At 41.6% G+C, this 144,179-nt stretch overlaps 8 protein-coding genes across 10 annotated transcripts in view; 6 read left to right on the top strand and 2 right to left on the bottom strand.

The window, feature by feature from the left end:
* Window positions 1–6,872, top strand: part of hycc1 (hyccin PI4KA lipid kinase complex subunit 1) — a 22,274-nt gene extending 15,402 nt beyond the window's left edge. For 2 of the 3 annotated variants that reach the window (XM_050034469.1, XM_050034471.1), the window contains exons 10-11: window positions 1,541–1,703; window positions 4,647–6,872. In XM_050034469.1, coding sequence (XP_049890426.1) covers window positions 1,541–1,703; window positions 4,647–5,164 — 681 coding nt within the window. In that variant the 3' untranslated portion in view covers window positions 5,165–6,872. Of the gene's footprint in view, window positions 1–1,540; window positions 1,704–2,804; window positions 3,148–4,646 lie in introns of all 3 variants that reach the window. The other variant, XM_050034472.1, reaches the window with a different exon arrangement.
* A 1,667-nt stretch (window positions 6,873–8,539) lies between these two features.
* Window positions 8,540–13,703, top strand: tomm7 (translocase of outer mitochondrial membrane 7 homolog (yeast)). Its single transcript, XM_050035246.1, has 3 exons — window positions 8,540–8,704; window positions 10,605–10,653; window positions 13,309–13,703. Exons 1-3 carry the CDS (start codon window positions 8,602–8,604, stop codon window positions 13,322–13,324), a joined length of 168 nt encoding a protein of 55 aa, XP_049891203.1. The 5' UTR covers window positions 8,540–8,601; the 3' UTR covers window positions 13,325–13,703.
* Window positions 13,704–13,859: 156 nt separating this feature from the next.
* On the bottom strand, window positions 13,860–17,438 carry LOC126384281 (interleukin-6-like). Its single transcript, XM_050035245.1, has 5 exons — window positions 16,961–17,438; window positions 16,672–16,865; window positions 15,698–15,796; window positions 15,454–15,597; window positions 13,860–14,876 (listed from the first exon to the last, which is right to left on the bottom strand). The coding sequence occupies exons 1-5, from the start codon at window positions 16,974–16,976 to the stop codon at window positions 14,658–14,660; spliced, it is 672 nt and encodes a 223-aa protein (XP_049891202.1). The 5' UTR covers window positions 16,977–17,438; the 3' UTR covers window positions 13,860–14,657.
* Window positions 17,439–33,207: 15,769 nt separating this feature from the next.
* rapgef5a (Rap guanine nucleotide exchange factor (GEF) 5a) lies at window positions 33,208–98,900 on the top strand. The gene is made up of 26 exons (XM_050034269.1): window positions 33,208–33,576; window positions 44,326–44,376; window positions 47,265–47,371; window positions 47,913–48,034; window positions 49,363–49,540; window positions 59,859–59,940; window positions 60,049–60,097; window positions 60,246–60,319; window positions 64,318–64,503; window positions 76,371–76,516; window positions 77,470–77,570; window positions 85,033–85,111; window positions 85,210–85,354; window positions 88,214–88,305; window positions 88,435–88,465; window positions 88,870–88,948; window positions 89,264–89,413; window positions 90,413–90,510; window positions 91,457–91,579; window positions 92,005–92,183; window positions 92,299–92,389; window positions 92,468–92,518; window positions 92,672–92,759; window positions 92,862–92,926; window positions 94,943–94,997; window positions 97,260–98,900. The coding sequence occupies exons 1-26, from the start codon at window positions 33,433–33,435 to the stop codon at window positions 97,376–97,378; spliced, it is 2,685 nt and encodes an 894-aa protein (XP_049890226.1). The 5' UTR covers window positions 33,208–33,432; the 3' UTR covers window positions 97,379–98,900.
* Window positions 98,901–101,697: 2,797 nt separating this feature from the next.
* On the top strand, window positions 101,698–102,398 carry LOC126383675 (lactose-binding lectin l-2-like). The gene has a single exon (XM_050034270.1). The coding sequence runs from the start codon at window positions 101,771–101,773 to the stop codon at window positions 102,257–102,259; it is 489 nt and encodes a 162-aa protein (XP_049890227.1). The 5' UTR covers window positions 101,698–101,770; the 3' UTR covers window positions 102,260–102,398.
* A 4,298-nt stretch (window positions 102,399–106,696) lies between these two features.
* On the top strand, window positions 106,697–107,450 carry LOC126383680 (lactose-binding lectin l-2-like). The gene has a single exon (XM_050034279.1). It carries the CDS (start codon window positions 106,826–106,828, stop codon window positions 107,309–107,311), a length of 486 nt encoding a protein of 161 aa, XP_049890236.1. The 5' UTR covers window positions 106,697–106,825; the 3' UTR covers window positions 107,312–107,450.
* A 2,156-nt stretch (window positions 107,451–109,606) lies between these two features.
* Window positions 109,607–114,439, top strand: LOC126384233 (C-type mannose receptor 2-like). Its single transcript, XM_050035195.1, has 2 exons — window positions 109,607–110,250; window positions 113,948–114,439. The coding sequence occupies exons 1-2, from the start codon at window positions 109,774–109,776 to the stop codon at window positions 114,437–114,439; spliced, it is 969 nt and encodes a 322-aa protein (XP_049891152.1). The 5' UTR covers window positions 109,607–109,773.
* Window positions 114,440–114,553: 114 nt separating this feature from the next.
* Window positions 114,554–142,191, bottom strand: LOC126383679 (oxysterol-binding protein-related protein 3-like). The gene is made up of 22 exons (XM_050034278.1): window positions 142,090–142,191; window positions 131,889–132,080; window positions 130,862–130,978; window positions 129,841–129,894; window positions 129,639–129,752; window positions 129,290–129,442; window positions 129,090–129,180; window positions 128,792–128,895; window positions 127,928–128,017; window positions 127,670–127,829; window positions 127,388–127,512; window positions 127,153–127,284; window positions 126,579–126,672; window positions 124,417–124,652; window positions 123,598–123,735; window positions 122,384–122,447; window positions 121,956–122,034; window positions 121,636–121,780; window positions 120,845–120,989; window positions 120,596–120,722; window positions 117,690–117,812; window positions 114,554–115,768 (listed from the first exon to the last, which is right to left on the bottom strand). Exons 2-22 carry the CDS (start codon window positions 131,949–131,951, stop codon window positions 115,672–115,674), a joined length of 2,451 nt encoding a protein of 816 aa, XP_049890235.1. The 5' UTR covers window positions 131,952–132,080; window positions 142,090–142,191; the 3' UTR covers window positions 114,554–115,671.
* Between the last annotated feature and the right edge of the window lie 1,988 nt (window positions 142,192–144,179).

Raw genomic sequence — 144,179 nt, 5'->3', positions numbered from 1 at the left:
ATTATCTGCCTGTGTATGTCTTTCGTTGGGTGGTGGGACAGAGAAGTTTTTCCATAGTCGTACATTTAAGTTGTAAAAAGCTGTTTTCACTGACACGTGTGCTCAACAGGTAAATATTTTTTAAAAATTGTTTTTTGTAAAACCTTTAATATTGCAGTTAACCATAAATCAGTGATACTCAACTTCCTACTTGATAGGGTGCCTAATGGCCCCACAGCTATTTCCTAATTCACAGTGAAAATAAATTAGAGCATATATAGGAAATAAAATGAATTAAATAAAAACGCATCAGAATAGAGCTTGTTTATCAAAAAAAGTTACACAGGAAGGATGCCTCAGTCCCTGACAGAAGTCTGGGCTAAGCCTCAAATGTCCCCAAATCCTAGAAATGCCCCTCCGTACACTTGACCTGTGCGGCATTGCTGTGACTGGCCCCTGGCCTCCTGTCATTTTGCAAAAGTGGCCCAGAGGCAGAACAAATTTAGTATCCCTGCCATTCATCCATCCATTTTCGTAACCGCTTATCCTCTTCAGGGTCGCGGGGGGGCTGGAGCCTATCCCAGCTGACACTGGGCGAGAGGCGGGGTCCACCCTGGACAAGTTGCCAGACTATCACAGGGCTGACACATAGAGACAGACAACCATTCACACTCACATTCACACCTACGGGCAATTTAGAGTCACCAGTTAACCTGCATGTCTTTGGACTGTGGGAGGAAGCTGGAGTACCTGTAGAGAACCCACGCTGACATGGGGAGAACATGCAATCTCCACACAGAGGGGCTCCCCCACCCTAGGTTCAAACCAGGAACCCTCTTGCTATGAGGCGATCACTACACCAGCATGCCGCCAGTATCCCTGCCATAGATATTTAAAATTTACATATAATATTTTGTCTTTTTGCAGTAATTCATGCATCGTTTTTAAAATCTTACCAATGAGATCTTTTAAAAAATCTGTAATCACTAGTAAATCATTTATTATTGCAACATAAGAAAAAATAACAACTGCATCTTAGTATGGACATGGTGAAGATATATAGTGATTTCAGGTGTAAATTTTATTGTATTGCATTCATACACAATCAGGCCTTGACTCATCAGTGCCACTTATGAAGGGGAATCTAAACACCTGCTTTAAATTTGTTTGCAGGGATTGTCTGTAACTGTAGCAACATCAATTCATTGTTCTTTCTAGTTGAGGTTTCCTCCACATTGATAGAAAACCCCTTTCGATTTTTGTATTGTAAATTTGATATACCAGTTATTGTATTGGCTTCACAAAACTCAGAGTCAACAGTAATTGTTGTGGTGTCAGATGTAGCACAACAGACAAGTGGACCCAGTACAATGAAGGGGGAAAAAAAGGATAACAACCAAGTAACATTAAATAAAACATGTTGGGCCAGTTGCCAACCTGCCAGTGAGCCAGTCCAGTCCAGTTCCTCACTGGCCAGGGGCCACTTGGCAATCCCTCTGTGAAACTCTGGCATCCTCTGAAGCAGTAATGTTTGTGTATATGTGCCTCACCTCGCCCTCAGGTGGGCAATGCCATCAAGTCGTCACTGCACGGCGCCGCACTGAAAAGCAACAACAAGGAGGGTGCACGGAGTATCCAGGTGGAGATCACGCCCACCACCTCCAGGATCTCCCGAAATGCTGTCACCTCCCTCTCTATCAGGGGACACCGCTGGAAGAGACACGGTAAGATTCACACATGGGGGGGAATAAAGCAAGTGGAGATGTAGGGACACAGCCGCGGGAGTTCAAGTCACTGAAACACAAGAAGAGCGCTCACGCACATCTTTCTGTCATTTTGTAATCACATTTTTACCAGGTAATAAAAAAATAGAATTGTTTGATTGAAGAACGGATCACACCAAAGGAGAGAGTGAGAGGTTTAAATCTCTTCATCGTTCACTCACCCCTCCATTTCATATCCTACAGTCACTGTGTACATAAGTGTCGTTGTCATCATCAATCCCTAAGCTCGTAGAGCACCTTTTCTCAGCTTGCTATCTGGTGCTGCTGTCAACATCCTTTTCAGAATCTCCTCATTAAAAACCATGTGTTCAGGGCGTTAAGGTGTCCCATGAACAGATAGGAGAAAGCAAGAAACCAGGGGGCAGGTAGTGTATTTATAGTATAAGACAAGTTGTAGTGTGAACACTTAGTATAAAATATGTTGTGTTTTATGTAGTTTCAGCTCTGCGCCAAAGGAAATTGATAGTGCTTAGATGGCCACAGAACAAATGAAACTTTCTGGTTTAGAATTAATAGAGGGATGCTCTCTTTTCCCAGAGTACAGATAAGGCAGGTAAATTACAGCCTTCAGCTAGTTTAATGAGTAGTTTTCATCTGGAGCCTCACACCCCTTTATCATGTCATGGATCCTGCTCATTGGTGCCCTTATCGGAGTTACTTGTTTATAGAGAAAGCTTTTGTTATGAGCAGATGATGGAGGAAAATACTATTAAATATTAATTAATGTGTAGGGGTGAGTGGTGACTTAGTATGATGTGATTCCATTCAAATACTGAGCTCACATTCATCTCCATATTGCATGCACTTTGGCCATGTGTTATGTTCTGATCACTATAATTTTTGTCTTTTTATTTTTCTGCCATTACATTAATTACCTCTGTGTGTCTTGTGTCACTGTGGTCGTGTGTGCCTGTGCACATGGCCGTCTATCTGTTTTTCATGTACGTGTGCATGATACGTGTCTTTTTGTCCATCTGTGTGTGTATGTGTGTTTATGTCTATGTATTATCCTGCTACCCCCTCATGCTCCCCCACCACCAGAGTCCCAGGAGGTGAGTGTAGACAGTGATGCGGCACTGGGGGGCATGGCCATCCCCGAAATCAGTGTGACAGGTGTGAGCGGCGAGCGAATGCCCAACGGAGACTCCATGCGGCTGCGCCCTGACGGCCGCGCCCAGCCAGACGGCGACCCGCTGGGCGCCGCCTCCGAGGTCAGCCTGGATGCCCGAGGTCATGACTCCGGCACGCGGGGTCAGGAGGTCAGGAGGCAGAAGTCTGTGAGGCGAATGGTGGAGAATGAGGGTTCTGGGTCGGCCTCCACAGGGAGGAGCCAGTACTAAGGCCCTGCCCTCCTTCCCCCTGCCCCAATCCCGGGGTAACCTAGGTAACCGTGTGTGGGGGCGTGGTCTGAAAAGCTGCATGATGACTTCCCACTTTTACCTTTTGCGCTGGGCTCCACCTTCCTCTCTCCACCTAATTGCACTATTCCTCTCATCTGTCAATCCAACGTCACTCATTTACTCTCTCCTTTGTGGCTAAAGCTTCCTCACGAAGATCTCCCGCAGAGATTCCTCATATCAAATTAATTATTTAAGATCTAATGAATAACAGATCAATAACCTAATAATAAATGCATGATAATGAAATATGCTTGGCTGAATCATAAAATCAAGATGATGTGATGTTTTTATGTTGCGCAAAAATAGAGTTGAACCTAATAAAGGCAGAAGATAATTTAAACAAGGAACAAATAACAGCTATAAAAGTAGCTCAATGAACATTTCTCAGTAGATATGAAACACATACTGTAGATACAGGACTGCAAACTTTGGCTAGTTGTATCTCATTTAGTAAAAGTCACTCTGAGGTCAGGTCACTGATAACAGTAAGGCCTGATACCCTCTAACCGTAACGCCCAGATGTGATCTCTGCTAGCTGTGCCTGTATTACAAGATTGTGCTCTTGAAGTGTTGTGTAGGGGTCTGAATCCTGTTTTTGCCGGAGAGATCATTAAGTTCTTGGGCCTCTTACAGCACCCGTTGGTACGCCTCGACACATTACTCCTGGGTTGCACCTGGAGACAGATTACTCCCTTCTGATGAATAGTTAGGAGCTGAGGAAAGATATGCAGGTCTTGACTGATGTGAAGCAAAAGCTGCTCACAGCGTTAAATCCAGACTTGAATCTGACAACTTTAGACCTGTTCTGACAGGCTAAATCTGACCATAAGAGATTTGAACCGGACCTGCCTATCTGTCTAATTACCAGCTGTTTACAGGTGTTCTGTTACAGTGATAGCATCAGATTAAAAGTGTGTTGTTCTGCATATGCGGGTGGTTGGCCACACACAGGGGTGTGGATGCATGCCTTGAAGAAAGCAGGACAGATGTTAATGTGTGTGTTCGTCTTCAGTTAGCGAAGACATGTGAATTTAGGGTTTTGTGTTGTTGTTTGCCTTCCTCTACTCTCCCTTTGTGGTCTTTCCTAGGCTTATGCTCTTAGATTCTGTCCTCTCCTGCCTTTGGGACAAAACATGCACTCCTCTGCCAATAAACCACTCACTGTTGTCTCACAGCTCTGCTGGTTAAACTAACCTGTGTGCTGGGCTGGAATACTGAACCTGCATTGTCGCATGTCAGGTGGCGAGATGTCCCTGTTAGCTGAGATTGCAGTGTGAAGGCGCCACCTGCTGGACAGTGATAGAGCCCCTCTGACATGCAGCCTTACATTTAAAACATTGAATATTGTGTTTACACCATGTTAATATTAATCATTTGATTGGATCAGAAGGGCTGCATGACAGATGAGGTGGTTATTTTTTCTTTTCATGCTCCCGTTTTTTCATTTCAGTGCTTGTTTTGTCCCCCTCTGTCCATTTTGCAGACGCAGTGGATTTGGGTTCCCCGGATGAGCTGATGGATATTTCGGAGGTGGATGAAGGGGTGTGGCCAGGTGGGGTCGGGGCTGACATGACCCCACCCACCATCACTATTAGCAACAGCGTCACCACGTTGAACCTGGGGGCCAAGGCCATGAAGAAGTGTCGGCTCGGGGGGCGATCCAGCAAGGATAAGGACAAGGAGGCAGGCCCCTTAATAACAGGCCGAGCCGCCAGCGAGAACGCAGAGCTGTCTGTCAAGCGACTGACACTCACTTCCAGCCAATCGGTGCCTAAGGCGGGAGCTCTCACCAGCCTGACGCGCACAGCCAGTGCCGTCTTCTCTCGCTCCTTTGAGCAAGTGGCCAGTGGCAATGCCCCTCCCTCCAGCAACCACACAGTCTCTGAAGTTGGCCGCTATTCTTGCAGCCTGCAGGAGGACGGGATGGGGTACTTGAGTCCGGCGCCAAACCACACACAGCGTTCTCCCAGCATCAGCGTGCACCTTGGCTCTGACCTTTGAACCATTTGTGACTCCTTACTACCTGAACTGTCGCCTCTGATCTTGTGACCCTGTACCTGTGACCTGGAACTCCAAGCCATGCCAACGAACAAACACTCCCACTGGTTCTCTCGTCGCTCCATTTTAACGTCTTTGATTGTCTGTGCTGTGATGCAGCCTGCTGCCCTGCTCCATGAAGACACCCAGAGTTCCATCAGCTCCCTCTGCTGCTTTCCCCCCAGCGGTCTCCTCTGGGCCTGATGGAGCCGGGATGTCAGGGATGTTACTTCCAGCTTCACTGATTTTTAGTAGTGTACTGTTGCCGTGAAGTCGTGCCGGGACAAAACAGCACTCTGACGCAGAGCAGCCTGTCTGTAAATGGGTGCACTTAAAACTTACTACTAAAAAACTGTGTGGAGAAATATTTGGAAAGTATTTTAATCGGCATCTGTTGCCCTGCATGGCTTTTCCATACATCCATCCTGACCTTGCCCAGGTTCTCAAAGGGCAGAGTATGTGTGAGCATGCTTGAGTGTGTGTACTGTGTGTGTTTGTATGTACAACTGTTTTTAGAGTAAAGGCTGCTGATTGATACATTGAACAAGGTATGATTCTTAAAGTGAAAACAATTGTTTCTACTACTTTTTTTAAAAGAAAAATATAGATCCCTTACCATAGCAATACAAGTCTCTCGTAATGAGTGTTTTCCATCTTTTGGGACGATTACACAAACTCCCTGTGGTCACACTTCTTTTGTCAGCAGTTACAGCTGTGCTCCTTTAAAGAAAATATGCATTCTTCCCTAAATAATTAAAAAAATGACCACTAAATAATCAGCCAGTACGATGAAATTATGTTCTTTATGTTTACAATCGCACAGTATTGTCCTCATGATGGAGAAGCAATATTTGTGTCCTTCCCTTTGCTCCTCTAGCACCTTCCTGAATTGCTGTTTTTATTTGATAGCAAGAATAAAATGTCAACTTCTGACAAATGACAAAGATGATTTTGGGAACGATGGACGTGTATGATTTGTCAAGTATTGAATTTTGCACTTGAAAGAGCAAACAAGTTGTGTTTTCAACTTTGGTATTTTCTTATGATGAACAAGAGAGGTTTGACTCTCAACTGTGGTATTTTCCTGTGGGAGAGATGTGCTTTGTCGCTTTGTACGGATTTCTACAAAACAGGTGTGAAGTCCACCTCCTTGCACAGAGGTACCGCTGAGTAAAGATGTTAAAACTCCAAAATGGCAACTACATCTATTCCTGTGTGTTCTGCAGTGAGAGGGTGTGTGTGGGCAACAAGGCATCTTCCCTCTGTTCTGATCCACCCACAGCTCCAGCTGTTTGTAGTACTTTGGTGATATGTTTCCTGTGTCCCTCCTTGTTGTTCACATCATCATTATGTCACAAGACATGGTGATATTCTCTTGTACCAAAAAAGGAATTCAACTCTGCCAATCTGCTACATTTGATGTCCGAAATCAAGCTGCCCTACCCACAAGCAAACTTGTGTTCTGTCGTCTGTGTACTAGACCTGTTGAGTGTCCGTAGCTTGGTGGGACAATAACAATCAAAGTGTTTCTGTACGTGGGTTTACAGAATGTCACTGGGTAAGCTCTTGTTATACATCATACTGTTGTACTAAATTTGGTTATTTTGGCCTTTCTATGTCTGAAAATAACTCACTGCTACAACTTCTGGGAATAAAGTGTTTCTATATTTAAGATGTGTGCTCAGTTAATATTTGTCTGTCTCTCTGCTGGAAAGCATCACCAAACATTACAGTGATAAATTTGGATACTTAAAGGTCCTGTGTGTTGGGATTAAGGGTGATATTGGCAGGTATAGATTTATAAATATAAATAAGTAGTGAAAATTGGTGAAGTGAAATGAAAAACTTGTTTTAAAAAAGAGAAAATAATGAACTGAAAAATGGTGGGTGCGTACTGTATGTATTCACCCCCATTGCCATGACACCCCCTTTAATAAGACCAGGTGCTACCAGTTACCTTGAGAAGTCATGTAATTAGACTCTTATGTGCAATTTGTGTCACATGGTCTTAGTATATACGCACCTGTTCTGAGAGGCCCCGGAGTCTGCAGCACCACTTAGCAAGTGGCACCATAAAGACGAAAAAGCTCTCCAAGCAGGTCATGGACAATGTTATGGAGAAGTACAGATCAGGTTTGGGTTAAAAAAAAAACATCTGAAATCTTGAACATCCCAATTAAACCCATCATTACAAAAAAGGAAAAGATATGGGACCACAACAGACCTGTTATGAGAGGGCAGCCCACCAAAACTCAAGGACCAGGCAAGACATTGACCAGAGAGACAACAAAGAGACCAAATACAACCCCGAAGGAGCTGGAAACCTCCACAGTGAAGACCGCAGTCTCTGTCTTTAGGACGACTTTGAGCTGTACACTCCACAGAGCTGGGCTTTATGGCTGAGCAGCCAGAAAGAAAGCCATTGCTTAAAGAAAACATGTTTGGAGTTTGCCAAAAGATATGTGAGACTCCCCAGATGTCTGGAAGAAGGTACTCTGGTCATATGAGACTAATATTGAACTTTCTGGCCATTCATCCAACTTTATCCTTTTAGAACGTTGTCCCTGACCTGTTTGGAGAGCTCCATGGTCCTCATGGTGCTGCAGACTGAGGCCTTTCAGAACAGGTGTTTAAAGTCATGTGACACTTAGATTTTCAACTAACTTCTCAAGATAACTGGTAGCACCAGGTCTTATTTAGGGGCTTCATAGCAAAGGGGATGAATACACACACACCACTTTTTAGTTGTTGTTTTTTTTGTTTGTTTTATTTTATTTTTTGTGGGTCTATTACAAAAACATTCCAAATAAAAAATACATTTAAATTACAGGTTTTTATGCAACAAAATAGAAAAAAATACCCCACCAAGCGGGGTGACTACTTTTGCAAGGCATCGTATACTTGAGGTTTCCTTTGGATGATTTCTTTTTTTTAATAGAGTTTTATGTGCTTTTCTGCTTTCTTAAAATTATGTATATATATATATATATATATATATATATATATATATTAAGTGGCCCAATAGTAATGACAACATTTGTAAATACATTTTTTTAGCCTATTTCCCATTATTATTATTGTAATAATTTAAAATAGATAAGTGAGAATCTCTGTAAAAAAAAAAACATTAAAAATTGTGCAAATTTAATTGGTATTACCTGGATAAATATTTAAAATTCCAAAATTAGTGTCTTTAGTTTTGATTTCTGAACATTATCTTTAATTTAATGGCATTTATTAAAGTGAGTATTTGACCTGCAGCAGACTCGGCAGTTAGACGACTGTCCACAAGATGGCGACCTATGACAGATGGATGATGTCGGTTAACAGCGAGTCCTCTACGTCACTTCCTCTTCTTCGTCCTTGGTGGAATCGGCATCCTCGCTGTTCGGGAAACACACATGGCTAAAATGAGCAAAGAAACCAAACAGCGGCTGCAGCAGCTGTTCCAGTGCAGCCAGTTTGTCATCCGATGGGGTTTTATCCCGACCGTGCTGTACCTCGGTCAGTATCTCAACAGGAGCGGAGGGGGATACGGTGGGAATAACGTTAGCTAGTTAGCTTAGCATACTAGCTAATGGTGTGCTGATACTGCTAGTAGTATCGTTAGCCTACACTTGTAATTGCCCCCTCCCCACTCAGGAGAAGTAATATAATGTATGGTATTTAATGAACGATGGTGTATAATGTGCATAGACGTGACAGTCATGTGATAAACTGGATGAACTGCTGAATTAATGCAGTAATTGCTAACAGCTGAAGATGAAACTGCTTATAATCTCTCCATGACACCAAGCTGTGACACCCTGATAGTAACTTTTAGACTAGTAGCATGGGAAAGAAGGAGAGCTATTTTTGGCTGATCTCTCAGATGGATTGGGGACTTGGTATAATCTCCCTTTTGTGTGGATATAAAAATATTAAAGTGTTAATCTTGTACTTGTGCATTAAGTCCAGGGCAGTTGGACTTGTAACAAGAACAGTTTTAAACCAAGACATCCATGTGCACATGTATTTTAGCCTCAGATGTCTGGGGCACTGAAATACTAGTTTTGGAAGAAAAAATTGGGAAGTTAAGATTTTTGCATGTGTGACGTCACAGCCGGTGGAGTTGCCGTCTGTGAGTGAATCTTCTCTGACTTCAGCATATTGGAAACACCAACGCTGATGTCATACTTTCTCCCCTCTCTCTCTATTTCTTGCTCTTGTGTTACATGTTGAATAACGCTACACATTTCAGGCAACCATGATCCGACTGCGTAAAAACACCCGGGTCAATTAAATAGTTAGTCGTGAATGAAAAATGAACTAAAACCCTTTGGCGTGAGTACGAAACAAGACATTAGATGACATAATTTTGGGGTTTCGGAGAGACAGGTCGATATTTTTCAATAAAATGATTAGTCGACTAATCGAAGAAATAATCGACAGATTAGTCGACAATGAAAATAATCGTTAGTTGCAGCCCCAATGAATATTAGAAGTCAACTAATGCCAAGCTTTTTTTAGGCTTCAGCCTTTCTGAAGTGAGGATTTTAAGATTTTTACTATATATGAACCTCTTTGAGATATTTGACTCGCCTGATATCAGATAAAAGTGTCAACTTGTTTCACCCTAAAACATCTGGACATTTTTAACAGTTGGTCGGACACTTCAGCTTTGCTACTAAGTGATGGGGCATTTTCCATGTTTCTTACATTCTACTGACTAAACAAGTACTTGATAAATTAAAAGAAAACAAAGAATGAAAAGCAGCTGTAGCCCTAGATTTAGGGAGTAGCAAGTCCAAGCTATCTTTAGTCTTCTAGGAACCTCTCTTGCCTTTTTCTCAAGAATCGGTTGCATCACAGTTGATTTCGTCTATGACTTGTGCAAGGAGCTAGAAAAACTATCAGGGAAATGAGCATGTTTTCCTTTCTATGTGTGTGTGAGGAGGAGGCAGTGAGTCACATGTGTACCTTACTACGTTGCAGTGATGTTATCTCAAGGGCCTTCCAACCTTTCCACAGAAACGAGATCTGTAAGACCTCATGGATGTCAGAGCTCTCTCATGCAATGATGCACTTTAATCAAACCAGGGTGCTTTGCAGGGGTAAACCGCTGACAAACTGTAATGACTCAGTGAAACATTTGCTAGGTCATCCAGTGGTGAAAGGATGCATCTAACTGCCAGCTGAGATACAACTTTCAAGTGTGGGCACAACTGCAGTTGTTAAAATGTATTTTATTCTAAGCAGTGGGCTGTAGTATATAGTAAATATGCAAGTTGATTTTCTATACTAGATGCTTGCAGCTAGCTGTTCCAAGTTCCTTTGAATGAACTTGAGTCTGTTTTTGCTGTGTCACATCATATTTCTTTTCTGATATATGCTCCAATATTTCCTTGTGTTTTCTGATTTCCAGGTTTCAAACGAGGAGCAGATCCAGGGATGCCTGAGCCCACAGTCTTGAGGTAAGGATGGATTGGTCTCGTATTTGTGCTTCTTGTCCAGTCATAGATGTGGTTTCAGAAACAGCAAATAGAATGGTGTGAAATGTAACGCCTAAAGGGAGTTTTCACAGCTTTGCACCACAGAAACGTATTTCTTGTAGTCGTGGAATAGTCGAGCTTCCTGTCAAGTAGTTGTTCGAGCTGTTTTAATAACCGTCAGCAAAATGAACTCTGAAGTTCCATGTGTCATAATGCACGTAGTGATTTTGAGAAAAGATTGTAAAATTAAAAGTCTAGTGAGTTTATTTGACACTATGGTTGTCCATAATTTTGGAGGCGGGATAATTCTGCTGCATCTTTTCAGTATGTTTGCAATTTTCTGTCTGTTATTTTAAGTTTACATAGAAAACAAGACACTTACAGACATCTACAAATGTCCTCTTTTACTTAAAGTCCCCAGTCACAAACTGTGTCATGAGATGTGAAAAAGGAAGCGATCTTTTACAAGAGTCTTGGGTCTCTCCTCCCACAGTGTATGTCAGGTTTTGCAGCACATATCTTAAAGGGATAGTTCGACATTTTGGCAAATTCGCCTATTGCCGTAATCCATATAGTCATATGAGTAGGTACATTACCTTTGATTATCAGTGCCTGTTGTTCTGAGATCGGTGGGGCAGAACTGCCTGCTGCTCATTGTTCTGAGATCGGTGGGGCAGAACTGCCTGCTGCTCAGTGCACAAAATGGAGGTGAACGGTACAGGTCCCTCTCTCCCTCAAAACTAATCAAATGACTCCAAAACGCTCTTGTGGACAACTTGTAGCTTACACATTCACCACGCTATGAAATAATCATGTAATATTACGAAACAGAGTTGTTTTGAAGCCAAATGCAGAGCCGGAACTACATTCCAGACATACAGTACAGGGCTTGACTTTTTTCCCAAGGAGCACATGTGCTCCTAAGTTGAAAAAGTAAGGAGCGCACAAAGAACTTTAGGGGCACAATGTAAATTGATTAAATAATGTGTTTTCCGTAATAAACGTGATGCAAATAGACATTTACAAGCAAAATTATTTCATGAATTTGTATAAAAAATGTACAGAAAGGTAAAATCATCAAGTTTTGAAAAAGTATTGCAATTTAATTTTGTCTTTAATGTTATTATCTTATATATATTATCTTTGCAATATGATTATTTTATATAATGTTATTACTATCCTAAAACATTCTCCAGGTACAGGCTCGTTCAGGAGCTACAGCTTCATGGTGACCGCTTTCGGGTCTACTTCAGGCTCTTCTCTGCGATTGGACGCGTGGTGCCGAGGTGTCGTCACAGCGCGTTGCGGTGAAATTTAAAAAATTTCAATTCGAGCGCAGGCTGGCAGCGCGCACCGCTCAGCTCGGCGGCAGAGCGGTGCGCTCTTGCGCCGCGGTAGCACATACACAATGAATGGGTTCGTCGGCGGAGGTCTGCGCTTTGCACGCTCTGTGTGAAAAGGGCTTTATTTCCACCCTGCCCAGCAGCGGTACCGTGGCGAACGGTCCCTAAAGGCCTCTACACATGATCAGCTGTAAAACCGCTTTGCGCTGGCTGTCCCATTGTTTGTCTATGGAGAGGGCAGCAACGCCTGACAAAGCGGCACCACTACCCTTGGCGTCGCGCACGATATTCATTGTGCCGACAGTGGCTTGGAAAACCGCCCATAACCGTGTCACACGGGGAAGAGGGAAGGCGGCTGGAGTTCCTCTAACATTTGCAGTTAGATTATCATATTTTTTTATTGACAAAAATATAGGCTGCTTCGGCTGATTTTTTTTATGTGCACATGTGCCCCTAAATATTTTTTACAGTTCGCACACACCTATTTACCGTTTAGTGATGTCGACAGATGGTATGGCAGTATCTTTCAAGAAAAGCATTTGAACCATTCCTGAGCTTTTGCGCTCCATCCTTTCACTGTAGTCCTCTTGGAGCAAACAAACATTTTCCGGACCGTTTCCACAGGCGTGTTGGGGTCGATGTCCAGCACAAATAGCCATTGTTTCATCCTGTCCATATTTTTGGTTGGTACTACGTCAAACTTGACTCTGCTCCATGTCTTCGGCTTGTTACCGCAACCTTTTACAATACATGTGTAAACCATGATTTACAACAACACTCCGTAAACTTTCCTCAAACTTTCTGCTGCGTCCAGCTGACGATACCGCAAATGGCTACAAGCAATAACTACAGCACTGTCTCAGCTGCGCACTGTGTCACTGCGCCCAGTGGTTTACTCAAGAAAGTAGTTCCGAGTATTTGCTTCATGTGTCGTAATGTTACTTAATTATACATTATTATTTCATAGTGTGGGGAATGCGCAAGCCATGTGTTGTCCACTAGAGCGTTCATTTGATGGTGTATTTGATTAGTTTTGAGGGAGAGAGGGGGCTGTACCGTTCAACTCCATTTTGTGTGCTGAGCAGTGGGCAGCTCTGCCCCACCGATCTCAGAACAACAGGCACTGACAATTAAAGGTAATGTGCCTACTCATATGACTATAGGGATTACGGCAATAGGTGAATTTGCCAAAATGTCGAACTATCCCTTTAAATTTATTGAGGTTTGTGTCTTTTGATATCCCTCCATACTGGCGAATTAAATATTTTTGAACCTCTATTTTTCTTTTCTGTAGTTTGCTATGGGGCTAAAGAACATCTCCACACCGCCAGTCCCCTCCCTTTGTCAACACCATGTGACCCACCTTTCATTGAAGATCCAGGAAATGGACATTATTTTCACTTCCCTGTCTATAAATACTCATGCTGTCTCATGTCTGAGAAGTAGTGAATGAATGCTATGTGTGGCCATAATGTTTACGGCCACATGTACAGTAGATGCATGGAGATCTTCGGCTACATGGATAGAAGATACTTGGATTAACAAGCTGGATTCAAGATGTCGTCCTGACAAAATATGTAGTGTTTGACTGGACTTTCTGTCAGGATTTTGTTGGTAGTGTGTCTCATTCCAGGTTTTTCCTCTTTTTATTTGTAATTTAAGATTTCTGAGAATAAATCCACAAAGAAATGTCACTCTTGTCTTTATTACATAGGAGTCACATTGATGCTTCATCTCAAAACAATCAAAACTGGGTCTTTATTGTAAAAAAAAAAAAAATTGTTGAAGAATTCACAAAAAAAAATTGTGTGGAAAATCCAGAACATGATTGATTCTTGTGTGTTTCATGAATAGTTATGGTTGACTTTTTAAATTTTGGAAATTCCACAAATTATGATTAACAGATCACCGCTAACATGTTTTAGTTTTAACTGTTTTTAAAGTTTAACAGTTATATTTTCCAGCCTCCATTGAAAACGCGTACATAAGGAGACTGATCAAAATCTGCATTTGACATCAATGGTTTATTGAAAATAGTTTAAAAGGTGTGACATGTTGGAATGAACAAACAAACTTCTCATTTAAATTAATACATTTTTATTTCTGCATGTGCACAAAATATTCCTTCCAGTCACTAACTCGTCATGTGTGTTCAAAACACAGTAACAAATCCAGTCCAATAACAATAGTTGTAAATAAATAAGAGCACTATTGGTATAAAATCATCCTTCACAAAATAGGAGATAAAATTCTCAAATATTTTCTTACAAATATCAAAATCCAGAAATGAATCAACACTAAAATCATAAATAAAACATGCTTTTTTTTGGTGCAAGAAACCCACGATCATGGGTTTTCCTATGACCAATAAATAACACTTTTCACCAAGTATAAATAGGTTAAATAAGTTGTGCAATAGTGGGCTATTTAAGCCCTGAGGCCTTCAAGATTTACAAAATCATAGACTGTGACTATACCGCACATACAGTTGGTGCACTCAGACCATGCATTTTCATCATCTGCCCATTTAAAACAAAACAGAAACATCTGAGTGTGAGAACAGTAACAGTGTTAACGCCACCCAGTTTCCCTGAGGTATTTCTCCATAACTGATTCTTAATATTCTCATCTTTTCAGCGTGTGTTAGATACCGATGGGTGCCATAGTCCTGACAGCCAGACTTCCTCTGAGCCTCTCCCTTTTATTAATTTGCCTCTTGCTGTCGAGGAGGAAGACGTGGAGCTCGCGCAGGATGCTGTGCGCGGTCATCTTTCTGTGGAAGGTGTTGGGGTTGTCGAGGTCCTTCAGGAGCTGCATCTCCTGGCTGCTGGTCAGCGCCGTGACCTGATCAGGGTTCCTCATCTGTGGGGCAGAAGTGGCGGTGGAATAATATGATTAAGCAGTCCGGTATCATAATTATTAATGAAGAATTGAATCTAATTCATTACAAAGTCATCCACGATAAGACATGATGAAAAAGTTTTGAGCTGTAGGAAACACTGATTGACATTTTTCACCATTTTCTGACATTTTATGACTCAAGAAAATAATCAACAGATTAATCAACAATGAAATTAATTGTTAGTTGCGGCCCTTATACAAAGTAGGTGAGATATAGTTTGACTGAAGCGCCTTGGAAGTCAAATGGTTACTGCACATGCCATGTCAGTGTAACATCACTCGTTTTCATCTTTCCAGTAAAGGCAAAAATGCCACCAAAAAACAACAACCTTACATTAATGCTTTGGTAACAATAATCTTAAAATGTAATGCATAATAATGTAACACTGACAGGAGGTATTTTGCTCAGTAATAAGTATGTTTTGTGATTTATCTAAATCATTCTTCCACTACTGGCTTTAACAAAGATGGTAAAAAAAAAAGGTGACAAAGTACGAATTAAAATGTGAAAGGCGACTATGCAGCGTCTCAGACCCACCTTTCCTTTGGTTAGGCTGACCAGGAGGCCGCCGTAGTATCTGACCTCTGAGCAGATCAAGCTGCCGGGGTACTCCTTCTCCACGTGCTTGAGGAGAACTGTGTATTTAAGCACACCTTGGACCAACCGGTGGAGACAAGACTCCTGGAGAGAGGAAAGAAAATCACTGTTTAGCGCCCAGCTTCACCCAAACACAAGTTCCTTTAATTAGTGCAACAGCATGACGAGGGAGAAGACACTCTACCTTGCTGAAGTTGGAGGAAGGGCAGCTTGCTGGAAGTGAGGAGATTTTGTAGTGCTCCAGAAAATGATATTTCACCTCATTTTGGAATTCATCTTCAAACTAACAGAGGGGAAATGGCAAAGGAAAAACAGGTCAAGAGTGTGCACCTGCTCCAGTGCCATCTTTAAGATGCTGTGGCGCTCATGTTGTTAAGGTAGTACAAAGATAGTGGTATCTTGTAAAACTAGACAACCTAAGGCATCCATTAACACCAGGGGGGGCCAGATTAGATCATGTAAAAATACTTGGGGGGCAGCTGCTTTTCACATCAAATACAAATGCAAATTGATCTTGCTTGATTAACCTTGTATAAAGGGCAAAATACATTTTGAAAGTCAAGCCAAGAGCTGTTGAAAATTGTTCCCCGGGCCATGATTGGCTCCTGGGCTGGACTTTGGACATACCTGATTAACACCATGCCATACTAGCTTGTTGGGAAAGGGGCTAAATACTGCTCCAAAGTTAGGTTAGATTTTGGCGAAGGGAAAAACTTGCATGGTCGAAAGGGTCCCTTGAACTCTGACCTATAGATTTCTGAAAATGGGTTCTTTGGGTACCCACGAGTCTCCCCTTAAGATGAGAAAGCTTCCTAGCAAAGGTTTTGTTCCATACAGGCAATCTACTACTTTAAGATAAAGCTGTATATTTCTCTTTCAAGGAAAAGGACAACCAGCCTATAGATTACTACCCAACCCACCAGTATTCAACTCCGAAATTTTCATATTAATATATTTTTCACCCATACTACTACAGCGAAATGGCATCCCTGAAATTTATAAATTTTGGTTTTGTTGTGCCACCCCAACCTCTTCAATGGCCCCATCTGGCCACCTCTACAAAAAAAATTCTGGGCTGCTCAGAAATTGAGACCCTTGTCATTCAGCTCTAACTTTAAAAAAAAAAATTGTGATATTATTGGAGGATAAAGCGCTTACCTGCTTTTCGTGGCGTTTAGTTGCGCCAAGGATGGAGTCCCAGACTGGGGAGGCGCTCAGGAGGTCAGGAGCCGCCACCTCCTCTTCACCTGACAGATCACCTATCGGGCTGTCGGTGGGCGCGTCCTCCACTGGAGCTCCGGGGGCGCACAGGAGCAGAGCCGCCAGGGTCACTGCAGAGAGCATGTACGCGTCTGTGCGGAGAGGAAAAACGTGAATGAATGAATGAATGAATGAAAAAAGGAAGAGGCACAGGAAACGTGCGCACCACAGGATGCAAATCACTTACTGAGTGTAGAGGGCATGTTGCGCTGCGGGTGAGTTTCCACTGATGCTGAGGGCTGCCAGGGCCAGAAGAAGTTGCCTTGTCGTTGCAAAGGGCTGTCATTTTATATTCTTCAGACAGGAGGGATTTCCCGATACCTCCCTGCAACAGGCACGGAATTAAGAGTTTACGTCAAACATCCGGTCCGGGATCCCTCCTGTGGTTGATGTTGATTTTAATAAAGATAGCGGAGTGTCGGGAATCTAATGTCGCTACTCTGGCTGAAATTAAAGAGTAAGTCATGGATTATTGGAACAATAAAGCACGTTTCAAACACACACACACACACACACACACACACACACTATCGGTACTGACAGTTCTGGAGAAAAAAAAATCCCTATGATATTTTCAGCCATGTATTTTAAAGGGAAAATCCACCCCAAACCATAAAGTTACCAAGCAGTATTCCAGTGACCTGTGGGGGGGAAATCAGCATAGGTTAAATAAATAAACAGACAGGAAGCCACATTTTCAGTGGATTTTTAATTTCGAGCACACACTGAAGCGCTAATAAGGATTGGCTGCATATCCCATGTGAATGGGGGCCAGCTTAGACAATGTGAAAAAAAAACAAGGGAGCAGCTGCTTCTCACATTATATGGGTTGTTAATCTAAACAATCACATACAGATTTGACAAACTGTTTCATCATCCACTGAGGAAGTATTCAACTTTCCATCGCTCCTGAAAGCGGTGGCCCTCGCTGTCAACTTTAGCTTCTTCCTTAGATTGTTTATTGTCTCTTAATGAAAACACACTGTGTAGTTCCTACTTGGTGCAGGTCTACATACAAAAAGGATAGTCCTGCCATCTTGAGGTGAACAGAAAAAATGCCAAGTGATCTTGCTTGACTGATCAATAATGTGTGATGGGCCAAATATAGTAGGTTTATACTTTGAAAGGCAAGCTGCGGGCCTCTGTTGGCCCCTGGGTCAAACTTTAGACATGCCTGCTAATCAGTTTCATCAGTCCTTTCCCAACTTTCTGTACTTATATTTAAGGAATAGTATCCTCTTTGTATTTTTTTCTGTTTGAAAAAACCTGACATTTTTAGAGCTGCACCTGCACTGTAATTTGAGCATCTGTCGGTTTAAGAAGTAAGCAAATGTAATAAGTTACATTACTTTGATTAAGTAATTGAAATAGTTACATGATAGGGTAATTAGTTATCTGTAATATTTCACAAGAAAGCATCCCAACACTGCCTATATAGGCCTCAGACTTCCCCAATGTCAGCAACACTTGTGTAATGTAAGATGTTTTTTGTCACATGACCACCTGAAATGATCAATATCTGTCACACTGCGCCATCAAATAGGTATTTAATATCAAAGAAGTACATTTCTGCAGTAATACATTGATACAAGTTTAATTATTACTTGCCTTTTGTTTCATGAAATCAATGGTTTTCTTGTTGTTTCTTCACAGTGATGTTCTGTGTCATGTTCTGCTTCCAACATTAGTCACGATACTAGAATGACAGGATAAGGAAATGTTTCTTTTCGCTCACATCTACTTAAAGTCGCTCATATCTTCTCCTTTTTATCAGTGAAAGCCAAAAAAAGTGCTAATCAAAATATTATTTGTTGAGCCCTGGTATGTGGGTCACCAGAAAAATAGAGACTACTGAGACATCATCATTTACTGTACATGAAGGGGTAACGAGTGATAAGCTAAGAAGCAAAACATGGAAACGTTTGCTGGCCTGCTGAATCACAAAAGGTGTCGAATGAAGTTTTCTAAACCTTATGTTTTCTGTTAGGTTCTCGTTTGTGGTTCCATAGAAGCCACACAGATCTATTCAAACTATAGAGAAGCAAACTGTATTATTATATGAGATGTATTAGTTGTGTTACATTTATTGTATGACACTCACAGCCATGCTGAACTCCAAAAATACATATTACATTGGAAAAACTTTCTCACACTGAATCACCACAAGATTGCAAGTTGCAGGATGTACGTACTTGTGAAGCAAGAGGGCAGCTTGGTTTATTAGCACACTTACAACTTAAATAAAATGACAGTAAGTTCCCGTTGTAATCCTTATTGATATCAATTAATATACATTGTGCTTAGTATTTTTCAAACATAACAAAATAACCAAACTAATTTCATTCCAAAACCCTTCAGTAGAGTGACGGTCATCTGTTCCAGTGATTCAGTTTCAACCTCTGTGTTCCAACACCATCTGAGCTGATTGTAATTTGAGCTTGTTTTCAGAATTGGTATTCTATTGTAGATTGAAGAAAATGTTAACATTGTAGATGGCAATGTAAATGGCAACCTCCAGGCCTGAAAAATGAAGCCAACACAAAAGTGCCAAAAGCTGCAGTTCCACTAATGGCCACTTGAAGGAGGCTCCAGAAGCCAGTCAATCCCCATAGACCCCCATGTGAAAATGCCCAACTTTACAGCAGAAATAAACATGGCTACAGCCTGGTACAAAAACGTTTTTGGTCTCTACAGCTAATAGATTTAAAGACTTAAAGTTATGCATTTTTAAGAGCAGGCCCCTTTGAGTGACAGGCTGTCTGCTGATAGTTTGGTCATCTTCTGAGTCAGGGCCACCCCTTGCGCTGTCACAGGGGTGGCGCCACGATAGCTCACCCATTATTTTAGCAGTCTGTTGTGTCTGCAAACTGCAGATACCTTACATTTGTACTTTTCATATTAACGTTTCTAAAGAGATGTAGTTGTGATATGTATATGAGCCGACTTTCATCAGGAGGTGGAGGGAATGATGGATGGTGTGACACATAGCCAATATTGCTACCAAGCTGCAGACTGCTGTTCAAGACTGACAAACAACAAAACTGGTGTTCTTTAATGAGACGTTGGCATCATATGCAACCATGACTGTGGCACCAAAAACATGTAAGCCAAAACATTATCTTTTCCGAACCATAACCAAGTGCACTTTGTGCTTGGGATAAATTGACATACTAATTTTGGTGATCCCTGAGCAACATCTCTAATTCTTTAATTTGCCCAACACTTTGGTTTAAGACTAAATACCTGCAAAACTACAATAACATTACCCTCAACCTCAGCTGTAGGCTACTCTGTTAAGTGCTGATTAGCAATTACTAGCTTGCTAACACAGTAAACCGTGATGGTGAACATGGTAAACACATCTACTAAACATTGTCATGTCAGCACTGTCATTGTGAGTAGCCGACTTTAGTATGGCATGCTGACATTAGCACCCATACAGCCTCACAGAGCCAATAACTTGGCTATAGACTCCTGTTTTAGACTAATCCAATGCAGGATGGAAGTGCTAAGATCTGAATACTGCAGAAACTGTTTCTCGGTAGCCGCCCGAATCTTGACTATCGTAAGAGAGATCTGTATGACTACAGTTCTCTTCACACACACCCGTGTGACCCTGCAAGCAGCAGGAGGGTTTCTCATCTCCTTCCCTTTCCTGGAAAGCTCTTCAGGAGAATAACCGACGCAAATCCTCATTGTGTTTTCATTGCACTTTAAAATCCTGTTTAGTTTCACTATCGTGGTCAGTTTCTGCCATACATTTCAGAAGTGACGGTGTCTTCCTCCAACAAGTTTTAGTTATGTTATTACAACTTTCTTTCTTCACATTCTTCTTTCCAAAACAAAAGACTTGCAAACTTCCTTGCTTCCCTTAAACTTAGCATCAGAACATGCATGATCATTTACTCTACAGGCTCTGCGAGATACTTTGCAATCAAAATATTCACTCTGTTAAAAATTCCATCTGCTACTATTTGGCATTGTCCTTTAGCTTTAAGACTGCCGTGGTTAAACCTTGACTTTAAAAGCACAACTCAATCCAAGGTCTTTTAATCATTATCAACATGTCTCTAATGTTTTTTTCCTTTTTTAAAACACAACTTTCAGACCATATATGAAATGGTAAACTGTTTAACTCTTTCAGTTTGCCTTCAGGGCCTGTTACTCCACTGAAACTGTGCTTACTTAAGTTGTAAATCATCTCCTTAACAGGGATTCAGGTTTCACCTTGGTGCTTTTACTACTGGATCTTTGCTTTTGACAAGTGATGATAGTATACTCCTTAATTGATTGGAAACTTATAGGCATCTCTGGCTTGGCTTTTGTATGATTATAATCTTACCCATCTGAAAGAAGACAGTGTGTTTCTTTTAATTATTTGACACTGACATTTTCTGTTGTAAAATATGGAGTACCTCAGGGTTCTGTTATCGGCCCTCTGTTTTTCTTGCTATAGATCTCACCTCTAGGCCAAATCATATGCAGTAATGATGGCATTTCTTGCTCCTAAACTCAGATAAAACTGAGGAAAAACCAGTTTGATCAACTAACAGTACATTCCACTAAATCCTGTCTTTTTAACAGCATATTGAAGATATCACCAAGACTGCCTTCTTTCACCTGCCCAACATACATGTAGCTAAATTCTGACCTTTTTTTAGCCATGGCAGATACAGAGATCCTAATTCACACCACTGAATCATCCAGACTGGATTATTGTAGCGTTTTGTTGTGTGCTAGCACTGGAAGTCCTCAAATGGTTCAGAATGTGCAAAGATTTGACCATATTAGACCAATTTTAGACTCCAAATCCGTGTCAGAGTAGACTTTAAGGTGCTTATGATGACTTACAAAATTGTAAATGGACCTGTCCCTTCCTTCCCGTCTGATCTCCTTAAACTTCCTATTCCATCCAGGGGCTTCCTGCTGTCAGAGTATAGGGCTACTCTCTGTCCTCAGAGTTAAAAAGAAGTCAGAAGGCCACAGAGTCTTTTCCTAACGTGCCCCCTTCCTCTGGAATAAGCTTCCTATGAACATCAGACAGCCTGACTCTGTTGAGGCCTTTAAATCTCAACTCAAAACTTATCTTTTTGCTTTAACTTTCAATTAGCTGCTTATTCTTTCATTATCGAGCTGGCAGGTCGATCTCAGTCTCAGTGTATAATGTAAGCCTAGTGGTGCCAACATGAATAATATTAACTGTAAGCCCGCTGCTTCTTAATAACCCTCTGTTGTTTGGGTCCCACAAGCACTGCTGTGCCTCTCTCTACCCCCCACTCTCTTTCCTTTTAACTCAAGCTTGTCTTGGACCGATCATCGGCCTTCCTAGGAACTTTCCGTCTCTCTTCTGGCTGCCGGTGCCTCATTCCACATGTTGGATCTGATCTCCGTCCTCTGGGAGATTCACCCTCTCTCACTTTTCTCTCCATGTTTGTTTCATTCTCCTATCTGTGTGAATGATGTGCTTTAGTTTTGCTTCTTGTGTGTTTGTATAGCCTCTCTTCTTTCCAGATGGCAGAGAGAAGGTCATGTGGCTCAGGCTCTAACTGTTTGCTTACAGTTTGTTTTAAGTCATATGGATTGTCAATATTGTAATTTTATTATGTTGGTTTGTTCTGCAGGCACCTGAGGAAGATCTTGTAGATCGAAACGTTGCCTTAAAAGAAAAAAGAATATGTATTTGGAGCCTACAGTGTGCTGACCTCCTTGGTGACCTGCAGTGAAGTATTATTTGTCTGGCCTCTGAGTATTTTTGTCTGGATGGGTTCACTCTTGGTCCCTCTTCTCTATTCTGTACACACGACATATTGCACGTCAGTCCATCCGGGGAGCCCCCAGAGGCAAACTGTAATTTGTGATACTGGGCTGTATAAGTAAATTTGACTTGACTATTTTTGATACCTAACTTTCCCTCTGTCTATTATGATTACTCATGGGGAATCAAACGGGAGAACTCCTAAATTGGGTCCAAAAAAAGCAGTCCAGTGTATACTAGTTGCTGCTGTATCTGTTCTGTGGAGGATGATGTAAGAGTGGGTTAGTGTCCACTTTTAACCGGGGGGTGTTTATGTACTTTCAGTGTACAATTCGAGACTTTAGAATAGTTCAGTGGTTGCAGTGGCTGAGGTTATGGGGAAGTGCCGCTCGTGGACATTCTCCTCCCCATTAAAGAGCTGAAGACACACTTTCAGTTTTCTTTGGGCATTTTTTTTATTTTCTTTTTTAATTCTTTTCTAAACAGCGGTTCAGAAGTGCTTCACAGTTAATAGTAAAAACACATAATATTAGACAGCATTAAAACAGCAAGTAAAGATAGAATTTATAACACAGAAACAGATCCTCAACAATAAAAGCAAACAAAACAGTTTGCTATTAGTTTGTTTAATTTAGTGTTTGTCAGCAGCCTTTGTACCACGTTCTGTTTCAGCTGAAGTTGAGCAATGAGGAGTTACAGTAATCCAGGCGGGAAGAGATAAAAGCATGGATATACTGTATGATGTATGATACCCTTGGGCAAAGCTACACTGATTTTGGTGATATCTCTTGAGTTGCAAAAAACAAAACAGTGCCAATTTCTTAACATGTCAAAATTCAGATTTTATTAAAACACAGCATCAAGGTTTTTAGTAAATGGTTGGTGGACATACAGTGTCCCGAGTGCTTGATAGTATCACATACTCTTCATCAGAGGATGTTTTACCCAAGGACATGAATAAACTTTTGAAACTCAACTTTTAAACTGATGTTGATGACAAGGCCTTAAAGTACTCTGGGAATGTGAGTCTCCTGCTTATGAAGATGATGTGAAATAACCAAAAGCCCGGAAGCACTGTCAGTTCACAACAAGAAGGTCCTGCTGACTTGGATCATTGACATATAAGTTCAAATGTTGTACTAGTACCGACCTCCCATATCTGTGTGTTTTGTTATAGTCTGTTACCAACTAATACAAGATGTCATCTAAAGTAATCTGGTCCTAAAGCTCAGTATTGAAATTATTGAATAATATCATCCAACAAACAACACATAAAGACCTTCAGTGAAGCAGTTTGGGGCCACATTGTTCTCCAGAGTGTTGGAACTATCCCAGTGCTGTGTTACTGTGTAATACATTGTCATTATTTTAACAAACCAAAACCAGACCATTCTCAGAACCCATTGGCTGTATTCGGCGTCTGACTTCCGGCAGACGGCGATACAGCCTCTGGGGGCAGACCCCCGATTTTTTGGCATTCCGGTTTGATTTGGGCGGAGAAGGCGAATTTCCGTTTACGACTTCCGTTTAGGCTAAGTAAATATGCTGAACCATTGCGATGGATTCAGAGTTTGCAGTGGCGCCAATTATGTTCCGCCTCGTTAGTTCACCGCACGGACCGTTTAACCTGGCAACAACTGCAGCAGGCTCAAAGGTGATTGGTCAATATCACGCGTACTACAAACAGCCTACAACCGGAAACCAGGGCTCTTCCGCTCTTCTTCTGGAGGCAAGATCTCCGGGGTTTGCCTACAGACTCTACATTCACTGAATGCAGAGTCTGTATATAGAGACTAAGACCAGATAGACCCGAAATAGTCACATCATCTGAAGGCCTGTGAACGCTATAAAGCTAACATCTTCATAATATTAAAAAATGTGTCTGCCTCTAAGAAAACTAAACAAAGAGCGCCCTACATACAGTATTTTTAATTTCGTAGACACTACAATATGACACACTGTACGAGTGTCACTCTTACTGCCATAGCAATAAGGATATCCTCAGCAATTTGCTTGGTTGAACCTGCATTGTCAGAGAGTCTTACTCAGTCTTCCTCGTCTCTCATTTTCTACATGTCATTGTCAGAAAAAGTTGTTCTCAGGGTCAAAGGGCACAAGTCTAGTCTCCCCTGCTGAGGGAGGCGTCTGCATGCAGGAAGACTCCTTTCACTGTTACGACTGACTTATGAGTCAAAGCATTAAAACAACAGAGCTCATACGTCAATGGATTGCTTTAGCCATGTTCAGGTTCAGTGCAGCCGAGAGGATTAATGCTGATTACATCCTTTGAAACATTACTCAGCACATTTACACAAGTCTATCCTCAGCTGGCATCCCTCCCAGCTTCCTGTACAGTTTTTGTTCCTCTCGTGCTTCCACTGAAATTCTTATGACTAACAAAGGGAGGGATCAAAATGGTTACAGAAGAATTTTAAAAATGATTTTAACTCTCCAACCCCCGACCAGGGTTTGCGTGTCAGCATATGCATATATCAAAACTGATCCCATGTCTTCACTTATTTCATTCGCTTGCCTCAGTTATACTAGAGATAATGTTGACAAATATCCTATATGACTAATAATGGGGTAGGATACATCAAACTTCCCATTTGGTCTTTCCCTTTAGTGTCCGGTCTCTTCAAAGGCAACCCCATCTTAATTAGCCTGCACCCTGAGACTGGAAAAAAAAGTCTAGTGTCTAAATTAGTCAGATCCTCTTTTTGTGCTTTCATTAGCAGTGAAACTCAAATTTAGGGGAATTCTGCTCAATTTTTTTTGTTGGGTTGGCTGTAATAGGAGCAAAAAGGATTTCAGCAGTATCATCAAGGTGAATGAGTATGTAACAGCGGCTGTTATGTATAAGTTCATCTTGAATTAGTTTATCCAGTGTTTGCATTCTTATCAGTCAAAATAAAGCTGCAGAGAATCTTGTGCATCATTTCTTTATTATGTATATAAATATATATTAGGTCCTATATGTCTGTATACTGTATATGCATATATCCAGCTTAGTGCCACCATATTCTCTATATGTTCTACTATACGCAGTGTCACATATATGCCATACAGTTTGATAATGTGTGTCATAGTATGTAGAAAAATCATAGCCAATATACCCTGATATCATACAGTATCTTTTCCAAGAATTCACTCAAGAGACCATTTACAGTAATAACCACATGGGAATCTCTGTTTTTGGCCAATGCAGTGACAAAACCTGACAAACCAAGGTACTTCACCAAACTGATGCAAAAATCCTGAAATTCCATTATTACCATAAAGCAGTTCTGCTCATTGATTTACAACATTGCCCCCAATGGACAAATGAAAACACTGTCTTCAAGTTCCTGTTAAATCCAGTGCAGACAGATCTCTGCTGTGGAAATTACACTTAATTTGTGTTCATTTGATTACTTTCATAAGGAATATACATTGTGTTAACACAATATAAACTGAAATTAATTAATCAAAAATAGCTCTCAAAACTGGATTTTGGCAAAGGGCGCCAAGACAAGACACTAAAGTTTGAAGTGAACTTTATTTATAGTTACACTGGGCCCCAGTGCACGCTATTATGACAGGCCCTGGTGCATGCAACTACCGTACATCATATAAAGACTTGACGTTGGACAATACTATTGCCCGCAACATCATCAAGCTAGCCATTATTTGTAGTTTTGTTTCGTCTCCTTCCTTTTGTGCAATATCCGAGTATCTCTTTAGTCATGCTTCTGAAGTTTTGTTTTTTTGCGATGTTCAGTGTAATTCAGCTTCTTCTTTGAATGCAGGTGTATTTCCGTGGTGGCAATCTGCATCACTGGCAACAGCTTGTTCTTCGCCTCACACATCCTTGGAGGGCTGTTATCTCTAATGGTCCTCCCCCAACCACACACACACCACAAACCCTCTGCACTGTCCATATTTAGACCCCCATACATGATTTTGTTTTTCTGCGGTGCAAATTCCCCAACCAATTTTCAAATATAAAATTCCCACAACTAATTGACTTCTGGGCCCCAGTTGCTCACTTAACGTGGTTGGCAATCTGACTTTGGTCATTAGACCTGGCCAGATACAGAAATAATAATCAGGTGTAATGATTACAAAATATTGCAGTGTAGTACACGGTTGCACATTCCTCTCTGGGGTTAAAAGTGGAGCTAGACGATTAAATCCCAAAGTCTTTCCCACAGGACTCAAACAGTGTGTCTTGAGTGCCACATCGTCTGATCTTAAAAACCTTTATTTACTCAATGCCTGAGCCCCTAGCCCTCTGAATTCAGGTTTGCCCTAAACAATGTCATGGCTGAAAAGATTGGAACAAAGTCTGACACTGAACTTCTATTCAGTCTGCAGTTCACCATTGTCACTACTAGATGGCAGTCACGCAGCATATACAATGAGGGCACTGAAGCAATAACATATGACCCTCACTGTGAACAGAAATTGCTTGAGGGCCTCCATCGACACAGGAGTGAGTGTTTGGACTTGATTTTGATTTTATGTAGACATGAATATGCATGAGTATACATGTGACTTACTGTGGAGTATGTGAAGTGTTTATCATAATGGCTTTTTGATTGTCTCAGCAGGAATGAATCCAGATCGCCCTGAAATCCATTAAAAGTTTCTACTATATGTATTTGGAAGCAAAAGTTTTGGAGTCTCATCTCATATGTTGCCCCGCAGTGCAGGTTCATATTTCCTATTTTTGGCTTCATACCTATACTACTGAGGCCAATGTGATGACATTAGATAACTGTCATCTTTGTACAGAGCAAAGAGGGTGTGCATTGTGGTCTGTACAATGCAAAAGCTCTAGTTTTTCATCCTTTCTGGTTAATTTCACAACCTTGGGTTACATTTTGATTGTAGAATATTGAGGCGAACATGGCGTTTGATTATTCTGCAGCCCCTTTTGGAGATTCAAGGGAAGATATGGAAGATACGTCACCCTGATCAGCCTTGAATCATCCCTTAGGTTTTCTTACACTGCCTCCACACTGGCTTAAAAAATGAGCCATACTTATATAACATTATATAAGTATGAGATTAGTTTATTATTATCACCTGTTATGAAATACGTAGAGCAGACATACGTATGATTTGAGTTCAGGGACCAGGCTGAATCCAGGCTGAGTTAAACAAGACAAAGAGTCTGCAACCATGCTAGCAGCTCTGTGAGACTGTGTGTAGGCTAAATACTAATGTGTGCTAACATACACGCAATAACAATGCTAACATGCTAGTGTTTAGTGGGTAAAGGGTGCTTAAAATCCTATCAACTTAGTTTAGTGTGTTAGCATAGCAACATTTGGCAGTTAGCACTTAGCTGAGGCTGATTTGAATGTCATTAGTTTTGCAGATATCTGATTTCAATCTGATGATGATGCTGCCAAATAAAAAGTCTGTAGAATTCATCCTCTGGGACCATTAATGTTGGCACAAAATTTAAATGTAATTCGTCCGATAGTTGTTGGCATACCTGTATTTTAGTGTGGACCAAAGTGGTGGACTGACCAGCTGGCTAGCAGGGCTAAAAAAAAGTATTTCTGAAACGTCTGTCATGCACAAAAGGGCAGTGCAGTTACTGAAAAGTGCAAAGATCACTACCAGCTCTTTTCATGGTGTGAGCCTCGCCTCTGTTCTTCTATACATGACCTTTTCTGTCATTTTGTGTTATAGTTTCTGGTTCATTTTAGTATGGCAGTCCTCTCCTCACTTTTCTTTCCCTTTGGATTCTCCTCCGTCTTCTTGTCTGCTCTCAGTTTCCCCTTTCCTGTCTTTTCATCGCAGCCCAGCTGGTTTCTCACCCCTTTCCCATCCCTCACTCGCTCCACTCCTCTTCATCCACCCCTTCCCTTTGTGTTTTTTTTCTCAGGCCACCATGTGCTTGCATCTTCTTCTCTCTCCCTTCCTCGGGCATTTCTCCTTCTTCTTCTTCTTCTTCTCCTTCTTCCAGTGGACGGAGAGCTCCATAAGAGAGGGGAGGAATTGTATCTCTGCTCAGTTCGCCCCAGGCACTCTTCAATATTTAATCAAGAGTGCATTTGTTTGAAGAGAGCTCAGAATATGTGTATGAGTGAGTGATAAAGAGAGATGTCTGACTATGAGTCTGTGTGTGTGTGTGTGTGTGGATACTGTATTTGTATGCAGGAGAGAGGCAGAAGAAAGTGTGTATATTTGCGTGTGTGGTGACAGTTTGGGGATGAAAGGCTTTCTCCAGTCCTATGGTAATTGGTTTACTATCTCTCCCTCCCTGCTTCGGCCCTCTTGTTCCTTTTCGCGCTTTCTTTCCCCCATCTCCTCCTTTACTCCACCTCCCCTCCCCCTATAATCCATTCTTCTCCCTGTGCATCATCACGTAACCCTGGTGTACTGTATGTGTGTGCACCACTATGTAGGGCTCATTCATTCAAATGCTGTACTATCAGGTTTATTTGATTTTGCTGTGTGTGCATATGTGACTGTGTGTGTGTGTGTGTGTGTGTGTGTGTGTGTGTGTGTGTGTGTGTGTGTGTGTGCGTGTGTGTTTCAGCGGCTGGTCCCAGTGGTCCCCGGGGACCGCAGAGCAGCATATTTCATCATCCTCCAGACTCGGCACAAGAAAGCCCAAAGTCCCCTCCTCTTCTTTTGCTTCTTCAGCAATTCAGCAAACACTGAGTGTTTCCCTTATTTCCTTCTTTCACTTTCAGGCGTCTGCTAGTGCTTTAAGTCTAAATACAAATTCTGCTGCTTTCTTCGGATTTACTGTTAGAGCTATTGAAGTCATGTGCTGCACACTAACTCCAACATGAAGTCCTTTGAAAACTAGCCTCTGGACTATCATACGTCTTTGTCAGTCTTGACCAATGTGACACATTTGCATTATGCGATGCCAATTCCAGGAATTATATTAAAATTGGCCAGTGGCTTTGTTTATTTTAGTGCATGCAAAACCTTCAGTGGCATCTTTGGCAGCATTTCTCCTCAACGGTTATATCATCTCCTCACGACTTCTCCTTCAGTGGTGTCCACAAAACCTCAACAGGCAGCTATTTGAACAATGATCTGAGAGAGGACTGACTGGTTTGGGCTCTCAGTAATTGTGCTCAGCTCTCTTTTAGCACTGTGGATGATCATGACACACATGAGGTCAGACACAAGCCTTTTTTCTGCACAATGCTTTCTTCCTCTTTTTACCCACTACACTTTCCTGACATTTTAACACGATGGATTTCATTGCAAAGTCGGCCAAAACTTAACATGCTTGTGCAGTGGTGTAGTGGTAGCTGATGAGGTGAGTGTATTACCAGGTAGATGGGTAGGTTACTGAAGAGGAAGTGGGTATACTCTCATACATATTCCAGTGGCCTCTTGGCTGATATGCTTTAAACAGCCAGACAAAGAGGAGGGTATTCCCCATACACCTGCGCATGCCCTCCACTCCATCACTATGCTTGTGCCTACATTGTTCCAGCAGGGTGCTGTTCTGTTCTCACCATTCTCACTAGTGCCATTTTAAAAAGCCAACCCTACTTTTGATCATTGTGTTTAGCCAATCACAAATACAGCAGTTGGCGCTGACATATCTTTCTACTGAGCAACAACTACACGACTACAAAAGCCCAATAAACAGCTGTTACGCGAAGTGATGCAACCCAGTCGCCAGAATATAAGTCAGCATTGTTTCTGCGAATCATGGATATGTTATATTTTTACTTTATTATGTAGTGGATACAGTAAAACTTTATGTTTTTTATGTTTTAACAATGCTGGGTTTAATGTTTGTTTATGTTTGGGCACGAAAACCATGTTGTTATGGTTGGGAAAAGATCCTGTTTTGGCTTAAATGACCTGCTTTTGGCTGCAAAATTACAACTGGAAGCGCAGCAATGTCTCGCTAAAAACAAATGAAGCTCAGACAGGATGACAAGACTTCTGCACCTTCTCTGTCAGCCTACCATCTTACTGCTCCTCATTTTAAATATGGTTCTTCCTCTGCCGTAGTTCTTTCTTGCTGCCGTCGTGTGTGCCCTCCACCTCCCCATCTCCACCTAGTCTTAACCAATTCATCAGCCTCATCCGCCTCAGCAGTCAGCAGCCTCGGAGTCATCAGCCACCACCTGCACCACCAGTGTCTCCATGGGGGGATTTATCTTGCTGCTGCTCAGACGTCCCTCGATCACAAAATATCTCCCTCTGGTGTCCAAGCGCCAAAGACTTCTGTTAAATCTTAATCAGCACAAATCATCTGTTAATCCGTGCACTCATATTCTGTGTTAAATATTAACTTTACTTCATTCTTCTGTCTCTCCTGACTGAACTAGAGCTGTTGTGTGTTGGTTTCGAACAGGGGTGTGCAGCGTGGCAACTGTCTCACTCAGGTGTCATGCCACCATCCCCTCCACCTCCTGATGACAAAGTCAGCTTATATATTTAATAAGAAGTATGTCAGTTTATAAACACTGATATGATACATATAAAACGTACGTATCTGTGGTTTGCAGAAATGAACGATACCAACATTTTCTTCTGGCGGCTGGGCTGAGTGATCGCAGAGTTTAGGGGTCATACCGTGTGGACTTGATTTTTGTTAGTGTGTAATATCAGTATTCGAATAGGAAATGTGACAATGACAACCAAGGTATGGAGAGCGTTGGAGACAGTGGAAAAATAAGTCATAATTGTGTGTCTGTGTTGAGTATAATGGGGCACATCGCTTGCATTCAACATGTTATTTGATGAAATATTACAGCTAACTTTTGATCTAAACAAAAATAATTATTTCCTTGTGTGTGTTATTCTGCTGCTAAACAGTCTGTATGCTGGCCCATTACATCTGTCAGCGATGGTGTTGGTATAATCTGAGTCCCTGAAAGGGGCCAATTATCCCAGATTACAAGTCCTATCAGGAAAGCAGACTCGACATCTGAGTTACACAACTGAACCCACTGCACTCAAACTGAACTCTGCTCAGATTTATGTCATTTGGAGTATCAGGCTCCGACCCTCTTGGAGCTACTGAATTCAAATGAATTCATTCTCAGATCATTTTCACTTGTAATCTTTAATCAGATTTGATGCATTTAACTTTCAAAGAGGGTTGCGTTCATTCTCAAACCATACAGTGGATCTTGTTCAATTCCCTGCATAAAGCCACAAGTTGGTAACGGACAATTTTTTTGGACAGGTTCTAGTTCATAAAGGTGAAGTGTGTAAGATTTAGGAAGATTAAGTGGTGTATAACGGTGAGGATTGTAGATTGCAACCAGGTGAAACGTCCCCTGGTTAGAATTCTTTAAGTGTTCATTGTTCAGGAGGTTTTTACCAGGAGCCAAATCATCCGCAGAGGTCCCCTCCTCTTTAAAGCAAATGGACCAGGTGATTTAAACCGGTAAGAACACTAATTAAAGCAGTTTCACATTTCAAATCAGTGTTTTTCTGATGCTGTTCGCTGCAGATGTGGTGGACGTGAAAACGTGAGTGGCTCTATCTGAAGCCGGTGTTTAGGTTGTCCGTTATGGGCTACTGTAGAAACATGGCCGTGAACATCTCCATAAATGAGGATGTACCTCCATCCATCCATCCGTCCATCCATCCATCCATCCATCCATTTTCATCCGCTTGTCCGGGGCAAAGCACCCCAGACGTCCCTCTCCCCAGCAACGCTCTCCACCTCAAGGCGTTCCCAGGCCAGATGAGATATGTAATCCCTCCAGCGTGTTCATGGGTCTGCCCCGGGGCCTCCTACCAGTGGGACGTGCCTGGAAGACCTCTAACAGGAGGCGTCCAGGAGGCATCCTGATCAGATGCCCGAACAACCTCAACTGAGTCCTTTTGCCGCGAAGGAGCAGCGGCTCTACTCCGAGCTCCCTATGTAGGTATAAACAACTCATTTTAAGGTAACTAAAACACAGCTATTCTTATTTTCAGGTGATTATACACTAAAGAAATTCCATTCCATAGCACACAGGAGGCACATGGGACTGGTTTAAACTCCCACTATAACCAGCATGTTATGCAAACATACACTGCCTCCAACAAAGGAAGAGGAAAGAGTTTCAAAGGACCTGCCTGATGATGTCTATTAGCATTATTACACTAGAGACAGGGTGTCTCCTCTACAACGCCCCACACCATGAAGCGCTGAGACCCTCTCATGTTTCAGCCCACCTGCCTTCTGCCTTAGGTTAAACTGGACTGAGAAATGGCTCCAGGCTTCACAGAGTTTACACACAGCCAGGACAGAATACAGCTCCAAGGCTGAAATATAGGCTTTGCAATGTAGCACACACACACACACACACTCCCACAACACATTGATATACACTCTGAGGCTGCTCTTTGTTTACTTTTGGAAATTTGAGCCAGGTAATGTGGTGACGTAGCCCTACCGAGCGCCCTCTGTTTCTTTCCTCCCTCCCCCCAAAGACTATTATCTCTGTGAGTGTGTTACATTTACAACATGGGACACAGATAAACATTAAAATGACACTGACATGTCAGCTGCACCTGTACAACAGTTAAAATGTGGTGTTTTTGAATGGAATTTGCTCTTTTCTTTTGTCAGGCTGGTCACAGAATGAAAGGTGGAAGTGATGCAATGTTTTTATGCACCTGTGACCCCCCACCCCCCTCCCACTCCCACGCACACACACATCCACACATCAACCTGGTAGTACCGAGGAGTAGGACGCGCGAGCCATTGGGTGGAGCAGCAGCGTCGCGTGCTGCGGAATACATTCAGTAGGTCGTTAACGCAGCGCGCGGCTCAGTTGCAGATGCAGGTCGTTGAGTGTGAGCGCGAGGAGGGGGGAAATGGCGAACGGGCGCGGGCGGCGGTGCGCCTTGTGAGGATACAGTAGACACCCGGAGCGGTGGCAGGCGGCAGCTCGAGGACAGACGGGAGGAGGAGAGGAACCATGGAGGACTCGGAGCCCGCAGAGGACGGCTTGCTCGCGGGCTTGCGGTGGAACCGGAGCGCACGGGACCAGGCTCAGCTCAAACACAAAATCCGGGATCTGCCGGGGCTACTCAAGCACGGGCTGCACCTGCGGAAGAAGAGCGTGAGTATTTCAAACCGACCGCTGCCTGACTCTTCGTCCTTCCGTGTTTTATGTTTGATAAGCGACGGCTCACGGTTTTATCTCTCCAACCGTGACTTTTCCCGACACCGCTCCGTGCCGTGGGGCTGTTTCGTAACCCCGTCACGACTCAGGTGTTTTCATTTTGTTACATGCATTACTGTCGCAGAGGCAGTGTGTGCGTGCGTGTGTGTGCGCGTGCTACATCCATAATAACTAGAATTGCTGTTGGACACCATACCTTCACACTCCGGTAGTCAAGGCAACACTACCTCCCCCTAACAGATTCACGACATGCCTACATATGTATTAAAATACACACACTTATGTGCAGCTGCGCAGCTAAGAATGATATTCATTGATGATATTTATAAAAAAAAAACAGATTAATTTGTTGTCTTTATGCCCTTGGCAAGTTTTGAAAGCTCAAGGTGATGCTTGCACGTTTTCTTTTTTTCCATCCCACGCTCCACAACTCAAACATATGTTTGAAATGAAACAGAGAGGCTGCAAAGTCATTTTCTGTCTACTGTTCAGTTATTTGACTAATTGTCTCAGTTACATTTGTACATCAACCATCAAACAACCTCCAGGGTCCTCTGGTTGTGTTTTGTGACGATTGGTCTCGTAATGTGTGTGACTCTGTGTGCCCAAATGTTACAAGAACACACACACACACACACACACACACACACACACACACACACACAGAAACACATGACAAGCCAAATATCTGCTCACAGTGTCAGCTCCGCTCATCTTCATCATCATCGGTGGCAGCCAGGAGAAAACGTGTCCCTGATTGCCTCTGTGGGAATCAGGGACAGAGTGCCAAGACTTCCAGTCCCACTGGTGCCAAATGGGCTAAAAATATGCAACATTTGTGGTGTACAGCCCGGGAGATGATCAGTTTATGTCATGTTATGTAGTGTTATCTTGAGTGATGTTTAAAGGACTTACATTTCGCTCGGTGTTTCTGTTACCTGTCTGATTTATACGATTAAATTAGTGTGGCGGCAAATGAACCAGAGGCGATCCTATAATGAACTGCAGAAAGTTGATGTAAGAGTCCAGACAAAAAAAGGATGGATCACGATTGTGTATTACAGATGTGTCAAAATTATGAAGCTCACATCAGGAGCTACAAATACCAGGTAGTGTTTCACTCATTTAACTGTAACGTACCGTATCATCTTTGTGTTTTTGTTCATTGCCTGAGCTGAAGGCGAGGAAAGAAGGCAATACTGAGTAGATGAAGAAAAAATGTTGCTCTCCTCCTGTCTTCATCTAACTTAGTGTGTGTGTGCATGTGTGGGTGAGTGTGATGAGGCGTGGGTAAGTAGTGTAAAGGTATGGCTGCTCTGTGCAGACTGGTTCTCTCCAGACACTGGCAGTTGGCTATGCTTCACCTGGCACACATACACACACTCTCACTCTTGCTTTTATATCCATATATAAATTTTCCAAAAAGGGAAACTACCATGGATTGTTTTTGCACGGCGCTACAGTGGCACATAAATTTGGAAACGCTAAAAAAGAAAATAGTGACACAATCTCAAAATCACAGCATCTCTTGCAGAAGAGGACGCCTGCACACATTGTACCGTTTTTTTGTTGATCCATGCAGAATCTTGAGCAATTGTTTGTTGTTGTTCTGTTATGTGAGGCCATTGAAACATGCTGAAATATCTGACATAAGCAAGTTTTCACATTACCTCATGTGTTTCTTTGATGTTCACCAGCAGCTCATGAAGTGTATTGAACCTGTTGTGTTGGTACGGAGCCATCTGTCGCCTTTGGTTCCAGCCTGCAGCAGCCTCACCTTTGAGAATCCTGTCTTGCATTATTCTCTGTTGTGACTTGCTCTGGTATTCAATTATTAGTCCTTTATTGGCTATAATATGACGGGAGAAATTTTTGGTACACTTGCTAGGGTGCTCTGTACAGTAGCCACACTTTAGAAGTTTACATCAGGGAAAACCTGCTTAGTTTTCTTTCCTCCTCCTCCAAAGAGTTGACCACAGCTCAGGACGCGCATGCATTGATATGAGTAAAGTAGATTTTGGGCAGGGCCCCTCCAAAGGCCAAGCCATTTCTGTGGCAGGCCTGGTCAGGTGTCAGATTCGAGAGCCACTTGTTGGGCACTTGCTGATACATGTGTACAGTGGATTTCACATTTTATGTTGTCAGAGTGAAACATTCTCTTCTGAGCTTGTTTTTTACTAAATGTAGCAGAACAAGTCACAGACTCAGGCTGTCTTTGCTTTAGCTGGCCAGCAGCTAGCTGGGCTGGACAGACAGATGCTGACAGGTCACGCTGATTGGTATGGTTTTTTGCTACTCAACAACCCCCCCAGTCAGTTTTCTGCAACAGGTTTTGTTAGTCTGTGATCATGTGGGTGCCATGGTGGTCCAGAGGGTAGCACTTTGATCTCACAGCAAGAGGGCTCTGGGTTCAAACTCACTGGCAGGCTGAGATCCTTCTGGTTGGAGTTTGCATGATCTCCCTGTGTCAGCGTGGGCTTGCTTTGGGTTTTTTAGCTTCCTCCCAAAGTCCAGACATGCAGGTTAGGTTGTTGACTTTAAACTGCCTGTAGGTGTGACCACGAGCATGAATAGTTGTACGTCTCTATGACCCTGTTTACACTCGGCTTTGTGTTTCAGGCAATCGGATCACAAGTGGACGGCGCTAAATAAAAGTGTAAATGAACACCGAGACGCATAATGATCCGATCACTTAAACCACCAGCCGAGGGAACCATTTCACTACATATCTTTTGTAGTGTAAACAGTCCTGATCATGGATGTGTGGGGTTAGCACTCCAACGCTCTATAACTTGCCCATTTTACAGGTGAATTGGACCAAGTGTTGCGTGACCGTCCATCGTTTTGCTCTATGGAACGAGCTGTGTTGGATTCTGCTGACAGCCGTATTTTCAGCTATACCGACACAACCACTAATGTGAGTGGTGAGTGTGGAGGCTTTGACCTTCTAGAGGAAGTGATATAAGCAGTGACAAATCTGACACACAAGTGATCAGCTTGAGACACATGCTAGACACAGGTGTGAACGGCGATGTGTCTCAGCTGTCATCAGAACACCAAAATTTTAAAACCAAATGTAATCAGGCTTTATGTGTCAGTCCTGTGATAGCCAGGTGACATGTCCAGGATGTAGCCTAATCTGCCTTTGCCCAATGTCAGCTGGGATTGGCTCTACCCCTTCGGCGACCCTTGGGTTGGATGAGTGGTCACAGATGATGGATGGATGTTAGTCTTGGTTGGATTTTGTCGCTGACACCAAAACAGAGGAAGAAGCAGTGTGTACAGCAGAGTGGGACATAAAAAAACGTTCTTCACAGATAGCGCTGCCAACAATAATCAAAAAACAGCGGACTAGTAAGGCTTTCTGGACCCTGTGTGTTTTTCGCATTCTTAATGCAAGCAAACGAAATAAGGTAGAGGTGGAAAAATACAGTAGCACATCTTTCACAAATGATCTTAAACACAGACGAATCATGGTGCACCTTCAGTTTAATGATGCCATTTTGTTTGGGGTTGCAGCTTCTTTGTCTTTTTTGTTTTCTTTAATGAATTTACGGCAGACTACACACTGGAAATGATATTGCTGCCCTCAGATGATATCAGATCTTTCATTTTAAAATTGGATATTTGGATATGTATCATCACTTAATGTGAACACTAGTTGTGAAGTCAAAGCTTCTCATGGATTAAAATGTGAACACAAACAGGCGAACAACTTTGACACACAAACACTATGTAAATGTACTGTATGCTGCTCAAAATGTAGAATTTAGGCAGTTAAATAGGATTATTATGGTCATAATGTAAGCGCAGATTTTATGAACACAGTCTTGCAGGATAGTCGATGATATTTCCCCAGAAGATCATCTCATTTCTGCATTATACATGAAGCAAAACAGTGGTTTGTGATGTGTTTTATGTCTGCCAGCAATGTATCACATCCATAACTGCATTATACATTGAGATAAGAAAGATGAAAGGGCAAGCGAGGAGTGGGGAGAGAAGCGCAACACAAATTCACATCCCCTTACTGTATAAACTGACACACACCATCACTAGAACCACTGTATGTGACTGAAAGGATTAGCATAATGAGCAGTATGCTAATACTACTTCCAGACTTTATGCTAATGCTACTTTGAAACTTTATCAACAACTTAAAAAAAAAAGTTAGGAATACATTTTACTTAAAAGAAAATATGTACAATAATTCAAGCGTATTTGTAGAATACGCAAATGCTGACAACCCTAATTCCACAAAAGTTGGGCTGCTGCTAAATAAAAACAGGATGTGTAAATCTTTTTTGACCTATATTCAGTTGAATACAGTACAAAGACAAACTCGTAAACTTTATTGTTTTTTAAATAGATATTCACTTATTCTGAATTTGTTGCGTGCAACACATTTTGAAAACGTTGGGCCAAGAGCATGTTTACCACTGTGTTACATCACCTTTTCCTCTCAGTAAGAGTTTGGCAACTGAGGACATGAATTGATGATGTTTTGAAAGTGAAATTATTTCCCATTTGTGTTTGCCCAACAGTCTGTTGTCTCCATTGTCATATTTTCTTCTTCATAATGTGTTACACATTTTCAATGGGAGACAGGTTTGGACTGCAGGCTCGCCAGTTTAGTACCTGTACTCTACTATGAAGCCACACGTGCAGAATGTGACTTGGCATTGTGTCGCTGGAATAAGAAGGGACGTCCCTGAAAAAGACGTTGTCTGGATGGCAGCATGTTGCTCCTAAACCTGTATGCACCTTTCAGCATTCATGGTGCCTTATGTGTAAGTTACCCATGATGCCATGGGGACTGACACCCCCCCGTTTGATATCTAGTGCACATTTCCGATCCGTTGTTAGCATAGTTAGCGTGCATTAGCTCAGAGGGCTATGCTTGGCTTGTTTACCATATTACGTGAACGTTGCTGTCGCCCTGAACATCCCATCGAACTCTATTGAAAAATCTGGCAGTTCAATAAAATGTTGCTTGATAGTCTATGAAAAGATTTGTATCCAACAACATTTTGAGGAGGGTACAGCCAAAATAAAATGACAGAATACAGTAAGAAATGCTCGTAAAAATTCTAAAGCCCAAGTAGACATTAAAATTTCTTGCTCCAACCCCTTTTGACCTGAAGAATATTCACATTTGTGGAGCTGAAACCAGTAAATTCTTGTCATTTTCCCTTAAAAGAAAAAAGAAATGATATGATTAACTGATCAAAAGTGATGCTGACTTATTTTCTGTTGATTGATAACTCCTGAAATTAACGAATATGCTATAGATCACTGAAGTGTTGGTAAGCCAAAGGTCATGCGTGCTGGCAGATGGGTGTGGGCAGTCAGGTGGGTTTGTTAACAGCTTTAATGTGTGTGTGTGTTTGTCTATTTGTCCACTGAGCTGTTGCTGCTTTGATGTCTCCATTTTGACTTCCTTGTATGACGAATCTGTCGAGGAGTCGACAGGAGCTTAGTGTGAATGTGAAGTGTGTGTGTGTGAGGGGACTTGCCAAGCATACCGTGCTACAGCTCTTCACTGTGCTCAGCAATCTAATCTGAGAGTAATCCATTTCTTGCAGATAATGACCTCGCTCTCTGCTGCTCCCTCCCTCTCTCTCTCTCTCTCTCTCTCTCTCTCTCTGTATACACACTTTGAAGTCATCACACAGATACGCGTGTCAGCATGTGCTCTCTCTTTAGAGCTCTCATTCCTCCTCATTCATCTACTCTTCTCCTCCGTCACTCTCTTTCGGCCTCCGGTACTGACAGCAGTATACTGTGATGGAGGAGTGCATCTTTGTGAGAAAACGAAGACACAGACAAAGAGACTCACAGGAACATGGCCAGCAGACATTTCTCTCGCCGCTGAATGAAACTCCTCCAGTGCTTGGTGTGTCTTGAGCGTGTTTGTGAGAAGAGATGATGGCGGAGAAACAAAGACCTCTCGAGAGATCTGTGTTCACCAGACCGGGAGACAAAGAGATGGAGAGATAAGATAGAGCGGCCAAGACAAAAGAGAGAAAGAAGGAGCAAGACAGAGATAGCCAGAGTCAGAAACAATTTATTTAGTCTGCGTGCTTGGCTGGCTGGTGTGCTCTACTTAACCCCCAGTCCAAACACTGCATGTCATCACACACACAGAAACAGAAAGAAGCTCTCATCTTTAGTGATATCTCGGAGGACGTCCGCCCCGAGCAGCCAAAAAAGTGGGCTCTTTTGAAAATGTTTTCCAGCGTGGATAAATCTGAAACTCCAGCCTTGTGTTTTATTGTGAATGGGGAGAAACTGTGCTTTTGGACTTTTTGTGACCTCCAGCTTTCTCTGTGATCGCTCATTTTAAATGTCAGTATCAGGGCTGCAACTGATGATTAATGCTGTTTCTAATGAGTACAATGGATGGGCAGATTTTGAAGTTTCATCATGTGGAGGGTGGGGGTGTCAGCAGTTAACCCTTAATTGTTTAACCTCTGAGAATGTTTCTGATGCTTTCTAATTTTGCTGCTCTTCAGTTTACTGCTCTGCACACCACTCAGATCTAGTTGGAGACAGACACCCTGCTAGCCGCGTTAATATGCGCACATAGTGCCCACTGCCCACCCTCTGGTCTCCACTGGTTAGTATGCCATGGCCGCTCTGTGCTGTGGACCAGCTGGGTCAGGTGAGAGATAGCTAGCTGCGCCACACATTCGTCGATTACAGCTGGTAACACTGCCCTGACCCAACAGCGTCGACTGAGTCAATGGATTTGCTGGACTATAAGAAAAAGCATCTTGTATTTAACGCTTTTTTGCATTTTTCTCTTAAAAATGAACCAGTTAGTCACATATTAATGGGTGTCGAGCTATCAAAAGCAAAATTACCTGAAACTGACATCCCTAGTGGGGGGTAAGATCAGGGGTTCGGAAACTCGAGAAGGACAGGGAGAGGGGCAGCAAAGATCAAAAGGATTGGCTTTGGATACATATTTGATCTTTTATCATAATCAGATCATTTATATCGTATTTGAAATATCCTTTATAATTGATTAGCATTATGTTTTCATGTCAAAGTCCCTCGCTCGTGGAAAACAATAGACCAGATGGCGCTAGTATCACAGCTAGCTGATGTTGTGTCGAAGACCCTTTTCCCATCAATATGTGTCTCCCTCTACATAAATCTGAACCATCAATGGGGTCGCTATGCAAAGCATCATTTTATCGGGGGAAACACGACTGGTCGGGGAAGCAGACTTCAAGACAACACTGGAACTTCGAGGCGCTTCCACCTCGGCTGCAGTAGCAGAATGGGAGGTGGTACAGTGAGAGAAGGTTGTTAACTAGTTACTAGATTACTGATGGTAAATGGACTGCACACAATGGACACACTGGTGGCTGAGGCTACCAGACATGGTGCCACCTGCTACTCCGTAACCACTCACATGCACTCACTCACTGATGGAACAGCCATCGGGAGCAATTTGGGGTTCAGTATCTTGCTCAAGGATACTTTGACAGGTCTTCCAATTAGTGGACGACCTGCTCTATCCCTGAGACACTGCAACCTCTGATGGGCTTGTTCTCTCAGATAGATAAAAAAAAATAAAACTGAAGAATGCTAAAATGCTGCCCAGATAAATTCTATGTGGGGAAACACTTCATTGTTTGTTTTGGGTGACCAACAATCCAAAAAGTTTCTGGCAGGTGGATTTTGTTACCTTGCTACCTGCACAGAGCCAAGCTAGCTGTTTCTCCCTATTTCCAGTCGTTATGCTAAGCTAAGCTGATCAGCTGCTGCCTGTAGCATCCTGTCTAATGCACATAGACATCACCAAAATGTGAAACTATTCCTTTAATGAAGAGTAGGTAAGCTGCGATACAGTAACTTGCTTTGAATAAGGTGTGTGTGCAAGTGCGTATCATCATCTGTGTGTGTGTGACATCTGAGACAGTATCATCGCTCTAATGAGGATCACACACACTGCTCTACATCTTTCTAATCATCTATTACGTTTTCTTGCAACTCAAAGCCACAGACGTGCATTCCTCTCTCTCTCTGTCTTTGTCCCGCTCACTTTTTCTCCCTCTCACGATTACAATTAAAACGATCTCTCCGTCGCTCACCGCCTCATCTCTCTCTCCCCCTCCATCTGTCATGCTCACATCCCCTGTCATATATTCATAGACTGTTGTGATTTGTTCAGCCTCCCTCTCTTCTTTCTCCTCTTGCACGCTAACTCATTTATATTTCTTCATCTGAATCCATCTTCCAGAGTCGCTTAGGTTCTTTTCATTTGTTCCATCATTTCATCTCTCTGTATCTCCCTAATCGTCATCAGGCGGAGGGCAGCAGCAGCTTCTAGCACAGGCTCAGTTTCCTGGGAAGGTTTCCAGAGAGAATCAAACCCACAACTCTCTCAGTGATCCCGCTTCACTGACTGAGCCATCAGACCAGTTGCACTCCTATTGCAGGAGGCTCTCGTCTGTGTGTCTGTAATGAACACTGGCAACGTGATCGTCATCCTAATACAGTCTGTGTTTTTATCAGCGATGCGCTACCATGGTGTTTTCAAAGCAGATGCCAGTATTGGATATTTTCTCACACCATATCCACTGATAATGATGCAGAATTGTTCTAAGGCTGAGTACAAATGCAAATGCGAAATAAATCCTGAATAAAAATGTGCAAAAATGTCTTTACTTTTATTGTTATTTTGAAACCCTTGCCTTGTTATCCTGCTGAAAAAGAAGCGTTCTCCCAGTTTGGTATTCAGGATTATTCTGTGTTTCATTTTGCTGCATCAGTGTCACCCTCTGGCGTGACTGCTATGACCACGCATTTAGTGAGATGGTCAAAAAGATCAATTTTGGTCTCATCAGAGCACTTTGTTTTGTGGTTGTTTGTGTGTGTCCCATCTCAGCCACTCTCTCACTGCCCTTTTTGCATGGACACTCATTTACTGAGGATGGCTGCACAGCATATTTTCCAAACTTCGAAAATGCAGATACAGGTGTGTTTAACCTAAAATCACTTGTCACACCTTGATTACACATTCCATTCAACCAGTGATAATTTAGGTGTGTCAGTGTAAAGGTGGTAAACAGCCTACTTCTGTGTTTTATGTTTACTTACTTTAGATAAATTTGTAGAGATTGTTCACGTTGTCTTTGTGTCTTGATCAGTGTCATAAAGCCTCTTTAAACCACAGTGATTCAGTGTCGTAAAACAATAGAACATGAAACCGTTTCAGGGAGGTGAATATTTTATAGACACTGTAAAGGTTTCCCTCTGTGGGTTGTAAGATAACAGATGAAGCTTTTTAGATATGCCAGTCTTTAAAGGGTAGCCTCAGTATATTTCAACCTGGATCCTATTTTCCCACGTCTTGTGTCGAAGTGACCAATGGAAACAACAGGTTTTGAAAGTGGTCCAGTATTGAGCAACAGGGCTGCAGCCGGCAGCAGTAAAACAGGCCACAGTGGGCAGTTATTCACCGTCAATTTAGGTCCACTAAATGTGATGTTTTTGATAACATCAGGGGAAGGATCCCTTCAGAGGTCGACCTTTTTGCGAGAGTAAGATCCCCTTTTTAACCCGAAACAGCCCCAAAATCACCATTGCCAAACCCGCCAGACTCTATTTAAATAAACAGTAATTTTAATCTGTCTGGAGCATATTTTCACATCTAACTGGGTGAATTAAGGGTTTATTTTTGTTGTAGTCATCTTCAATTGAAGTTTGCTTTACAGTGGTACTGTAAACAGATGTTTTTACAACATAGATATTAAATTTAGTTAGTAAAGAACAATACAATACAGATGTTTTTTAGCTTGTACAAGTAATTACTTTATGATAATGCAATGTATGATCCAGGAAACTTTATTAAGAAATGCCTAAACACTGTTAATTGCAAATAGTGAAAACCTTCTTAATCAGAGCTGTCATTTCCCATTATGTTTACATGTGACTTGAATGATATTTGATTGACTAAACGGACACTTTAGGAACCGTTATCTTCAAGTATTATTATCCAAGTCTGTAAAACATTTGAAGCAAGCTTTTATTTCAGCAGCAGCGCAGAACCAAGACAAGTTGTTACCAAGTTGCATCACAATGTGTAACACTGCAGCGAAATACAAAAGCAGATGTAGTGTTGTTTCCGCTCCATTTGATCTAACACCTACTATCATTTTTAATCTCTTTTATGAGCAGTTTGTCACCACCGTGTCAACACTGTGTCAACACCGTCATCTAGCTCCTCTGGCACCATAGTAATCCATAAAGATTAAGAGTTTATTTCCTGATAGGGGAAGGAGAGGTGGAGTGGATACACCCAGGGCAAAGGCAACAACATGTTGGCATGGTGGTAGAAGAGATTTATCATGTTGGACCAACAGTTGCATTTTACTGTTGAGTATTTGAACTGGTATTTTTATTGAGTGCTTGAGTGTGTGTCTTTGTTAAAACACTTAGGTGATACTATCATCACACACATTCTTTAAGCGTGGCAGTGTGTGTTGCAGTGAAATATAAATGTTTGAGCCCTGGTTGTTTCTGCTGTTGGTTTAAACAAAACCTGACTAATGATTTTGGAATGGTAAAACTGGTCTTTCTCATCCCAGAGTCTTGTTTGCTCGGTGTATTTACTGTGTGTGTGTCATTGTGTGTCGGCTCTGACGGCTTTTGTGTGTTGTGTTTCAACAGCAATCACCTGACACAATCCCCGGACCGAGCACTGGGCCTACAGTACACAAGGTAAGGAAACACACACACATACCCACAGGTGATATCATCCCTTTAGTTTGGCTGTGAAGCAAAAGTGTGTTTGTTTAGCCCTAATACAAGTGACATCAGTGGTGATATTACCTTGGGCTTTTTCCAAACTAGTTTCACCTACTGCACACACGTACACACACTCGGAGGGAGAGGCTTAATTTGTCATGCATCAGTATAATGCGGTTTAGCAAATATTCCAGTACGGCACTCTGAAAAGGCCTCAGGGCTGAAATATCTCACTTGAGTATATTTTTCTTTGAACATCGAAAACATTAGCTGAAGAAATAAAAAAGTTTAAGAAATGAAAGGAATCGACATCTGAAGCTTATATGCTGCTTATTTATGTGCACTCGTGTTACCCCTGTGCCAAGAAAAATCTATGTGTTTTCTTGGTTGTTTATCTTTCAGCACTGTAGTATTTTTATTGGTTGTATTTCAGTAGATGTTCTTTTATATCTTGCCTCAAATGGAAGTGGCTGCTAACACTGATGTGCAGTGTGACTCCTTGCTCAGCACCTGAACAGCAAAATGCTTGCAAAAAGAAGCCTTAAAGTTGATCTTTGCTAAGCCAGTTTAAATCTCCTGCCCTGTTTTTTAAGAAGATATTAGTCTGAAAAATATTTACGAAGAATTGATTGAACCTGGTCACCAAAAGCTGGAAGAATCAGTAAATTACAGAGATTAGTTTGGATGATCTCGGCAATGGTTTTTGCTTCATTTCCACCTCTTGACTTTGACCTTTGTGATCAGCTACTTCAAAATTAAAAAATGATTATGCAACTGCGTGGCCTATTTGTCAATGCAGATCAATGCTCAAAAACCCATTTTGGCAGATAATAATTCATGTTACATATGAGAAAGTTTGTAGCACACTTTGAGCAAAACATGCTTTACAAAGGTAGAGTTCATTTGTCATTGTTTATCAAAACCTGATCCAACTGCCTGCCAAAGCAATTTTGTGGTATTGGCAACACCCATAACTGAAGAGAATGCCGATCAGGGCTCAGCAGACCACAGTGTGTGTCAAGTGAAATTTGAGTTCTGGCTGTGTGAGCCTGATTGAGCCAGGATTCTTTATTTGAAGGGCACCTTGCTGCTACAAAGATGATCAGTAATTCTGCTCTCTGCAGTGTGCGTTGACTGCAGTACTCTAACAGGACGATAACTAATAAGTACCTCAAAGGAATACTTCATGCCCCAAACAACCATTTGTATGTCAATTACTCTGTGTTACATTGATTTCTTGAAGAAGACTTTTTTCTTGCATGCCTCCACGGGGAACAAAGAATCCAAAAATGGAGAAAATTCTTAGGGGATCGCATTTAACAACAGCAAAACTACATCAAAACGTCCATTTACAAACTCTCACACAACTTGTGCAGTATAATCCACATCTCTGTATCCAGGCAGTCGGATGCTCAGTACTTCCCAAACAGGCAACCCTTTCAAAAACGTATTGATGCTTTCTTCAAAGCCAAACTCCATAGACAAAAACAGTAATTTTACCTCACTGAAGACTACGGCTGTACCCAAATATTCGGATATTCGAATATTCGTTTCTATGGGTAGGTTTTCGTTATGAAAATTTGGTATTCGATATTCATTTTTTTATTTTACTTTTTTTTTTTTTACAGATTTTTTTGGTGCTAAATGTAGTCTTTTTGTTGTTGGTAAATGTAGGTTATCAATAAAAATCAAAACTTTTAAATTGCATTGTTAAAAATGTGAAAATATAGTATAGCCTACCAACTGAGCTTGTGTGCACGGCAACGCTTGAGCGCATCCGTCTGAGGCTGTGGATCAATGCAAGTTTTACCACTTTATCACTATTCCCTCTAACTTGTAGCTGTTTTTTCATTATCTTTTGAATTTAATATGAATTATGGAACCGTTTTTGTCAACGTTTGTTTCCCCCGTTTTGTACAATAAATTATTGTTTAAAGTTTCAACAAGTTTCTTTTGGAGTGTGTAGACATTATATTCTATTCAGGCCGGCAGAACCAGCAGCGCATCGGCTCTACAGTGCACGGCACTGCTGATTAACCATTTTATTGCAGCACAGAGTGTCTGCCAGCAACCAATTACTTGCAGAGGCTTCCTACAACTTGTTTCAACGGTTCCGATTTAATCAGAAGACAAATTAAACAGAATGACTAGCCAATGTGAAAATCAAAAGAAAGCATAGAATAATGTACTGAAGGAGACTGTTGTGCCATCACATGTTTTTGTGGTTTGAGAGCAAAGATCCGGTCGCCGCTGTGCAAAACTCCGCAATACAATTAGGTCCGAAAAAACCCTGTGCATGAGATGCAACCAAAACAGGGGCCCATTCTTAGAAAACATGACTCTTTAGCACTACTAGTGGCCAAATTTTCACAGGGTACCTTTAATGTTGCATTACATGGGACCAGTTTTATGTCACACGTGCTCTACCATCCTGCTATAAAAGCTGAAGTGACTTGAAGTGCAGTCACTTGCAAAACCTGCCTCCATGACAGAGCTTCTCATGTTGTAACAAAATGTGAATGGAGCCTCATCAAGCGGGCTCTGCTCTGTCACAGGTAAACATGAATATGAATGAAACAGAACAAACAGCCCATGTAAACAGCTTAATTGAAACACTATCTTTTTATAGCAGGATTATGGCGGAGCGTGTAGACACAGTCAATGTTTCATTCCTCAGGGGGAAAGAAATCGAGCTGTCCTTGTAAGTCCAACAATGACAGCCGCATCAGCTCTCCGCAGTCTTATGTACATGTCCGAAACAATGTTGAGAAAAGGTTTTTGTCATCTTAGCCACATTTATTAGTTTTTCAGTGGTCAGATTTTAAAACATTTATTTTGATGTGGTCCTCTGTGTGTGTCAGTCTTGTTCCCAGAGTTTCCCATGTGCTGGTCGGGCTGTGAGGAATGCCTTCCTCTCTCATGGACCATATCCAGCTAAAGACAAGATACACCTGGCCAGAATCATACGGTACACTTGTCACTGTGTTTGTGTGTCTGTCTGCGTGCAGGGATGAATCGATGTGTCCGGTGAAGCATGTACACTGATTCACCAGTCACCGTTGAGCCCCGTCCTGATTGGCCAGTCAAGTTGTTTATGCAGTAAGACGAGCAAAGTGTGACGTAGATGTTATTAAGCAGAGCACAGGATGCTCTGGGAATACATGCACTCTCATAGAATATACTGCACATTCAGTGACTACAGATGCATGCAAAGACCATGTGAACATCTGGACACAAATATAAATAGGTGCTCTTAACCGTCATCGCGCAAACACCCACACATACACACATCCACACACATACACAATGAGTTTATCCTGAGGGGAGGAAGATGGAAGTGTATTCAGAGGAAAAGGCTTACAGAGAACTAATGAATAATCAATGGATATTGATCAAATAAAAAAGACAAGCTTTGCACCGAGGGAAGAAGTGCATGTGTACGTGCATGCGTATCATATCACTGTGTGGCTGTACTCGTGTGCTGAAAATGTGTGTGTGTATTTTAACAGGCGTAGCTACGTGGGCGTGGAGCTGGTGCAGTGGCTGTGTGAGCAGTGTGTGTACGTGCGCTGTCGGACTACTGCTGTGCGTGTCTGGCAGGTGCTGCTGGAGCTGGGAGTCCTGCTGTCTGGTAAAAACACAACCACACACACACCTTCATGCACACACTAACATGCCTGGAGGTTGGAGTGTGCTTCAGAATTTATAGTCACCTTCCAGTGACATCAGTAAAAATCTTCACATGGTGAACCAGTTCACCAGGTAATTTGAAACAGAATAGAATGATAAATTCACTGCTTCATTCCCCTACTTTAAGGGGACCTAACCTCAGGCTTCAGATGGTTCAAATACTCGTTTTTTTCTACCTTCCAGACAAGCTGACATCGGCTTGTGATGGATTTCTTTATATGGTCATGTGCTCCAGCCATACAACTGCAAGTCTTTACATTAGGGATGCGTGTATTAGTCGTCTAAACAATTAAACGCCCACCTCCTCGCTAGTCGGCACCAGAAATATTAGTTGGGTAAACCAATTACTATTCTATTCATGTACAAGGCCGCTTAACTGTCATGCAGCCGCCCGCCACTAGGACGGTTTGGCAGTGCTTTGATCTAGAAAATGAAAATAAGGTAGCATGTAGGCTGTGTCAGAAAAACTAGCATATAATCACTCGACTGGAGCAATGCGTTACCACATTCAACTCAAGCATTTGGATGTTAACCTGCACAGAATGACGGCTGCTGCTGCTAGCGGTGCTAGCAACTCTCAGACCAATTTGACATTGTTCACCTGGAGACGCTGTGATCCCGCCCGGTCTGAGAAGATAACGCAGCTCATCACAACAGTGACCTCGCAAGATATGCTTCCACTTAACACCAGACTAGTCAACTAGTCTTAATTAAAATTTTCATTTAGTCGACAGGGAAATTAGTCGCCAGGAACATCCCTAGTTTACATTATGTAGCCTACACTGCTACATGTAGCCACAAGCTACCCTCAGGGAAACATATAATCAATGATGATGTAGTGATTCAAATATATGAAACAATCGGAGCAAACTGGGCTTTTTTAGAAGGGGGCACTTAAAGAGACAGGTGCTAAAGCAGAGTATCTCAGACAGAGGGTGAATACAGTTGTTTTTTTGACTGTTAAGGCAAGTAAACAAGATAGACCAAGATATTGAGGAAACCTTACATACTTAGGTGAACATTCTAAGAAACCCATTAGAAGAAAAAGGGTGTTTTGTGCAACCGATTTTATTTTAAGGAAACCTTAAATGGGACTTTAAGGAAAACCTTTACCTTAGTGTAATTTGTGCACCTAACCATAGGATGGCACTTTATTTCCTTAAAAATTTAAGGAAATACAGGAAAACTAAATGAAATTCTGACCCAGAACAGGCGAGGAAGCTGCTTTACATATTTGTTTTTCTCTCTTTGTCTCTGTTTTTTCTCCAGTGGACCAGCGGGTGGTGTTTTCGGACTCGAACTCTTACTACCAGTTCAGCTTTGAGGAGTGTGACTCCACCTCCTGTGACTTTCGCTCCAATGAGGGGGAGTGGCCAGAGGCTGTTAGGCTCCTCCTCCAACTCGCCCCGTATGTCCAGTTTCGCTCTGGAGGCGGGGCCAACAGCCCGTAAGTGTCCATTAAATTCTGACTGCAAGTTACGCTGTGACAGATGAATGGTAGGGCTTTCACTTTTTAAAAAAAATCAAGTTTGGACAAACGAGAATAAACACCTACAGTAATTAGGCAATGTCACACTTTTAAAAGAAAGGAAAGATTCCAAAATGGTTCACACATTATATCTCAGGTGATAAGGTATCACGATTAGGACTGAAACATACCTCTCCACGCTTAACTTTGCCATCTTAGATGTTTTTTTATACTTGTATGTAGCTACGGTATAACTCATACAACTTGTATGTAGTTTCCTCCATTTTGTGTTAACAACAGTGCAGTTTGTGAACGCCCTTGCTGCACTGCAAAGCACAGCCTGTTGTGCTAATGCTATACACTGAATTTGGATTTCAAATGATCATTACATAATTAATTTTTTACATGTTCACAAGTTTGAATGGTTGTTTGAATTTCAAATAAAAAGTGGCAGCTCTAGTGGATGTACGTACAATATCATCACTCATATTTATCTGTTGTAATGACCAACAAAGTGGTGTGTCACTGGGTCTCTGTCCTGAGAGCCATCATGTTAAATTGTTGCAGAGTGTTGAGAAAAGTTCATGGTGACTCTGTTTTACTGCACTGGATGATCTCCACTGACCTGAAGTGGAGGCTCGTAGCTCTGGTAAAATATCAAAGTGGAAGTGACAGTGTTCCCGCTTAGATTTATGATTGAGGTCATTTGTCTGTCTGATGATTTACCATGAAAAGAGACAGGTCACTGTGTTTGATTTGGTGCAGGCTTGCAAGTACAATACTGTTTTGCAACATAATATACGCTCACACATGCACACACTCTCTGAAGATCCCCCTTAAATCCGAGCTAGAAACCTAATCTCTATTCAGTGTTTGAAATCCTCAATCTGCTTATGTGGGAGACACATTGATGTGCAGGCGCACACACCTCCACATCCATATAAGAAACACACTCATACATGAGATGGGCTCTCTGACGCACACACACACACATGCAGAGGGGTGTCAGCCAGAGTTCCCTGCTTTGCTGCTCCTGTGTGTGGGATTCCTGCTGAGGCTGCTACTGAACTCAATCTGTCACTCAGAGAAAGAGAGGGAGAGACGGCTAACGAAAAACTGGAGTATATATGGGGAGCGAGCGAACAAGAGCACACGTCAACAGATTCATCCGTGTGTCAACTTCAAAGGGTGTATTTGCAGACACCAGGGAGCGAGCGCGACAGCGAGGGGAATTGAATGTCATACTTACTAATATAAATCTCATGTAACATACTGTACGTACCTCTATGCTGCTCTCGATACATTATAGTGGATGACATGCACACTTAGAAGCACTCCACCACAGTGTTTCCACAGGTTAGTAGGGCGGAGGTGAATGGGTAGAAGAGATGGTGGTTATTGGTAATTAAGGTCGCGTCTTATTTAGCATGTTTCCAACAGATTTAATTTGAAGGCTTTTCTCCCCTGTACCTGTTGTTCTCTGGTGTGACAGCAGAAAGCTGAAAAACTGAGCAGAATTTTACATGACAAAGGGGTTTGCATATATTTATCATAGTGTTTTTCATGTGTCCTCACTCATACGAAGGGATGTAGAAACATTTTGTAGGTTTTTGCTTACAACTACATCAAAAAAATGCATCTGATTTTTGTAGATTAGACATAGATGGGATTATGGATTCAGCATGCTCACTCTGTGTGTCACTTTGACCCTGCTGCTGTCTGTGTCTGGCTTTGACTGGTGCACCATTTCTCTGCAGGCATCCTCTCTCTCTCTGTCTCACACCCTGCCTCCCCCCCTCTTCTCTTCGTCTCTCACTCTCTTGTTGGTGTAAAGGAGAATAGTTGTAGCTGTGAGGGAAAAACACCTGATGTAACTCCACCGGCTGCTGCCAAGAGACTTGACGATGCATGGGTTCATGCGCTAATCCGGTGGTTAATGCTGATTCTTGATCCTTGTTGAAATTGTAAAAAGGAGATAGAATTACCGGAGGGCTAATAAAATGCAGTAATTTAAATAAAATCCTGGCAATGTGCTCTGTCTGAACCTGCCCAAGCGCACAAGTGTGTGTTAAGCCACCTGTTAAAGCCCTGTTCAGCATTAGCTTATGGCTTCTCAGTTTCCTTGGGCTGCTGAACCAATAATGAAATGAAATAATTTTAATCAGTACTTCTCAAAATATGCCAGATATCTGATGTATCTTGTTTAGTCAGGTTGCTTCTTATCTTCAAGAAATCTTAATCCAAAAATCACATAGATCCAATTGGAGCATGTTTGTTATCGTAAGCTTATCAACCTGTGTTGTCACCAAATTTCAAATAAGAGAAATACACTTCTCACACAACAGTGTGTACAGGAACAGTGTGTAAGGTTCAGAGGGATTTAGTGGCATATAGCGGTGAAGATTGCAGATTGCAACCGGCTGAAGCTTCTAACGGTTAGAATTTCTTCAGTGTTCATTGTTCAGGAGCTTTTTACCAGGAGCTAAATTATCCTCAGTTCTCTTCATCTCAAAAATAAACAGACCAGGTGATTAAAATCACTAACAACACTGATTAAACTAATTTCATGTCACAAATCAGTGACTCTGGCCCAGCACCTGCTAATATGAGCTCACCTTTTTTCTCTAAAAACTCTCCGATCCAGAACGTTCAGGAGGTTTTTACTCTAAGTGAAAAAATAAGTGTTCATTGTTCAGGAGCTTTTTACCAGGAGCCAAATGATCTGCAGAGTTCTCTTCCACTCCAAAACAAATGGTCCAAGTGATTTTAACTGGTAAAAATACTGAATAAGGCCCCGATCACACAGAAAGTATTTTGCAGGTTTTCAAATGAAATGCCACTAGTAAAAAAAAGGCTTGCTGCGCATTTTTATTGTTGCCAGGCAACCACCCCATCATCACCTACTTACACTAACCTTCCCATGTAATCAACCTACTGTTTTTTTTTTATCACAGTAATAAGTAACTAGTTCCTAAAATGTTGAGGCAGGGATCTGTGTGGGTACATGTGACCCCAAAAAACAGGGTGGATCACGGAGAGAACCACCAGTTGGTCCAGGAGCTTCGCCTTGATGATGGTCGTTTCCAGGCGTATTTTAGGATGACTCGGGGGCAGTTTGACAACCTGCTGTCTATCGTCGGGCCGTATAGCTCTGGGTATCCAGCAACCGCTACCACCGGTTTCTCCTCCACTGTTTACCAACTGTAAACTTGTTATCGTGACAACCACAGGAAGCCCACCTCTGAAATCATCCAAATGGACAATGGGAAAATAAATTATGAAAAAAGAGAATATGCGGGGCGCTTTTCTGCTCTGAGTTGAAGTTTTTTCAACTAGAGGAGGTCAAAGCGCTCTGGCAAAAATGCCAGGTGCCTGGAGTGCAGAAACAAAAAAGGCGCTGCTAAAACGCTTTCTGTGTGATCGGGCCTTAAAACAGTTCCAGTAACAAAACAGTGTTTCTCTGATTATGTTTGGCACGTTACAGACGGGCTGCTAGCCAGCGCCTGCTAATGTGTGCTGTGCTCACCTTTTTTCTCTGAAAGGTTATTCAGTTAATTTGGAAAAAGAAGCAATAAATAAAGCAGTTTCAGTGTTTTCCGACACTGCTAAGTATATTGCCCAATACTAAAACACGAAAACTTGAATGGCCTTGTCCAGTGTCAGAGTTTGGTTTGTTCATTCTGGGCTACTGTAGAAACATGGTGGTGCAACATGTTAATCTCTGTAGACGAGGACCTGTTCTCTATGTAGATACGGTTTATTCTCAGGTAACAAAAACACTATGATTCTTATTTTCAGGTGATTATACACTAAAAAAAATACTTATTATATTGTATTCCATTTCTGCTAATATATCCCCCTAAATCCTGCACACTGGACCTTTAAATGAAGCGGTGTAGAGCCGCTGCTCATGCTCCTCATGAATTATGGCTCCCTATCTCTTGCTGTAGATTAATCTAATGAGGCAAGCATTAAATTGATACTGATAACTTGATACTTGATAAGGCAACATTAGCTGACTGTTGGGCCTCCTGCTAGTGATTCCTCCTTTAGTGAAGCCTAAGAACAACATGCTACTAATTAAAAGGGTTATCTCCTCTGCATCATGTATAGAAGATGTTTCTGTGTGTGTCATTATTCAGTTTGTGTCAACACTGCCAGCGTGTCTCAACGGATTGCTGTGTCTCAACAATCGTACTTGCTACCAGGCACAGTGCGGTCATTAAAGTTGATTAGTTTATCACTCATTCTCTGCAGTGCCTGCTAGAAATGCGTTCTTTCATGGCATACTTTTAATAAGAATCTCGTGGTTTCAAGTCTACTAAATCTTAAAAGTGTACTGTTAGAGTCTAATATTTACGCTCTACAAAAAACATGTTCCTCCTTCTCTCTCTCTCTCCGTCTCCATTTGAATTCAATTCTGTTTCAATTTAATGAGCTTTATTGGCAAGAAAGTCTCTCCGTCTCATTCTCCCTCTGCCTCTGTGGCTCACATTACAGTAAGGGCAAAACTTGCATATATAGTGCTTTTTAAAAGAGCTGTGTAAGGAGAGGGCATTAAAGTTTAACTATTAAAAGATGTCCTGCACACCGCCCCCGCAGCAAAAGTCACCCCATTTGTTAATTTAAAGTTTAGTCCATGTCAGGTTTAGATTGTCAGAGCGTGAACCGATCGTGGAGAAGTTAATGTTTAGATACGGACACCACTAGCACACTGAAATGTATGCACTGGTTTCAGTTCTTTACTGTTCAGTATATCAAGTTCTGTGATGACACAAATCACAAGGACACAGGACACAGTAATGTGAACATCTGCACCGTGTAACAACAACCCTGCAACAAATACATTTTAAGGCTATATTTATCATGAGACTGTTTAATATTATCTCACCTTGTATACAAACAATGCCTTAAACTTAATATTAGACACTTCTACTTTATAATATCTTACTACAGCAGCGACTTGAACTACAGTGTCAGCTTCACAAATACAAATTTTCTGGCAGGGCTATTACTGAATATTTGATGCACAAATCTTGGTACTCTCTCTGTGTCCACATTAAACTGTATATATTACACAGTACATAATCTATACACATACTTTATTGTGTGGTGTAGTGGAGATGGTGTCAGTAAATAACAATTAGGTTGTCAGTGTTGGTGCCTTATGGTGCAGAACTGCCAGCAGCTAAAATATGACACCTTAGCTTGGGAGGAGGAGGAAACACACTTGTTTGCTTTGCATGGTGCTGTGGTCTAAAAGGGCATGAAGCAAAACAGACTGCAGAATGCTGAAGGAACATTTTGGCTGGAGAGGAAAGCAACCAAACAGTCACTGGTTTTTACCATGGATGTATTAAGAGATCTGGATACAGCATCCCTGTGAAAGTTGTGCACCTCTGTCTAGACCTTGATCTTGATCCTGAACTAGACAGGGGTGAAGTTAGGTTAATAGCCTATTTGATATTTACTGTTTTTGTGGCTATTATCTGTAATAGCTTCGTGTCAAAGCCTTGATTTCTCCCAGTTTTTGGATATATTGGAAAGCAATTTTAGGCAGATATTTCACAGTTTTAGTCAGCTTGAAATAATCAGAAATGACAATTCAGTTGAGAGCGCAAGAAACTAAATGTCTGCAAACGTGCCTTTGAATACAGGCATAGTTAGGGACCGTCCTAAAAGTGCAGTATGACCCATTTCAATATTCATTCAACAATTCTGTGAATTTGTATAATAAATAGATAAATAATTTAAAAATGTAGAAAGTGCACATTTCAAGGTTGTGATGTCAGTAGCTCACTCATTCATGTATATATTGACGTGAAGCCACCTCTGATGTGTCTTCAACCTTCCCTCACAACTCAAGAGACTGTGAGACTGCGCTTAACAAAATCCCTTAGCATCATTATCAATGACCTGTTGCCTAAATAAGCACATTTTAAGGTTGTTATTTCAATGCTTGCTTGGTGATGAATATATTGACAAACAAACAAACAAACAAACAAATCACTCGTCACGTAATCACATTATTAATGTCATGTCTAATACAGCCTTTATGTTGTGCAAAATAGACAATAAGCATGTTTTCCTGACAGATTTGCTTGTGGTTCGCTTACAAAAATAGACCAGATGCCGAAACTATCCCTGCAGATTGGAGGGGCAGCCGCGGAGCTCGGGGCCAGGGATCAGGATCTCCTAATTACAAGCTCAGGATGTCATAATTACAAGCTCTTATCTCGTAATTGTGAGATAAGGTGTCTTTGTTTTTTTTTTATTCAGTGAATGCAATACACTTCCATAGCACGAGGCAAAAGAAGCTCAATATTTGTGGTATGAAATTACCCGGATGATTGATGCATCATTGGGCCCGTAGAGCAGGAGCACTACAGACTGGATCCGCTGAGCTGGCTATGTCCGGTTTAAATAAATTATCCACTGATTATCCACTGATTTACAGATGTCTCTTTCCCAATGTAAGTCTATGGGCAAAAGCTATTTGGGTCCAATGGCATCACAGGACAGACCCATGAGTTGTAATTCCACTGTTTGGCCACTATGAAAATTGGCGTCGCAGTCCAGCGCACTTCCTGGTGGCCTGGTTTTGACAGAGATTATATCCTCTTCCTCCACAAAAGGAACCATCTGCATTGTAGTGCAAGCATGTAATTCTGCGCTTGATTGGTTTGAAGTATGTTCTTGTATTTTTCTTGGTTAAAGAAGTATTTCACAGCTGAAAAGATTTTTTTCTTTGTGAAACTGGGCTGTGTATGCAGTAGAAAGACGCAAATACTTTGAAATTGGTGCTACATGACCAGAGAAAGCTAATCTAAAAATAACAGTGGCGCTTACTTCTGTTCAAGCGGTAGAAAAACTACACCTACCAGAATGCACCATGCTGCAGCAGGCTAATAAACGCTCCCGCTGGTGGCTGTTTCGACTCAGGAAACAATATGTTGTCTGTCTGTTAGCAAACCATCTCAAATTGTAGTGAAACCGTAAGCTTGTTTTTGGTGAGAAATGGGCAACACAGCAACAGACTCGGCACTGCTCAGTTTGTACAACCTTCATTTTAACAATACAGGAAACAGTATGGCCCCCACTTCCTGTTCATAGATGTTCTTATTACAGCCAAACAGTGCACTAAAATATGTTTCCGGAAACATTTTAATCAAAAAAATAAATAAAAAATTGGCAATACATTAACAGAATCTAATTTTACTGTCTGATCCGAGTTTGAGAGTGAGAGGGGTGTCTCTCTCTCTTTTCTCTTTTCTTCTATACTTGTTGTGTCCGTGGTGGCAGGCATACAAAAATGTGGAAGTACAATCTGTAGTTTGAGCGACAGCCCCAGAACCAGTGAAGATTTGAGCAGAGAGATCTGGTCGCTGGCACGATGGAGGGAAGTTCCCTGTGGTTCACTGGTTGAAAATCAGCAAAGTATCCCTTTAAGAAATCCAGATCAAAAACAGGTTGACACATTGTTCACAATAACAATTGGAAAGCTTTTAATTGGGGTCTGTTCTGGTAAGTCTCAGAACATGACTACAACTTGGGGCATGCGTCTTTGAGGTGGAATGAAAAGGGAGCCTTTGAAAGCACCAATCATGTTAATCCTCTATCAATACTGTTCTGTGCTGCTTAATGATTGGTGACACACCTCCCACTGTGCCTTTCTTCCAGCTCTGGTACATTCTGGCTCATGGTGAGTCACCAAATTGCTAAATAAGCGCAGGCTAAAAAATCTTAATGACCCTGATGAGAATAAATTTAGCATGATGACTTAGAATAGACTTAGTACATCTCACGATCTGCTAATGAACCACAAAAGATGTTCAATTGTGCTGATAAATTGCCCTTGTTCATCCAGTTCTGCGAGATGTTTGAGCGTCACTGATCTTATTTTAGAGGAGAGTGGATGCACGTTATTTTGCTGGATACTGAAAGGAAAGCACAAGCAGCAAACCGCTTTTATTGCGACAGTAAAAATATGGTATTTTCACACTCCTTCAAGGCATCTATTGGTCTACCTGCCTCCGTCTCTCTCTGTCTGTGTCAGAGCCGATAGCTGAAGTGTCAGGCTGTGGGCTACATGTTATCACCATCTCCCCCGCTTCTGCATTTATCATTCCCTTATCAGATTACAGTGTACACACACACACACAGTCACACAGTGCTTCTTTCCTTCACAACTATTACTAGTGCCACTGGGATCTGTTGATAAAATCCAAATTGTATGCAAATTGGTCTGTGTGACTGTGTGTGCTCGCTTGAGAAAGTGTGTGTCTCTTGAACGGGGGTGAGGCAGTGTGTGGGAGACCAATCCAAACAGTGGTTTTGTAAGAGAACATATTAGATGAGGGGCCCTCGGGTGCAGTCTGCCGCTGTTGAAGACAAACTCTACAACCTCGTATTATTGCTGTGGGAATAACGCAGAGTTTACCCCAAAACAACCACCTGTTTATACAGCACACACACACAAATGAAGGGATACACACAAATGTATTCACAGATGCACTCGGGCTTGGAAAAAAAAAAAAATCCTCGGCACAAGTTACACATCTATATACATTCTGAACACATGTACACACAGCCGCCGCAGTGCCACACACTCACACACACACACATGTAGTCTCGCTAACATCAATAGAAGGGTGTGTCTGGGAGCTATTTTAAATGAAAACCACATGAAAGAGAGAAGAGGAGTGCAGAGAGAGATGCTCCTTACAAAGACATCCAAACAGTGAAGAACTAGAGAGACAGATGGGAGGGAAAATAAAACGGGCAGATCCCACTCTGCCGAAAAGAAAATGCTGCTGCGTGTTTATCATGTTTAGGGCTGCAGCAATACATGTATTTATTTAGGGCTGGGAGATACAGAGAAAATCAAATGTCACGATATTTTTGAACAAATACCTCGATTTCAGCTTTGCAGCGATGTTGCAGTGTTGACTATTGGTGCTTACACAAAATATTTACACTGAGATTTTCGATCAATAATCAACAGTAATGTGGATATAATGACTAAGTGGGTAAAGGCAAGTAATTGAACAGTATGGTAAATTCAGAAAATTACACTACTTCACTGTAATGCAGCCATTAAAACCAGGACACCAGGATCTGAATGCACCAAGATGTTGGTGACCCTGATTGGCAGTTCAGCTCTGTGCATGAGAGTGCATGAGGCCAAGTCAAGTCAAGAGGCCGTGAGATCAAAACAAACTTCTTATATTGGGCAAGACTATTTTTTAAGCCACTGAGCACTTTAGCAGAGATGATTCGTAGTTGTTTGTGTCATTCTTCGCTGGTGCACAGTTAATTCTTTGTTCTTTCAACAACGGGTCGTGTTGTTAATATGATATCTGGCTCCTGCTTCCAGTTTCCTTCTTTGAATGATGAATACAGACTACCGTCACCTGCTGGTATGGAGAGTTATTTCCTCTCACACAGGCGCAGAACGTTCGTGCTAGCTGGCCGTTGGCTGTAGTCTTTGCAGGTGTGGTCAAGAACAACAATTTGGCTAAGACACAGGCCACATTAGGCGACGCAACAGTCTGGGCCTTAGGACAATATTTAGTCTCATATCATGATATAGATGTAATACTGATATATTGCCTAGCCCAAGGTTGATTATGTTTTAAATTGATCTTTTAGTCTATAAAATGTAAGAAAATGATGGAAAATACTTGTTAAAATTTCCTGTATCCCTAAGTGACATCTTTAAATGGCTCGTTTTGTCTGATTAACGGTCAGAAACACAAAAATACTTCATCTTACAACGATGTAAATTGAAGAAAACAGGAAGTTGGAACCATATAGACTTGTAAATTGTGTTTGAAACAGTTAATTTAAGTGCAGATATTTGCCTAATTGTTTCTGGTCTAATCATCTTTCATTACAATGTTTAGTATAGGATTGAGCAACAATTGTCAGGTCTTATAGATGTCTGCCTTTTAGTCCATTTTTGGGATCAGAGTCATTACTCGTTTGGTCTCTAAGAAACCAGTGAGCAACCACAGGGAAGCCACTGTTAATGTCTTTCATTTATATAATGTGAAGAGGCTTCTGTCCACTTAAATCAATTTGAATATATTGAAAAAATGTGGAGGTCCACAGGTATGAACATCTAGCTGAGAAGTAGATGTGTTTGTAGACTGTAGTTCTTCTCTAGGTTTACCAGGGGGCAGCGTAGAGAGGACCAAAGCCTTGCAGGAACTTATTTCTCTGGAGAGGCAGAATAATGCACATGTCAGTCATAAGTAAAGCTCTGTGTGTGTGTATCTGTGTGTGTCTATCCAAGGTCAGAGGAGGACTCTGAAGGCAACAGGGACATCTGCAGTGAGATTCTCCAGATGAAAGCTCTTGAGAGGCTCACTTCTACGGTCAGTGTGTGCATGTGTGTGTCTGACGACTGGTAAATGCAGTATCATATTGCTGCGTCATTACTGTGTGTTTTGATTAATCATTTATCTTTGGTTTTTCACCAACAGGTACAAAGCGAGTTAGCGGCTGCTCTCGCCCGGAAGACTCGCAAAGCTTGTAAGTATACATTTAGAGTGTGAGTGAGTGGGTGTGCTTCCCCAAAAAGTTCTCTTGGTATGTTTTGTTTGAACATAAAGTGACAAAGACAATGTTGAGTGTGAATATCTGTCCGAAATAACTCGATTCTGCTTGTGGTTGGTTGCAGTATCAGAGCAGGACTCTGAAACGACAGAGACGAGCCAACAGGAGCCTCGCACGCCTAGCGAGGAGAGCAGCCCGGTAATACACACACACAGACAAACACACTCCTACTTATCCTAATGTCCCTGTCATGTTTCATTTTATTTTGCCCCTGCTCTTGATCCTTTAGTTAATTTTCAATCCAATCCAACATTTATATTTTACTGGGTAATCTGGACGGCGCACAATCGGCTTAAAGTTGGCCTACAGAAGAGTTAGTAAAGCCAATCCAATTTAGCATAGAAATGTTCCTGATACCTCTGCACTGGGAAAATAAAGTATTAAATAAAGCTTGCAGTTTGGTGTAATAGCAGTGGAGATTGGGAATCGTCAAGACAGGAAGATCTGGACAACCTCTCCTCACATGCAGCATAGCCAAAAAACAAAAAGGTGTGGTACCATACTTGCTCCTGATTTTCCTGGGAGAGTTGCGTTTTTCATTGCCCTCCCCCGATTTTCCTCCAAGGTCACAATTCTGCAGTATCTCTCCCAAATTTTTACACCTTCCTGGACAATGCTACTGTACAGTTTCCACCCGCACAACCACACGGCTACACCAAATGTCGCAATGTGAACGAGAGTTGCTCATCCTCATCCTCCTCAGTGTGTGAGAGGTGGAGAGAGAAAAGGAGAGTACATAGAGAAAGAAGTACTAATCAAGTTTCAGATGTCCTGGAAAGAAGAATTCCTGATTTTTATGGAAAGCTTTAAAGGAAAGGGTCATGCATTTTGTAAAATCTGCTGCTTCGATTTTTTTTCCATTAAGCATGAGGGGAAACTGATGAATATTACAGTAATTTATGCCATAGATTCACGGAAGTGTGTAACGCCTATACAGTATCACTGAAATACATGCAAAGCTGCTGTTTCCTCAGCCTGTGCCTATGAACACATGCTGTCGTTGTGAAAATCATTATTTGACAAAGCAGTTACCATTTATTTGTTCGTGCTGCTCCACAGTTTGCTTGCTTGTTGGACAACGCTCAGTATGACCACTACTGGCCAATTAAAATTGAACTCAGTCATCTCCAACACAGATCAGCTGACGACATTTATAATAACAGATCATAATTGGCTTGTTCTGACTACCTTGCTCTCTTTTAAAGGTCACTGAGTGCAAGTTGTGTGTGCATGTGTGTGTGCATGTGTGTGTACAGCCATGAGTTCGCTGAATGTAGAAAACGGGGTCAGAGCAGAGTGCAGGGGAAGGTTTGCTTTCTGGTCCCATCTCTTTACAGTGGAAAGCGCTCGTTCACCATCAATTATTTATCCTCTGATTATACCAGAGATGAGAGAAAACAAGAAACAGAAAAAAGAGAATATTTTAAACACAATAACATATATAGTACTAGATTAGTGGTTCACATGCTTTTGGCTCTTAATACAAAGATGTGGCTCTGTGCGACCCCCTTGTCCTTGTCTCCAGTTGCATGTGTCTATGACTTCTAGTGTACAAGTAAATTGTGAGGTAAAGGCAAAGCTCACAATTTGTGTGCTCACACAGTATGTACCAGGCTGCTAAAGATCTGCCAATATTTCCAATGAGGAAACATCAAACGGGCACAGATGTTTTTGCCACAGCACAACCAACCTGGCCTCCATTTTTTTTTTGTCCACAAGGTGTGGACCTTTCAGATGCTGAATTTTGCCACTTTGTGCAGGTGTAGTGAGAATAAAGGCACTGACGTTGGAGAATCGACCAGGCGACTCATAACTCTGCTTCAACTGTGCCTGACGATGGTCGACCAAAATTTCTGACATTTTAGAGTGGTTGGTCTTCGCTCCCCTCTGTACACTGCACGGAAAATGATGCCCGACGAAGCCGAAATACAGTCCAACTCTAAAATGAGTTGTGCGGCTCAAGAATTGGGTCAGAAATTGGCCAGTGTATGTCCAGCTTTAGAGACAAGCTGCTCTACCAAATAATGACCTGGCATATAAAGATGGCAGAGGAGAGAAAAGAGACACACATGAATAAAGTTGGGTACTGAACTTTTACTGATATCGACCAAATTACATTGGTACTACCGAGTACAGATTCATTTGAAATCCATCTGTGCCAAATGTTGCAACCCCAGAGCACATCTGGGTGAGAACACTGGGTTTACGCAGAAGTAGCATGAAGCACCACAAAGAGCACTGAAGCCTCGAAGCCAGCAATGGAGCTCCATGGAGCCACCAGGTTTGACTTCAGACAGGAGGTGGATACGCCCCAAAGTCGGGAAGCCGGCCGTGTAGCTGTGCAGCTGCTTTGATGTGCCGTTCCGATCTGCTGGGATAGTTTCAGTGTCTGGTCTATTTTTTTTTATTTTAGTAATGACCTAGTGTCACTGCTACATGAGCAGATAAAGACACACAAACAGACAGACAGACAGACAGACAGAAGATTAGCTTTGTGTGATTAGACAAAGCAGAGGAGCAGAATTGCATTTTAGTCTACAATGTCCGCCTTGCCGCTTGTTAAAAAGAATACATTTCTGTTACAAAAGAGAAAGTAAAGTACTGAAAAAAGGTACCAAAAAGGTTCCTGTACCAAATTCCATGAACCAGAACCAGTACTGGTTTCGGTTCAGATGTGAGCGGTACCCAACCACGATGAGTGAGATGCTCTGGTTTCGTAAGATGAGGAAATTGCTGCACCAGCTACGCAACACTCTCTGTTTCGGTGGGCTGTGGGATTCATCCTGCAATCCTTTTGAGGGGTTTGAGAACCACTGCAGATTATAGTGGCAGCATGAGTATTAGTTTAGTTTATGTGACATAATGAGAAGGAGGACAATAAACCACACGCGGCTGCTTTAGTTTCAGTTATCCGTCAGCCTGCTGAAAGTTTTAGTGAGCCATAGATCTCAAACACAAGAGACCAATGAAAACTTATAGGTACATTGGGAGAGAGAAGGAGGTAGACAGAGACAGCCGTACAATACAGACACACACAGACAGGTTTATCTATGTGTTCTGTGTCTTGGACGGGAAGCTGAAAACAGGTTAACAGGAAGCAGCAAGGGACAGGGGGCTGTGGCTCTGATATATTGTCTCTGTGTGTGTGTGTGTGTGTGTGTGTGTGTGGCTACTCTACTAGATAAGAGTTGTCACTGGGGGGAGTTTTCCTAGTAAACAAAATGAAGCGTGGGAGTATGCTATCATGTTCTGTGTGTGTGTGTTTGTGATACCCTCTGCTGGAGCATGGCACCGTGGGATAGTCGAGCTCACAGGAAGGGTTAACCAACTCAGAGCCAAATGAAATATCCCCTCTCTCTCCCTTTTCCAGGGAAAATAAACAAACCAGGCTGCCTGCCACCGGTGATAACCATCATACTAGCAGCACCTTAGGGAGCACACACACAAACACAGTCATTTTTTCTGTCGCCAGGTCTATCCCAGGACAAAGCCATTAGTTTATCCGGTGTCCTGCAGCTCTTCTAATGAAATCTATTCTCAGTCTCTCTCTATTTCTTTCCCTTCCGCTTCACATCTTTGGGTTTTCTGCTTTGTGTTTCTCTTTCCCTTTTCCAAGAGATCAGTGTTACATATTCACATATACACACTTTCTGTCTGCATCAGTTTGGCTGCCAGGATGGCTAACACATTTCTGAAGTCCCAGCTATAGAGGGGAGGAGACAGACAGACACCCCCCCAACACACACTCTTCCCACACAGACACACACTCCCGCCCACTTATACTACTAATCACACACACTCACTCTTTCTCCGCCAGATCCTCTGACACAGAGCAGTCAGACTGAGACAAAGAGAGAAGTGCAACAGATAAAGGGAATTACAGACTGTGATAGATAGAGAGAATAAGAGACAAGGAAGAATTAGGGAGAGAACAAGGATCATTATTTCATCTCATTCTCCTCACATGGACATAAGGGGACAACTGAAAACTTGTCAGTGCATGTTTCTGGATTATGCCCGAATTGCTTCCAGTCTCTGAACTGTCTTGACCTTCATCCCACCAATACTTTTTAAGCGTCTCCACCATGTCTTGGGACTGTGGGTTGAGATATGTATTCCTGCCACCTGTGTTGCAGCTGGGCGGGGTGTGTGCACTGCGGGATGGCAGTGGAAGTGGCGGCAGTGGCGGAGGAATGGGGACCGTGTGCGGCCGTGAGGAGCTGACCAGCCGGCTGGGGCTGGAAGCCGTTCAGAGGCTGGCCAAGGACGGCTGTCGGCTGCTGCAGAACCACAACTACCGGCTGCCTGACAGGAACCAGGCGGTGAGTAGAGAGTGTTACAGTGGCACTTACATTTTGAAGTGTCATTCATGTCATACAGTGTACCAAAGCAGTGATGTTGTTCTGTAAAGTTGTTGGTCTCCATCCCATGTAATCTGCAGAGTGAGTTGTGGCTGTATGGTTAGTATGAGTAGAGAGTGATGGACGTCATCATGTGGTAAATGTTGTCATTACTGTCATCACTGTAAAGCACACACACATACAAACACACTTCAGGTATGAGTTACTCATGGGTTCGGGGTCAGGGTTCATGTGAGTTAATCCTCATCAGGAATCTAAAGGACACACACACCAGCCTTGTCTCCTAGAAATTACATTTATATCCAACTAATTTAAAGATCTATTTTGTAGGACTTAGAGGGATATTTTGGCAGAAATGGAATATAAGATAGGAAGCATGTTTTCTTTAGTGTATACCTGAAAGTAAGAATCACTCTACATAAGGCCATTTGCATTTTCATGTCAACCACTGTAGTTAGAAGTCTGTGATGAGCAGCGTCAGTAAAATCACTGATTTGCAACATGAGGCTACTTTATTCAGTGTCTTTATTGGTCTAAATCACCGGGTACGTTTGTTTTGGAGAGGAAGAACCTGCTGTGGATAATTTGGCTGCTGTTTAAAACCTCCTCAATGTCTGGCTCAGAAAAAAGGTGAGCATAAGAAAACATGTGGTGGGCGAGCTGCCCGTCTCCGACATGCCAAACATTCAGATTTTATCACCTGGTCCGTTTGTTTTGAAGAGGAGGAGACCTCTGCGGGTTTGGCTCCCAGTTAAAACGTCCTGAACAATGAACACTGAAGGAATTCTAACAAGGGGAAGTTTCAGCTGGTCACAATCTATGTTAATTTTGCATTTTCCCCCAGCCTTAACCAAACTGCATTTGTTGCCTAAAACAAGAGTCTGGACGCGAACCCAAAGTTCTGGTGTGAAGGTCCTGCACTTTGTACACACACTATCCTCCCCACCCATGTCCTTCTGAAGCCTACACCGTACATGAGTGTAGTGTTTCGTTACCTGAGAGAAAAACAGTCAAACCATAATCCAGACAGTGATTACGTTGCCACAACAACGTAATTAAGAAAGCAGTTTATCAACATATAAACATCCAGGAGACTGGGTTGCACACACACAAACATACACATTTACAACATGCCTGCTCACTTACATACATCACCTGAGCACCCACACACATACGCACGCTAACTTAAGTTATCATTGCATATGCACTCAGAGAGCTTTGCTTCATTCATATCGCTTTAGATTAAATAACCACCAGCTCTCTAGCTCGTCTAATGTGGGTGTTAATAATGGCTTAGCGCAATGTGATCTCATACCCTTTTCACAGTCTGTAAAGTACTGTGTGTGTGTGTGTGTCTATGTCGTGTGTGAGCTTGCTGGCTAGAGCTTATAATCATGTGTGGGAGCTTATGTGTGTGTGTGTGTGTGTTCATGCACTACTGGTGCTCTGGCAGGCTGAGTCAGTGTGTGCACATAATGAGTGTGGTGTTAGAGGAGCGTTGTACTGTATAATCCCGCTCTACAGTGCACCTGAGGGCAGGAAACGAAGTGAGCGCAGTCTGATTTTACCCCACATCACCATGGGTGTGTTTGTGAAATCTACCATACATCTCGTCGGCTCCGTGAGTTTGACCGAAGCTCGGCCTTGGGGAGTTTCCAGAGTGCATTTGATTTCACTTTCAAGTAGTTATATATTATATTTTTTAACGGCCTTGCTACAGAAACTAAAGAGAACCTTTAAATTTGTAAAACAATTTGCCTTCAGTCTCATAAAGTATGATTTAAAGTCATATGTGGATAAAAGTTATCAGTGTGAGACTTTACCTTAAAGTAGGATTATTATTTTTCATTTTGTGATGATAGTGAATCTACATTTTTATTTACTGCTTAATCATCAAGGTTTAAAGTTTAGACACTAGTCCAGATCATGAAGTTTCCTAACACACGTGTTTTGTGCCTGATTGCAGGGAAGTGTGTATTTAATTCTGCACAAGAAACTGTGTTGTTTTCAGTTCAAATATAGACATACGTAATAATGTTTCAAAGAATCCTGGAGCAAACAGATAAATAATACTTAATGTTAAAACTTTTTTTTAACTTTATTTAAAGCGAGATTTGAGGGAAAACGTTGGGAACAGAGTTGTTGAATTAATGTTAAGAGGTTAATGATGAAACGCCGATGCAATTCAAAGATCCCTCAGTCTGCACACACATGCCCTGTCTGTTGCTTGGTTAAAGTAAACACCCAAGAGTTTGCCTTTTCTCAGGTCAGACAAAATTGGAAACAACATCAAATCACCTTTTTTTTAGCGCTCCATTGATGTAATGAAACATCAACCAGTCATAAAGTTTGTTTCTAGCTTTGGTACTGTCTTATTTAGCATAGTTAGCTGATGCTGTGCTAAGCTTTCTGTGCGTTGCGGTGCACATGGGGCGGTGAAATGACGTTAAAGGGGGCTCAGGTATCGACCTTTTGATCAAATCCAAACTTCAGATGATGTTCAGTCGAGGTGCCTTGTTGCAAGTAGTCGACACACACACAAGCCCTTGATGATGTTTACACGTACAGTCAGCACTTCAGCAGCGACTTGGCGATAATGTAGCTGGTCGAACACAACAGGTGAACACAACAATAACAATAATTATAAATGAATCGTTTGAAAAATCATTCTAGTGGATGGTGTGGTACAAGAAAAACTATAACGACAACGACAGTGGCGAATGGTATTGTTGGGATCACTTTTAGAGTGATTTTATGAACTATAGAAAAACTTACAACCAATCAAAATCCATACAAATTTACTGCAGACACGACTGGAGCATCCAGAGCATGCTTGGTGCCACCGTTTACAGAATGTGGATGCTCGCAGTCATCGTTATAGTTATGGCTGTTAGTGTAGACAGCCCTTAGATCTTCTCTAAGTATAAAGGAATCGCATGTTGATCTATCGTCATATGTGTGCGCAGGAATGATGCTTTTCAGCCATGCACAATAAATGTAAGAAGATGTTCATTGTCCAGCTCAGGCTGCACTATGTACCAGAAACCAAAACCAATCAACTAGCTCAATTCACCACAAAGACCACTCTCCTTTTACTGGGTTGTCATGGTGATTTTTTTTTTTTTTTTTTCCTTTTTGAGTTTTCTGTTTTTTCCATGACAGACAAGCTCTGACAAACCGGTGTGGGCTGTTTCCATGGTGATATAACTCATGTGTCAGTGCAGTGCATCTCTGCCTTCTAGTCACCTCAGACTTGCATTTGTTCACTTTCACATTTGATAAAGCCGTCAGAGTTCACCAGAGGTCAACCTGCACATGGGATTATACAAGGACACAGCATACATGACACACACACACACACACACACAGGCTTTTTTGGTAGCTTGTGTTACTTTCTAATGTGTGTGTGTGTGTGTGTGTGTGTGTGTGTGTGCGCGCGCAGGGTTGCACGAATGATTGCTGCTGGCCGAAAAGCATTGTGTTTTCATATTCTTATCCATTATTTCCAGGAATCAGGCTGGGAGCTATCATAACACAGATATGGCTTGGTCACAATCAGCACAGACACCACTCACACACGCATGCACATGTACACACACACACACACACACACACACACAGAGAAACACAAAGGGAACAGAGAGTGCTTCCTTTAGGCTTTCCGTGAGGCCCACCTTTCCTCTGTACATTACGTAATTTTGTGTGCGTGCGTGCGTGTGTGTGTGTGTGTGTGTGTGTGTGTGTGAGTGAGAGAGATGTGTCCTCAGTTTATGACCCGTGAGGGGCACAGCAAGTGCATGTCCACTGGTGTCTGTTTTCTCCCCCCAAAATCTCAAACCTCTAGAGCATGAAGTCTGACCATTCAAAGACAGAAACAGAGACAGAGACTTGGCTTGAGCATGTCGAGGAGAGGAAACAGAGAAATAGTTTGCATGTAGAGAGGTGACAGTGTGGAGGGAAGGGTGGCGACGAGGTGGAGATACAGATGGTTGAATTGAAGGAAGGGATTCGAAGAAATGGAAGGAAAGAGACGGACACACCTGTTAGCTGAGAACAAGTGACAGTCCCAAGACCTGACTTCACAGAAGCAGTTATAGACGTTCGTACAGTACACATACAGCAGTTTGGAAGTGGTTTTAGACATCCTTACATTTTGTCTTTAAAGGTTATGTCTATCCAGAAATGTAATACCCAACTTGTTTTAACCCATTATAGGGTTCATTGCATAATTTTATGGAGAGCTTTGAATGGGCCCAAAAAAATCAGGCCCGACCCTACGTGAACCTTCATGGTGTCTGTCCAAGTCTGACCTGAGCCTGAGCTCTTTCTCTTTCTCTTGTTTTCTATCCCTCTCACACCTGTGCTCTATCTCTCTCCCAAGGTTCTCTCTGTTTTCATCTTGATTCAGTCCAAGGCGGCTTCTGCCATTATGCACGAGAACTGCCAGTTTAAAAAAACACAGGTTAATTGGGGAAAAACCTGACCTGATTAAAGCCCAGTGGAATACAGACAAATTACAGCCCAGCCCAAACCTCTTTGGTCGGGTCAGGTCCAATCGGGCTCGGGCAGACAATCAAAGCTCTAATTTTATGTATTTGTTTTCTCTTAATGCCACACTCTGACATGCTGCCATTGTTGGCTGAAAGTAAAGAAACTAATCAATCACTTCTTTCAAGATTCTCTTTCTCTCAAAGATAATTAATTGACGTGTCAGCTGATGGATATCGGCTCCTTTGGATAAAACTCATTGGATTCAAACAACTTCTCTCTGTCTCTTGCGCACTGCCTCTCGTGTTTCTCACTTTTCCCCACACTCCTCCACGTCTCTCACTTTCCGTCCTGGTCTCTTGCCTTTCATCTTGCTTTCTTTTCTTGTTCTCCCTCTCCCTCTCTGTGTTGCATAACTTTCTGAATCTGACCCCTCCTCTCTGCAGTGTTCAAGTGCCTTCTTTGTATATTTTTCCTTTTCATGCCTTGCATTTTTTCTCAGGCTAAATTAATGTTGTTCTTGGGAGCTGCTGTTTGCACTTAACTCTTTACAGATTATTTGTGTGTGTGTGTGTGTCTGTGTGTCTGTGTGTATGTGTGTGTGTGTGTGTGTGTGTGTGTGCATATGCATTTGCATAGTGGGAATGTTGTAAGTTTGGCTTATGTTTTGCTGCATTTTCTGGAAGCCTTTTGATCTTGGGTGTGTGTATGTGTTTTATAATCCTGCCTTCCTCCACTCTTGGCTCAAAGTTGTTTTTCTTGGCATCTGTATAAAGACTGCGAGTGTGTTATCAGAAGGATCAACAGTTTGCTACTGTATCAGGAACACAGCACGGTGTTTTCTTCTTTGTATTTCCAGTAGTTATAATTGGTTACATAATCTCTCTTTTTTCGTTTTTTTTCCTGCACATTTATTTTATTAGATAGTTGATGGTTTAGAGGGACAGGAAAGATCAGAAGAGATAAAGAGGGAGACTTGTCATAATGCATCCTGGTTCATATTTGAACCCGAGATGATGTGGTCCCCACTTAGCCGCAAAACTCTTGTTATCTTGGCATCACATCGGGGCCGCTGGGTGCGGTCTGGGTGCCAGCCCAAATTGTAATTAATGGCATGCAGTGTCAGATCTCTTTACATCAGCTGTCAGTGCCGTATTTATCAGCTATATGCATCTCTGTGTTGCTAATCCCCGAGGACATTTAATTTCAGCATGTTACCCTATGAAATCTTAAGCACACATTGTCCACAGGTGGGTTCACTTTGAAGACCTAGTAGTCTTCTACTGTATATACTGTACTTCATGACAAGTATAATAAAGAGGTTTGTCTTGAGTTAATGATAACTGGATAGGAGGACTGAAAGTTAGTGTAGTTTGTAGGATTTAGTGGCATCCAGCAGTAAGTTTGCAGAACTGAAACTTCCCCCATGCCTGAGGCATGTAGGTGAAGCATGGTGGCCGACATGAAAACGCAAATGAACCTATCTAGAGCCAGTGTTTGGTTTGTCCGTTCTGGGCTACTGTAGGAAAAACATGGTTGACTGTGTAGAATAGGACCCGCTCTGTATGTATAAACGGCTCATTCTAAGGTAACGAAAACAGTGTTTTGTTTTTTGATTATAGACTAATAAAAACAGTGTTTTGAATATTATATGCCATTTCTGCCAATAGATGCCCCTAAATCCTACACACTGGACCTTTTAAAAGAAGCTTCAGCTGTCTTACCAAGTCGAAGGCACTCAAAATGGAGTCCCGAACAAGATATTGTGCTGCGTTTAACACCTCCAGGCTTGTTTTTTTAGGGAGTAGTCAGCCAAGATACAGGCTTGGCTACCAGGATGCAAACCAGAGCCCGTGCAGTAGGCGGCAAGTTCTTTTTAACCTATGAACTACCTGAACGCCTCTACACTGAGTCATCATAAGGTATCAGAATAAATAGAAAATAGTGTTATATCATCATTATCATTTAACTGTAATGTAAATGTGCTGTCTCAAATCAGATCCTTCTGTCTTATACTAACTATTTAGAGTGCGTGTGTGTGTTCACACTGAGAAGTATGGTCAAATACAGCGCGCTGTGAGTACAAAAAGTTGAGTCTGGAATCGTGGACACTTCTCACTCTTAATGGGCACCATGTTGCCTATGGAGCAGAAGGGGCAGGACCACAAACATATTTCAAACTTATTAAATGTCGGCAAACACCATTGTACAAATATACATGTGTACTTTTCACTACCACTATACTGTTGTCTGGAAGCCATCAGTTTGTTTATTGGGTTAATTCTGAACAAATTTGGTATCCCAAATAACTAGTAACGCAAGCTGGCGAGCTAGCTGACAGTGGCACATTTTGCCATCAGGCATTGACGTTACATTGTGGCACAAGCTATACAATCTATGGGCTTGGTTAGGTTCAGAGTTGGGTATAACGTGTTACAAAGTAAGAGTACTTTGATTACTTTTTGCAGTAATGAGTAATGTGTTAGTTTGCTGTTTGAGTAATCAAATACTTGAGTACATTTTCAAACAAGCCATCAGTTACTTCCGTTACTTTTAGAACGCTGGTCCTTCAGCTCCAAAACAGCAACGGCTGTCTTTTGGTTCTAATAAAGGAAATAATGTTAAACCTATCAGTCTGAAAGAAGCCATGAAGCTTGTGGCTAGCTATGTGGCAGAAGAAATGCTGCCGTTGTCTATGGTGGAGTCTAAAAAAAAGTGGAGGAGGACTCGCTGACAGACAGGTCAGACTTGCATTATGCCTGGTTCACACTACACAACTCTTCTTCCCGTTCTGAAAGTCACTATGTCACATTACATGATTGTGGAGTCATAAAATCGTGCCGTGACTTGGCCGACAGACATGACACACAACACGATGGTACTCACCAATTATTCCCGGTCGTCTTTCATGGCGTGTGTGATGTCATCGGGTTATTCTTGTCCTATTTTTATTACTTTTACTATTATTTGTGTCTGTTCATGTGTCAGCCGAAATGTTGTTGTAGTCACCTAAAAGCGTCAGCAGATGGCAGGAGCTCCATTTGGAGCACCGTACGTAAACATTAAAGCTACTGTATCCTCCACAACCAAGTTCCTACAAATATTTCACAATAAAAGCCTATTTAGAAAATGGAAATATTCTCTCAGCCGAGGTTATAAGGGGCTTTTAATCTGAAAGAAATTCAGGAAGTGTTGAGTTTGAAATGACAGCGCGATATGTTAACTTTACAAAGACAACGGAGCGGATAAAAAGTAAATATATACACACACAGAGGGATTAATAAATAACGGACCGTCTATAATGTAGTTTGTTTCAAATGAAGCTGGGAGCCTCTGCAGTTGTGGTGAGTAAAAGCCCCACCACTATTTGTTAATGTTATTACTTTATGTCCGTCTCCATGACGATGTAACATGGTTTGTTAGCTTGATGCTAATGACAGTAACGTTAACTCAGTGGGTTGACAAAGTGCCTCTGCTGTTTCACACCATCATTTCCCCCTTTTACTCTGTGTGGTAACATCCCTAGAGGAAATATTAAAAATGCTGGGGTGTTGTTGTCATACAGTTGTCTATGGCAGCAGACTGTTCTGTGTTTCTACTGGTCAAAGTGACAGCTGTGATGGGAGAATTGGATCTCAGTGAAGGGCAAGTGGTCCATAACTTTAATTTTGGAGACAAAAAAATATAGGCTTAGTGCCCTGTGGTCCATTGCCCAATAGAAATTGTAGAATACTCAAAAGTACTTTAAAAGTACTTGAGTTACTTTTCTCAGGGAGTAACGTTGGAAGTACTTTAAAAGTACTAGAGTTACTTTACTCAGGGAGTAACGCAGTAAAGTAACTGGTTACTTTAAAAAAGAGTAACGCAGTAAAGTACTTTGATTACTTTTAAAGTAACCCTTACCCAACTCTGGTTATGTTTGGTGTTTATGCATGTTAAAATGTCTTCTGCGCAGTAGATTGTAGGATTAGGTTTGTGGTCAGTTGCTTGACAAGTTGTAAATAATTGCAAAATGCGACAGCCACTATCAGCTACAGACATTCATAGACATAGAAATGTGCGATGAATACAATAAATAAACAAATACAGAAGTATTCAAGTGAGCAAACAAGCAGATATTTTGTCGAGTGACAATCGTTTGTCAAATGTTGGCGATAATGCTCAGCCTGGTTGCGATTTGCGAAGCAGAGGAAGAGAAGCTACCACATCTTGTGATTGTCATCTCCGTTAAGTGTGTAACAGCCATGTTCAATTTGAGACAACACAACCCTGTCAGAATTTGTACGTAAGCAAGGAGTGTACACAGTAGTACATGTTAGTGTACTGACAGATGTAGCCGATTTGAGACACAGCAACCAACAGTCAACATAGAGATGAAGATTTACAAGTGACTGTTTTTTTTAAGTGCCCCAAAATCACAAATTTGCCTCAAAGTGCTGTATGACATGTATAGGATATAGGACACCTCAGTCCTTAAACTTTCGATTTAGGTAAAAATGGACAAAACCTTTGGATAATTTAAATTTAGGTTGGACTATGTAGCATTTTGTACTGTTTGTCAGATCTGTTGAATAAAAGGCAACGATCTGGCAGAATTGCAATAAAAAGAAACAAACTTTGAATCATATCGTTTTTAATCAGATGAAAGTGTGATACTCACACGCCAACATAGCTGAAGGAGAGACTTCAGTGACCTCAGTGCATTGAACATCTGTATCATACTCCAGTCGGATGAGTCATCAGTGCATGTCCACACACAGACAGAGCACTTTGGGCAAATTGTTTTGTCCTCACCTGCCGTCTCTTAGGATCAGACAACTCCTTTCATCAGACCTTCACAGAGATAGCGTGCGAGTTGGCGTGGTCGTGTCTTTGTTCCTGTCAGGCTGTCTATTGACTTGTTTTTGTTGTTACAGAGTTAGTGTATCAGTGATTGTATTAGTGTTCTGCGTTAAGGCTCCATGATGTCGTACATCACAGTTGATTACTGTACTTTGGCACTTTTAATGAACCTTAGGACTCTTTTCAAGCTTCATGTGATTGTCTTTTTAAAAACTATCATTGCCAGGATATTATGAAATCGTGGAATGTATATAACAATATATGACTTAACAAAACTGTGTGCATTCCTACTTAATCTATCTGCATGTGTGAAAGGCAGAAACAGTGCAACAGACAGCCCTGCATAGAAAGCTCTCTGTGTCAGTTATGATTGCTGCTCGATCCCTCTGGCTGCGACAGAGACTGCAACGAGCAGCTGGGAGAGAGACGTTGCTTCTTTATCTCTCCTCCTGCTCCCGTCCTCTGCCTTTGATCCCCCTCTCTCTTCTCCTTTTTCTCACCTCTCCTCAGGCTGTTTCTTATTGTGCTCCTTTGTCCATCTGGAGCTCTGTGCCACTGTCACTGCAGGTGTGTGTGTGTGTGTGTGTGTGTGTGTGTGTGTGCGCCGAAGTCACAGATCAAGTTGCTGTTCATTTTTGGAGCAGGAGATCATTTCAAGTGTCAGCCCACATTTCTAGTTGTCTCCATTGTTATTTATTACACAATAGCATTTCTTCTGAAGGTAGGAAATGCAATACTTCCCCGTGATGGTGCCAACACAACCTGTGTCTGTATGTGTGGACTGCTGAGTGAGTGTGTGTGCTGCATTTGTGAAGGTGGTGGAGAAGCATTTTAATCTTAATTGAACAGGTCTGGACACTGGAGCCTGATTAATATTGGAGTTTTGAGTAAGGCTGCACAATTATTGGAAGATTTATCTAAATCACAATATGGCAAATCACAGGAGCTGCTTTTTTTAAAGGTATAATGTGTCACAACAAACCATTATGAATGAAGCATTGTGGTACTACTGAGATGCCCCGGCCAACACATCATAATCCAGTCATAAGGGTGACTCATATCGCGATTTTAATGCTGTATCTGTCGAAATAATCACAATCTGATCTTTCTTTTCGCGTATTGTGCAGCCCTACTTTTGAGGCCCATGACGATATTAATATTAATTCAATATGGCTATTTGTGTTTTTAAACAAAGACATTATGTAAAAAACATTTTTCGTATTATGATTTCTTGAAGTTGGTCAATGAAGAGTTGTGATGAAGATAGTATGTTTTGAGCAGATGAAAATTAAACTTTTCAATACTCGACACAGTGAGGACACAGCTTGGAAAATGACCTCAAATGTATCCGTAGCATTTCGGACATTATATACACAGAGACCAATTCATCTTCTAACTACAAGTACACTTAGATAGTGCGGACCTCTGCCACGGCCAAATTCCCTATCTTGCAGTGTTTACGAAAGTGAAAAATAATGTGCGTATCTGCTCCATGATTCGGATCTGCTCCCATGTTTAATGTTTTTTCCTCAGCCTATGCTACAACCTTCGTCCAGGGTTGGGTACCAAAATGTACTTGTAGCGACCAAATTATGTCGGATCTACTATGAACTGATTTACATCAAATCCATCAGTGCTAAATGCTGGAACCTGAGAGTGCATCTGGGTGAGAATGCTAGGTTAAAACAAGAGGTGGAAGTGTCTTGAAATGCCCCGAAAACTGAAACCCAGCTAGAGCCACGTAGTTTAACTTCAAACAGGAGGCCCTGTTGGCTCCAACACCCACTCTGTCACCCGTTTCATCTGTTGGCCCCTCTGTTGGACTCTTTGCTTACGGCTCCTTTGGCTTCCCCACCAGCCAGTATCGCAGCACTGATCTGCAGCGATAGTTTTGGCAACTGGTCCATTTTCTTTTCTCTATCATTTTAGTATTAGCTTAGATGAGCAGACAGAGATAGACAATTAACTCATTGGTGATTTGAAAAGAGCAAAAAAGCAGAATTGCATTTTATTTTAGTAAGTGACCGCTACAGAGAAAGTTTGGTACCAAAAAGGTACTGTTGAGTTCTGGTAACAAATTTGGGGAACTGGTACTAAATTTCTCATGCTGGAACCGTTACTGGTATTGGTTAAAATGTGAGTGGTACCCAACCCTAGAAATACTGTAGGCCTTTATTTTTTGGCCCGGCTGGTGTGTCCGTCTGCCTCTTCTGGACACAGGTATTTGGTTCTCTTTCCTGGTATGCACAGCTTTGATAAGCGCTGACTGGGATTTCATTGATCAGTCTGCTCAATCAATAAAGAGTGGACACACACAGTGAGTGTACAAATAAAGTAGACACAGATGCATGACATGGATTTTATTGCCTGTCAAGGATTAAAGTGTCTGCTGTTTGAAAACAGTATCCAATGTCTTCACTCCCTTAAATCGCCTCCCAACAGTTTTGTCCTTGCCTCGCTTTGTGACATGTCTCTCCCTCTCTCTTTTTCTCTCTCAGGAGGCAGTGGGGAGGGTTTGTCTGAAGGAGAGAGGACGGGACGTATTGGTGTTGCGGAGAGTGACATCATCAGTGACGTCGCCATCAGACCGGCCCTCACCCACGTCGTCAGGGGGCGGGTCCAGAGAGGAGGATTGCGACAAGAGGTCAGTCCCTCCTCCTACATAATAAGAGCCCTCTTAACCAACACTAGCAACAAAAACATAATCATAGTACTCCTCCCTCTTGTTTTCAGGTTTTTACTTCTCAAGTTGCGACCGCACACTCTTGCAAGCACATGCAAAGTATCAGTGGTGCTGTCAACGCTGTGTGTATACGTGTGTTTGCGTCTAAGATAATGTATGCTTTAGCTTCTGGCACAGAGCGGGTAGAAGAGAATGGCTTTTTTGTTTCCAGCTGAAAGAGAAACAAAGATGACACCAAGACTGGTTTACCTCCATCTACGAATCAGTGTGTGCGTTAAAGATCATTTGTGTGTGTGTGTCTGAACAAGTGCATTTCCTTTAAGAAGATCTCTTTGTGCAGTGTCTGTGTTTGTGTGTTTTAGGCCAGTGTGTGCCAAGACCTAAGGCACAATGCAGGGAGTGTCAGTGACAGGCAGGTTAAGTGGGTGTGTGTATGTGTGTGTGTACCTCAGTGTGTATACAGTGCTCAGCATCTTCAGTAGCAATCAGTTCCCTCCGAGTGCTACTGTAGAAGCTGTCAGAGAGAGGGCTTTAATCTCTGGAGCTCCAAGCTGACAGGAGCAGACGGCAAGGCAGTTTATCCCACAGAAGAGCACCCTTCCTGGGTATGCAAAGCTTAGATGAGGGCCGATCCTGCGGAAGTGTATAGATATGAAGATGACCACCGAGCTAGCGACGCTTGCAGAGGCAGAAGAGGATATAGATGATGAAGATGAGGGGGACGATGATGATGATGATGATGATGATGATGATGATGAGGACAGCAGTTCAGAAATCTGTACATTTGATGTTCCCTATTTTCGCTACATCGATGACGACAATGTGGAGAACGAGGAAGAGGAGAGGGAGGGAGTATGGAGGGATGGAAGGGGTCGTACTTGTTGCTCTAGTGAGGAAGATTCTTCGTCTTTCAGGTATGTGGTGGTGTCGGGGACACCGCTGAAGATCTTGGAGCATCTGCTAAGTGACCTGCGGCTGGACGACCAAAGAGGGGCACCTGAGAGCAGGGAGAGTGGTAAGTTTGTCGACACACGTTTCCTGAACACATCTGTGAGAGGGCATTTGTGCACACAACATGGCTGTTTCTCCAAGAGGAGATAGAAACATACAGATAGAACGAATTTCATTTAAATAAAAGTCAGCGGAAAGTTAGACAGTTTGTTATATAAATAAAGCAGTTGATGTTTGTCTCTGCCGTGTGACCAAAGGTATGTTTAAAACTCCCCACCCTCTCATTTCGAGGAATTTCATTTTCAGTGCCACACAACAAGTTACAACACAGCCCAACATGGATTTTTGTGTCTCTTTCATTTTCCGTGCAGTGGGTTCAACCCAGGAGGTATGCAGTCCCTCTCGATTATGCTGTGTGTGTGTGTGTGTGTGTGTGTGTGTGGCTGCATGAGTCAGTCAACTCTCACACCACAGCCAGGTGTGTTTGTGCATTCATTCAGCCAAGTCATTGCCTGTAAATCTGAAAATATGAGGAACATTCAAGACGTTAAATGCTGTAATGGCTTTGTGAAATGATTCCCTCGGGGTGCTGCGGGCATTTCTGTTGCAAACAATTTCAGCGAGCTGTTAACTGTCATGTCTCATTTTCACAATCCTCGGGTTAACCTTATAGCTACTGTTTTTTTTTTTGACAGTGCAGGAGTTACAGTAGTGCTATACTGTTTTACTGTTTTTTGTCATTTGCTTTGTAGCAGCGTAGCTAGCACATAGACTGCACTGAGAGTGGGACTGCAACAAATTATTTTCATTTTAATATATTTTTACTGTTCTTTCATATAATCAGTTAATTGTTTATAATGTAAAATATTGGTAATAATTCCTGTTAGTTTTGTCAAATCAAAATAGTCCATAGTTCATTTTTGTAAGTTTCAGTTTCAATTAAATAACGTAAAACTTCAGTTAGTAGCCTGGGCCATTATTTGCTTAAATCCCTGAACTCAGCAGGCCTATTTTTGGGACAGGTCTTTAATTCAAACACTACTGACAACTTTGATTAATTTTTGATTTTATGAAAAATCATTTTGATCCTTTGATCTGAGGACCCTTGTGAACTAAAGGAATATGAATAACTTACAAGGTAACTGAAGAATGTACACATAATTTGAGGTAGCCAACAACCTGCTTTTATACGTCCAAAGAACTTCTATAAAAAAATAATTTGTTTATTGTTAATTGTTGTTTATTTGTCAAAATGTGTAGCTACACCAGGCTAGTAAAAGGGACTATGATACTATTTAGGTTATTAACTGCTGGTTTCGGGATTATTTGACAGTAAATGTGATGTGAGATCACAACTCAACCCCATTTTATTTATAAAGCACATTTAAAAACAACTCACGCTGACCAAAGTGCTGTACAAAAGGAATAAAATGCTAAAAATGCTAAAAACGCATACATAACTGTCAGGTACACAGCTCACACCTTTAGAGACACAACACACACAGGCACACGTCAGGGAAAACCACATCAGGGGGACTCAAACGCTAATGAATAAAAGTGGATTTTGAGCCTGGACTTAAACGAGTCAATGGTGGGGGCAGATCTGATTGGGAGGGGGATGCTGTTCCACAGTTTGGGGCAGACACAGCAAAGGCACGATCACCCCTGAGCTTACGTCTGGAGCGTGGGACAGCCAGGAGCCCCAGGTCAGCTGACCTGAGGGACCTGGGCGCAAAATAGGGGGTTAGATGGTCTGTGATGTAGGATGGGGACAGACCATTAAGGCTTTGTACACAAACAGGAGAACCTTAAAGTCAATTCTGAACTTTACAGGCAGCCAGTGGAGAGAGGCCAAAACAGGTGTGAGTTAGGTTAGGTCATTTTATTTCATGGGCCACTTACAGCCCACTTTGATGTCAAGTGGGCCAGACCAGTACAACCATTGCATCATGACCCATAAATACCACACGTCCAAGTTTTTTGTGTGTAAAGTGGTACAAGTGCATTCTGAAAATGTCAGTCTGTCTACTACTCACTGCCATTACATGTTCTGCTCCTCTGTAGTAACACTGGCATCACCACAACAAAAGCTAATGAGGGTTATATGAAGTTATCCCGTCTTACAAACTGTTTTGGGAGCGATAGGGTTCAACCATTATTGTTTTCAGATACAAGTCCGATACAGATTTTGTTCTGAAGCTGCACAATGTTAAATGTTTTTAAATATGACTACAGTAATGCAGCATGGTGGAGCAGTGGTTAGCATTGTCGCCTCACGGCAAGAGGGTTCCTGGTTTGAACCCAGGGTGGAGGAGCCCTTCTGTGCGGAGTTTGCATGTTCTCCCCATGCCAGCAGGAGTTTTCCCCGGGTGCTGCGACTTCTCCCACAGTCCAAAGACATGCAGGTTAACTGGTGACTCTAAATTGTGTGAGGAGGAGTGTGAATGTAAGTGTGAATGGTTGTCTGTCTCTATGTGTCAGCCCTGTGATAGTCTGGTGACTTGTCCAGGGTGTACCCTACCTCTCACCCAATGTCAGCTGGGAGAGGCTCCAGCCCCACTGTGACCCCTAAGAGGAAAAGTGGTTACAGAAAATTAATGAATGAACTTCTTCTGAAGCTTCTGAAGCAGCATTTTACAAAAAGTAGGCGACTCACACAGTTTAACTAGCGTCTGAAAACAGGCAGTCTTAACATGTTCATTAATATTAGGGTTGCAAAGTCATCTGGTTGACCAGATTGGTCCCCTTGGCAAGCCAATTCTGGACTTCTTGACACCCCTGGTTTAGATTTTTGTCCTTTACATTCTGTTCAAGTAAAGCCCAGCATACACTGTACGATTTTTGACCGGATTTGACCCGATTTTTGAGACGCACGACCTGCCGACGCTCGGGCCGGATTTCCACTTCGTCGTGCGTCTTTTGCCGTGCAGTGTACAGGGGGGGGGGGCGAGGGCCAATCATCTGTTCCAGAACCACGGTCGGACGGTCGGATGAATTTCTGACATGTCAGAAATTTTGGTCGTCCGGCACAGACATTCGCACAGTTGAAGCAGAGCCACGAGCCGATTCGCCAACGTCTGTGCATTTATCCCTCACTGCGCCTGCGCGAAGACATAGATCACCATGGCGACGCGTCGGTGGACTGTCAATATGGAGGCCAGGTTGGTTGAGCTGTGGCAACAGTATGAGTGCCTGTTCGACGTTTCTTCTTCCACCTACCACGACTGCTATCAACGAGAGAAACGCTGGCAGGAGATAGCCAATATTCTTCAGCTGCCTGGAAAGTTTTTTCTGCTCTCATTTTCAAGCAAGCGCAACAAACATACAAGCTAGCACGCTAGACGAGGTACAACACACACACACACACAGAGGGTGCACCCGGCTGTAGCCGGCTTACCTCCACACACACACACAGAGGGTGCACCCGGCTGTAGCCGGCTTACCTCCAACTCTCGTTGTAAAATGGACAAACCATACTGTCCACGTCTCTCAAGCCATCTGCGAGTCCATATGCGCTGACGCCTCTTCTTTTTGGACGTTTCGGCACACAGTATAGCGCAAATCATCAAAGCAAACCGCTTGTCCTGCTTCGTTGACAACAACGGCACTTCCGGAACAAATCGGAGCTTTCAAATGTGTCTTTATTGACAGCTGTCAACGGGCAGGACAGTCAGCAGGGGCCGACGAGCCGTTTTCACCCGTACAGTGTGAGCTCTCTGATCGTGCTTGATGATCGGAATGTACAGTGTGAGCACATAAATCGTGAGCTTTGGCCGCACATCGCAGACGATTCACTCGTACAGTGTGAGCTGGTATTAACAACAAGATTTTAAAAATCGTACAGTGTATGCTGGGCTTAAGATAATCATTCCTGCGCATTTAAAAATAAATAAACACAAACTGATTTCTTGTCATAGTCAATGGATCGTGATGTCTTTGTCCACTGGATCAAACTAAATTCAATTCTGTATCACCACAGAGCGCTGGTCCAGTGAAGTAATAAGGTTATCACACAGAGACATCTGGGTCCCAACCTGCATTTTATAAAACCCAGCTCCTGCCTGTGTGCACCGTTTTAAGACAAGGCTTCTTTATGTATCAGCTCAGCACCACCAGTTCCCAGCAGTCCACAGGGAGCCATCTCACTGAATTGCAGGAAGCAAACGAAGAAAGAGGGAGAGAGACGAATGTCAGAGAGAGAGAGAACTGAGATGGTCTTTGTGGAGGAGGACTGTCTGATATTTATTCACTGAAGAGAGAAAAGACACACTTTTTATTTTTTTTCTAAGGAGGTAGAAGCAGGGATGCAGATCAGGGAGTGTGTGTGCATGTTTGGCTGTCTTTGTCTCTGTATCTGTGTGTCTATCTTTTGGTCTGTGTGTGCTGAATAAGCATGAGGGTGCGCGTGTCTGCGTGTGTGTGTGTGTGTGTGTGTGTAGGCCCTCTAGGGTGGTGCTGAGCATCAGTGTGCCGTTTTAGTGGGCTTAGCTGTGCAGCATGTTGAACAGGCTCGAACACGCTTCCACAGAGAGAGAGCGATTACCCCAACCACCCCTCCCCACGTACACGTAAAAACACACACACAACAAAAAACACAGCAGCAGATTACTGCGATTAGTTCAGCACGCACACATTTTCTCTCTTTTTCCTTTCTCCCTCGCAAGAGATAAAGTCCCCAAGGTCAGAACTGAATGAGTTATTCATCAGGGTGCTGTGTGCGTGTGTTTGGGTGTGTGTGTGTGTGTACTGCTGTGTCTATGAGTGCATGTGTTTGACTTTGTGTGTGCCAGCGGGCAAACGCAGAGGGCATATGTTGAAGATGAAAATGGATATTTATCATCACAGAGAGCTCGGAGAGGGCGAGCGTGGGAGGAGAGTAGTAGCGGGAGGAAATGTAACCGCCGAGAAGGAGAAAATGAAAAATGGGGGTGTGGGGAAGGGGGGTGAGGATGAGGAGAGTTCGGGATGGAGAGAGTGAGGGAGGGAAATAGAAGGCAGAAAAAAGGCCAACAGCTGGTCAAGAAGGAGCTGCACAGAAAGTAAGTCAACAGGGTTTTGAAAAAGTGATAAGCTCAGTCAGACCTGCCTAAAAATATTTCTTGAGAAAAGTTGTATTTTTATTTCTAAAGAGGAGACAGTTGATCAAATATTAATGCCGCAGCCTTTGCTCAGTCTTCTATAATTGATTTCTTTGCTCTCTGCCCGACAGAGCCATATTTGGGTCACACATTTTCCCAGGAAAAGAGTTAGACACCACACACACATGCACACACATCACAGCTCCCTCACACCACCAACAATGGCTCATTACCCATCTGCCACGAGGGCTGTTTATATTCGGTTCTTACCCATTGAACACCTGCTGAGTCTCACACACACACACACACACATATACACACACTGCTGCCGTCTCTCCTGTACATTAGCTTGCTCTACTCTGATGAATTTCTTTAGTTTTTTTGAAGTTGTTGTGAATATGAGCCAAGAGAAAGAAATGTTTGCCTAGCTTTCCTTAAAGCTCTTTCCAAAGTCTCCAAAGATGCTAAATATGCCAGGCTGAATTTTCAGGAAATGTTTATGAAATTATGCACAAGACATGGAGGAGGTTTTTATTTGAGTGGTAGGAATGGGAATCTTAAGTCACCTCACGATTCGATTACGATTCAGAGAGCTACAATGCGATTATGAAACGATTCTTGATGCACGGAAATTTTGACACATTAATAATTTTTCTCCCGGTGTGACTTATTGCTGCGTTAAAAAAGGTCATATCTGTAATGATCCATAAATAGATGGATCCATTTGCATACAGTGTGGCTCTTGTCCAGGTCCCTTTTCCCTTCAACTTCACAGAAGCCAAAATGCTTCCATACATTAGCTTTAAAATCAGGGGGTGCCGTATCCGTCTGTGGTTACTCACGCTAACCCATTGTGGGATATTCATGTTGGCGTAGTGTCCAGTGTTTGCATACTGTAATATTTCACTGCAAGTTATATGGTTTCATACTAAGGTTTTGGACGCACTAAAACTTAAAACATATCTGGCAATCCATGGTGTTTTCACATATAGTTCTTTTTAAACAAACTGAACTCAATCCTCTTAACGTGCACCAAAAAGTGGACCAACAGAAAAGGGACTCAGGTCAACTTCAGCTCTGACGGGCCCTCAGTCCTCTTTCAGTTCACACTATAGCCTGTATGTAATATATATTGACACAGTTTATTTTTGTTTACTTTGACGTGGCACTGCAGTGTGGTTATGAAGCCCCTCACTTTCAGATGAACTTAAAATTGGAGTTAAACCTTAGCGTTTCTCTGCTGTAGACTGTTGCCGTTTGATGTGTTCTACATTCCACATCTGGAGACGTGCAGTATCTGAAGCCAGCCATACTCAGACCAGCTCGGGGTCTGAGTTCTCTAGGAGTGTTCATTAGGCTGATTAGGGCCAAGTGTGAAAACACTGTAAGATAAATGTTTCATGGTCTTTTTATTTTAGAGTTAACTGCATTAATTGATGAAATAATAATTTAGAAAGCACCTTACAGGGTCCTGTCTGTATAAGAATGACAAAATGTGGGGTAGGTGGAGAACAATGCTGTTTTGTTATAAATGTTATGTGTCGCTAGCTTGAGCAGCGGATTTGTTTTATCTTGTCTGATTGCTGCTCTGCTCCCTTAATGTTAGTCTCTGTGTGATGATGTAGAAAGTATTCACAGTATACTTAACGTTTGTCTTGCAAATGCAATTATGTAGAATATTAAATATAAACATGCTTGCAACCGCTGCCTTTTGTGAAGATGGATTACTAGATAGGCTAACAGTAGCATGTCCATGTTGTAGACTGTGCGGGTGCTGCAATGCTCTTGTGGTTGAATTCAGCCTCTATGGTTCTGTCAACAGCATGTTAATAACTAACATTGAGATAAGTGATATTTGACATTTGTTTGCGATCAATTTTTTTCACCTTTTTAAGTTGCTATGGCGAGTGTCTTAGCAAAGAGACGCACATATTCACATCCAACAGACATGGAGCAACATTAGCATTCATCATTAGTCCTCTGTCTGTCCACCTGATGAATGTAAGCCCAACATTCACTCTGCTTTTAGCTCTGTTTTTGGTCACCACCGACTCCTGAGGGAAATATCTGGCTCTTTAGCTGCTAGATGCTCCACTATTTTCACAAGCTAGTTGCTAACTTTGTCCATCAGCAGTCCCTTTTCACATTGCACAGTCATGTGATCCACTGTTGATACACAGTGATTGATTATCATGACTTAAAAGCTACGAAGGACCAAACGAGGGGAAAATGGGAAGGATCATTCTTGAAGTTGAGGGGTTAAAGCCTACTTTTAATGTGTTACACATGGAGGGTACATTTATCAATAGATAATGTTGAGTGAGGGAATCAGAAGTGAAGAATGGGAGAAACCAAAGGAGACTTTTCACATCTTAATTCAGAGATAAGTCGACCACTTTGCCAGTGAAGGCCTTGGAAGTGACTGATGATGTGTTTCCTTTGTTTCAGAAATGCTGCTGGATGACTTCTTGTTGACCTATCTGGTGTTCATGTCCACTAACGACCTCTGTCAGGCTCTGCTGGGACAATATCCTTACTGGCAAACACACTCGTATAATCTCACACACACACACTAATCCTTTCAGCCTCTGCACTGTTCTTCGTTGTCTCCTTGACCGCTCTCACCTATAGCAGCGCCCGCTGCAGGGGCCAGGAGGAGGGCAAAGACGCTCTCTTCAGGAAGCGTAAGGTACTGCAGCTGGTCGCCCACTGGAGCAGGCTCTACAAGGACTTCCTGAAGGAAGAGGAGCACGTCAGGAGCTTTATGAAGGTACGGCACTACTCGTAACTAAAAATCTTTTCTCCTCACCATGTCTTCTATTTCAACGATTTAATGAGTTTGATCCTCTGGTGTCCTTTCACACGTGTCACTGAAGAACATAAGAAGCCTCATTCATCTTCATTTGTCTCTTTGTCTCATTCTAAAATGGGGTTGTCCTTTGTTAAGTTCTGCGTGACAGGACATCAAGCATTTTGTGGAAACAGAGCTGAAAAGTGTGTGTGTGTGTTTGATCTTTTTGTTTGCTGGATGTCTGGTTAAACTGTACTTTGTTTCAGCTGTCTCCCATGGGGAACCTCGCTGATGATTTTATCTCATCTTTCTGATGAAGCAGACTAATAAGAAAGGAAAAAAATACACTTCATGATGAATCATACAAATAATGAGGGATATTATCATAATATGTGGCTGTATGTTTTTTTCAAAGAGTAATACACATTGACGAAGAGAATAATTCACATCTATCTAATGACAAGTAACATATAAAATTATCAAATCTTTAATTTCACCACCACTTATCATTTGTACAAAACACAGTGTCATCCGCAGGAAATCAAGGACACTGAAAACACGCACATACAGATTCTTAGTGTCACATTTCTCATGACAAATGCTGCTGGTACCCACTGTGTTCCTGTTATATTTTCACATGGTCGGCTGAATTGGATTTGAATCCCCGTGACGACCGTGACACCGAGAGAGAAACAAACACACGCAACACGATCACACGTGTGCTTGTCCACACGCTCACCCGCAACAAGCGCGCGCACTCACCAATCACTTGTCCCTCCGTAACCTGCCGGCTCTGCTGCTCGGTGCCGGGTTACCATGGAAACGAAAGTGCGAGGGTTGGCATGGGTATAATCTCATATGGAGTGCGTAACCCAGGTGATAGTTGCCTAGTAACAGAGGAATGAGAGGGGAATTTGGATGGGAGGCTACGGTGGGTCAATGACAGCGATAAGCAGGTGTTTGGAGACGTGTGTTTGTGTGTGTGTGCGCGAGTGTGGATCCTTGCAAGTTGTTACTGTTACTGCCTCCTGAGCTTTCATGCTACTTACTAATTCTCTGCCAAGCACGCACACAGCCAGGCACACACAGACACCACAGAGCGTGCCTAGTCACTCATTTAAGTACAAGGTACAGAATTTGTCTGATGTTTCTTTAATGTAATCTACCTACGCAGCATAATTTACACTTGATGGTACTCAGTAAATGAGCTGAGCAAACTGTAATGTTAGAGCCAGGTGATTTTGTTGGTTCAAATCATCCTCATGAACCTCGGTTGCATGTCATACCTCCTTTATGGGACGTAGTTTTTCCTGACGTTGGGTACGTTTACGTGCACTCTACTATTCCACTATTATTTCGAATAGGACAATTAAGATGCGGTATATGCTGGTATTATTTGGATTTTAGGAGTATTCTTTGGACAAGTATACAGCACACTCTGAATATGAGTCGCAACCTGAGTTTTTGCTGCAGTTTGCACCACACATCCTCTTGCCTGTTTACGGTCAGCTCTGTGCATTGTCATGGATTTGTTGTACACAAACCAACAAGCCAGCAGTTTGGAAAGGCTGTGGGATAGAGATGCATGTGCAAATGAAAAGCCTGCAGGAAGGAAAAAAGGAAAAAAAACACCTGCTTTTAACCATTATGAGAGACTTGGATATCAACAGGTTTTGGGATATCTGCAAATAAAACAGTGCCAACATTTTGAAGGTGGTTAAAGAAGTGACAAAGGGAGGCCGTCTGGCAACTCTGCCACCAGTGGACAACTTTTTTTATTGTTTATTTATTTGCACATATAAAAGGAACAAATTATAGATTCAGTACAAATCACTCTATATAAAGAGTAGGTTAGCAAAACCCGAGGAGGGCTCGACCCCACTCTGACCTTGTTTAGTCAAGGAAAATGAATAATGTACATCTTATGGCATAAAGAGTAAATAAATAATGAATAAAATAAGGTTAAATAAGAGAAAAAAATGAAATAGGAAAATAAAAATCAAACGGAACGAAATAATTTAAACAAAATAATTGTACCACGATCGACTAGTCCCAGTAAACTGTCAAACATAGTGTCAAAATAGTTTCATCAATAATCATCAATAATCTGCTGTCTGCAAGGTGATTATGAAGTTCATCCCACAATGTGATCCCTTAGTATTTTATAGTGTTTTGCCCTCTTTGAAAAAAATCCTGGCTCAAGTGACAGCTGTTCCACTTTGCTGTAGTTTGACGTGATAAACGACATGTTAGGGGACGTAAATCCGAGTATGCATGGCTGCATGTAAACAGAAATATTAGTGGAATATTCATCTTCCTCGGCAATGTTAACAGCTTAGTAGGAAAATTGTCTTTTTCAGAATAAGGGCAAGAAACAGAATATTTTGTTTTCGCTCACCAACCATGAGGACTGGTAGGGTTAAAAGGTTGTTCCACCTAAATTACAAAACAAAAAAAATCTCATTCGCCTCTGTTATGAATAGTTTTGTTTTGAGATTTATTCCACCTGCTGCTAAGAATTAAGATGAAAGGGATTTCATTTATGATGCTCAAAGCATTGGAGTATGATTTGGGACTTATGCCCTATCCTACAGATGGGTGTAGATTGTTGTAACGGGCAGCTAATCAGATATCTGTTTAATATGGAGCCAATGTACAATGTTGCTCAGAGACCGAGCCAGGTGGATAGCAGTGTTAGAGTCTGAGAACATCCAAAGACCAAAGACTAAAGCATTCTTGCTGCCAGTTACCAGCCTTCCTGGTGGACCAAACAAAAACAATATTTAACCATCAATCAACAAGTGCTAACATGTTCCTGCCCCCTCTGCTCTCTGTTAGACCCTGTACAGGCATGTTTTAGAGGATCTGTATGAGTTCCCCACGCTGGAGAAAGACCTGAAGGAGTTCCAGAAACTTCTGCGCCGTAGACAGTAAGTGTGCACGAGGAGTTCGTTCTCTGTATCAAATATGACTAGTCATTACTGTATGCTTTTTAATTTATTATTTTTCTGTGCCTACCTGTTTTCCCCCTCATCGTTGTGCTTGTTTCTCTCCTGTAGCACGGTCGATGACTGCCCTCCAAACCAAAAGGTAAGCTAGAGAGACACTGCATGACACTGTCAGCTGCATTTTACTGCATTCAAATGCTTTAATGGCATACATAAAAATATAATTTGGTGTGCAGTGATATGATTTTTTTCAAAGCCAACAAATGTTCTTGTTTGTGTCAGCCAATGTTAAGTAACAACACCACTACTTAAATTACTCATTCAAGCCAAAAGTATATGGTGCACAGACAGTCTATGGGACTAACTAGCTTACTGCTACTTCCGCTGTCTCACTGGAAGTTGTGTCCATAATCATTTCTACAGTAGTGCCCTCAGGAATAAGGTGGATAGGAGCTGACACAGGTGTTATCAGTGCATCACTATATTCAGTGAAGTATAAACACAGTATTATACATCTCCATTTTTCTTCTGCTCCCTCTCTGTCAGAGTAAACAAATGTATCAGCAGCTGAGTTTGAAGGAAAACTGTTTGCCACTCCGAAGTCCACCGCCTGATACTAGAGAGGGTGAGTAACAGACACAAAAACATGCACACACACACAACACGCTGCCCGGGACTGTTCACAATCACGCATAATGACAGCCTGTGAGTTTTAATTTCAATGTGCAGATGCAAATTGCTTAAATACAGCGTGCTCAGTTTCTTTGTCTGCTTGAGTACTTGACAAAATTAACCCAACTCTCTCTGTAAATACTTAAGATTTTCTGCATCTGCTTGATTATGATTTTACAGTATTTCAGTATTTTTATTTTAGCTATTTACACTTTTACAGTATATGTGCGGCACATTAACTGCTCTGTGAACATTGTTTGTCTTCCAGTGATTTGTTGCGTGTACGTGAGTGCTGACTCCTACCTGAGTGTCCACACACACCCCTCACTGGAGGCCCATGAGCTGCTAAGGATTGTGAGTCTGAAGATGGACAGAGCAGAGGAGGACATGGTTCTTGCTGTGGCGTCGCACAGTGGAGGTACACGGACAAACACACAAAGAAATACACAACCTTGTTTAGGCTGGTTTGGTCAGGTTTTCATTCCTACCTTGGAGTGTCATAAACTGGATCTTTCAACCACAGTTAAGACTATTTAACTATTTATTTATCACACTTAGCTATAACAACCATTTCTATGTTACTTTCAGCTATTTCAATTAACTAACTCTTATTAGTCACAACACAACATGATCTCATCCCTAACGTTACATGTCATATTTTACCTCATGGGCAGACACCCTGCAGCAGTGGTTAATACAACTATTTTAACCGTGTTTGGTTACTTATAGTGAATGTTAATATTTGTGTTTGAACTGATTTTTCATTTCTTGTAGCCAATGTTACTGTTTTGACTGTTTATATGCTCATTTTAGTTGACGTTAACTATTTCAACTGTTTATTCGTTACTTTTAGTTAATGTTAACAATTCTGTAATTTGAATTTTTTTAATTAGATTTTATATACTTTATTAATCCCCAAGGGAAAATTCAATTTCTTCACTCTGTTGTCATGCACATATACACACATGCACAAACAGGACCTATACATACATTAAATGGAGAGATGTCAGAGTGAGGGGACTGCCCTGGACAGGCACCCCGAACAGTTGGGTGTTTGGTGCCGTCCTCAGGGGCACCTCAGCAGTGCCCAGGAGGGGAACTGGCACCTCTCCAGCTACTAGTCCACACTCCGTATTCGGTCCGGTCCCTATGGACTGAGCTACTGCCGCCCTTAATTACTTTTTTTTTTACTTACTTTTTTAGTAGCTATCTTTTTCAATCATTTATCCATTACTTAGCTTTTTATTTTTAATTAGTTGCACTGCTCCACAGTCTTTCCATGTACCTCTTGGCAACTGCAACACTGGGATACAAGTACCCCTGGTTGAGAGTCACTGCTCCACACTCTTGGCTCTAAATTGTTATCAACATTCATGTCTTCCTCTCTTTCTTTTTCTCCTTCTGTGTGTCTCTGCAGAGCGGAGGGTGTTACAGCCCAGTGACTGTGTGTACTCAGAGTCTATGACCCCACAGGGAAAGCTTGTGGCCTGTCGCAGGGATCTCACAGAGATTCTGGTGTGTAAATGCTGCTCTGTTAACACTTAATCTCAATTTTTCACAAGCATTAATCGAGGCTAAAGATGCAGCTTGCAGGTTTAAAGCAAACCACGACCTCTCAAATGTGATTATTGGGGGCATTTGCTGCCTCTAATATTGTTCCTAGCCTCTGTATCATCTTGTGGCTAAATCAGGCATGAAAATAAATATTCTAAATCCCAGAGTGACATATTTTTACAGTGTTACGATGAGTCATGCATCATAAGCAAGCTGGAAGAACTCAGGTCAGGTTATTGTCGTTAACTCTGACTCAATAGGAGAGAAAAGGTGTGAGCCACAATTGTTCTGTTGCCCAACCGTGACAGCAGGATTGGAAAGTGCTGTATCAGGGCTCAGTGTTGTTCTGTAATGGCATGTTTTTTCTTCCTGTGGAGCTTCAGTGTGAATCATTAAATAATTTAGCAATATTGGGCATTTTAGAAATCATAGTTTGAAGGATTTTGGTTTCTTTGGGGTAAATTTTTTTAGCAGCCTATCATTGACAAACGAGGTGCTCTACATTAGATTGATTTATCTACTGCCCAACTTACAGGCTGGTAAGGCATACTCAGTTTTTATTACGCATATTGTCTGTCAGGCTGCTGTAACCAGAGCTAGACAGAACAATAGTGTTACAGGAATCACTGCTCCCTTCTCAGCTTTCAGTGCTGATTGTAGGCAGGAGGTAATTGCTCTAATAGCTCTGAGCTGTATTGTTTCCTTTGAATGTTGTGATGTTTGAATCCCCCCACAGCCTCGTTGTTCTGTAAGTTATTATGAAGATGATATATTGTTGCTATTGTTAAGCTTTTTTGAGACAGCTCTATTCCAGTAGAGTGATAGCACCTGTGTGTACGTACAGGGTGTGCTATATTTTTGTGTATACCTTACCTTTCTGTGCACTAACTTTACTTTGTGTGAACAGCCTCCTTTAACGGACAGCGCTGAGCTAAGCAGGAGACCGGTGCGACTCTTAGGTATTAACACCTGGGACGTGGCAGCTGCTCTGACACACCTGGACTGGAGCCTTTTCAAATCCATCCACGAGGTACACACACACACTCAAATATATGCATGAAGGGTGTGCACATAGTTTATAATAAATTCATATTCATGACAGAGATTGCTGGAAAATAAGCATTAAAGATGCAAATGCTCTACAAGACTTGCTGGATCATGAGTACACAAAGTCGTCTTGCAGCTGAGCGGCTGTCAGGAAAAGCTGAATATTTGTTGTGAAGACGCCGTAGATGAAGAGGCACAGGCTGCATCTTACACTTTCTGTATCTTTAGGAAATCTAGACAATGTTTTCCCATTTTTAAATATGTGAGCTTTTGTTGCTTTTCTCTGTTTTTATATGATTGTAAATTGATATTTTCGGCTGGGTTTGGACTGTTGGTTGGCCAAAATCTGTACCTATTTTTGGACATTTTTGGATTTCCACTCACGCTCTTCCCTCCCTCCACACGCAGCAAGAGCTGGTGTACTACACCCTTAGCCGTGCTCCTGGCACCGGCCACACGGTGGCGCTCTCAGTCCTGCTTCAGCGCTGTAACGAGGTCCAGCAGTGGGTCATGTCCGAGGTGCTCATGTGTGTATCGCTCAACAAGAGAGTGCAGCTGCTAAAAAAGTTCATCAAGATCGCAGCTCAGTAAGAACACATGCACTTTTTTGGAGAAATATCCACAAATAAACCTGCATGTATCAATAACATCAAGGCTCGTGTGCACTGATACAAGTTATTCTACATTTATGTGAATCTGCAGTTGTAAAGCCCAAAGAAATTTGAACTCTGCATTTGCCATCATCATGGGTCTCAACACAGCAGCTGTCAGCCGACTCAACCAAACCTGGGAGGTAAGCATATGTGTTTTAGCATTTAGTGAACTTATACACTTGTTTTAAATCGAATTCTGACCAAACTCTTTCCTTTAGAAATGTCCAGGGAAGTTCAAGAAACTTTTCTCAGAGTTGGAGCTCATAACGGTGAGTCTTACTCAACAGAGACAGAGATAGGTGCAAAACTTGAACTATGATCCTTTTTTAGCTTGATAATCAAATCTTAAAATCTCCTCTCCTTCTCTGATCCTTTCTTCTCATTCTGTTTTCTCTCTTTCTCCACCTCCTGTCTTTGTTCAGGATCCATCTCTGAACCACAAAGCCTATAGGGAAGCCTTCAAGAAGATGAAGCCTCCCAAGATCCCTTTCATGCCTCTTCTCTTGAAAGGTATCATCTCCGACCCCTACACACACACACACACACACACACACACACTTTATTGCTTTTGGTGAACAAATCAATAGTAATGAACTTGTCCTCTGCTCTTAGATATCACCTTTATCCACGAAGGAAATAAAACCTTCCACGACAACCTGGTCAACTTTGAGAAGCTGGTGAGTTGAGTCACTTTCTAAAGACATCCATTGTTTGAGTTTGTGTTTCAAAATGTCACACAGCAAAGACAACATATTAAATGAGGCGATTGTTCAAATTTTCATCTCGTAACTACATTTATCACAAAACAGGATTTGTCAATTGATCGATCACATTAATAGTAAATGCAGTAATTGATATAGCCCTCTTTTACAATTTGCCTCTAATTCACCCACCCACACCACGGATGGCAGCGAGCTAACGTGCAAGGTGCTGGTCTTATCAGTGGGAGCAGTTTGCCCAAGGGCACTTTGATATGTGGATATGTGGACAGGAGGAGATGGGGATCCAACTGCCAACCCAGTGATTAGGGGTGACCAGCTCTACCTGCTGAGCCACAGCTGCTCCCAATCATACGTTTGTTTCTCAGTAATTAATCAGAGCAGCATGTCGCCAACAAGGAACAGAAGAAAAAACAATTTGATTTCTTTTTTTATTTTTACAAGAAAGAGAAGAAACAAACGGCCTCATCAGTCACAATCAGATGCTGACATGTTAGTAACTAAACTCACCGCTGCACTGCGAGTCAGACACAGGCAGGCGTTAGTTGATAACCACAAGTTTGGCACACATTAACCATAGGTGCAGTTTGAACTTTGAGGTTGGGGGTTCACTACAAAATAAGTCTTGAGGAATGTAATGCGTACAACAGAGGCTTTATTTACAGGAGAATTAATAATCAGATTACCAGCAGGTGCATTTTCATATCTCCACTAATACACCGAGCACTACCATAGAAACCAAACGTGCACAAACTAAAAACATGACCGTAAACGAGATACAGATCCCAGCTATTAGCATTTCTGCAGAGATGTGTGTCGCAGACTTGTTGATGGACCTATCCCGTGGTGTCTAATATGACCAGTAGGCTATGGATGCTGTGTACATTAAATACGGTGTTCGGACTGTGGGATGTGTTCCTAAAAAGTCACTCTGAGCGCCAGGCGCACTCTGGCACAAACCAGACCATTTGTAAATTAAGAGCGCTGTCGGAATACACCATTTGGTTATACAGAGCACCATGGTTATTCAGAGCACCGCATTTTCAGTGTGGCAGAGTGTACTTGGGGCACTCTGTGTGAGGAGATGGCGAAGCAGAGCACCAAGCACAGTGAATGTGCTTATCTCTTAACTCTTAATTTATATAGAAATAGAAAGCTTTATTTCTTCAACAGATTGTATGTACGGACGCACCCATGGCTGCCAGCTAAGGGAAGCAGGGACTTAAGTTACTTTTAAGTTAACAAAAAGACTCTTTCTTATTCTGTCAGTAAGAGGACACAAAAAAGGTTGATATTGTTACTTATTTATTATGTGTTATTAAAAAATACAGATTAGATTTAAATCCCTACATGCATTTTTTTGCTGCAGCCACTAGGGGTTTTATTGAACACCCTGAACCAACACAAACTGCACCTGTGCATTTTACCCAACAGAGTCTGGCAAAGTAATTATTGTTATTTATATTAATCGAAATCCACATAATGCTGCAGAGAGAATTTAACAGCAGCCACCTTGTTCAAACTCCTTTTCGTCTTTAGTAAAACTAAATTGGAGATTATAAAATCTGTGTGAAGAGTGGTGCTTTAAATGATCACTGCCACCTTTAACTACAATCACCCCTGGGTGGTAGGAGGAGGAGGGCGAGCGTTGAATACCTGCACATTATCGACAAAACAAGATTACTGGCTAGCTCTACTCAGTCCTGGTCAGTAAAAAGCAGAATTAAATTAGTGGAAAGGCGGTGAATCTGTCAGGTCTGAGAGGAGAAAACTCTGTCAGAGGGCAGTGACCATTGAAGGAGGAGTCAGATTAACAACTTCACTGATTGATTGAATGACCGAAACCTTTATTTACAGAGGCCAAATTCTCTGAGACCAAGCTGTGTTTTGCATTTCACCTCAACACACCATCACTATTAGATCTCGACTGTTTGGTATTGCACTGATGCAACATGTCTTCTCCTAAACCAACAGCATATGATCGCAGACACAGTGAGGATGATTCGCCACTGCCAGAGCGACCAGCCAGGTGAGTCCTCCCACTTCAGAGTGAATTCTGTTGCAATGATGTGAACATCACAAATTATAAAACAGGCTTACTGTACAGGGGCTCTACAGGCTCATAGTCTCCCCTCTTGTAACAAACTGTTAGGTTTGGATGCACAGCTCTTTCATTTTAATTCTGATATATTGTACATATTTTCTACCTAAAGCACTCTTTCCTTTTTTTTGTGGTAATTTTTTTTCATTCTATATTTATGCTTCTTGATTTTTGCAATACTTGCTTTTAATTTTATGCCTCTGCACTGGTGACAGCCTTGGCCAAAGGCACTATGTTTTCAGGTTGTCCATGTGTCCGCCTTAAGGACAAAGGATAACCTAATTACATTTTGTGGTCAAAGGTCAAGGTCACTATGACTTATGTCCGTAACATTCTCGATGAACTGATTAGATTTTGGTGGTCAAAGTTTCCTGTGACCTCACAAAAGATGTTTGCTATAACTCAAGAATTCAATAACAATAACAATAACTACTTATGATTAAATTTCACCCAAATGTCTAATAGGATAAAATGATAAAGTAGTGACATTTTATATCCAAAAAGTCAGAGGTCAACGTCACTCTGACATCATAATGTTCAGCAATAAAACCATTATTCAACATCTTAAAGGGATAGTGCACCCAAATGAAAATTCAGCCATTATCTACTCACCCATATGCTGATGGAGGCTCAGGTGAAGTTTTAGGCCCAATCCCATTTCTCATCTTTGCCCCTACCCCTACGCCTCTTTTTCGAGTGCCCCTTGCCCCTTGCAACAAAGTTACAAGGGGTAGGGGTTGAAATATTCCCCTATGAAATGGGACAACCCTTCATACCCGGAAACGTCATCATTAGTCGTCAGTGACGTCATAAAAAGACGTGACGAGTATGTTGCCAGGGAAACCTCACAACTAGCGATTTTTTTTGTTATGTTTGTTAGAACAAATGTAGTCTTTAAATCTTTAGTTTAGAAAATACTTACATTTATGGTTTTCTTTCATTGCCTCTGAAGCCTTCCCTGCCATCTTGCCGGTGATTCACAAGGCATTCTGGGAGATTTCTCATAGCACTCGCTTTGAAGTGTGCCTCTGAAAAAACTCCGTTTGGAGGGCCATATAGCCCTAGCACTCCGCCCTTCCCCTCTGCCTCAATGAGAATCGGGACATCCCTACCCCTATGCGTGAACGCGCAAAACGGAGGGGGGCAAGTGGTAGGGTTAAGGGGTGTATTGGGATTGGGCCTTAGAGTCCTCACATCCCTTGCGGAGATCCAAGGCGAGACGAGGTAGCAACACAACTCCACCTAATGGAGGCTTACGGCGCCCCAGATTCAAACGTCCAAAAACACATAATTGAAACCACAAAATATCTCCATACTGCTCGTCTGTAGTGATCCAAGTGTCCTGAAGCCCTGACCTAAAAAGTTGTTTGGAAAAACGTCATTTGAACTCTGTTTTTAGCCTCACTGTAGAATTTGAATCTGGGGCACCATAAGCCTCCATTAGGTGGAGTTGTGTTGCTACCCCCTCTCCCCTTGGATCTCCGCAAGTGTTGTGAGGACTCTAAAACTTCACCTGAGCCTCCCTCGGCATATGGGTGAGTAGATAATGGCTGAATTTTCATTTTTGGGTGCACTATCCCTTTAAGTCAGGAACAGAAGGAGAGGCATTTGGTCACATACTAAACTGGTGACAGTAATCTGGGGTGTCCACCTTGAAACTGTGCTGATTGCACAGATCTGTTGTGCTGCCAAGTTGAAGATGTGTTCGAAGCATCAATGTTTTAAATTTTGTAGCATCTTTGCAGCAACATCCACATTTAAAGCATTGCTTACTGTCATGGCTACATATGAGTCTGATAAATGTGGATGAAAAGTGTAACTTGACTGGTTGGCGGAGGCTTTCAACCACTAGGTGGTATCTCCAGTTAATTTCATTTTGTCTTACTATGGTATGCACCAACACACCAAGACAAATTGCTTGCAATAAACCAGATTCTGATTTAAGTAGTGATGGATCCATTCATTGTGAGGGCTCTACCGCCACCTGCAGCTGAGTTTGTGCACTGCACCTGTACCACTCCGTTTTCTCTTACAGTTTCTAAGCAACCATTTCCAGACAGTCTTTTACTCTCTTTATATGGCCATAATACAGTCTGTGTTTGTTCCAAATGTGTGTGAACGTGTGTGTTTTCCAGCAGAGAAAACTCTTCTATGTGTGACTAATGTGCATGTTTTATGTCTGTCTCTTAGGCAACGAGGTAATCGGGGTCGACAGTGCGGAGTTGAGGGCGAGTGTTCAATACCTGCACATTATCGACAATCAACAGACGCTTTTTGAACTGTCACACAAGCTGGAGCCACGTGCTTAAAGACGCACACACACACACACACACACACACATACCCTCATAGACACACATACACAAACACACTGGACACCGCGCAGTGGAAATGCGAGCACCGAGTATGTGTGACGCTTTGCACAGCAGAATGCCACACACTCACACATACACCGCAACAAAATCACACCACCAGCAGTGGTGCCAAGTGGACAATAAGGTGCCATGTGTTCTGAGGAAACCCACGAAGACACAGAGCTGCCTGTTCTCTAAAGGCTTTATAACACCGAACATGTGTTTATAAAGGATTGAAGTCTGCACACGCTTTGCGAACCGTCTACAGGAGGAGATTCTGCGCAGCAAAATGGAGATTTGCCAAGCTGAGACGGAGAGAAGAGGAAGCTGTAATTAGTTTGTACAGTATCTATTGGACTGAATATGCCCCTGTTTTTGTTCTTGTGATTTTGGTTATTTATGAGCCTGTTTAGCAGGTGGAATGTTCCTTTATTTCTGTCTTTCAAGTCTCGTCCACCCCCCGGGAGGTCAACAAGGACTTGATAGCCTCTTCATCATTTCAGTTACAAACACAAAACCATCTGTAGAGGAGTTAGATGTGTTTATAACCTGATGGCCACGATCTCTGCCCCATCGATAGTCTCCTTTGAGTTCATCTGCATATCACATACCTGCCCCGTGCTGCATGTATATCCAGGATACATGCCATAGTTATTTAGGTGTATGATGTGGAGCTTTTTTTGGTTATTGTGTGGTAGCGTATTATGTAACGCAAACAGCAACCAGGGCTGAGGCAGTACAACACTTTAATATGCCGACACATTTTCACCTTTTCTCACTGAGGCTCCGTCCGTGCGGCGCCAGCGAGTGACAAAAGGTGCGGCATTAACAGTATCTGGCATCTGAAGGAAGCATTGTGAGAGGTTTTAATTGACTGACTCTGACATTGAAAACACTAAAGCTCTCCTGAACGTGCCAGAGATCAAAAACTGTTTATGAATAGTGAACAGTTTTTGGTTCTCTGTGTTGGCAGTGTAGAGTCCTGGTTGACTTTTAGCCAAACACTCCTCATGCACTCTACTCTATGATGTTTTTGTGTGAATAGATATTGATAATTTTACATTGTATATAATATGGACCTATACATTTTTCAGTGCCAAACGTCGCATTAAGTCCTGCAGCATAGATGTACTGTAGAGTGTTTTTTTTTTTTTAACCACAGAATCTGATTTCCTTGAATGAGCCCTGGGAGGACGCCTGGTCTGTGATAATGTAAAGCAGATCAGACTCCTCACAGAAATGCTTTCTGACATCGTGATGACTGATTTCAGGGTGTGCGATGGTATCCCACTCACCCCCGGGGTTGCTATGGAAACACAGCCCTATCACAGAGCTATTTTTCCTTTTGAAATCCTTGAGTTACATTACGTCAAAAGAGAAGTCAAGCAGCACAGACATTTGTTTTAAAAAACAATAGCTGTATTCAACAAAATCATGATCATGAGGAGGTTTTGACATTTATTCTTACTGACTGAAAATATCACTTCATTCAGAGGTGGTCGTTGTTTTAAACTGTCTGTGATAACCAACACAGGGTGTGGACAGAATAATGGAAGCACAAGGGCACAAGCTGCATTACAGTTATCACTCTAACATTGGTTCTTATTATTTTGGCTCTCCACCTACTTATTGGCAGGAAAAATGATCCTTTCTGAGCCAAGCAAATCCTCAAGACAAATTCCCTGTTGACATGGCATGATGTGAAAAACATCTATTTGTTATTCAAATCACTGAGGGACCAGCCTGCTGCGCTGCTAATGTCAGTCTGAAGGAAATGCAGCATGGGATGAGGGGAATCACTCACAAATGACATGAGTGATGATGATGCATACAAAGTCAGACAAGAAACGCAGCCTTTACAATAACAGCATCAAATCTGGCAGACCGTATTAGTGTTTGTGTTATTTTGTCCCCGCCCTGTATCTGTTCATGCATAGCCAGTCGCTTCAGTGGTACATTTCTGCTTAGTAGGAGGAAACATCCAAAGGCAAGGTTCCTAAATGCTATGTAGCGTGCATGTCTTGCATTGTTTGGATAGCTATAAAAACACGGGGGGTAAAGTGCAATACAGTAGAAACGATGCCACAAGTTTTTATCATCATTCCAACACTAAGCCTTTCAGAGTACAGAGCTGCTTTATCCCACAGATCATAATGAATCAAATGGTGAAGAGAGGGCCGGGATTTCCCCGAACTGCTTCAGTGCCAAAAACATCTTTGGTTCAAAAAGATCAGAGATGACCTATAGGTGAAGACTCACTTTTGAATATGATTTGTGTGTCATGAGCAGCTTGGTTTCCGTCTGTGCATTAAAAGCTCGTTTTAAAGACAGACTCTAACCTGTTGTGGTCACCAACACATCATGTAGATGCCCTGACACTGAATGCGGAGCCATTTTTGTCATCACTGTCACAGTCACCCAAATTTATTAATTCAATTGAAAGCTTGCGAGAGCCATTTAAAGGGACAGTTCACCCCAAAATCAAACATACATATTTTTCTTCTTACATGTAGTGCTGTTTATCAGTCAAGATTGTTTTGGTGTGAGTTGCCGAGTGTTGGAGATATTGGCTGTAGAGATGTCTGCCTTCTTTCCAATATAATGGAACTAAATGGCACTCGGCTTGTGGTGCTCAAAGCGGCAAAAAAATACACTTGATAAACTCAGCAGCAATGTCTCTTTACAGAAATCTCGACCCAGTCACTCAAGATAATCCACAGACCTTGTTGTGAGTAGAAGGAAGCGTGCATCTAATACTAGCTCACCTAGCACCACTGAGCTAGCCAACATTACAGCTCAGCCGTGGGGGACGCCAATAATTTTTACACGCTGTCACGAGCACAAGCCTCTCATCCAAGAGTAGATGCTTCCCTCTGCGCAATTATACGGCTGTGTAGTTGGTAGGAAGAAAATCTTAAGTAACTGGGTCATGATTTCTGGAAAGAGACACTGCTTTTGAGTTTTTCAGATGTTTTTTTTTCTCCTTTAAGCACTAGAAGCCAAGTGACATCTAGTTCCATTATAATCAAACAAAGGCAGACATCTCTACGACTCCGATACCTCGAACACTTGGCAAGTCACATCAGAACAATCTAGAAAGAGGAAAAACATTTATTTTTAATTAGGGGTGAACTGTCCCTTTAAGTATTTGACATGATGTCGGTGTAACATTTAAACAAATACTAAAGAAGTCCATTTTTAGGAAAGCGTTACATATGTCATTCTGGAGGTTGTTCCCATCCAGGATTTATTCATATCCACAAATATTTCATAAAACCTTCAAGATTGTAAGAATAACATTTGTAAATTGTAAGAGTGGATTCCCCCCCGTCAGTGAGTCTTGGACTGCTAGAGCTGATAAAGCGCCATGGTCTGTTCATATTCGGTGTCACAGAAAGGCCTTGTGGTTGTCATTTTTACGATTAACCTGTACATGACGCACACATGCACAAACACACCTCTGCTCATTGTGTTCAAAGAGCAGAATAATTGTGCCGTATTACTTATTTATTGTAAGATATTGTTTATTTATGTATTTTTGAGGTGACAAAAGTTCATGTGCCATGTTCAGAGATTCAACAATGTGGAGGCGCGATCTTGAAAAGAAAAGATGTTTGTGGTTTGAAGCTGCAACGCTAGAATATAAAACTACTTGTGTTTTGTGGCCACTAGAGGGCAGCAGAAGAGCAGGTCAGCGTGAGGACGCTCTTCCTTCCTCTGGTGTCAAATGCTGTGATGAACAGGAAACCAACAGGAGGGTATATTTAGTGTTTTATCGGCCGTTGTCATGACTGTGTAAAGTTACGTTTTTTTTAAAAGCAATGTTGTTTAAAACCTGTTTGCATGTTAAAACAAAAAAAAATACAAAAGTTCACAATGCAAGAGAGGACACACTGAAGGCTTTGTACTATTGTAATATTGTTGATGTGTAAATACATGCCCATGTTTGGTATGTTGTTATTATTTATCAGTTGTAAATGAAAAAAATAGTCAACCACAAAGCAATACGTCTCCCCTCGTGTCCCCTCAACCTGAAGCTGAAGCCACATGTCTTTTCTAAAGCAGCGTTTTACTATGTCAACATTTGACTGAAATGAATAAATTATAGGTTTTATGTGACGTCTCTGGGTGAGCTGGTGGTCTTTTTTGGCTCATGTTCAGATACTGTGTAGTCGTGTGCCAGTGACAGTGTTTACCAAGTGGTTTTGACCAATAATATCTCGCCAACAGTGCAGACACCCTCTCTGAAGCATATAAAAGAAAGTGACCTTTCAGCTGTTTCTGAAAGATTCTCAATAACATCCAACAGTGCAGATCACGTTCTCTGAAGACTCAGAGAGACTCCAAAATGCTCTTGTCCCTCTTCTTGTTCGGTCTGGCTCTGGGTGCTGTGTCTTCATCTGATGACCATCAAGGGCAGTTACAGCGTGGCACCTGTCCCATGTTCTGGTTCAACTTCAACAGCCGCTGCTACAAGTACGTCGCCACACGTATGACCTGGGCTGATGCAGAACTCCACTGTGTGTCAGAGGGAGCCAACTTGGTGTCTATCCACAGTCTGAATGAACACAATTTTGTCAAATCCCTGGTCAAGAACTTTGACCCTGCTGAAGGATGGACCTGGATTGGACTCAGTGATGTCCACAAAGAAGGCAGTTGGATGTGGTCTGATGGGTCTGCAGTGAAGTTTGTCTTTTGGGCCACAGGACAGCCAGACAACGCTGGAGGACGGGAAAACTGTGGACACCTCAACCTTGGCACAGAATTAAAATGGAATGACCATCAGTGTTCTCAGACATTCACTTTTGTTTGTGCGTCTCGCACAATTTGTCCATAGCAAACAAGAAGGTTGTATCTGAGTCAACTCTGTGACTTTCCACCTGTTGCTCTGTAGTAAAGCATTAAGCCTGCATAAAGAAGAACAAATGTCAAAGTGAATGTACTGAATGACTCTCGTGAATAAACTAAAAAAGGAACTGTTTGATGATTTGATTAACATTATGCCGTTCACACAAGATCAAAGTAGGCTACATTTTAATTTCCACAAACAGCTTCAAGCCCACCACTTTACACTGACCTGTGTTAATGTAAAAGGCTAAACTTCAAAACTTGATAAGTTAACATGGGATATGACACTTTTTGAACCTAGCAACATATTTATAATTCATTTCACATTGAACAAAATCTGTATTTAATACTTTCAGAATCACTTACATAACTGTAATATGAGCTACAATATGGGATATTTTCACAGACAGCACAGATCAAACCTGATCCGTTAGATCCCTTTTGTATACTAAGTGTAAATTGACAGCTGGATCATACATGCATTGTTTTTGGAGTTGTGGTCCATGTATCACCACCCAGATTAATACAAGTTAAAAGTACAATATCTGTTAGGGTCCGGGCGAACATGTGTACAATACAATTTAAATAGATCCATGAGAATCTACGAGTGTAGCACAGTGGTATCAGGAGTTTTGGAGGGGGTTTCCAATGAAAAGCTCACTGCCAAAATAAAAGGACTTAGTTCAAAGGACAAGGGGCACATTGAACTGAAAGATAACGGGAATTTTGGGAGGACTTGCCTGAATAATATGGTCATGGAGGGAGAGGTACATATGGCTTGTGTTTGACTGCCCTGTTTTCATTTAATTTCTGTTTAATTTTTAAACTCACCACACGTGTTTTTTTATTGGACTATGATGCTTCGGTTCTGGCAAATAATATAGATAATTATTTCATAATACATTTTTAAGAGACAAATGTTACATTGAGTCCTGCAGCATGGATGTGCAACAGAGCTGTGACGAAGACCCACTTTTAAACAGAACTGTCATCTTATGACCAGCTTAGTCTGTGTCCCTGCATTTAAACACTCGCCTTTAAAGATGTTTTTGTTACAGCAAACTTGCTTGAGCCATTTAAGTATTTTATTTTACGTGGATGTAAATTCTAAAGACTAAACAAGTCAGTTTATTGTGCAGGAAATGTTTCTTGAGGCTACGCCATCACTCTATGTTAGAGTTTTTTTTGTTCACAAACTTAAACCACTCAACATTATAAGAGTATTATTCATAAATTCAGTGACTTCTGTGTAACTTTGAGGTGACAAAAGTTAATTTGCCATGTTGACAGCCTCAGCAATGTGGAAAGGTGTCCTATAGAAGAAAACAAGTTTGTGGTTTGAAGCTGTGATGTGAAGGTACTGGTTGTTATGTCTTGTGGCCACTTGAGGGCAGCAGAAGAGGAAATCAGTGAAATGAAGCATCTATTTAAGAGACTGGAAACCAACAGCAAAGTTATAAAGGTACTTTTTTTTTTTAAGCTGTTGATTAGAATTCTGTTTTAATGTTAAAACTACAACAACAAAACAAACAAAAAACACATATTATGCCTTTAAATATAAATTTTAAACTTTTTTATTTTGCCTTAACTTCCAGACAATTGCTTATTCTTTCATCGTCTGTCTGACAGTTTAGTCTCAGTCTTAAAGAATCATTAAATGTAATAATTACCTCCGCCAAGGAGGTTATGTTTTCGCCGACGGATTTTGATGAAATGTGGACAATGGGACAAGGAACAGATGATATAGCATGTCGTCCAAAATCATGAAAAAATGTCATAGTATAGCATATCGTCCAAAAACATGAAAAAAGTCACAGTATAGTATGTTGTCCAAAATCATGAAAAAATGTCATAGTATAGTATGGTGTCCAAAATCATGAAAAAATGTCATAGTATAGCATATCGTCCAAAATCATGAAAAAATGTCATAGTATAGTATGTTGTCCAAAATCATGAAAAAAAGTCATAGTATAGTATGTTGTCCAAAATATTTAAAAAAAAAGTCATAGTATAGTATGTCGTTCAAAATCATGAAAAAAAGTCATAGTATAGTATGTCATCCAAAATCATGAAAAGACCTCATATTATAGTATGTCGTCCAAAATATTTAAAAAAAAGTCATAGTATAGTATGTCGTCCAAAATCATGAAAAAAGTCATAGTATAGCATATCGTCCAAAATCATGAAAAATAGTCATAGCATAGTATGTCGTCCAAAATCATGAAAACAAGTCATAGTATAGCATGTCGTCCAAAATCATGAAAGACGTCATAGTATGTCGTCCAAAATCATGAAAAAGACGTCATAGTATAGTATGTCATCCAAAATCATGAAAAAAAGTCATAGTATAGTATGTTGTCCAAAATATTTAAAAAAAAGTCATAGTATAGTATGTCGTCCAAAATCATGAAAAGACCTCATAGTATAGTATGTCGTCCAAAATATTTAAAAAAAAAGTCATAGTATAGTATATTGTCCAAAATATTTAAAAAAAAGTCATAGTATAGTATGTCGTCCAAAATATTTAAAAAAAAGTCATAGTATAGTATGTCGTCCAAAATCATGAAAAAACCTCAAAGTATAGTATGTCGTCCAAAATATTTAAAAAAAAAGTCATAGTATAGTATGTCGTCCAAAATCATGAAAAAATGTCATAGTATAGCATATCGTCCAAAATCATGAAAAAATAGTCATAGTATAGTATGTCGTCCAAAATCATGAAAAAAAGTCATAGTATAGTATGTTGTCCAAAATATTAAAAAAAAAGTCATAGTATAGCATATCGTCCAAAATCATGAAAAAACCTCATAGTATAGTATGTCGTACAGAATCATGAAAAAACCTCATAGTATAGTATGTCGTCCAAAATCATGAAAAAACCTCATAGTATAGTAGTCTATAGTATTGATAGTTACAGTCATGTTTGTCTGATAGTTACAGTCATGTTTGTCTGATAGTTACAGTCATGTTTGTCCTGCCGAACATGTGTTGGCTCTGGATCTTCATCCTTCAGGAGATTCAGTTTCTCTCGCTCCCTCTTTTTACTGGTTTCAGTCTCTTATCTGCATGCAAGGTGTGCATCAGTTTCCCCTGTTGTTGCGTAGCCTGTCCTCTTCCCAGGCCTACATTTTAAGAGGAGGTCACGTGGCTCGGACTCTACCTGTTTGTAGACACCTGGAAGTTACTAACACCCTTACTGATTCATTCTTTATATATGTTTACAACCTCAACTGATTACTGTCACTGTATTATGTTTGTCTGTTCTATGCACATGACATCTCTTGTATTTAGATCTGTCTCACAACTAAAGCCATGTATGTTGATCATTGAATAGGCAGATACAGTCTAATAGAAAGAGAACAATGCCAGTTAGTCACTGCTGCAGTATCTGCGCTGACTGTTACTATACTGTATCAGGAAAATAAAAATAAAAAGTAAAAACAGGACTCAGTGTGATGATTCAAACCATCAGAAGCCCCCAAAGGTACCAGTGGACACCCTGATATTGGAAAACTATGCTGCCACGTATACGATTTTTAATGTAATCATTTCCTGATTTGTAGCGTCCCTTTTGTTTTTATAGCCATGGCAGTAAAATGTGTGATGCAGTGTGTCTGAGATCAGTGATTGTGTTCACGTGTCCTGTGATTATGCTACTGTAGCACTTTTTAAAAACAAATAATACAGGGACCACTACAGAAATATGTTTAGTGCCAAAGTCAAAGGAACTGATAACATATTTATGGATCTCTGATGGCCTCTGATAAATCGGTCTTTGTCTCTGCATGTAAACACTCACCTTTAAAGACAGAATCCAATCACTCGTTGTCACCAACATCTCCTTGATTAAAGCACCCTTTGCAGCACCCTTTTGCACCTGTGATTGAGTTCACGTGTCCTGTGACTATGCTACTGCTGCACTTTTTAAAACCAAATAATACCGGGGCCACTACAGAAATGTGTAGCTGAACCTTTAATATCCACACAGACTTCACACTATAGACACCACTGACTATCTGTAGTTTAGCACAGCATCATATACCAGGTTTCCTCATCTTGTTAAGGATTTTTCCAGTAAGAATTTTAGTGCCAAAGTCAGAGGAACTGATAACATATTTATGGATCTCTGATGGCCTCTGATAAATCAGTATTCCCGTAATCTAGGTGACTTGGTCCAAACAACTGTTGATAAATAGTCTGTTATTTCCTTGTTTTCATTTCAGAGTCCTGGTTAATTTTTATCCAAACACTCCTCACACACGTTTCTCATGTGACCGTGTTGTTTTCATTCTAGTAGATAATGAGCTAATAATTTGACAATGTCCTGTAAATTGTCTTCATTTTTTTGGCTCATATTCAGATACTGTGTAGTTGTGTACAGTTAAAAGTGTTTGCCCAGTGGTTTTGAGCAGTGACATCACACCAGCAGTGCAGACACCCTCTCTGAAGCATATAAAAGAAAGTGGCCTTTCAGCTGTCTCTGAAAGATTCTCAATAACATCCAACAGTGCAGATCACGTTCTCCAAAGACTTAGACAAAGACTCCGACACCAACATGCTCTTGTTCCTGTTCATGTTCGGTCTGGCTCTGGGTGCTGTGTCTCCTTCAGACGTCCATCAGGTGAAGCTACAGCGTGGCGCCTGTCCCATGTTCTGGTACAGCTTCAACGGCCGCTGCTTCAAGTACATCGCCACACGTATGACCTGGGCTGATGCAGAACTCCACTGTGTGAGACAAGGAGCCAACCTGGCGTCCATCCACAGTCTGGATGAACACAATTTCGTCAGATTCCTGATCAGCAACTTTGACCATGCCAAAGGATGGACCTGGATTGGACTCACTGACATTCACAGAGAAGGCAGATGGACGTGGTCCGATGGGTCTAGAGTCAACTTTGTCTTGTGGGATGTGAGACAGCCAGACAACGCTGGAGGACGTGAACACTGTGGACACGTCAACTTTGGCTCAAATCGGAGATGGAATGACCATCAGTGTCATAATGCATTCGCTTCTGTTTGTGTATTCCGCAAAATTTGTTAGCAGCTGAGAAGGACTCAGTGACTTTCCACCTGCTGCTCTGTCGTAATGCATTGAAACTGCATGATAAAGATGCAAATGTGTGTTTGTGCTTTCTCATATATAACCCTACTTATGAATAAAATGGATTGTTTGATGATAATGTCGCTGTGTCTTTTATAGACGTTCAAAATACTTTTAGATTTCCACCACAATATTAAATGATAACAGCTTGGATTTATACAGCACCTTTCAAGTTACCCAAGGTTGCTTTACAGAGTAAGAATACACAAATAAATAAATAAATAGAAATGACAATGAAAATGAAAAACATGAGCTGACTAGAGGCCATACGCCTTGGTGAACAAATGGGTTTTTAGCAGGTTTTTGTAAACGTCCAGAGATGGGGCTTTGTGAATCTCTGCTGGGAGGGAGCTCCAGAGGGTGGGGGCGGCAACACAAAATGTTCTGTTACCAAAAGTTCACAGGCGGGTGTGAGAGGTGGAGAGCAGGCCCGTGTCTGAGGACCATAGGTTCCAGGGCGGGGTATAGGTGTGGAGGAGGTCAGACAGGTAAACGGTGTTTCTTCTATCGTCAAGCCCACCACTTTACACTATCACGTACTTGACTTTTTTCACACAAGATATAGCTCTTCTTGGACCTGTATCTTGGATATTATAGCCTAATTCAGTCCAACAGTCCTTATATTGTCAGGAGATGCCAAGAAACATCATGAGGAGGAAGTGGAAATAAGACACTGATGATTCTGCTCAAAACGAAATGTGCTGCAGCTTGTATAAACAGCGTGGCTGCATTTTGTCCCCAGAACACAAAACTTTCAGGTACAGACTCTTTAATCGTCCAAAAGGCTTTAATGGTCACTGAGCGTTTGTGAACACAGATGCAAAGTGAACTCACACTGCAGAGAAGAAGGCTACGTCCACTTTACATGCAAACGTGGCTTAAATGTGATTTTTCTTTTTTTTTTTGCTCACATGTGACACAGATCTGTTTTTTTCATAGTAGCGAGGACACAGAAATCAGACTTTTCCCAATTAGGTCTAGGCCACTTTCATATGTGTCACTTCAAACATGGATGAGAACAGTCTAGGCAGAAAGATCAGATTTGGGGAAATAATCGGAGATGGACATTAGTCTTGAGTCACAGCTCCGACTAAATCACGACAAGTTGCTGTCTTAAAGTGAACACAGGGTGCGGCCTAACTCAGAGCAGATTGCACAGTACTTTGACATCTCTCGCAACACCAACTACAGCCACATAATAATACACACTGAATAGACAGATGCAGTCTTAACGACAGAGCACTGTGAGTTATTAAGTGCTGCAAAATCTGCGTCAACTGGTTCAAAAAACAGGGCCTGCAGAGCGAGGATATTGTAGTGTTGGCTGATGAATAGAAGAACGGCAAAATGTTCAGCAAGTGCCATTTACTTCAACTGGATGCACATACAATAAAATATTAGTTAACAGCAAGCATAGTATAGCACCCTTCATTCAGTCGTCGCCATCTAAACTTTCTTAACAAGTACCTGCTTATTGACGGTGCCGCCTAATTGTATAAAACAGCAACATGTAAATGATAGAAAACAACAGATATAAACCCCGCATTACCAGCAAAAACCCGACTTTGAAGCCTACACTGCCACATGTACTATTTTTAATGTAATCATTTCCTGATTTGTAACGTCCCTTTTGTTTTTACAGCCATGGCAGTAAAATGTGCGATGCAATGTCTGAGATCAGTGATTGTGTTCACGTTTCCTGTGATTATGCCACCGTTGCACTTTTTAAGAACAAATAAAACTCGGACCAAAGTCAAAGGAACTGACAATATCTTTATAGATCTCTGATGGCCTCTGATAAATCAGTTTTCCCATAATCTAGGTGACTTGATCCAAAGCACTAAAGGTAGCCTACATTGGACTAAATGGTTCCTGGAGTCCTCGTCTCTGCTATAGCTCAGGCCTATTTTGTTTTATACTGTGATAATATTGATAAGCATTGTTGTGATGCAATGACAATATGATTAAACAACAAACACTGGAGCTCTCCTGAACGTGCCACAGTTCAACAACTGTTGATAAATAGTAAACATTTATTGCTTGTCTGTTATTTCCTTGTTTTCATGTCAGAGTCCTGGTTAATTTTTATCCAAACACTCCTCAATAACACACTTCACATGTGACTGTGTTGTTTTCATTCTAGTACATAATGAGCTAATAATTTTACAATGTCCTGTAAATTGTCTTCATTTTTGGCTCATATTCAGATACTGTGTAGTTGTGTGCAGGTAAAAGTGTTTCCCCAGTGGTTTTGACCTGTGACATCACACCAGCAGTGCAGACACCCTCTCTGAAGCATATAAAAGAAAGTGGCCTTTCAGCTGTCTCTGAAAGATTCTCAATAACATCCAACAGTGCAGATCACGTTCTACGAAGACTTAGACAAAGACTCCGACACCAACATGCTCTTGTTCCTGTTCATGTTCGGTCTGGCTCTGGGTGCTGTGTCTCCTTCAGGCGTCCATCAGGTGAAACTACAGCGTGGCGCCTGTCCCATGTTCTGGTACAGCTTCAACGGGCGCTGCTACAAGTACATCGCCACACGTATGACCTGGGCTGATGCAGAACTCCACTGTGTGTCAGAGGGAAGCAACCTGGTGTCTATCTACAGTCTGGATGAACAGAATTTTGTCCAATCCCTGATCAAGAACTTCGACCCTGCTCAGGGATTTACCTGGATTGGACTCAGCGACACCCAGAAGGAAGGAGGATGGATGTGGTCTGATGGTTGCCCTGTCAAATTTACCTTTTGGAGAGCAAGAGAGCCAAACAACTCTGGAGGACATGAAGATTGTGTACACACTAACCTTGGTGTAGAACAGCAATGGAATGATTATTCATGTTCTCATGCATTAACATTTGTTTGTGCATCTCGCAGAGTTTGTCCTTAGCAACCAAGACGGTTATAACTGACTGAACTCAGTAACTTTCCACCCCTTGCTCTGTGATAATACATGAAGACTGCATTATGTACTTTCTCATCTATGATTCTACTCATGAATAAAATGATTGTTCAATGATGACAATATCATTACGTCTCCGTCACTTACTTAACTTAGTATAGTTAATGCAGGATGTGGTTTTTCTTGGACCCATCAAGGTATTTATAATCCATTTCACAATAAAAGCTGTATTTCATATTTTCAGAATAGCTAACAAAGCTGTAATGAACACAGTGAAAGACATGTGAAGCAATAGGAAAAGAACCGTCATAATGTTTATGATGAAGATGTTTGGGAAGAATGCATTCAGGCCTCGTATTCTCTTGTTCTTTATAACAAATAAAGAGCTACAAGTATGAGATAATACATTACATGCAAAAACATTATCCCGCTTATACCATGGTTACTTACCAGAGAAATAAAAAGTAATATGGTATAAAAAATCATAGAATGGTCTGGGTGAATACTCGTCTCTGATTGGCTGAACGGTGTCAATTAAAAAGTGATAAATTACTTGCCCCGGTGATGATCATCTGAAGGGCAAGTGAAGGGCACGCTGGATTGAAAGCTTCCTAGTTTTTCTGTGGAATTCATGTCAGAAGTAGATTTGCCTGTATCCTATAGTTATAATGGGAAAGTCTATAAACTTTATTTCTATCTGTTAGAGCTCAGGCCTTTTTGTTTGACACTGTGATAATGTTAATAAGCATTGCTATGATGCAGTAAAAATATAATTATGTAGCAGAACAAATAGTGCTCTCCGGAACAGGCCAGAGTTCAATGACTGTTAATCAGCAGTGAACATTAATTTCTTGTCTATAATTTCCTTGTTTTTATTTCAGAGTTGTCGTTAATTTTTATCCAAACATAGTCCGTGCACATTTGTCGCTGAACTATGATGTTTTCATTTCGTTTTTACACTGTACTGTGATTAATATGGACCTATACATTTGTCAAGTGTCGTCTTGCGTCCTGCAGCGTAGATGTACTGTAGAGCTCTTGGTTTGTTTATGAATCAGTGTCTATTTTGTTTTAATCATATAATGTGATTTAGTTGACTGAGCCCTGCAATGACGCCTGGTCTTTGATCATGTGAAGCAGATCTGACTCCTGACACAGATGCTTTCTTTCTTTCTTTCTTTCTTTCTTTCTTTCTTTCGTCCTCGTCTCTGTTATAGCTCAGGCCTATTTTGTTTTATACTGCGATAATACTGATAAGCATTGTTGAGTGTCTTTATGTGCTGTGGTGTACTGATAAGCCAGGAGGTGGCAGCATAGCCAAAGTGACATTAAACGAATGCCCCTGCTAACATCTTAAGCATTGATGTATTCAATCACTCTGATTTTCTTGCCAACAATTTTGTCTTTTGGCAGATTTTAGTGAGGGCCTTGATAGATGTTTATATAATGTATATCTTAAATAGCAGTAATAGTATCCTTAGCCTTCCTTTACTGTCATCTCTGCTGTCTTTCCTAGTTTTATTCTGAATCCAAAAAGATGGCCTCTATTTTCCCTAAATGAAGACACAGCTTGTTATTAGACAGCCGAGTCCCAAAAGTGTGAGGCTCTTGCTGAATCTTAATGAGACACCAGAATAGCTGAATTGTCTGCATAGAGAAACAGGTCAGAAGAACAGACCACCTTTATATCATTAATGTTCAGCAGGAAAAAAGTGGCCCTGAGACACACCCTTGAGGGACCCCACAACTTGTGTAATAAATTAAAAAAGGCATAATAAAAAAATAACTTATAGACAAATTCACATTTGGTTTATACAGTACAATACATACATTGCTTTTGGAGCTCTGGTCCATGTATTGCCAGCCATATTAGTACAGCTTTAAAACACAATATTTGTTAAGCTGTGGATTATCTAAAGGAAGATGCTTGGACTCACAGAAATCTTTCATTTATTTCATTAAAAAGCTCAGAGTAAAAAAGAAAGAAAATGACAACACTTTTATAGATCTGTGGCGGCCTCTGATAAATTACTTGCACAGTGATGTTAGTGACATCGACCGAAGGGCATGTGAAGGGCACATTGGATTGAAAAGTTCTTGTTTTTTCAATGAAATACGTGTCAGAATTAGATTTGCCTGTATCATACAATCATTGAGGGAGATCGTATACGCTGTATTTCTTTCTGTTAGAGCTCAGGCCTTTTTGTTTGACACTGTGATAATGTTAATAAGCATTGCTACGATGCAGTAAAAATATGATTATGTAGCAAAACAAATAGTGCTCTCCGGACCAGGCCAGAGTTCAATGACTGTTAATGAATAGTGAACATTTATTTCTTGTCAAATCTCTGATCGAGAACTTTGACCCTGCTCAAGGAAGGACCTGGATTGGACACCCAGAAGGAAGGAGGATGGATGTGGTCTGATGGGTCTGCAGTGGACTTTACCTTTTGGAATACAGGACAGCCAGACAACTATAGAGAATATGAACACTGTGCTCACAACAACTAAGCATAGTTAAGCATTCAGCCAAACAATAATTCAGCATTTTGCTATAAGACTAAGCCACTGTAACAGTAGCACAAGTAAAGCTGCTGACTGTAATACAGCCATCATGAACTACTGGTCATAGACTGTTGTAGCTGCAACACTCCTGAGTGTTGAAATAAGCAACACTTTGTTTTATTTCTATGCATTTGTCTTTTTATTTGTAAGAGGAACACTGTGCTATTTCTTATCTTTAAAGTTACATGTGCCACGTTCAGAGGATCAACAATTAGAAGTTAATTGTTAAGAAGAAAAGATATCTGTGGTCTGAAACTGCAATGCTGGAACATAAAGTACTTGTTGTTATGTTTTGTGGCCACTTGAGGGCAGCAGAAGAGCAGGTCAGTGTGAGGAGGCTCTTCTCTTTCCTCTGGTGTTGCATGCTGTGATGGACAGGAAACCAGCAGGAGCGTTTATTTAGTGTTTTATCAGCCGTTGTCATGACTGTGTAAAGTTAAACTGTGTTTTGCCCTGTGTGAATGCATTGGAACTCCAAAATAAAGCTATAAATGTAAACTTTATGTGTGTACAGAGGTTATTTAATCAACATTCATTCTGCTAATGTTGGGTATTCACAAAAGAAACATTTTCATATCTAATAATAAAAGTTTTCTGTCCCCTTCATTCTGTAATGTAATAATAACAATAAACATGACTGCATTTTATTCCACAGATTTATCACCTGCTTGTTTGTGTTGACTTCAGTTATTTCAGTATTTTTCCATGTCTGTTCCAGTCTGTGTGTAATAGATAGATATGGGAACAGCACAGGTGTAACAGCTGTTGCAGTCACCAGTACAGTGTCTATCAGCATGTGAATATTTGATTAACCACAGGCTCTGAGAGTAAAATGCAAGTGGAAATGTTTATATAGACTTTTATGTGACATGTCCAGGTGCTGGTGGTGTTTTCTTGGCTCATGTTGAGTTACTGTGTGGTTGTGTACAGCTGAAAGTGTTTGCCAAGTTCAGTTGACCAATAATATTGTGCCAACAGTGCAGACACCGTCTCTGAAGCATGTAAAAGAAAGCAGCCTGCCACCTCTCTCCTTCAGGGTCTTGATCCCATCCAGCGGTGCAGATCAACTCCAGCCAACATACGACCCCTCATCCTGCTCCTGTGACACAGAGACGCCAACATGGTCTCGCTCCTCTTGTTGTTTGGTCTGGCTCTGGGTGCTGTGTCTTCTCCTGATGTGAAGCTACAGCGTGGCAACTGTCCCATGTTCTGGTTCAGCTTCAACGGCCGCTGCTACAAGTACATCTCCACACGTTTCACCTGGGCTGATGCAGAGCTCCACTGTGTGTCAGAGGGAGCCAACCTGGTGTCCATCCACAGTCAAGATGAAGAGAATTTTGTCAAATCTCTGATCAAGAACTTTGACCCTGCTCAGGGAAGGACCTGGATCGGACTGAGTGACCTCCACAAAGAAGACAGGTGGATGTGGTCTGATGGGTCTGCAGTGGACTTTGTCTTTTGGAACGCAGGGGAGCCAAACAATAGTGAACGAGCTGAACACTGTGTTTTAAACAACTATGAAACAGATTTGAAATGGAATGACGGCCGCTGTTCTGATATTTATGCCTCTGTTTGTACATTTCGTATAACCTGTCCATAGCAACTGAGAGAGTAACATACGTCTGACTGAGCCTGATCACTGTACACCTGTTGCTCTGTTGACATGAATTAGGCCTCTACAATAAAGACACACTGTTGTGTGTTTACAGAAGTCACTTCATTTTCATGAATGTTGGACATTGACACAGGTAACTTTAGTGGTTGATCAAAAGGAATATTTCCACACTTTTATCATAATCTCAAAATTAATATTACTAATATTTATTAAAAATAATAATACCCCTTCATTGTACTTAACAAACACATATTATTAAGAGGATTAGAACCTACAGCCATAAACTAAACATGACACAACAACATACATTTACATTTATTTGTGTCTTTGCATGTCTTCTCCAGCTGTGTGTCTTGTGTGTGTAAATTAAAAGAGTCTGGCCTTGACCTGATCTGTATGAAAACTGTCCCAAGATCAATTTTATGATTTCGTGCTGTATAAATAAAATTGTTTTGGCTTATCTCTTACACATACTAAAACAAAGTGTGACACACCATATGTCTTCCAGCCACTGAACAGTTTATTATCTTCTTTGAACATGGAATATTATTGCTGTTTACCTCATTGATAAACATTTTCCACAGTCCTATGACAGTCATGACTCGTAACAAGGCAGCGTACTGAAAACAGAATGAAGTCCCTCTTTTATAACGAGAACCTCTGATCAGCTTCTGGTTTGAGTCATGAGAAAATCCCTGGGTCATGATGCTGACTGGATGGAGTCACACTTGAACAGGTTTTGATCTTTCTTCCCACCCTGATCCCTTCCTCTCCACTGAAGTCCACAAATCATACTGCCATCATCCAAAGAAGTTTTTACAGTCTGAATAAAAGTGTTTTTGCATAACTGCTACAGCAGTTGATTGTGTGAGGCACTGCAAGACAAGGCACTTTGGTGAATACTGAGATGCAACAGCACAAGAGGATATGAATCTTTAGTCTACACTGACACTGTGTAAATTACAGTTATGATAATGAGAGGAGAAAATGTTCCCTTCAGGAGAAATGTAATAAACAACAGAAACAAAACCAGCAGAAGTTCGACAGGCTCTGCTCAGTCCTGAAAGAGGAAGCAGGAAGTCCAAATAGGTTTGGGTTACCATGACATGAAGCATTTTATGTTAACCAGGTCAGGACACGTGCAGGCTGCTCTCATTTCAGTTTTAAACGTCCCTCTTTATGAAAAGCTGTAGTGGAAAGGTTTGGTTAAATCCAGGTCACCACAACACAGGAAAGTCCATTGTACTGAAGCCAGGGTCTCTGCGCATCTCCCAGTAGGTGTTGTTGCTCACCCACGTGTCGTTGTTAGACTTCCTGCCGACACAACACAAATGACACGATGAGTGATACATCTTGAATGATTAGAAAATTTAATTTATCTGATGCAAATATACAACAAATTACAAAACTTCCCAGAATAATGTTTGATATCAGTAATACCTTGAATCATCCAAAAACGGTATCATGAAAGTATGTTTTTGTTTTGACAATGTTAATAATATTCTGTGGGCAAGCCTCAAGGAGTATAGAAAAGGTTCTTAACTTAGTGACAGTGTTTCCCAACTGGTCCAGACATGTGGTCCAGATTTCTCCGTAGTCATGAGTTCAAGGTCCACACAGTGTAATTTATTCAGTGTTCTACTGTGTTGTCGGGCTAATTTTCTGTCTCTGTTAAGTATCTCTCCGTTATTCACTCATTCTACAGCAGGAAACAGCACTTCAAAATAAAAGCTCTGTGCTGGAAATTCACTGTACTTCAAAATAAAGTGTGTTTTTTACTAACTTGACGCATTCATGAGTCACTTGAGATTAATTCAGGACACGAGACCCCCCAGTTGGGAACCACTGGTCTATAACATCTTTCATTATGCTAAAAACATCTGATTTAAAACATCTAGGAATGTAAGGGAGGGTTGTATTTTGAATTTTCTGGGTTTTACCACAATGATGAATAGAATCCGAGGAGTAAGAGGAAACGTTCTTGAAGTCATAGGGGTCCACATTTAACAACAGCAAAACTATATCAAACCATCCCATCACAAACTCTCACGCAACTCGTGCAGTATAATCCTGTGCTGTGTCTCAAATCACGTACTTCTGTACTTACACTTAATATTTTGAGTGCATGAGTGCGTTCACACTGAGAAGTATGGAAAAATGCAGTGCACTATGAGTACCCGGATGGTGCCCTCAAAACAGTCAAGAAGTTGAGTGTGGACGTATGGACACTTCTCGCCCTCAATGGTCGCCATCTTGGCTACGTAGCGGAAGGGGAGGGACCACTTTTCAAACTGGAAATGGCGGCCGAGGACTGTGCGACCGTGAACGTCGCTGCATTATATAATACATGTCTTTTTTGCGCTAAGCACCACTATACTGTTGTCGGGTATAAGCCAGCAGTATGTTTATTAGGTTAATTTAGCAGTCTGTAATGATTTGGTACCGCGAACGATAACGCTAATGCTAGTTTGCTAACTAGCTAATTTGCGGCCATCATTTCTGGTGAGTGCACAACAGCTGTGTTTGGTTTGAGACATCACTACCCTGTCGAAATTCGCGCACTATGCCAATAAGTACATAGTGCACATAGTATGCTACATCGAAGTGTACTAACAGAAGTATGTGATTTGAGACACACCAAAAGTCTCATTTATCCAGTGGTATGCTCAGTGGTTCATGCATTTTTGCTAAATCCCTAATATTAAAATCACTGCTGCATAAACAGAGCCTGCACCCTGCTCATGTGTGCCTGAGACGGTTTATTCATAATTGTTTAAAATCTTACAGTTTTAGTGAAAATGCATGTGTTTGGGAGGTACTGAGCGTATGAATGGATAAATCAGACTGCACAGGTTATGTGAGAGTTTGTAAACGACTGTTTTGATAGAGTTTTGCTGTTTTTAAAAGTGGACCCCTTTGACAATTTAATTTGTCAAGAATTTTCTCTGTTCGTGAATTCTTTGTTCCCAGTGGAGACATGCGAGAAAAACAAAGTTTTCTTCATAAATTCAATGTAAAATGGGACGAGTAATTCATGTAAGAATGGTCTTTCGGGGCGTGAAAGGTTCTTTTAAAAACCAAGTCACACACATTATACCACATGTGACATAATGGTTGCAATGGAGGTGATCTCTGATGATATGCGACAGACCAACTGCATGGAAAAAGACGTGCAAACCCTGTGTCTGATTGCACACAGACGCACACGAGCACAGACAAGAAATCAGCAGCATACTTGAAAAAGCGTGGCTGGTGTGTCATGTTGTTGTCCTGCAGCACTTTCCTCCTCTCCCTCTGGAGCTGCTCTATCCTCTGTTTCTGCTCCTCGGCTCCTTCTGTGTTCCCCTCCTCCAACAGCCTGGACAGAGAACGCAAAGAGTCAGTCGGATACAAAACTGCAGAAATGAGTCCTTCTAGAGCGCCACCGCCATTCATCTCACTGTTCCACACACAAACAAGAAAATTCTGGCTTTTCCTCTCTCTGAGTAGAATTAACTGTGGTAGTTTCAGCTGAATACTTGAGTATGATAGTCCTACTTGAGTGACCCTCGGATAACTGTTAGACATTGGTTAGTGTTGCTTGACTAGACAAGTTCAGCCAAAATAACTGCTCTGGACCGGTTGGTGGCCATCAGGAAGCTGACTGCAGGCCGATAGAACACTTGAAACTAAAAGTCCCTTTTGATCTTTTCCCGTCTGTGTTTCCACCACATCTGACGAACCATGAAGATTAGACAAATTAGACTTGTGGCAGATTAAAAAACTGGCAGCAGCAGCAGCATTTGAAATGAAACTTTCCCAAATGTGAAAACAACACACAATCACTCTTACTGTTTGTATTTACTGTGATGTGACTTTGATGACTGAGTCATATGTGATGAATCCCACAGGAAATTAATTTAGTTCCTGGTTCCTTCAGTCCAGACACAGGTTTAGTTTCTTCATTACTCCAAAAGGTTCTCATACGTCTTGAACAGTCGTGGGTTAGCTAGCTTGGTTTGGTTTGGTTTGGTTTGGGCCACCAGCACAGCAGGGATGTGCTTTTCCATTACAACAGGGCTACCTTCTTGAAGGTGTGTGGATGGCTGATCTTGATTGATGATGTTTAAAAGCAAAGTGCTGATCCACAGCTTAAGGCAGAATTTATATTTCTGTGTTGAATCGGCGCCATAGCTATGGAGTAGGCTCTGCGTCGACATGGAGCCTACACCATACCCTTCGCCATAGCCTGACGTGCACCTCCCCAGAAATGTAACTACACGTCACGGTGATGCAGAACACCTGTCTATTTTTGTAAGCTGAAACCATTTCCTGCAGTGGCAATGCAGCTTTTATTTTATTTAATTTCACAGATAAGGAACAATAAATTGTGACTCATAGTCGCTAAGCTAATTTATACAATGTAAAATGCCATAGGCTTGTGCTAGTAACGTTAGCATGTTATATTTGTCTGAAAAACGTGTTTAGTATAAGACAGTTGTTTTGTCAGTGAACCTTGTGAGTTGTAATGGAGTCAAATTTTTAACGTTACCTTTGTTAAATGTCGCTGTTGTCCCTGGTTTTATATGACAAGAGGAAAAGATTGCTAGCGGCTAGGCTAATTTATAAAATGTAAACCGCCTTAAGCTTGTGCTAATAACGTTAGCATGTTGTATTTGTGGGGAAAATGTGTCCAGATAAAGACAAGTTTTTGTCTGTGAATGCTGTGAGTTATAGTGAAGCTGATTGGTGTACTTGTGTTTGAAAGAGTCTCTATTAAGCCATGTTTAATGTGTGTTTTTGGTGTGTTTTGAATCAACTAGATTTTACAGCACTTCCCAGAAACCCCACTGCCAACTACTGTTTTGGAGGTGTAACTGCAGAGTGACACAGACACACCACCGCCTAAGTATAAATCCTCACAATGGCATAGGCCATGTGCGTAGTTTACGGCGTAGGGTCTGCCGCAAAAGTATAACTCCCCCTTAAAACAGTGGCTGTGGAACTCGCACACTCCGGCTCTGCAGGGGGATGATATTGATCTTTTTTCATTCTTTTTTTGTTGTCTAATTTGAGTAGTATACAAACCAGGGCTGGTCCATATATTGATAATACAGGGTTCCCACACATTTCTACCAATTCATTTTTTAAATCTTTTCCCAAATATTTTACCCCATATCGCTGACTAAATTCAATTAGTTTAAAAATGTGCAGGCCTGTATAGCACAGCATTAAGCATACACTTCCCAGGCATTTGCAGATAAACAAACTGCTAGCACTTGCTAACTTTACTTGCTTGTTAGACATTCTCGCCGCCAATTAGCTGCATACGCCAATAGACCAGACCAGCACATATGGGTACTTTGTGAATCCCTGGTTATCCCACCAGACAACAGCTTTTCGGCAATTTCCAGTTTCTCTCCTGATGTGACAGTGCGTCTTTAAACCATTTCCAGGCCTGGCAAACAGTTATTCTCTAATTTCATAACTTTTACAGGAGTTTCATGACTGTTGGAAACCTTATATTACATCGAATATTGTTAATATGAGACTAGATATTATCTTAGATTTCGGACCGTAATATTGCAGGTGATGTCTTTTCCTGGTTTTAAAGTGAAGTGATATCATTTTCTGAACTGTTGTAGCAGTTTTATTACTTACCTTTACCCACTTCAGTCATTGTAGCCACATTTCTGATTATTATTTATTATTCTGGTGATTGTGGAAATATTTTATGACAGCATCAACCCCACAATTTCACCACAATATCGCTATGGAGGTGTTTGGTAAAAAAACATGTCTCCATATCACCCAGCTCTAGCACTGGGAAATTTGGGTATGAAGCAATATAATATCCTTTTATATGACTGTTATTCATCCAACCTAATGCATATTAGAACTTATGTGTTGGGGTTCAAAATCTTACCGAAATAAAAGCTCTACATGTGAGGACAATTATTCTTGTTCCTTCAATCCCCTGGATCTAAGCTCCTATAGTCTGTTGCCATGGTTACGTTCATATTTCAGACATTAGCTGCTTCACACCACAGGGGCTCGACTGGACTGAGCCCACAAAATCATGTTTATAAAAAAATGGTTAGAGCTGATGTCTGCGGACGGGCTGATAGAAATCAACATTATAGACAGATAAAAAGTGCCAACCTCTGGTCCGGCCTGAAGCGTGTGTCTGTGGGGGGCAGCAGAGGTCTCAGGGTGGAGTCCAGCTCATTTAACTCCACTGCCAACTGGGTGAAGCCATAGTACTGATCTTGGTCCACTGGCATGGGGTCTGTATACACACAAACACTTATTAGTAGCTGTGCTGTCATGTCAAGCTCAGGTTTGTTGTTTGCTTTTTGTGCCCTGGTGTAAAAACTGTATCACTGACATTCCCGGGGACCAATGACTCACTTGCTCTCCAGACACACGTGGCAGACGGTGGGTCTCCCTGAAAAACTGATTCGTGCCATTTTCCAAAGATGGAGTGTACGACTTTTCCATTCGAATCTGTGACCACGCCCTCTATCTCGTTCACTGTGGAGCTCCAGGATCTTGCCTACAAAAAAAAAAAAGAGAGAAATAGTTTGTATGTCTTAGACAAAAGAAGATCAGCAGAAGGTAGTAAATATTAACAATCAGAGAGAGCGAGAAAACACAGCTGGTGCTGATGTTTCCATTCCCTGTGAAATGAGTACTGAAATTGTTATGTATCATTATATTGATATTTTTGTCCACACAACATTCATGTGATAAAACTGTAGATTTATGTCGGTGTTAAAGGAATTGGATTTATGCTGTCTAATTTTCCATGCTCACGGTTTCAAAATTCAGTTCCTCTCATTGTCCAGAAGAGGGTGCTGTTTGCCTTAATAGTGGCAGGAGTTGGGCATACTGAAAGTAAGCATGTCTGTTTTAAATGCATGACCATAGTATTGATCTTTTCTTCACAACAGAGCTAATTTTAAGTGTCTATTAAAACGATCACAAGGCTTAAATCAGATGCTAAAAGCCACACAACTGTAATGATTACGAGTCAGACAGAGATCCATGTGAACGTGACCAAACCAATACATACATAACAACAGGGACTAAATAGTTCTTTCTGCATTTTAAAGCAATGACAAACACATTTTACCCAACTTCTTTGCCCTAAAAATTAACTGTGGTATAAAGACAGTGATTTAATATCTACATTTTCTTACCTTGACAAATGTGACTTTACACTGGCAGGCGTCACTGTTGATGTTTTTGATGAACATCTCCCCGTAGTGTTCAATCCAGCGCTGGCCGCTCAGGATGTTATGGATGCAGGACGTCACTTTGTTCCATTCGTAGTGGTCCCCAAACCTGGAGATATCACACACATGCGGCACTTACTATACATGTTGTTTCATCTCTAAGCACTTACCTTTACAGTCTATACTGTCAACAATGGCGTGCACACATTAATCTTAAACATGTAGAGTATAAACACTTGTGCAGGAGCAATCACACACCCACATACAGTAAGTAAAGGACTTACGCAGGTAGTGTGACATGAGTGGTTCCCATGGGAACAATTTCCATGGATTTGCCCCAGAATTTATTTTTCCATCGGACATCTAAAAAGAAACAGACAGCAAAATAACAGGTGAGTGCCTGTGACGATGATAATAGCTGTATATTCTTAATTCAAATCTTCAAGGTTTTGTCTTGGCATCTTTTTTATAAATCAGCTTCTTTATTTATGTGCACAGAGGGAAATGCAAACAAAGGAACCATCAGCAGCTTCTTTGTGAGTGTCAGAGTGTACAAATGAGGTCACATTATAATCTGCACAGTAATTTGTTGTAGTATGTTGATATGAAGCACTTAATTATCATGCAATGGAAAGTTACAGAGTGATCACCAAGGCAACACGAGACTAGACAGAAATGAGATGTTTATTCAAAACACGCTCTCCCTGCTCACCTTGCCAAAAGGTGAAGTTCCTTGAATCGCTGTGACATGCTGACACAGGTGGGTGATGACTCACCTGGGAAACAGGGGGAAGAGATACGAGACAAGATAAAGGCGCTTTGTCAAAAGCTTTACACAGCTGACACTGTAGCTCAGGAAACTGCATCATGAATCAGTCAAAAACAAAAGGCGATATAAAAGATTACATTTATTTTGAGAGTTTAGTATGAATACTGTAAACAAACAAGAGCACCACAGAGACGAATGGCAGCTCAGTGCTCGACTCTGCTGCTTTACATTGTTTGCTATTAAGAAGTCTTGTGATTTAGTTTAAACACAGAGCAGGAGGAGGGCGCTGTTCTTCAAGTGAGCTTCATTGATACCAGACATGAGACAACCTAACCATGGTGTGACAGATTATTTGACAGTTATATCTGTGCTTAAAAATACTACATGTGGCACATTCACCTTGATCACATAGATATATAATGTGAAAAAACTTTTAATTTGCAAGTGGAAAGTGCTTACAGTGATCATGGTTACAATGGTCAATCGCTTCTACCAGTATAGACTAAAAAGCTTGGGACCGAATCATTCCTATTAAAATGCTTTTTTGTATTTTCAGTCTTTTCATACATGACAACATACGGAGAAAAAAACAACATTTAGAACTACGGTAATTCAATTTTTTTTTACACTTTACTCTCATGATACGTTGTCTCGTGGGGACCCGTCTACTTCCAGCTGGCTACTTGAGGCTGGTGTCACGCACACACTGAAATCTTGATGGGAATAAGAAAGTAATTTTCTCTTAATGACAACTGTAGTCTCCTCGAAGCTTGTGGCTGGTAGTGACGGAGACAAATGTGCACGGGGAAAGCACCTGAAGTTGAAGCCGCCTGTCATATGGATTGATAATGCCCACTCACGTAATGCCACCGTAATCAAACAGCTGTACTTTATTTTAAAACAGCCAATAAATTCAGTAAATAGCAAAGCTGTCCACTTATTACTTTACACTCATGTAATACAAATACAAATGTCAGTTAGATGGTATTCTGCTTAAGAAATAAATAAATAAAAACATTTAAAAAATGTCACTATAAGCGGTCTCCACTGTATTTTAAAAAGGCCTTGTGAAGTAAACTGAAAGCAGCCTGTCCTGCGAAAGGAGTGCATTCCCATGCAGTAAATCACGTGTGTGTTGTAGACCGTGTGACCTCTACCTGTTCAGCTATAAACCTGAAGCCTTTATCAGGTCTGTCGCACTCGTACGTCTCTCCCAGGACAGGGTTAAAGGGTTTACTTCCTGCTCGATGGTAGGTGGATGTGTATGCAGATATTGCAAATGTAGCGACGTACACCTGCACAGAAAATCAGAGGGGATTAAATACATTTGTGACATGTGTTTTTGAAGTACTGGCACATTTGTCTACAAGAGGCTGTGAACATGACTGTGTTTACACGTATGCACATGTGACACCGCTCTGTCTACTGTGTGGATGTATAAACTGTGTGTGTGAGTATGTTCATGACACCATTTCAGGTGCAGGTAACTGTGTGTTTTGAACAGTGTACAAGTAAATATACTACATATAATCATTGTGTGTTGCATACTGAGTCTGTAGAGATGCAAGACTTATGACGTGACACTTATGGGTCTTTGTAACTACTCTCCAAGTGTAGTCTGCATCAAATACTCTGGAAAGTAGGTCTTCTAGGACAAAAAAGACAATTGAAAGCTCTTTGCTTGCAAAAATAAAATATTTATGCAAGTCTCTGAAAGAAGTGCCTCCAGAGCAAAAGACAAGCATCGGAGTAGCTTTTATAAAATCTGCCCAAGGAGGAGCACTGAGCTCAAAACACATTCCTACCTTTATTTCTGCTACCAAAACTTTACATCTTTTTTCTGTTCATCTGTTTGTGCAACTAAGTTAACATATGTACATCATTAGATCCTCTCTCAGCTGTTAAAGTCAGAGTGTATACATGAATCAGTCTGGCTCTTGCAGGTGTGTGTTTGTGTGTGTGTTTTTTCCTCTCACCATGCGCTGGTAGGGGTCATCGGTCTGGTTGGCGGTGTCCAGCAGCTCACTGTACTCCAGCTCCTCACACAGCCTCTGCAGGGTGTTCAGTGGCTCGTTGAGCTGTACCGGCATGGCCACCTTGGACAGGTCCTTACCGATGTTGTTCCTCAGGATGTTCCACAGGCTCACGCTGCTGGTGGGGCTGGGAGAGGGCAGCGTGGAGCGCCGACGAGCCAGGGTCACCACGCTGCTAACTGGAGGGCCGAAATGTGGAGAGAAGACTGGTGAGACGGGGACATATTTTAAAGACAAGTGACAGGTGAAGCAGAGCATGTGTGTGAGTTGAAATAGTAGAAAGGTGGTTATTGTAATGTGCACAAATAAGGAAATTCAAGAAGACTCTGTGACACTGTTCGACTGTATGGATATGTTCTTTAGATCTTGTAGGGGATGAAAATAGTACATTTCAATTATAAAGAACAAAATATTGACCCAAATAGCCGCCAAACAGGCTGCAATTTAACCACTCTTGGCATTTGCAAGCGCCTCTTTTTGCCACTGACAGGCTGAAATTGTTACTTCAAGTGTCGGTAAACATTATTGAAAGGATCCTTACTGAGAAAGAACTTTTTCGTTAAAGAGTAAAATCCCTTCTGTTTTACCACAAACAGCCTCAAAATCACTGTCGCCAAACCAACAAGACTCCATTTCAATAAAAAGTAATTTTAGCATGTAAAGAGCCGGCCAGTGGCGTTAACATAGACAGTGCAGGCAGTGCGGCTGCACTAGGACCTGTATGGTGGGGGGCCCATAAAGAGAGTGCAACAATGCTTTGGGTGGAGAATGGTTCCTTATGAGTGATTGCCACCTTGGAAACACGCCTGTGTTCAAAGAAGAACTCATTCAATTAAAAATGGTGCCACTGGCTATACTTGCCCTTGAAAAAGGCAAACCCATCTCCATCATGTTTATTTTTTCTTTTACTGTAAAACAGTCAGTAGCATCTATAATAAAATTAAAATGTATGTTGATGTATGTTGTGACGAGACGATATGTGCACAGTAGCGTGCACTAGGGCCCATCGTAACTACCTTACGCCACTGGAGCCAGCCGCACATTTTCACATCTAACTGGGTGAATTAAGGGTTTATTTTAACCAAACCAGAGCTGGTGATTGTTGGAACAGTAGAAAGACAAATGAAGCTGGCTTTTTGGAGTTCATTTTGTTTCTGTCGACTTTGAATGAAGTGTGTTTTACGATGATAAATATACTGATATTTAAATGAAGCCTGGTGGCTTTGGTGATGGCAATTTCTGGGCTGTTTGTGGTTGAACAAAGAGGATCTTAGGTCCTTTCCATAATCTTGTCAGACACTTACAACAACAATCTGAGCCTGTCAGTGGCAAAACAAGCACTTTTAATGGATGTTAATTGAGAGTGCAGCCGTACCCCTAATGGTTTCACTGCAGCCTGTTTCATCCTCTTGCTCAGTACTAGACCAGTTTCAAAAGCTGTTGTTCCCATTACTTACTTAGACAAAAAAAAACATTTGAAAATGGGGTCCAGGTAAAAAAAAGAACCAAACTTACTCTTCAAACAACAAATATCTTGACAGTTATGTTGACCCCTTTCTCTGCACAAGCTCTAACTATACTCTTCATATCCCTCTGTATCTGAACCAAATGAAAACCAAAGCAATGAAACCAACATTTCTATTTGCAGCTGAATGAGGTAATTAAATCCCAGTTTTTATGTTTCACGCTACCTGAAGACACATTTTATGCAGTGTAAATACAAAACTAACACCATCTGCAGCAGTGAATTAATGATGCCTGTACACAGATGCTTTGTCACACACTGTATGATGAAACATCACACGGAGTTTGTAAACACGTCTGCAAGTTGGCGGTGGCCATGTTCAGCACATTCTCTCAGCAAGTGAGTAATTTCTATGATTCAAGACGTTTATAATTTATTTGATGCTGACACTTAGTGGAAAACACACAAAACCACACAGAGGCTTAGTCACAGTTACATTCAAGTGCGCTGAGACAAGCTCTGCCTCTCTCTGACAGAATAAGGTCTCTTAGCACTGTCTCTGTCTCGCTCTCTCTCCGTTGAGGGAATTGATACGTCCTCACACACACACAGACGCACATGTTGTTACTGTATCACGTACCAGAGTTGTGTCTCTCACTGCCACCCTCGTTGCTGTAGGTATCCATGGAGACGCTGTCACTGACATCACTGATGTACGAGTCATCGTCAGACACCTGGAGACGGAAAATCAATGCTTAAAGGTCAGCAAACAACCAGGACGTACAATCAAAGACAAAAACACACAAACCCAAACGTCATCAGAATAAATTAAAAAAAAATACACCCAGTGTATTTTTTGTGGCGTGCAGGTAATAGATGTGTTAAAACCGGCTGTGTGGGAGCAGTCCTAGAAGTAATAAGACACAGATTACTTTTCATGCACAACCTTGCCTTTATTAGAATTACACTTGATTTATTTAATCGCCGTAGTGCTGAAACACATAGTAAATTAATCGATTTTACTCAGCAATGTTGATAACTGATTTTAAATGTCATTTACAAAGCAAAGATGCAAAACATTTTCTCGTCGGGATGGGAACGGTTATTGTGACAAAACCTGGACATTTTCCCCATGTCTGTCGATTAATGGACCAATGCATTTGACTTTAAACATAGAGATGAGGAGGAGGAGGAGGTAGTGGATAGTGTCTCACCTCATTCTCAGAAGAGGAAGAGGAGAGGAGGTACTCCTGAGCATCAAAAAACTCTGACATAGACTCTGGGATAGATGCTTTGCTCTCATTGGACACCTGGTGGACCAACGTGTGGGAGCCCCCTGGGCTTTCCTGATGATAACAAGAAGTCAGTTGAGTGAAACTGGACCTGTCGTGATAGGTGGTGGACATTTGTGGTGTGATCATGATTTTTTTTAGTCACAGAAACACTCACTGAAGCATAGGCGGTCTTTAAGCCCATGACCTGTGCTGGCTGTGGGGCCTGCATGTCGATGGTGTGCCTCAGTCTGTCTCTTTCTGCTACTAGGGAACTAAAGGCGGATTTCAGTGTGGTGTGGACTGGAGAGAAGCAAATTAAAACAGAAAAACAGGCTCAGAGTTGTCATGGAAACTATCGTACCATATAGATGCATACACTTGTAAAAGAGCAACTTTTTCCATCTTAAGTTTTTGCATCTGCTGAGCAAACTGGCAGACACCTCCAACAGGGACTCACTGTTGTTAGCCAGCACGCAGAAGTCCTCCTGCAGACGGGACGCGTCTGTAGGTGAGTCTGGGGATTCAGGACAGACCTCCTGGGTGTTTGACTCAGTGGTTGAGAGATTGGGGTTGGAGGCGTGGAGGCGAGGGGATTGGGAGGAGATGCAACTTGGGACCTGGTGGACAAAAAAAGAGAAAGTTGACGATGTGTAAGAAATTACTTTCCCTTTATTCTTACTGTAAATAATTATCAAAACAAAAGCTGCACACATACCTGAAGTGTGGCTTTGGTTTCTTTGCCATTGTTTTTGGATCGCCATCTCCTTGGCCTCTTCTCTTTTTTGGGGATGTCATAATTAGACGCCTGTTGGAACACAAGAAAAAGAGCTATTAAGGGAGCAGTCAACAAAATATTTTACAGTTTTGACCTCATTACCCAGAGAAGTAATGTCTTCATCAGTCCTAATTCCATAAGTAATTCATGAGTTTCATTCAATGGAACATCAGCCACTTTTCTGTTACATCCACAAAGTTGGCGAATGTATTTCCACTGGATATTACTGCAATAACTTTAAAGGGACAGTTGTTATTTTTCAGTCTAGAATGTTTTAGTGTGAGTTGCAGAGTGTTGGAGACATCGGCCATAGAGATGTCTGCCATCCCTCCAACATGATGGAACTAGATACCACTTGACTTGTGGTGCTCAAAGTGCCAAAAAAGTACATTTAAAAAAGGAATGTCTCTTTCCAGAAATCATGACCCAGTTACTCAAGATAATCCACAGACCTTGTTGTGAGCAGTTTCATGTAGGAACTATTTTCTTTATACCCAACTACACTCGCCAACTGTATCACAGCGTAGAAGGAAGCGTGCATCTACTGCTAGCTCAACTAGCACCACTGAGCTAACTAACATTACAGCTCAGTCGAGGAGGCCACCATTAATGTTTATATCTGACGCTGCCACAAGCAGGAGCCTCTCATCAATGAGCGGATGCACGTTTCCTTCTGCGGATTGATACGGTTGATGGGTGTAGTTTGTTGAGTTTTGAAATGTATTTTTGGTGCTTTTAGCACCACAAGCCGAGAACACCTCTACATTTTACAACATGGCTAACTTAATCTGTGTCTGGGCTTACTTGTAGTGCACTAATGGCTGGGGCTGAGTATGTGCGGTGGAGAACCTCCATGCTCTTCAGCAGCAGGTTGAGCTCTAGCAGGTATGATCCACATTCCTCCAAGTCTGAATGAAAGAGAGATTATTATGAGAGATTACAATTGGATGAAAGTTTGGGTGCATGCAGTGATGAGAGATAAAATAAAACATGAACGATTCACTGCAGTCAGATGCAATTTGAGGAAACTGTTGACAAGGCAGGGCGATAGGGAAGCCAGGGGACGATTTGTGAGAGAGAAATAGACAAGACAACGACCAACCTTTGCAGCACTTGTCCATGTCCTCTGAGGAATGGAGCCAAGAACTGACCTTAGCCTGGTGGACTGATGCCTGCTTAGTAAGAGTAGCCCTCTGTTTTAGAAGGAGAGAGATGAGAGAGGATGAGTCATGTGCAGACTCACAGAACAACACCCCTCCTGGGTGAAATCTAAGGAAACAAATTACCACCAGAACCACGTACTTTTCTTAGGGAGTCATTGAGGGAGGGGGAGGATGAGGCGTGGGGGTAGAAGAGGTGCCTCTCGTGGGGATACATGGCAATCTCATTCTGCCGAAACACGCGGTGATGACGAAGCTTTGACACCCACTCCTCAAACAACTCTGGAGACTTCACCTGGGTGCCACAAAGTCAAATTAGGAGTGATAACTGACAGCTGCTGCGAGTGTCTTTGTATGAAAAAGAATGAGTATATGAGAGAGGCAGTGTGTAGGCATTGCTGCATTTGCATATACTCTAAGAGATGGCACTGACTCATGTTGAATTCAGCAAAACTTAAGATTGTTAAGGTGAGTGTCCTTTCAGTAGTTACCTTTAAGTGATAGATATTATCCTCTGTGTCCAGGTCGACGCACATGGCTTTCTTCTTGATTGACATGACAGAGAGGCCGACATCAATGCAGCCATGAAGCTTTCCCTTCTTCAGCTGTGAACAGAACACTTTGTCATTCTTGCATTTCCTGACATACAGACACGCACTAACAAACAGGTGGTGCTCTTGAGGAAATACCTACATCAGTTTCACGCTTTGCATACTTCAAGATGCCTTTCTCCAACACAAAGTATCTCTAGGTGGGAAGAAATAAAACTCAATCAGTATTTATCACAAGAAATTGTCAGCTGTTGTCACCCTTGAACCATATGTTTATTGCACTCCTTGCTCATACCATCGTTAAAAACGCCAATAAAAAAAAAAAGTATGCAGACATTGCACTGTTATGCAGCAGTAACACCACTTTGCCTTGAACCTGCTCTTTAAATTTCACAATGGCAGCAGTGAAATGAACGATCAGCAGTGTGGTTAATGACATAGCAACAGGTTACAAGTACACCTTGCTCACTTTAGTTTTACAGTAAAAAAAAGAATACACTGTTAAAGCACTTTAACGATACTTGAGACCTCCTTGTTGGTTGAAATCTATTCAATCATGTTGCAAGGGCAGAGTTTCCAGGTATGCATGAGCACACAGAAGAGGGGGAGGAAGATGAGTCAGGGTTACAGTATAATCGGCCGGGAATAAAAAGAATGGAAAGAAGGAAATACAGAGGACAATAATGGTGAAGAGGAGGAAATGTGGAAATAGCTTGAGGTATTAAAAGACAGCAGGTCAGAACTTTAGTTAGACATTTAGGGAGGACTGAAAGCTGACAGCTAACACCCATGTGCAGTATAGCTCTTACACTGTTGTATGTCTTTACCACAATGGAAAAGAGGCGTTTTAGAACATCATCTATCCTTTCTAGAAACACAGCTGCATGTGATGAATACAGTGCAGAATATTAAAAATTAAAGTCTCCTTTGGGCCAGGGTTTAAAGGCATCACAAAGGCAAGCAAAGCCTTTACAGCCTCAGATGAGCAAACCACTGTGGGCTCACTATCTGACACCCTTTGTATCAAAAGTCACTGAGTTCAGAGAGAAAATAGGTCTCTGGCTCGGCAAGAGGCAGCAGAAAGGCATCAGCGGCGTTCTATAATAAGGGATGTTACATTGCTGCTGCTGTCTTGGGCTTTAAAAGGGCTGCGAGGTGCTCACCTTATGCCACCCCTTCATGGGCCACTTCCTCCTCTTGAGCAGGAAGCCCTCCTGTCTGTCAGGCTCCTGCATGCTGGCAGGAACCCCCCTGAGCCCCTCTACAATCTCCCAGCTGTCCTGGAGGGAGACACAGGAGCGATACTATGAGTTAGACAAACATTTCCCTTGAAACGACTGACGTGTAACACAATCTAAACATGTAAACAGTACACATATCATCATCATCACCACCACCACAGATACCATTAAGTGCAATACTGTTGTGATTGCAAGACCAGGTATTTTAAAAACAATGTGCCAGACAGAAAAAAAACATCGATTTAACACTGCTGAACACAGGAGCTACTGGTCTACCGCTGCCTCAATCACTTAGTTAGTTTGTGTGACTTTGGTGTTTAAAAGGGTTAGTTTGGATTCACCAAAGTCACACAATAACACAAACTAACTGATCTGGGCAACAGTAGAACAGCAGCTCCCGAGTTTAGCAAACCAAAATTACTGTTTTTGTCAATGGAGTCATGGTGGCTTTGACGGGAACATAGATGAGAAACCGAAGCTGTTAATGGCTTCCCTGTCGGAATGGGCTGTCTGTCAGAAAAGTAAAGCGTGAAAATACTCTTAATATAACATACACTTTAACTGATATTGATTTTTTTGTGGCCAAAATATGTTTTGCTGCTGTCTCCAACAACAGCAGTTCGTTGCTTAGCTTCCATGTCAGCAGTCCTGCTCCTGCTGCTTCTCCAAACTGGAGGCGTGCCGTATGACATCTACTGTATGTAATACACTGACTATGGATAAGTACCCCATACAACCTCACTTCAAAAGATCCTAATTATCCCTTTAATTTTGGGTCATTAAGAACAACCCTTAATATCTGATCCAGACAACAAACACATGCACAGACAAACATGCACATGTACAATAATAATATTTGACCTAAATGCTGAATTGCTAACAGTGGCTACGAACTCCACAAAAACTCACCTATGTTACATTAAAGTGCCACACACACACACATACATACCTGGTTACTGTCATGCTTAGAGGAGCCGCTGCTGTCGCTGTGAGTGGGCGACGGCGACGTCATCTTTTTGCGACTTGACTGCTTTCTGCCCACCGTTGTCCCGTTTCTGTGGAAACCGCAGCAACAGAGATCACAGCAGAGCCGCCAGGAGCATCACTCTGACCTTTGAAGGCCACACCACAACAGTCAGCACTGCAGAGAAAGGTTAAAAATGTACTGATGTCAGAGCAGCACAAAGGTTATTTTAAGGAGAACCGTAGCGGTGTGCAGGACCAGACAGATAAAAACAGAGAGGAATAACTTACTCACTGTGTATCTGACTAAGTGTGAGCAACCAAATGAAGGAAAAGAAATCCAAAGAAGTCCAAAGTATCTTTGTTTTAAGGAAGCTAGACAGAAATATCCAGAATAAAAACACCTGAAGGACTACTAAGTCTTTATCATGAGCTCACACACACACACACACACACACACACACACACACAGTTCAGGGTTCAAGTTGCACCATCTGAATTCAGATGTGTTCTTACTTATGTCTGGCTTTGTGTGGACTGTGATACTCGTGACTTAAGTACACACATCAACTCAAATAAATGTTAGAAGTCAGTATCTGTAACCATGGTGGTACCAGACAAGTTTAATCATCAAAGGCCGACTTGTAAACAAGCATTTGAACATCAGGAAGACAGCAAAAAAGTGGAATGTGCAAAGAAGCATACAAGCAAGTCTATTATTGAAAAAATATTAAATTAAAGTTATGACTCCAGACGCTACTTCTATTTCCAAGTGCCAGACACAACTTAAATACCCACGCAAAACATGTCTAAAACCAAATTCTGGCACCAAGCAGCTCAGAAACATTTAGAGCTCACTTAATCTGCATACTGCAAAAATGAGAGCTGGATCCTTGCTGCTTCACCACTGGCTGGTTTCAGCAAATCTAAAATACCCCGCCTCCCCATCCTCCTCCTCCTGTATCAGCATTTTAGATCTGACTATGAATTCTGAATGTTTATTTTGCATGTTGATTGAATGGTGTGTATCTGAAGCTCTACCAGGAAGTTTGTGAGGACACAGACAGTCTATGTCTGCACTTTCTCTGATATGTTCCACAACACCCTCTGAGGAAAATAAGTTTGTTTTTGCTTTACACACTTGGAGAGTTTTAAGTTATGTCCCTCTACATAATTACAGATATGCACTGTCCATGTTTAAGGTTGTATGGGGTGAGCAGTGCCAAGGAACACTGTATTCCCACTGTGATGTAACATTCATTCCTCGCCTTGCCACAAATGACATGCCCCAACCTAGCTGTGTATGTTATACCCACATGTGTACTTCAGTGCCACTCCCTTTGTGCGCTGATACTGTTGAACCTCAAGCATGTTGACGTGGACGTGTACTGTACATGTGAGCGGGGCACATCCCTGTCTGCTGGATTAACACACTAAGGGGAATGCCTGCGTGCTTTGTGTATGCTCGCATGCAAATTTGTGTAAACTCCTGGATTTTAAGTGAGCTGCAAACTACATGCTCTGCAAACGGTCTGGTGGTTTGAGTGTGTGTGTGTGTGTGTGTGTGTTCTGTAGTTCCCCAGGGCCCCGCTAACAGTCAGTACCATGCCCAGGACGTGAGTCATCAACAGGAAAGAATGTGCTCCGTGCTTCGATACCCCCGACACACCATAACACACAGCTAGCTACAGTCAACACTGGGCTAAAAGCAGTCTGAAACACATGGACGGCCCACTTACTTCACAGCCCTGGAGCACAGACTAAAAGGACAGACAACATGCCTGAGTAGGCTTCAAATGATAAACTTGGGGAGCTCGAATTAGCTCATCAAGGCATTGTGCTTGCACATTTCAGGCTGTGACATGTCTGGCGTCTTCAGCTGCATCAAGTTCAGGAATTCATCCTACATAACTTCTGCATATCTACATCTGTATGTAGTCTGGACTTTAAACAACAAAAGGTGCATCCAACCGTAAAACATTACGTATTTGGCATGCAGTGTGGGAACTCAGGGCCTGGATGGTAAATTTCCAGCTCTGACTGGATTCTTGGAAGAGTACAATCATGATTATACACACAATGATTTATTTTTGATTGATTTTTATTTAAGTGTCCTGCCCCAGATGGAGCCCAGCCTGTATGGGCTTACAAAACACTAGACGACAACAACCAGGATGGCCACATGACCAGTCATAACATACAGAGCCACAGGTTCAAAAAGGAAACGTTTAAAAACATTACATTTCCATAAAAAAACAGGTCTTATTGGTGACAAGACAGCAGCATTAAAGGGATAGTTCTAGTACTTATCCATAGTCAGTGTATATTGCATGCAGTATATGGTGGTGTGCAGTTTGGAGAAGCACACAGGAGCAATGTACAGTAATGCTGCTGAAGAGAGAGAGGAGAAAAACGTATTGTTGACACCTAAAAAATTAATATGAGTTTAAGTGCAAGCTATATTTAGTAGCTATATTTTCACCTCTTTACCTTGCTGTCAGCAAGTCTTTTATGACGAGGAACTGAAGGCGTTATCATACTCTCTTTAAAGCCCCCAGACTCTTGTCAGAAACAGTCATTTTACCCCGCAGAGCACAGGAGCTGCTGATCTACAGCTGCCTCGATTGGTTCCTTTGTTGGAGTAATTGTGTGACCTTGCTGTTGTAAAGGGTTAGTTCGAATTCACCACAGACACAAACCAATCGAAGCAGCGGTAGACCACTAACTCCCGTGTTCTGCGAGGTTTTTGTCAATGGAGTCTAGTGGATCTGAAGAGAGCATAAAAAGGGCTGTCTGACGGCAAAGTAAAGTGGTAAAAACACCTTAAATATAGCCCAAACTGGTATTATTATTTTTTTTAGGTGGAACATTTTCTAGGGGACTAAAATATGTTTTGCTGCTGCCCCTGTCCACAGCAGTACATTGCTTTAGTTTTGTGGCTGTACTCATGCCTGCTTCTCCCAACTGGCGGCATGTCAACCACAATCTACTGCAGGTAATACACTGACTATAAGTGCAGCCAGCCCCACCTCAAAAAACTCAAGCTATCCCTTTAAACACCACTTTACATAACACACTCAGCCCTTCCCTCCATTCCTCAGCCTTTTCTCTTTCACACCACTCAGCAGCAAAGTCTGCAACAAAACACTTCCTTTGAGCAAAACCTCAATCTGTGCAAAGATTTAACCTAGTTTTAAGGTCTCACTACCTCATGACACTTTTTCACTTTCACTTGTGCGAATGCTGTGTATGAGTCGAGAATACTATCTGCTGTAGATGAACTGTAAAGTCTGTAAATGAAGCTGGGACACGTCAGTCCCTGAACGTCCCACTGACTGCCCCACTTACCTCGACTGAGTGATTACTGTTCTATTGTACACCGCTGAACCTCACAGCACTGTAAGACTAGAAGTGCTGGGGTTTTGCCTTTAGTCTTACGTAATGGGAGTCAATCATTAATAGCACAACACCTTGTAAATGATCTGTTAGGATGGAAAGGGGTCATTCTCACGGCGAGGGCCAATGCCACAGAGTCACAAGGCCCAGATGAAGTAATAAAAGGTTTACAGGTGATGGAGGTGACGTATATCTGTCTTTGTTTTTTGTTAACATGTGTCAGCATTCATGAGATCAGCTGATGAGAGGGAAGTAGAGATAGATTAGATTCAAATGGGAAATTAAAGGACGAGTGTGCAGGATTTAGAGGAAAATATGTATAGCTGCTCCTATCTGTGAGTCAATTTAGGAACCCAAGAACCAGTCGGAACATATAAGCTATCTATCTATATTAGAAGTAAAACATAATAAGTATGTTTTCTTTAGTGTATCATGACCTGAAAATAAGAATTGTTGTGTTCTCCTTAACTTAGAATGAGCCTTTTATATCTACATAGAGAGCCGGTCTTGTTACACAGCCATGTTTCTACAGCAGCCCAGAACTTACAAACCAAACACGGGCACCACATTGCCGTTTTCGTGTCGCCCACGTAGTAAGACGCCCAACTGCAATGAGCAGTGCCGAAGTTACACTGATTTGTAACTTCTTCTAGCGGTTTAAATCACCAGAGGCCTGTACTGTGAAGCAGGTTTCTGAGTTAGCGAGGTAACCTCAAGGTTTCAGTACAGCGAAGCTGGTTCTCTTTTTACCGGGATGAATCACCGTGGCAACTTATACTGAACAGCTAACCTGCTCCGGAGCAGGTTAACAGAACAAAAGTATTCATGGACAAAAGTCTGGAGTCTGAGGTAAACAAAGAGTAGCCTATATTGTTAGGCTATAGGTCAGTAGAATCATTTCATTGTTCCAGGTCTCTATTTCCACATGTTTTTGACACAGAGAGATTGTTTACAACACTAAACACATAATTTTAGCACTATCTTAATTAATGTAAAGTTTATTTTAGTCCGCAGTGATAGCTGACAGTGTTGCTATTTTACACTCTGCTTCCATCACTGCAGCTCAAAATAACATAAGACACTTGTGTGATGAGAACTAGGGACAAAAGTTAATATTTTATTGGAAAAATAATCCACACACTGTTAATTAGCTCCCGTTATTATAAATGCAACATTTCAGTCATATAGACCTCATCAGTTCTTAACTAGGATACTTTTTCACCTGTTACTTTGGTAACAGAAACTCTCTGGCATTTCTTAAGTGTTTTATGTGACATATTCAGAGTAGTTTCATCATCAGTTTCATTCTCCCTTGTAGCATATTTTCTCTTTCACTGCACTGAAGGAAAAGTACCTATAATTACCTTACAATGAGAACATACATAACCCCTAAACATCACTCTTTAAGATGAGACTTAAAACCAGTTTCTGAGTACAGACCTGGTTAATGCCAGGAGACAAAAGCAGAGGTGCAAAAACACACAAGAGTTGAACTTTGTCCTCTATTTGTCCGATTCCCAGTGACCAACAAAGTGGTCAGCCGCATAAAACGGCCACTACACTAAGCACTGTCGCTCCCTCAAAGCTTCTGCATGACAAACTTTGTGCACAGGCAGAAATGCACATCAGGAATGCTGCTTTTAAAGGCATCATTCAACTAAAACTCAAACGACAGTAATTCAACAAGTCATTAAGTACACCACAGCTACAGGCAACACATATTACCTATTTACATAAAGCCCTGTGGCGTTCATGAAGCAAAGCCTCATCTGTTGTTCACCAGTTTCCATGACAGGATCTAAAGACAACTGCAGCCTGAGGAATCGTCGGGCTGGAGTTTCCAGTCCTGGCATGACAAACACACAGACGTTGACTTAGCAGCCAATCCATCTGCTTTCTGCCTATACGCATTCTTGCAACTGCAGCACTGCCATCAGCCCGACAGTCCACATAGTTGTATATCTTCCCCATTACTGGTTGACTGGGACTGCAAAAACGTCCCCACAGATGGCCAATCTGTGACTCTACCTCCAATACAGCATCAGACTCTTCCGGTAAAGCCTCTTCACAGAATTACTGCGATAAAGCTGTGCATGATCCGCTGATTATCAAACTGAGAGCTGTCTTTAAATAGATGCACATCTGGTGATATTATTTGGATACTTCATACATCAACACCCAATTTTTGCAACAAAGTGGAGAAATGGATGTGTGGCAGCATATGGTTTTGAATTGGTTGGCCGCAGTAGCACTTGGCTTATCTGACCTGTGACAGGATGTTTTCAACATTATTTTTCATCTCGGAGTAATACGGTGCCTGCATCTCCTGTATGCAGGCAGAGAAAAAAACGATGATGATGAAAGAGGTAAAAGGCAGCCCCGATATGCCATTCAACATTCAATTATTTTCATGTGCACTATAAAAGAGACAGAAAGAGAACAAGCTTGAGAGGCAGCATGTCCATAGATTCTTGACCGATGTATTTTTGAAAAGCCGCATCACAAAAGATGTCTCTCTGTCTCCTTCCTGCTGAGACAAGGGACACTTTGTGTTACTGCTCAATCACGGGTTGCTATGGATACAAAAAAAAAAAAAAAAAAAAAGAGAGAGGCAAAGGCAAGAATAAATTCAGTTTGTTTGTTCTTTATGGAAAATCTGAGGGCATAAAACATGGGGCTATTTATAGAACCTGTGTCGTTACCAGCAGAAACATGATTTCACATGAGTGTTGGTGTCGACCAGTCGGCTTGGCTGGAAGTAGGGCACAACATCCTGTAACCTTATAAAACCATAAGAGATCACAGGCAGGCTATTCTCAGAGTGGCCACTTGGTATGTTAGTCAATGCTCTGTATTTACCAGCTTTTAAGTGGGTGTTGTGTAAAGGAGGGAGTGACATAGAGATAACTCGGTGAATCACGTCGGCCATGCTGGATGATTACGCCCAGAGATGTTGCAGCGAGAATAAACATTTTGGCTGAACTGTGATCAGTCGACTGATAGACTACATTGATTCCTGTGGTACAATCCTCTGTTGGCTTGAAATCAGAAGAGCACAGTGGGACAGGCCCCCCTGAAGTCAGAGGGAATTCAGTCACAGTGTCTTGCTCAAGGGCTTTTCAGCAGCGCAGCAGGGTTCGACCCCAGATTATTGGCTTGCAGGGCAGCCTTTTACTACTTTTACTCTGCCTAGGGCTGTGACTAAGGATTTACCTTTACAATCAATGAATCTGGCATTTATTTTCTTAATTCAGTGATTTATCATTTATCATTTGTCAAATGTCAGACACTTTGGAAATTCCCAGCGCCCTCTCTGACATCTTCAAATTTCATATTGTGTCCAACAGACAAAAGGTATTCAGTATGAAATGATACACAACAGAAAAGCAGCTCATCCTCAAACTGAGGATCCTCACAAACAAGCTAGAACTATAGAATTTTTGACAATATTGCTTAAAAAATGACTTCCATGACTGATTAATTTTCTCAAATCAACTGTCTGTTGTCCGTATAAAGCAGTGGCTCCATGAGGTCCCAATTAAATAGTTTATTTTCACCGTTTAATTCACTACAGAAGTGAGCCTAATGAGAGTAAGAGTCCTAACAGTGACTATCAGTTTCACTTCCTTCATAGTTATCTCCTCAATTGTTGAGGATAGGACTGCAACTAACGATTATTTCCCCTATCGATTAATTAGCCCTTTATTTTCTCAACCATTTTGTCAATAAAATGTCAGAAAATAGTGAAATATTCCCTGTAAAATTTCCCAGCGAGACCAGGGTGACGTCATCAAATGTTATGTTTTATCTGACCAACAGTTAAAAAATCCAAAGCAGTTCAGTTTATTATCATGTATGACAAAGACATGCATCAAACTCTCTTAAAAAAAACAACATAAACCCAGCAGATGTTTGGCTTTTTCTGTCAATCAACTGATCGATTAATCAACTACTCGTTGCAGTTCTAGTTGGCAACAATAAAATTCTGGTCTTGATCATATCTAACCAAAATCTTTTCGGATCCCTGAAGCGAAACTTAATCAAACTGAGAGTCTTTGACATAAAAAATGTCCAGGACCACTGGTATACAAGCTTCTGGTGAGTATAGGAATTTTAATTGAACCCATGTTGTATCCTTCTCTTCCACAATTTTTTGTAAAGTAAAAATCCACACATGCTCAATAACGTCAGTACAGCTTTGTGAACCAGCCTCACCCTTAGTTTTGGTCTATTCGAAATAAACTTCAGAGCTACAGTTGTGTTTACACTAACCTGGGGACCGGGCTGGCAATGTGTGCCTGCAGGCAGTCTGTGAATGGCACAGTGACAGGGATGCCAGCACCACTCATGCATAACAGTGATCCTGCCTGGACTAAGAGGTGCTAAGGCCAAGTATTGATTTACAGTATAATGAAAACAAAACCACTCAAGCACCACAAAGGCCTGAAGTGAGAGCACTGATGATCATTCCACTAATTAATGGTGTGAAGGGATCCAATCAACGATTATTTTTCATTCAGAAAGTAGTGAATGAGTCCATAGTGACACCTTCAAATGTCTTGTTTTGATCAACAAATAGACCATAACCCACAGACACTTAAAGTGGTGTCACTGAAACCATAGAAAACACAATGAGATCTTTGATAAACAGTTTAATCATCAGTCATGTGATGTGGATGTAATGACTAAATGTGTAAAGGCAAATAATAGATCAGCTACAGTCTGGTAACTTACTTTAAAACCAGGAAAAGACAACACTCAGGATATCATTCAAAATCTAAGATATCTAGTCTAACATAATGATATTGATATAACATCAGTATATTGCCAGGCCCTACAATAAACCAAATTTTTAAGCCAGAAAATAGTGGGAAAAGTCCAAAACGACATCTTTAAATGTCTTGTTTTGATCAACCAATAGTCCATTACCCAACGACTTTAATATGATGTCATTGAAGCCTATGACAACACAATAAAATCTTTGATAAACAGTCTAATGTCATGTCATATCACGTGGCTATAATGACTCAGTGTGTAAAGGCAGATAATAGAATAACTAGAACAATCTGGTAAGTTACGAAATGACATCACTTTACTGTTATGCAGCCTTTAAAACCAGGAAAAGACAACAATTAGGATATTACTCAAAATCTAAGACATCTTGTCTAAGATAATGATATTGATGTAGTCTCGCTCACCAGACCTTTCTCAAGAAAAGAAAGGTCTGGCTGGGCCGACTCTCACTGTGAGATTGGAGAAAAAAATGCCCCGGCTGCTTGTACTTCTTTCAACCAATCACAATCGTTCTGGGCGGTGCCACAGCAACGGTGCGCTTGCAAAAATATTGCTGGGAGGAAACAGGTTTTGGTGTAACACGCCCACAAAAATATCACCTACAGGACGCGAACCATGACAGAAAAATGGCTACATCCCCGCAAGATCAATCACCGCAAAAGTTAGTAAAGGACGTGTTGAAAATGGTTGAAAACTGCTACACAACCGGAGGTGGTAGGGTGGGACTTCCACCCAATGAGAGGCTGATCTCTGCAGCAAACTTCCGCCCACTCAGACTAATATTGATGTAACATCAGTATACTGCCAGGCCCTACAATAAGCCACTATTTTAAGGCAGAAAATAGTGGAAAAATGACATCGTCAAACAAAGACATTTAATGTAAAGTCATTAAAGCCTCAGAAAACACAATGACATCATTGACAAACAGTCTTATGTTGTGTCATAATGTCAAGTGGATATAATGACTAAGTGTGTAAAGGCAGATAATAGAATAACTGGAACATCAGCCTTTAAAACCAGGGGAAAAAACCCTTAGGATATCATTCAAATCTAAGATAATATCTAGTCTTACACAAACATATTGATATAACAATGAACCATTATTTTAATTAAAAGAAAAGTGAAAAAGTCCAAAATGACATATTTAAATGTCTTGTTTTGTTCAACCAGTAGTCCATTACTAGAAGATATTTAATGTAATATCATTGAAGAAAAGAAAATGAGCAAATATTTACATTTGAGAAGCTGGAAACACTTATTTTTTGGTGTATTTGCTGAAGAAAGTACTTAAATAATTAATTACCAGGATTGGTCAATTGTGTGTTGACTCTGAGAAAACATAATGTCCTCTGTACTGTAGGCCTGCATGTAAGACACAAGCTATAGGAAATATACTGTCCTATCTAAAATACAAGGCACTGCCATACTGTGACAACTTTGAATGAATGTCTGAATGAAACCACATGCTCACGTTTATCTCAATATACTATGAGCACAATAAATGAATGTAAGGATAAATGTTTGCCCTTGCTGGGGTGATGTCAGCACAGCAGCCAACGCGGATTGGTTAAATGACATAATCATTAATGGGGACAAACTCCACGGGAACAAACCACAGGTGTCCCGTTTGAATCCACAGCCCTGCTCAGTTCCTGTTACCAGCAGCCAACTGAACACAGCGATTCAAACTTGTCAGCGCCGACAAAAATGTCTAATATATCCCATGTGGTCGTGAACCCTGCGCTCACACAGCCTCGGCAAGACCCAAACACCACATCAGACATGTACACGGAGGTTTTATGTCACTAATTCAGCACCAAATGTCACGACGAAGTCCATTAATAATTCTATCGACGGCGATAATTCACTTCAGACGGCGTAAAAGCCACGACAGTGTCAAATCTGCCGCTCAGTTCAAACGGAAGCCACACAATGAGAGCGAGAACACAGACGTAATTAAAATGAGTTATGAGTGTTAATGTTAGGAAATGCTTACGGTTCTGTGGTGAAGCTACAGCATCCTATCCCGGTGGCAGAGACATACGGTACCTGGTTTTCGGCTTCTGCTCCTCGTTACAATGCCGGAGCTATGTGGAAGGGGAGGGGTCTACGTAGTGGGCAGGAGTGACTGACGCCCTGCTGAGCCAATCACATTCGAGGACACAAAAGAGGGGCGGGAACAAGGGCTGGGTGGACACCTTTTTGAATGTAGGCCCATGACGTGACGTAGACAAAAATGTCAAGGACCGAAAAATACAATCAAGGTGAACAATGGAGTGTCAGGTGAGCTCCAGCTGTGACAGTGACGTAAAGTCATGTGAATATCTATTTGTCACCCCTCTTTCAGTCATTCTCATGTTTATTCTGCCCTGCAGTCAAATATTAAGGTTGTGGACACATGCTAATGTAGGCTAATGTTGAAAGAAAAAAAACACATATACTTTAAAGTGACACTTACCTGTCTGGAAATATTATGCTTTTCTTTGTTTAGGTGAAAATGCTATTAATAAGCTGATGGCACACTAAAATGTAAGTGAATTCCACCAGAGATAAAAACTCAGCATTGTATCTCTCATATGGTTCTAAGAAAACTCCGACCAATCAATGATTGGCCAAGCATCCTGTCTGTCTTGTCCACCTGGAGGCCTCCGACTGACGTAACCACTCGCATAGCATCTCTTCCCCCCCTTGTTTGTTGCCAGTCACCAGTAGGCCTACTATCTAACGTTAGCGTTTACGTTATATTATAAAACTCATCAGTCATCACTGACCCTGGATAAGTCTCAAAACTCCAGGGTTGTGTTTGTCTGTGCAGGATAGGTAACATTATATTTAGTTTGCTTCTAATATAACATATAACGTTATATGACAACACAGCATCCAGTTGCTAATGGCTAACGTTAGCCTACTGTAGCGTAGTCTCTGAAACATTAACGTTATCTTCCTTGTGCGTTTTCACTTACCAGTAACGTTAACGCTACTATCTAACGTTAGCACTGTAACCTTATTCTAAAACTCATCAGTCATCACTGACTCCGGTTGAGTTTTAAAACTCCAGGGCTGCATTTGACTGTCTTGGTTGTAACATTACACTCGCTCTCCTCTTCTGTGTATCTAACGTTACCTTGCCAACGACTACGTCTATCATAGATGGAGGCGGGAGTTGTGGATGTTCAAAAATGCTGTGTGAAATGCAAGAAAGGTAAGAGTAGCTTTAATACATTAATATTAATAACAACAATAATATTAATAAGCTGTCTGTGTCATTGCTCTGCCAAAGTTCTATCACGTTGTGTTACGGAAATGGCAAATAAAGCGTTCATTTCAGAAAAATATATCCACCTTATTCCTAGCTCCCATGATACCTTGCGTGAATTATGGGTGCAACTTCCAGCATTGAACCAAAACTGGTGGTTTCCAATGGTAACAGTTTGTTTACAGTACTCTATTCTTCTTTCCAAGAACAATTGGGAAATAAAACGTGGAACACACCACCTGTTATAGCTCAAACAGAATTATATGATCATACCTCTGCCATCTCTGACAACCATCTCAAAGCAACCGAGCACGCTAGCAATTAGCTTGCCTTGCTCCGTTAAAATATTGTTAACTTTAACATGGCCTGAGCTAGCTTGTCCGCTCGTCTGCGTTAACGACGCAGTTTAGGCCTACACGTTTTTTTAACTTCTGATTTATTATAAACTGTTCTGAGTGAAACATGAAGCTGAATTTAACATTGGTTTTAGTTGTTAAAAATAAATCAGTATTTGCTAAACTGAAGACAAATTACTTTGGAAAAGAACCAGCGTTGGTGGTTAGCCACCAAGAGTAGCCACTAACTAGCTTACTGCTACTTACGCTATCTCACTGGAAGTCGCGCACATAATCATTTCTAGGAATGAAGTGTGTTTTTTTTTCCTCTGAATTTACAAGATAATTATCTCAGAATTCTGAAAAAAGTTTTCATGGGAGAAAATGCTGCTTTGTTTTTCTGAGTTAATGAGAGTAGTATCTCAGAACTGTAAGAAAGGTTTTTGTGGAAAATAAAGATTTTATGTAATGGAATTTTAACGAGATAATTGTCCT

The sequence above is a fragment of the Epinephelus moara genome, chromosome 22 (genome assembly GCF_006386435.1).
Source record: "Epinephelus moara isolate mb chromosome 22, YSFRI_EMoa_1.0, whole genome shotgun sequence".
Taxonomy (NCBI): Eukaryota; Metazoa; Chordata; class Actinopteri; order Perciformes; family Serranidae; genus Epinephelus; species Epinephelus moara.
This window is presented reverse-complemented; position numbering and strand designations above follow the sequence as displayed.

What these genes read in the sequence shown, in the direction of transcription:
- rapgef5a (XM_050034269.1), top strand. Translation starts at nt 33,433, where the DNA reads ATGGAGGACTCGGAGCCCGCAGAGGACGGCTTGCTCGCGGGCTTGCGG. An exon ending in ACCTGAGAGCAGGGAGAGTG is followed by an intron (nt 77,571 to 85,032) that starts GTAAGTTTGTCG and finishes CCTTTGTTTCAG; the next exon opens with AAATGCTGCTGGATGACTTC. An exon ending in GACTCAACCAAACCTGGGAG is followed by an intron (nt 92,390 to 92,467) that starts GTAAGCATATGT and finishes TCTTTCCTTTAG; the next exon opens with AAATGTCCAGGGAAGTTCAA.
- LOC126384281 (XM_050035245.1), bottom strand. An exon ending in CTAAACGCCACGAAAAGCAG is followed by an intron (nt 15,797 to 16,671) that starts GTAAGCGCTTTA and finishes CCCCTCTGTTAG; the next exon opens with TTTGAAGATGAATTCCAAAA. An exon ending in CTTCCTCCAACTTCAGCAAG is followed by an intron (nt 15,598 to 15,697) that starts GTAGAGTGTCTT and finishes TCCTCTCTCCAG; the next exon opens with GAGTCTTGTCTCCACCGGTT.
- LOC126383680 (XM_050034279.1), top strand. Translation starts at nt 106,826, where the DNA reads ATGCTCTTGTTCCTGTTCATGTTCGGTCTGGCTCTGGGTGCTGTGTCT.
- LOC126383679 (XM_050034278.1), bottom strand. Translation starts at nt 131,951, where the DNA reads ATGACGTCGCCGTCGCCCACTCACAGCGACAGCAGCGGCTCCTCTAAG. An exon ending in ATGCAAAGCGTGAAACTGAT is followed by an intron (nt 129,753 to 129,840) that starts GTAGGTATTTCC and finishes TTCTGTTCACAG; the next exon opens with CTGAAGAAGGGAAAGCTTCA. An exon ending in TCAATGACTCCCTAAGAAAA is followed by an intron (nt 129,181 to 129,289) that starts GTACGTGGTTCT and finishes CTTCTAAAACAG; the next exon opens with AGGGCTACTCTTACTAAGCA.
- LOC126384233 (XM_050035195.1), top strand. Translation starts at nt 109,774, where the DNA reads ATGCTCTTGTTCCTGTTCATGTTCGGTCTGGCTCTGGGTGCTGTGTCT. An exon ending in TTGTTTGTGCATCTCGCAGA is followed by an intron (nt 110,251 to 113,947) that starts GTTTGTCCTTAG and finishes CTCCTGTGACAC; the next exon opens with AGAGACGCCAACATGGTCTC.
- tomm7 (XM_050035246.1), top strand. Translation starts at nt 8,602, where the DNA reads ATGGCTAAAATGAGCAAAGAAACCAAACAGCGGCTGCAGCAGCTGTTC. An exon ending in CCCGACCGTGCTGTACCTCG is followed by an intron (nt 8,705 to 10,604) that starts GTCAGTATCTCA and finishes TCTGATTTCCAG; the next exon opens with GTTTCAAACGAGGAGCAGAT.
- LOC126383675 (XM_050034270.1), top strand. Translation starts at nt 101,771, where the DNA reads ATGCTCTTGTCCCTCTTCTTGTTCGGTCTGGCTCTGGGTGCTGTGTCT.